Below are 144,179 nucleotides of genomic sequence, written 5' to 3' on the forward strand. Positions count from 1 at the left end.
CCCGGCACCAACCTACTCTGTGGGCCAACGAGTCTGGTTGAGGGCCAAGGACCTCCCTCTGAAGGTCGAATCCAGAAAGCTGGCACCCCGGTTCATCGGTCCCTTCCCCGTGGAGAAGATCATCAGTCCGACAGCGGTACGTCTCACCCTTCCCAGAACTTTGAAAATTCACCCCACGTTCCATGTCTCGCAGGTCAGGCCCGCCAGGGACTCCCCCCTGGCTCCTCCTGTCCCCCCCCCCTCCTCCCAGGATGGTGGATGACTCGCCCGCCTACTCGGTTCGGCGCTTGCTGGATGTCTGCCGCAGGGGTCGCGGCCTCCAGTTTCTCGTGGACTGGGAGGGTTACGGGCCTGAGGAGAGGAGCTGGGTCCCCCGCAGTCAGATCCTTTGCCCTGACCTAATCAGGGATCTCAAGCGGCGGCGTCCTGAACGTTTTGGTCGTGCGCCTGGAGGCGCACGTAGGAGGGGGGGTACTGTCATGCCCTCTACCTCTGGCATCTCCTGAACTGGTCCGTTGGCACCATCTGGTGGTCTCCATGCCTCACTGTCCAGACTACTCAACTCTAATCATCAGGATTGCTTCCAGCTGCGGCGGGGAGTGGTCACACCACTACTTAAGACACCGGCAGACCACAAACCGACGCCAAACTGTAAGCATTGCAGACTCTGACCCTCTCAGCCGATGGGATCTCTCCTGCTTCCTTCCCACCTGGAACCATCATCACCGCTGGAATCCCTCAGCTCACTCCACCCTTCAGCTGGTTCTTCCCCACTCCTGTGCCAGGCTCCTTCGTTTCGGCCGCGTTGGCTGCAGCTCGAGTGTCTCTGTGTTCCTGCCCATTTGGGGTTCAGAGGTTTCCTTTGTTAGTTTAGTCATTCTGAGTTTACGCCTTTAGACCTAGGGTTCTGTTTTTTCATCAGTAGTTTCCTGATCGTTTTTAGTTAATCTTAGTATTAGGTCTCCCTCAGTTTGCTCAGCACTTAATTTCTCCACCACCCCACTTTGGGCGCTGGTAGGTTTTCTGTTGTATTCAGTTTTTGTGAAATAAATCAGTTAATTGTATCTGTGCCTCCTGTTGTGCTGTCTGCGCTTGAGCCTCAGTTCCGTATCGTGACACTTCCAAGATGCTTTAGCAAGCTCTCTTGTGCTCTATTTTTGTGTGTGTTGTTTACCAATGATCTTGCGTCGTTTATGTCATTGGCTTGAGGGTACGGTGGCCGACTGGGTTATATTGCACTATAAAACATAAGATATCCAACAAACAGTAGCATTTTGTAACGCAGTAATGCAGCCTGCTTGCGGAAAAATAAATGTAATAATGTGAACCCTCTGGGGCCTGATCACATGATCATTTTAAAGAGCCAATGGTGGCAAAGCTCAGCGTCCTTGGATCTTCGTTGCAACCCGTGTTGAAAGTGCGGATGTTAAATCATGTTGACAGGCCAAATAAAAGTGGAGTTATGAGGGAAAATGTGCGGGTGTTTTTCCTGACATTTTTTTGAGCTGTCAGTGCAGGCTCCATGCAGGAAGGCGCTGCAGAGCGCTTCTAAATCAAAGGCGAAAGTGTTGTAGAGCAAGAACAAAACAACACTGAAAAGTTGATTTCAAGCTACAGGTAAAGAGACACACAGAGACGGAGAAGGTGAGTTGAGAGATTTGAGGTAAACTGTTTTTTTGATTAATCTCTATTTAAGTTTTTGAAATATGTAGTTTAGATTTGCTATACAAGCAATAAAAAAAAGATTGGTTAAAGATTGGTTTATGGATTTCCCTATATGAAATATAAAGGTAAAATCAAACGCTGTGAAAAAACAGCAAAAAAGCCTTAGGCCCCAGAGGGTTAATGAACTGATTCTTCAATGATAATCCCTTATTTTACTCGTTACTTGAGGAAAGTTATCAGATTACAGTAACGCATTACTGCCCATAACTGTAAATCATACCTGTCAAGTTTTGGATTTGAAAATAAGGGAAATTTTCAGGCGCCCACTACGAGCCGTCCCACCCGCTCAACCAAGCTCCAGTATCCCTTATATTTTAAGATAGATGTACAAGAAATCTAAAATACCCACCTGTCAACCACTTACTAAATACAATTATGTGATTAGAATCTGGTAGGTCGATCTTTATTAACATTAAAATGCTGTGAACATTACTACTAGGACTGGGCAATATGGACCAAAACTCATATCTCAATATATTTTCTCAAAATGGTGATATACAATATAAATCTTGATAATTTTATCAAATAAAGTCTGATCAGAAAGACAATTCTGGGTTAAATTTGATGGTGCAAAATTCTACACAGAGACATTTATTAACAGACAGCTGTACAACATGTGCACTCATTAATCCATCTAACTGAGCTTTACATGTTGTTCTGAGAAGTAAAAGCAGCGACTCTTAAAACTAGTATTTTTATACATAAGCTATATATATGTATGTATATATATATATACATATGAAATATTATAGTTTTCTATATCGCCAAAATAGAACACTCGATACATCTTGAATCTTGATAGATCGCCCAGCTCTAACTCCTAAATTATAAAACAACCTAAATAAAAACATAAATGTGTATATGAAGCACATCAATCAATCAATCAATCAATCAATCAATCTTTATTTGTATAGCGCCAAATCATAACCAATGGTATCTCAAGACACTTTACAGTAGAGCAGTCTTAAGGACGGACTCTTCATTTTATGGATACACACATATGCATATATACGTTTATACACATACATATGTATCCCACACCCAACATGAATTCATCATGGCGGCAAGGAAAACCTTCTGTTAAGCAGCGGGAACCTTGTGTGGATCCCATTCCTATGATGAACAGCCATCCACGTTATGCTGTGTTGGGTGTGTGCAGAGGAAAGGGTGGAGACAGAGTTGTTGAGACTCTGTAACTCCACACTGAGGATCCCACGGACCTGCAAGACAAAAGCCAGAAGGAGTACAGGAGCAAACACACAAGGGAAGAAGCAGACATAGAGGGAGTGTTTGAGAGAGGAATGGGACCCTCTCCGGTCCCTCTCTAACCTAAATGACCTCTCTCTTAATGCCCTCTCCAACCTCTCTCCAACCGAGCATGCCAGACCCCCCCCCCCGGCAGTCTATGCCTATTGCATCTTAACTATGAGCTATGAGCTGGTTCCTAACTAAAAGCTTTACCAAAGAGGAATGTTTTGAGCCTAACCTTAAAGGTAGAGAGGGTGTCTGCCCCCCGAACCGTGGTTGGTACATGGTTCCAGAGAAGTGGGGCCTGATAACTGAAAGCTCTTCCTCCTACACTACTTTTAGAGACAAATGGAACAACGAGTAGGCCAGCATTTTGAGAGTGTAGTGTTCTGGGGGGATTGTATGGCACTACAAGCTCCTTGAGATAGATTAGTGCCTGTCCATTTAGGGCTTTATAAGTGAGAAGAAGAATCTTGAATTCTATTCTGTATTTTATGGGAAGCCAATGTAGAGAGGCTAATACAGGAGTAATGTGATCTCTTCTCCTAGTTTTAGTCAGTACACGTGCTGCAGCATTTTGAACCAGCTGAAGTGTCTTAAGCGACTTGCTCGGGCAGCCTGCTAAAAGAGAATTACAATAATCCAGTCTAGAGGTAACAAAAGCATGGACTAGCTTTTCGGCGTCGCTCTGAGACGGGATAGATCTGATTTTAGCAATGTTACGGAGATGAAAGAAGACAGTTTTTGAAGTTTGTTTTATGTGAGAGTTGAAGGATAAATCCTGATCAAATAGAACCCCAAGGTTTCTAACAGTTGTGCTTCGTGCCAGAGTAATGCCATCTAGGGCAGTTAGGCTAGCATAGGTTTCTCTAAGGTGTCGTGGGCCCAGTACAATGACCTCAGTCTTGTCTAAGTTAAGAAGAAGAAAATGTTGGTCCATCCAGGCCAGGCCCTAATGTCCTTTAGACAGGCCTCAAGTTTAGATAGCTGATTTGTCTCACCTGGCTTCATTGATATGGGTATCATCAGCATAGCAGTGAAAGTTAACAGAGTATTTTCTCATAACATTACCAAGGGGGATCATATAGATACAGAAGAGGATTGGACCTAGCACAGAGCCCTGATGAACCCCGTAGCTTACTTTAGTGTACACAGAAGACTTATTATTCACGTGTACAAACTGGTACCTATCAGATAGGTAGGACTTAAACCAGTTTAGGGCAGTCCCTGTGATTCCAAGTAATTTCTCTAATCTCTCTAGTAGAATATAGTGATCTATAGTGTCAAAAGCTGCACTAAGATCTAATAAAACCAGCACTGAGAGTCGTCCTTCATCTGAAGCCCAGAGTAGATCATTAGTTACTTTAACTAAAGCAGTCTCTGTGCTGTGTTGAGCTCTAAAACCTGAAGTCGGAAGTCCTCGAACAGGCTGTTGTTTTGAAGGAAGTCACAGAGCTGAGCCGCCACAACTTTCTCAAGAATCTTTGAAATAAAAGGAAGATTAGATATAGGCCTGTAGTTTGCTAAAGTGCTGGAGTCAAGAGTAGGTTTTTTGAGAAGGGGTTTGATTACAGCTACTTTAAAGGACTGTGGCACGTAGCCTATTGATAGGGATATATTTATTGTCTCCAACAAAGATGGGCAGACTAGGGGAACAACTTCTTTAAACAGCTTAGTTGGGATCGGATCTGAAAGGCAGGTCGATGGTTTGGAGGATGAAATAATAGAGTTAAGTTCCTGAAGTCCTATATGTGTGAAACAGTTTAGGTTAGGCCTATTTACAGGTGAAGGCAGGGAGTGGCTAATTTTATCTCTAATCTTATGAATTTTATCTTTAAAAAATGTCATAAAGTCCTCACAGCTGAGGGCTAGAGGAATCATGGGCTCAATAGAGCTCTGACTTTGTGTTACCCTGGCTACAGTGCTGAAAAGGTACCTCGGATTATTCTTATTTTCTTCAAGTAGTGAGGAGTAGTATGTAGATCGAGTATGTTGTAAGGCTGTCATGTATTTACTATGGCTTTCTTGCCAGAGTATTCGTGACTCCTCTGTTTTATTGGAGCGCCACATTCTCTCTAATTTACGGGTTGTTTGTTTGAGTGTGTGAGTTTCAGAGCTAAACCACGGAGCTTTTCTCTGACGTTTAATAGTTTTTTCCCTCAATGGGGCAATTGAGTCCAAGGTGGATTTTAGTAGACTAGCAGAGCTATCGACAAGCAGATCCAGTTGAGAGGGGTTATAATTAATATCATAGTTATTTATTGGGTGGTGCACTGAGTTTAAGGCAGCAGGAATGGCCTCTTTAAATTTAGCCACAGCACTATTGGACAGATTTCTACTCGTAACTATTTTATTGCACAGTGCAAGATCCTCTAGGATAATGTTAAAAGATATTAAAAAGTGATCTGATAGCAGAGGATTTTCAGGGTAGACTTTTAGTTCATTAATATCAAGGCCATATGTTAGAACAAGATCAAGAGTATGATTTAAACGATGAGTAGCTTCATTAATAGTTTGAAAAAAGCCAACTGAGTCTATTAGGGACATAAAGGCTGAGCTCAGGCTATCACTATCTTTGTCAACATGGATATTAAAATCTCCTACTATCAGTATTTTATCAGAACTGAGGACAAAGTTTGATATAAATTTAGAGAATTCTGATAGAAATTCAGAAAAAGGGCCTGGAGGACGGTAAATTATCGCAAATAAGACTGGCTGGCAGGTTTTTGATTCGATATGAGATAAATTTAGAACCAGGCTTTCAAAGGAAGTGTAACTGGCCTTTGGTTTAGGATAGATTAGGAGAGAGGAATGATAAATAGCTGCTACACCACCTCCACGGCCTATGTCTCGTGACATATGAGTATTTAAATGACTGGGAGGAGTGGCTTCATTTAAACTAACATATTCATCTTGATACAGCCATGTTTCAGTTAAACAGAATAAATCAAAGTTATTTTCTGAGATAAGGTCATTTACTAGTAGAGATTTGGATCTCAGTGATCTAATATTTAATAGAGCACATCTAATGGTTTTATGTTTTGGTGTTTCTATATTTGAGATTTTAATTTTTTTCAGATTTTTATAATTGATAGCTCTTTTATTTGACTTTATGTTAAAATCATTGTGAAATTTGGGTCGGGGGACAGACACCGTTTCCATAAAATAATATTCATCACCATCACAACAGTTGTCATGGCGAAGAACACAGCTATCATAATAGCAATGGGAGGGAAACTGTCCTAAGGCAAGCGCAGAGGGGCGTGGAGGACTCCACCTCTGTAACATGGTCTCATTCATGAGATGTCATAACAGTGACTGTGCCATGTTTTCTGATAGTAGAGATGCTCCCTCCAAAGTAGGATGGATTCCATCTCTTCCTATCAGGTTCGGTTTTCCCCAGAAGGATCTCCAATTATCAATGAAGCCCACCTCGTTTTCTGGACACCACCTCGATAGCCAGCGGTTAAATGATGACATGCGGCTATACATGTCATCACTGGTCAGATTTGGTAAGGGACCAGAGAAAATTACGGAGTCCGACATTGTTTTAGCATAAGCACAAACTGATTCAATGTTCACTTTGGTTGCTTCCGACTGACGACTTCGGGAGTCATTAGTGCCGACATGGAGGACTATCCTATCAAACTTATGGTTACTCTTTGCCAGCAACTTTAGATTTGATTCTGTCGCCCGCTCTGGCCCCTGGGATGCACCTCACGATGCCCGCTGACTTCGCTAGCTTCACGTTTCTCACTATGGAGTCACCAATTATCAGAGTTTGTTCCCCGGTGAGTGTGTTGTCCTCACGGAGGGGGGAGAACCTGTTTGAGACGTGAACATGGTGGTGTCCCGAACGTCTTTTTGACCTTCGACTATGCTTACCACGGACAGTAACCCAGTCATTGCTGGCCGGGGGGGAAGTTAAGCTAGAGCTAGCGCTAGCACGGTCTGCACCGGCTAGGTCCTGCTTGCTAGCTTCGGTTTTGGTATCAGGGGTGCAGAACCGCTTCTCCAGATTGTTGATCCTCGCCTCCATATCTAACAGTACGCTACACTTTATGCAACTACCATTGTCCCTAAAGGAGGACGAGGAGTAACTAAACATCTGACACACCGGGCAGGACAGCGGAGGAGAGGAGAGAGAAGCCAAAGGTGCTAAATTTAAGCTAAGCTAAGCTAAGCTAAGAACAAAAGGAAGTTTAAAGGAGATTACACTGCCTCTAAGAGGCGAGATTGCTTTTTACTTAACCTTCGTACATTTAACTGTACGGTAAAAAATTAAAACAAGTGTTTTCAAGGCTAGAATATCAATGACAACAAGTTTGATTAGCGTTAGAAGAACACAGTAGTAGAACGCTGCAAACAGTGGTAGAGCGTAAACAGGAAATGATCGATACGTCACCAGCGTCAGAGAATAGTTGGACCTAGAATAGTTGGCACGTGTTTATTTAATATACTTACAGTTTATATACAAGTCAACATGTTGCATATTTACTGTTCATTTCAAATTGTTTGTCTTTAAGTTAGTCATTACCATTTTATTTTCATTATATATTATCTTATAATTTCTCATACTCACTCATGTGGTTCTCTGGTATTCACTAATGACTTATTAGACACATTTGTTGCAGACTTTACATTCTTTAACACTTTTTTAAAGCAGTGTATATTTGTGGAGCTTGTGATTGGCTGATTTTTCATGGTGACTTATGTCGTTCCTTCCGCTGTGGTAAACGTTAAAATCTCAGTTATTAATGTAACAGAACGTGTAACTGTATCACATCCTGATGGTCTTTAGGAAGATAAACTCTCTGTTACATTTCACAACGTATTTACACCAGTTCTTTGTTTTTTTCACCAGAACCTCTTCATTCATTCATCATCTCTTTTCTGAATCGTTTCTGGGTTTGTTGCCGCTGTCAGCACTAATCTCGTGGGAACTGCCACTCAGGCTATTTCAGATGGCAGTTCTCGTGAGGCTAGTGACAGCGTTCAGTTTAGTAAGGCATCTTTTAATTATTACATTAAAATACGGGATATTTACAGGAAAATACTAATACGGGAAGATGGCGGGAAGGAGGGGTAAAATACGGGAGTTTCCCGGCTAAAACGGGATACTTGACAGGTATGCGGTAAATGAGGCCCCTGGTGATCTGTGTTAACTATATTTTCACCAACGTCACATTCTGGGCAGTAACCCGGATGTGCGGCCATTTTGGCAGCACTCGGAGGTAAACAATACATGTTGAAGGCACTCAGAGTTTAACACTGCAATGGATAAACCACAGAAAAGCTCCTCAAAATGCGTTATAGATGCAAAGGCATACAGGGAAGGACTTGGTCTGCAGGAAACAGCACAATATTTGGAAAAGTTACGCTTTATTGGTGGTGCAGAGCCACACAAGTTGGCTCCCTCGTCTTGGATCAATGATGACCCGGAAAGTCTTCCGTCTATTATGTATCCTGATAACGTCTACCTTAAATCTTATAAAGGTTTGGTGGCCTATAACCAGATGGTATGTGGATGGGTGAGGGAGATTCAGTGTTAAGTCGTCAAGTAAGTAATGCAGTAACGGTACAAAGTCAGACTTCTTACCTGCAATACAATGAGAAATACAGCACATTTTAGCAACTGTGTTGCTACTGTAGCAGGTTGTTTATTTGATTATATTAAGTCAATAATGCCACATGCAGTAGCTTGATATTAATTATATTATCATCACACTATAAAATTAGTTAACAGCTGCTGCTATCAACAATTCACTTTCCTGACAAGAAATGGGCCGAACAAATTTGGATGTGCCTCCTTTCCTCTGATAATGTTTGATATTGTTCTACCTTATTTGTTATAACTTTTGGCAGCAGGGCTCGAGAGTGCGACCAAAATGGTCGCATATGCGAGTACATTTTCAGTGTGTGCGAGTGAAAATGTTATCTCGACGCATCTGTGCGAGTGCGTATGGATGACCTTATTTTGGACGGAGCAGCTCTGCACTTCGTCACGTTCCACAGAGTGCACTTCTTTCTCCTTCTCTCTCTCCCTCTGCGCTGCGGGTGAGGAGACAGTGCACGCCCTCTCAACTTGGCTGCTGGTATTGCAACGGTGAATGCACCGAGTATAAACACCAATGTTCTCCTTTGGAGTGCGCGCGGTCTGCGAACGGAGCCACGCATAAGGAGCCCTTCACTGAGTGCACGCTCACATTGAGAGCAGCAGTAAAAAGGAAGAACGTGCTGAGCGCAGTGATAGAGCGTACACGTGCATCAGAATCAGCACGGAGGAACCACAACTGATGCCAGGCCAGATGCTCAGCTGTGGTTCTCTCAGGGCAGGGGTCTGCAACCTGCGGCTCTGGGGCCTAATGTGGCCCTTTGAGTCTTTTGCAATGGCTCCCTATAGCTTAAAAAAAAACTATTGAAATAAAGTTTTTTTTTACAGAGGCTATTAATGATTAATGACAAATAAAATCAAGCTATAACAAATTGACCTAAAATAAATCACGTTGTGCAATGACTCGTCCACATTCCTACTTCACCTCCTGCAACATCTACAGACCATTTACTTTTCCTGCACCTGTGGATAACCTTAAGTTTTAAATCCTTGGTAAGATAATTAAACCAACAAAAACACTATTCTGGAAGAAAATAGACATTATAATTGTGTGGGGACAGATTCATTTAACCACCAATGTGCAGGTTAAATGCTTTATGTGTAGCAAAAAATGAGCAATTAGCATGTGTTGATCACATGATCATGTTTTATCAAATTCAAGTTACTTTTTGTAGCCTTTCAAATACATTAACTAAAAATATGCATAAGAATATGAAGATACTGTTTTATTTCTTGATATCAATTTTATTTTAAACTGTTTTTAAGCTGCCATTTACATGATCAATATAAATAAAATTAAATTAATTATTTTATATAATTTTAACTGTATATAATTGAATTCACTATATTGTCTTCATTGAGATGGTAATTTTTTTAATCCAGGTGAGATGAGGTTAAATGGTTCCTTGGAGAGTAAAGGTTGCAGACCCCTGACCAGGGGAAGAGGGTTAGGAGACCCCACTATAAGAGCTGGACCCTCTGAATTTATATCCATGGGGTGAAGCAATGCAGATGCTAAGTTGGTTATGCTAGTGTTAAGGTAATTCAAGTACAGCATTTCTGCAAATAAAAAAAATTAAAAAATCAGAATACATGTAACCTGTTATGCTTTGACAAACTTAATATTGACACTAAAACCTGAAAACATTTTGCAAATATCTCAAGTCATTCATCAGCATGCATGACTATGCTGTATAGAAGTCAATACTTTCACTTTCACTTTAGTTTATGATTATATTTATTTGTGTGATGTATGAGAAAATGAAAGATTTCAGCAAAAGCAATAATCCAACCAAAACACTTTCACTAAAATAAAGTTTTATTGCCAGTTATAGTTTACACAAAACATGGAATTTTTTTTTCCAGTGGTTTCTTGGAAACAATAATAAAAGAGAAAAAAAGACAAGAATAACAGTTTAACCAGTCACAAAAGGAAACATATGTGAGTTAAAAATTAAATAGCGCTAAAGAATTTAAAGATGTGAGTGATATTTAGGGACATTGTTTACACACTACACGTAGCTTCACATGAAGCAAGTCATGTAACTAACTCTGCGACACACCCGTCCCAGACACATGGATCACTGATACAGGTTATGTGGGTGGGGGGCTGAGGAGTATATGTTTGCATCACTGTAAACCATCGATCTAGGACCCATTGAGTTAAGACCCTCGGTTTAGGACCCAACTGTTTTTTTCGCAACAGCACCAACTAAAGGCCGGATGAGAACGAAGGTTTATGAGCTGGACTTAGAGCGTGGACTTTAGTCTCAAGATTAACCTAAAATGGCATCAATTTAGCTTATGTAGAGATCTAAGGCAGGCTGCGATGCACCTGTCAATCAACACAATAAAATGGCGGTGCTAACAAACACGTATGTTGGGCATGTCTAAACAGACAGCAGACTAACACAATATAAACGCTATACATTTAGTAACGTGTAAAAGCAAAAGTTATAGCAGACACTCACTCAATAATTAACCAAATAGTGTCCTTACATCCAACAACCTACGGAAGTGTAGAGCTGCCACAGGTGAAAATATTTATTTGGATCACTATATTGTATTAACAATATAATTTTATTGTACAAATGTGATATTATAGTGTACAAACAATGCACTTATATTGTACAAATGTGATATTATATTGTTTGTACAATATAATTACATAATTTGAAAGCGTCTTGATTAACCTTCAAAATTTTATAAGACGATGGCTGCAGGATTTGATCAAATTCTACTTCATGCTTGGGCTGAGGCATGGAGAAATCCTGCTGATGCTTCTTTCAGAGGATGATATTATTAATACTATGAACACTCTGAGGAGAAAGCTTAAGAGTATGGAACTATCCAGGATGTACCCCCGCCCAGCCTAGAACCCGATGACAGCTGCAGATGGTCACCAGCAGACCCCTGAAACTGAAAAATGAGAAAGCTGCAAAAAAACGGATTGATGATGAGAAGTATATAATACAGCGCGCACACACCCATTCCCAGGCTGCCTTAAAACACGCCCTTCCCTGGCCCCAAGAAAAAGAAGATGTTTGTCCTCCATGTGGGAAAAGAACTCCTCAGACACACAAAAATTACACAGAAACTGTGATAGTGGAGAATCCATGTTTTGACACTCATCTATCACTGCATGTGTACGTCAACTTTCTTACTCCTTTTACTCTTATTATTACTATTATTATTATCTTGTTATTTTTATTTAGTTTGCACATATTAGTCTAACTACTCTTATATTTATGTTTATACTTCTTTTTTTTAATTTATTTTTCTTTATTCTAGTTGATTGTTATTATTTAATGTTACACTATCTGAGAGAGCACAGGTCACCAAAACAAATTCCTCGTGTGTATTCATACACTCTTGGTCAATAAAGTTGATTCTGATTCTTAAACCCCTGGCTTAAATCCACTACCTCCACCATCTGGACGTACAATATACTATCATGTTTGTACAATATAGTGTTCAAAAATATATTTTCACCTGTGGCAGCTCTACGCTTCCGTACACACCAACACTTTAAAGATAAAGAAAGTAAACTTAACCAGAGTTTATTCTCCACTGCAGCTGCTATTGATCAGTGCTCACGCTGTTAAGGTGGAACGGGTGAGTTAACGTCAACTCTTAAGGTGGACACAGAAATAATGACTTAGCTTGATAACTTAAAACATCTGGAGCCTTTCTGACAGAGAGGCAGGGGGAGCTCTGATGCAGACTACTCAAAAAATGTGGTAAAAAATGGGTGGTTAATTAAAAATAGCTCCCACCCACCTCTTCACCGATGCTTGGATGGGTGATATGTATGGCTCACAGTCATGGCAGGTGGAAGAGTCAGAGATAAAGCCGGGGACAAAAACCTAAGCTCGCTCTCTTTTTCTGGATCTCCGCATGGTGAAGGGACTCAGAGGCGGCGCCGAATAGTATCTCACTTACTCGTAAATCGTATCTTTAATAAATGGTGTTAAATCCATTCCTTGACTTCATCTTCATTATACGTGTATGGTTATAAATGTGTGTCTTCCTCCAGCATTAAAGAACCGGGCGTGTAGCTTCCAGTGACCAGACTGGTCGGCAGTGTAGATCCTCTAGGGACCAGAGCACATGTAAATAGTATAAAACCCAACAGAAGAAAGAAAAGAGCTGTGACCGTTGAATGGAACAGGGTGAAAAGTTGAGAAGGGTGTGTCTGCAGAGCTGGACACCACAGAAGAAGAGTGCAGCACTGGAACGGACGACCTTAAGAAAGTGAAAGTTATTTTTACGGTGAGACGTAATGTTTATGTTCCATGTTGTTGTGACAGACTGTGCAGATTCTGCTGTTGGGTCTTTGGTTGGACTATGAGGTCTAAACTCTGCATGTTTCACGGTAAGATCTCAGCATGAAAACAACAACAACAACAGCTCACATTAAGCCCCGACGTCTCTTTGACGTCACCATTTCCGCAGAGGAGTGTTTACATCGTAAACACGGAGATCTACTTATTTCTTCACCAATAGGTTTGTAAAAAATGATTCTGTCCGTAGTTTGAAGGCAGCTGTTTCGATGTGAGCGGACAGAACACGTTTTTAAGCGTTTGTTCCACTGCGGTGACATTCCGAGCTTCAAATGCTGTTGCGCTTCAATACTGGGCATTACGGTCAGAGTGCAGAGACTATTTCCAATGTCCACTCACACACTTCCTGCCTTGATCACTGGTATAACGTCAATTTAGTGCCAAAAACCCAAGCGCACGAATACTGTAATCTTGCACAGTTAGACCACTTTCTGCGCGCTCGATGTTACTTCTGTGATGTCTACGTGAGCGGTGATGTTGAGTTTTAGCACTTAGGGGCGGGTATTGCACAGACGGCTCCTCCTTCTTCTTCTAATGGCTTCTAGTAGGCTGTACACTAAAAAAGCGTAATGCTGCCCTCTTCTGTTCAATAGAATCACTGCATTTTATTTTCACATGTAGAGGTTGGTGGAGAGAAGATACCTCACGACTATTAAACGCAAATATATTCTAGGCGAAAACATTCGATTTAATTAATTACATTAATTAATTGAAATCACTGTAAGTCCAAGGGTTGAAAGTTCTTTAAATAACATTCCTCTTTCATCAGAGTTCTGGACACAGGACAATAAAACATGTGAAATAGTCTCAAGCTGACCACACTGACCTCGTCCCTCTGGATGCTTGTCCATTTTATTTTAAAGAACTGTCACTCAGGCCATTTCAGGTGGCAGTTCTCGCGAGGATAGTGACGACGTTCAGTTTAATAAGGCTGTTAAGGTGTTGAGCTTAATGGAGTACTTTATGTGTGCACATGAACGACACTTTCATCGGGTCCGATCATAAACGTCCTCTCTCCAAGGATACTTTATTCTCTTCTTCTGAACACACAACTGCTGCGGTGTTAAACACTACACAGCATCAGAGCACCCCAAGGGGAGAACATGCGCTACAACATCCAACCTCTACAACACAGCCACACAGCATAAGAGCGCAGATATATACAATCTTAACAAAGGCATCTTTTAATTATTATTACATTAAAATACGGGATATTTACAGGAAAATACTAATACGGGACTATGGCGGGAAAGAGGTGCTTGGATCCATAATTTCCGTTTCTGGCCTTTTTCTGTCGGTATTCTGTAAAAGTCTATCTTTTCCTTCAGCCAGGCGTGGTTATGACAGCCATATACTACGCAGGATTTGGGCATTATACGATAAAAAATCAGCCAGACTGCAAAATCAGCGGTAAATAGCGGTTGTCAGGCAAATGATTATCACTCTTAAAATGGTGGGGTGCGTTGCTAAGTCAAGTGCTGACGTCACGTGAAAAGTTGTATAGATTCTTTCTTAGACATTATTTTTTAATCACATTTGGTTTTATCAATATTTTACTGTTGATAATCATTACATATTTTATTCTAATTTTTATTATATTACTGTTTTACTATAATCACGTTGTTTATTTTTAACTAATATTTAATTGTTCTATGATTATTGTTATTGCTTTTATTATCTTATTATTTTAACTACCCAACATTTATTTTGTCTAATTTAATTTTGACGTTTTCTAAATCGTTTTTACATCCTACGTTTTGTCCATCACTTCTACTTTGAATTGTATTTGATTTGTTTGAAAAGTTCAATATAAATTATAGTTTTTATGTATTTCAAATGATACAACTGATTAGCTGTCCTAACATGGAAAACCACAGGTAACTGGCCTATTTAAATATTTTGATATTTAAATAGACCAGTTGTCAAAATATGTCCTCACTGTAGCTATGGAGGAAATGAGTGACAAACCAAATAAACAATTTCAGGTGACACATATTTTGACTGTCAAAATATGTCACCTGAAATAGTTGGTGGCAATGTAATGTTTTAGGAGTCATTTGGTGTATTTCAGTTCTTGTTTTGTATATTTGTCTGATTATTTTTGTGGTAATTTTGTGTATTTTTGCTGTCCTATTGTGTTGTTACGACAAATTTGCGGTTGACCTCATTTGGAGACGTGATTTATTGCTCTGGTTGAATGATGAAGTCCAGTCGAAGCATTGATGATTTTATAAAAAAGATTTATTATAAAATTAAATAAAAAAGGAGTAAAAGAAGAAGCTTCCATCCTGAAAGAATGAAAAGCAGGCCCCAACAAGGATGGTCAAAAGGCTCCTGGCAGAGCAAAAGGGCAAGACCCACTCTAACTAACAGTTTCACAGCTTAAGCTTTTATACAGATAACAGAAAAAGTTCCACCCTGAGGTGAGTAGAAGGAGGGAGTCAGATGCCCAACAGTGGAAACGTTTGAGGATGATGAAGACGTGTATATTATGAGGAAGGTTGGGCGCCACTCTTATCTATCCTTGATAGTGTGTGTGTGTGCGTGTATATCTGCATGTGAGTTTGAGTTTGGGCTTCAGCAGAGACTCTGTGTTGCACTGAGTACAATATGATCTGTACTGTTTAATCTAACATGACTCAGCTGTTCAAAAGTGCAAAGAGTAATGGAGTCATCATGTATTAAAACATGACAAATTGTACACATGAACATACATTTGACGATACAATGATGAATATAATAATTGCCATAACAGTGTGTTTTTCTATAATTTTGTGTATTTTTTGGAATTTTTTTGTCAGTAATTATTTTTGTATTGTTCTGTTAATTTTGTGAGTTTTTGTAGTTGTTTTCTGAATAATAATGAATATCTTTACATGTTATTTTGCATGTTTTATTATTTTGTATATTTATGTTGGGAACCACACAAAATTAGACCAAGGTCTTCATGTTGTCAGTTGTTTGTGAAGTCTCGCAAGTGCATAACACGTGTGCTTTGGCAGCCTGTGTGGTTAAGAAACACTGTTATAAGCTGAATTTATTTCACTGTGTTTGACATTACATACATTCTGTTGTAACTTTTAGCAGAATACTCAGCAAATCAGTCATGTTTTCTGCAGCTTAGTGTAGTAATCTATTTTAATATGGCTTTCAAATAATACCATGCTGATTGTTGTTGGTTTTTTTTCTTCTTCCAGAATTCATACGTTAATAGATGGACTTCTTGTTTCCAGAAACATCTGAGCCTGCCTAAAAATGAATCGGACAAATCACGTTTTTACAGCACGTTTACTGGTAAAGTGTTACACACTGTTACACTCACTGGATGTTTGGGTGTAATTATTTATTAAAGATTTCAATCATTCAGGTTAACAATCTGTGAAGTTATTTTATCTTGTTGGGAGTTAATTTTAAAATATGATATAGAAAAACAAAAATCCAATAATCAGTGCTTTAAAAAAGTCTGTGGGTGACACCTTAAGTGCCAGTCTGTCACTGTTATGACCTTGTTAGTCTGTCCATTCAGTCAGTCCATCCACCTTTCACGTGCTGTCCCAATGTTTCTGGAGTTTCATAAATCCATGAAAATGCACAGGTTTCCCACCAAACATGAACGTGACTCATTTGAGTAAACTCACCTTAACGACTATAACTCCAACTGAAAAAAATGCAAAACTTCCTGATGAAATTCAGACTGTTCACACTGTTGTGTTTTATTAACTCACTCACTGCCTGCCATTGACGTTAGGGCTGGGCGATATGGCCTTTTATAAATACCGCGATATTTTTAGGCCATGTCACGATACACGATATATATCTCGATATTTTGCATTACCCTTGAATTAACACTTTGATGCACAAAATCACACCAGTATGATGATTCTATATGTCTACATTAAAACATTCTTGATCATACTGCATTAATATATGCCAATTTTAAACTTTCATGCAAAAAAGGGGCTATCACAACTAAGTCAAAGTTGACATATATGTATTTATTAAACAGTGAGTGGCTCAAACATAAAATTGTCAACAGAAAGTGCACGTTCTGTGCAAAATTGTCACAGAGACATTTCAAAACAAGACATTAGTGCAGGATGCATCTCACATGGCATTTCAAAACACAAAATTAAAATGCACTTTTTGTACATAATGCCACTACAATATTTTAAAACAAATAGTGCCCTTTTGTGCATGTTGTCATTAAGATGACATTTCAAAACAACACTAAATTTAAGTGCACCTTTTGTGCATAATGCCACTAAGATATTTAAAAAAAAAAAAAAAAAAAAAAAAGTCCGCGAGTTTAACGGTATGGTCATTTTCAACACCGCACAGACTACAAGCTGCGATATATCGAGTATATTCGATATATCGCCCAGCCCTAATTGACGTACATATATGTCATTTCAAATCCAAACGTTCACTGCCAGTGACGTATATGTACATCAATTGTGCTTTATAACAGGGGTTGCTAGGAGACTGGGTGACAGAGTTCTATGAATATCAGACTTGTACTATGATGTAGTGACCAACTGGTGCCATGTAGATGGCAGGTTTATAATTTGGTTTCAGATTCATTGTACAAAATATTCTGTGGGTCTTTAAAAATCAGTCAAAAAATGCTCTAAAATGGCTGGCCGGAACGTAGCCGTTCTGAAAATGGCTGGCAGCCAATGAGTTAATAATAGTTGCTGTTGCACTTTTGTTGGCTGTCAGTGTTCATTAATGATGCAGACAGTGACAGGTGAGCTGGCCCCGATGACAGGAAGAGGAAGAGTCCTGATAAGTGTTGGACAACTGGCAGTGAGTTTCCTTGTGTAGGTAGCAGAGGTGCACCACCCGTATATACTGGGACTTGACTTCCTGAAGTCTATACACTGCCTGCTAAACCTTACTAACACTTTATCTAAATCTTGTTCCATTTGTTTTTATTCTCTAATTGAAGCTTGTGTGATATTTCCTGAGTGTTTCATTGAGAGGAAAACTTTGTGATTGTGTTGACAGATAATTGTGTTGAGACTGTTCTTTGGTCACGCCCTTGAGTGTCATCCATCAGAGTACAAAGTGGACATGGATTGCTGCCCAAAGTGTCCTGTAGGTGAGATACAACTAATTACTTTTCACTAGACCTGGGCCAATAACAGATTTTGCTGGACGATATGTTGTCCCACAAATTACTGCCGATAAACGATATTGATGTCGACATTTTTTTAGATCAAATTAAAAACTAATGTAATGATATATCATAATAACGCAAGTACATCGTTTCAAATGCAATCAACTTGTATGTCTCAGTATTTTTTTCCATTGTAATTGCAATGTCAAGAACTTTTCAATGTTTTAAACAAATAAAACAAACAATTAAAATAAAATGGACTCAGTCTCTGTTAGTAAAAAAATGCACTTTAATAAACATCACAAACAAAAAACAACACAATAGACCCTGTCTCTGTTAAGAAAAAAAACACCTCAAATGCAAAACCGCACACAACCAAAGCAATAAATAAAATGATTTATCAAGTCTCTCTCAAAAAACAAAATTGCACTTGCAATAAATATTCATCATTGAGGCACAGAGGTATATAGTTGTACATTCCTTAACAGGTAACACTTCCAATCCAGTTTGAATCTTTGTAAACAAAAATGCTAGCGGCCCCGCCTCCCCCTGTTTCATTCTGTTCCATTTTCATTCAGTCTTAAACTATACAGATTGGACCAAATAGTTTCGAGTTTACTTCGTTCATTCCCTCATGGAACAAACATGCAGGTGCTGAGGGTGAACCCCCTTGTCATCCAGCCTGTTTGGAGGCGAAAGACGAGGAAAACAAAATACAGACTTAGCTTGGTTGCTAGCCCTGCTCAGCATCTCCGCTTCTGCTTCTGATCACACCGCTTACGTCTCCTCTTCTGGTACGGGGCTCCGCTGCTTCACAGTCCGCTGGGTGTAGCCGGCGTAGCAATCCGAAGCTACATTGTAGGTCCAGAGTTGCCGCATCTACCGGACTATAACTGTTTGATTTACCTAAACCTAAGATTGCCTGGCGGTGGTTTACTATTTTAGAGTAATTACGCTGCAGGTTCACTGAGAAATTATTAGAACTGACTGAGTTATCTGCTGTTTAATATCCATTGCTAACACTAGCCTCTGCAGCCGACAGGTGCGCCACCAAATACACATACATATGGAAATATATCAAACCCGGCAAACTTACCGAGTTAATTTTTATTTACCGTCCGGTTAATTGATTTATCAATTATCGGCCCAGGCCTACTTTTCACTTCATTACTTTTCTATAGATGTTCTCTAGTCAGTTCTACTTTTTCTTTCTTGTGCACGTTTTTCCATCACTCCAGTTTTATTTGAAAATTAAGTTTGTGTTGATGCTCATATAGCTTGTCCCTGTCCTACTGTGATACCTTTAATATGTCATGCTCATTAGTGCAAGAGCAAACCAGATAGAGGTGAATCACGTCTCATTGTGTTGTTGTTTGGACGATCGCTTCACAGAGACGGACCCTGAGAAAGACGAAGATACTTCGCATGTGCAAGGTGGTCGTACCTCAGGCCTAGGTTTGAGGGTTTTTTTTTTTTTTTTAAATTAAAACATAAGTATCTTAAAAACAGCGGTTTAATACTGGAATGATTAAGTCTGTTTGGCTACACAAAAGAAGCACTGAACCTTGCTTCATTAGTTGTTTAGTTTGAAGAATTTCTTTTATTTCTGTATTTTTCAGTGTTTGTGTCTTGTATGCCCTGACTCTCTGTTGCTTTGGTTTCCAACACACACACACACACATTGTGCACTGTTTTCACATAACCTCAAGGTCATGAAGCAGTCGGATGGACTGGTCATGGTGATAAATCAGCCAAAACACGTTTGTGCCATCTTCCTCATTGTACGAGCCCAAGAATACTCCCAAAAATCTCTTTCCACACACTCTTGCTTCTGATACTCACCTGTACGTGAGCTGTTTGCAGGAACAGCAGGCTTGCTAAAACTTTGCTTGTGACTAATTATAATGAGTTACACTGAGAAATAGAACTACTCTTGTCATCTGTCCTCTGAGCTGTTAAATGAAAAGATCTGGGAAGATGGCAGAGAAAAGCCTTACGAAATTGGTGCCGTGACCCAGATCAGGGGAAAATCCTTACAAGTTGTTGTTAAATATACCTCGATTTTGCTCAAATGTTACAAAAAGTAATTGAAATATGCTTTATTGTGTGTTAAAAACACAGTTCTTTTGAGTGTGTTAAACAACACTTCATTCCATTAATTGTTAAATGTTTCGAACAGCCCTCTGTTCATTCTGGGCCCTATTCTTCAGTCTGGTCTTAGGTGTCTTTTTACGCGCCTGCAGTTAGGCGCCTATCTCCTGCGTGTATGCTCCAGTCCAGGCTCCTGACACGCCCACCACTCATAAATCGACCCAAAGCATGGAAGTCTGTCAATGAAGGTGGTCTGAAACCAAGGAGGCGGACTGGGCCATGGTGTCATTTTTTTTGGGCTGTCCTGAAATCACGGAGCATGGAGTTTTCCTAACGCTTGTAAATGTCATTGAAATCTGTGAAAATGATAAATCACACTTTTAATTGAAAGGCTTTTGTTGAAAAACATTTTAACAAGTTGATTTGATCAGATTATTGCAGTGTGAGGATCAGCCCCTTTTTTATGTCTGAGCCACAGTTAGAATCTTTCTTTTCCCCCTCATACTAACGACAGATTAACATTTGTGTGGAAAGCCTGATTTTATTAATTTCTTATATTCCTACATTCAGAAATGATCAGCGCACATTAGTGGCCATCATCATCGGTCATCAATGTTTCCCTTATTATTTACTCTTGTAGTGTTGATGAAACTGTGGCTTTACGTTGTACATAGTATAATAATAGTTGGACGTCAGTCTGAGCAGCATGGACAGAAATCTGATGTCTTTCAGAGTTTCATTTTAAGGAATTAAATAATTCCTCTTTCTAGTAAACACTTAACTTCTTAAATTCCGCTTTAAGTTAATTCCGGTCATTCTGAGCTTGCGCGACTTGCGGCAATGACATGCTGGTGATGACGTAATCCAAGATGGCGGCGGCCCGAACTAGAGCTGATACTATTTAATAAAACGCTTAAAAGACATGGATATAATGAAAAGAGTGGATTGACGGAGGCATAAACATGCGCACATTCACATGGACACAGACTTATTACACACGCGCAGATCAGCAAACGGAACGGCTTCATCGGACGGGTGATACTAAGACCCGGAGACGGAGTAAATGCTTCCCCTGTACTGCTGCACAGGCTGTAATATCACCAAGTTTCGCATATGAAGAGAGAGACCTGCGTGTTTTTCTGCCGCTCTTTCCCCTTGCTCTCTGTCCCTCTGTCTCGTTCTCCCCTCCTCCTTTTCTTTTGCTCTGGCACCTGCTCTCCTGCTGGGTTGGGTGTTGGGGGGCTCCTGTCAGCCCGGGGTACTGGTGGGGGGGCTGTGGCTTTCGCTTCGGGCTGGCGTGCGGCGGGGGTCACCCCCTGGACTGCTGGGGGGTGTGGCTGGTGCCTGGCCGCCTCTGGGTGGTGGGGGTGCCGCCGTGCCCCGTGGGGCCGATGTGGTCTGGGGGGTGCTGCGGGGTGGGTCTCCGGCCGTGCTGCTCGGCGCGTTCCTGGGGTCCGCTGTGCCGCGTGCCCGTCTGCACCATCTACCCTCTCTGGTGGCCCGCCATGTGGACAGGCCGGGCTCGCAACAGACCCAACCCTTGGGGGGCTGGATGGTGGGGCTGAGGGTGGAGGGTGCCACCGCCTGTGCTACTGAGTAGTGGCGCGGGGGTGGCATTCCCACCTCAAATTGCCCTACCAATCCCTCCAATTTTAATCGCACCTCAACACACCACCCCCGGAGGGTGCGACTACCACTTCCACCCTCCGGATCTATTTGCACCACATACACATATATTTCACCTCATACATTCACTAAACACACACATTCACACAGGGAATAGGGAAGTGGGTAAGGTGGGTAAGGTGGGTAAAGTGGGTAAGATCACATATTTGGGCCTGTCAGGTGGGGGCCTGATCCCTCTGTTGATGGCTGGGCCACCGTATAGAATGTAAATACATCAGGATGGTGCGGTGGGTCTCGGGAGGCGTGGGGGGGGTGCTGCTGGGGGCTCTCTTCGCGGGGTCTCTCTGGGTGCTGTCGGCCCGGCGCGGAGTGAGGGTGCCTCTTTCCTATGGGTGTGGCTTGGTCCTTGTCTCGTCTCCTGGTCGCCTTGGGGGCTGTCCTCGATGTGTGCCCGGGGCGGCCCGCCTTGCCAGTGTGGGGAGTGGGCGTGCTGGGGGGTGCTGGCGCCTGTAGCGGGGTTGGGGCGGCGCTAGCTGTTCCGGTGGTTGCAGTTGCCTTCGGCTGCCTGGTAGGTCTGTCCTGCTATCTGCGTATCGGTGGGTGGGTCCGGGGTGCCCTTAGTTGGGGACTGCTGTTCCGCACTGGGTGGGTGCCGTTGGAGTGCCTCCTTCCTGCGGTGGCGGCCGCCGGTTCGCTCACACGCCGGTGGGTGTGCCTTGTGGCTTGCGCTGTCCAGTGGGCGGCAGGGCCTGGGCTACTGTCCTTGCGCCGTCTGGGGCTGTGTGGGGGTGGTGGGGTGGATGTCGGTGGGGGGCCTTGGGGTTGGGGGCGGTGGCGGAGTGCACCGGCTCCTCGGCTTCTAGATGCTTTTTTGGGTGAGTATGTGGGGGGCGGTTTGCGCCCTCTCGGCTTGGTGTCTTGGGGGCGTCTGGGGGCTGCTCGGCTGTGGGGGGGTGGGTTGCCTGGGCTCCCTGGCCCCCGCTCTTTCTGCTATTCTGGCTGGGTCCTCGAGTCCGTGGCAGCGCTTGGGTTTATAGTGGCAGTATCTTGTACATACATCGGTCTACGATGCACTAGCATGCCTTGGACTGTGGGATAAAACTTGTAGTGGGCTTAACTTTATACACGTTGATCCCAAATACCTGTTTCAGGTATTACCACTCACTCCTTCCCTCTGCCCACAGCCACCACCATTATAGTTAAGCCTCACTCCTACAACTTCACATCTCACTCTCACTTTACTGTAATCAACTCCTCCCCACCCTTCCATTTCTCTACCTTGATTCGCTCCTCCCTGCTCTCTTCCCCCTCACCTAGGTGTAACACTGCCCTCTCTTTTTATATTCTCCCTTTAATAAAGTGTTTCTTACCCTTCCTTAGGGAGGGCTGGTGATGGTCACAACTATGCAATAAAATAATGCAATTTATTTAATTGCAATAACAAAAAAAAAGAAAAAATGCATTGCTGTCTAAAAAAGATTGCACTTCTTGTAGTGTTGACCTTCGACAGCATGTGCAGAAACAAAAACAAGAAATCAAGAAATTCTTTACAGAATATACTTATGATGATAAAATTTATGGTTGAGATTTTTAATTACTTTCAATACTTATGTATTTCTTATGCAATGAATTACTTCATTACTTTCACTTAGGTAATATTATTGTAAATAAGCTACTTTTACTTGTATTGCAGTTGTCACATTGTGTGGATGTGGAGCCAAATGCAGTGACAGATGGAGGCAGCAGGCAGGGGTAAAGGTGGTAATTCGAGTCCATTTTTATTCTCAATGTAACAAAAAAATAAAAAAAGGCAAGAGGAAACCAAGGAGCAGGAAACAAAACGCAGCAGGACACAAGGAGGGTAACATTGACAATGAACCAGCAATCATTCTGTGTCCAAGCACTTAGCTAAATAGTACAGGAGGCCTGATTGGGAACGAGCCACACCTGGGTGCAAAACATGAGGCAGCTAATCACTCACAACCCAAACACACTGACATCACTGGGAAGTGGAGACATGAGCAGGAATACCTGGGGGTATTTCATCAAACCCAGCTCAGGGTGATGTCCAGGTTTAACCTGAGAGTCCGGCTCTGTTAAGCCGGGTTCTAACTGGAACGGCGGTTTCATCAAAGAGAAAACACCTTAGTTACCATAGTAACACAGTCCGTGGGTCAAACCTGCTCCCGACCAGATTTAAGCAGCAGGCTTAGCTTAAGCTGTAGATGCAGTCTCATGAAACCACATTGTTATGTATTGGTTCTGATGATGTGAGGACATATGAGGAAGTGATGTTCTCAGATGATGTGATCATTCGGACCAGGGAACACATGATGTGCTCCTGCAGTCTGTAATAAAGAGAGTTTCTGATTGTGGATCGATACTAAACCCAGAAAAGTCCCAGTTTAACATGAACAGACTTGTATTTATGGGAATATTAATATCACAAAAGGGCATTGGACCAACAGAGGAAAGAGTGAGCGCTGTGGTGGAGGCCAGGGAGCCGAAGAATGCTGCAGAGGTGAGAAGCTTCTTTGGACTGGTAGGCTTCTGCAGTAGGTTTATACCACAGTTTGCTACACTCTCAGAACCACTGAGACGTTTAACAAGGAGAGAGACTACATTTATATTTGGACCAGAGCTTAAACATTCATTTGAAAGTTTAAAAGCTGAACTCGCCAGGGCAGGTACCTTAGCGTACTTTAACAAAGAAGCTCCTACTAAAGTCATTGCAGATGCTAGCCCAGTAGGTTTGGGGTGCAGTGCTAATACAGGAACAGAATATGGAAGTCGTAGCCTAACAAATTGTGAGCGCAGATATTTTCAAACAGAAAAAGAGGCCCTAGCACTTGTCTGGGCATGTGAAAGACTACATCCATATGTGTATGGTAGAATATTTGACCTAATCACAGACCACAAGCCATTACAAGTCATATACAACAAAAGGTCAAAACCATGTGCACGGATTGAAAGGTGTGTTCTTAGACCACAACCTTATGACTTTAAAATGATGCACGTCGCGGGAAAACAGAACATAAAATATATTACTGTTTATCGCAGCATTGAACACCCAATCACAGGCAAAAGTCCAGCAGTACTCTTGTTCAATCGGAAAATTACCAGACATTCGTGAGAAAGCAACTGTTTTGGATGTACGCGACAGGGACGCTGAGCTGAAAGGAAAATCTAAAATATATGCTGATGAAGAGGGGAGCTCGGTATTCAAAAGTTGAGGTGGGTGACACAGTACTAGTCCAACAAGAAAAAATGGACAACTTTACAACACCATTTAACGCAACACCACACAAACTTTTGTGCAAAACTGGAAACCAAGTCGTGGTGGAACCATCAACTGGAGCTCGTTATGGCCGGAACACAACACATGTAAAGAAATATGAAACAGATGAGACCAAAGAAGAAAATATATTGACTGAAAAGAGGAAAGTGTAGTGGATAAAAATGTTGATGCTTACACTCCAACACCACAAGAGGGCACTCAGGGTCAGGAGAAACAAATAGCAATCAGACCTCAGAGAGTTACAAACATACCAGAGAGGTTCCGTGATTTTGTGGTGAAATAAACAATGCCATATGAGATGATAATATGGGCTCTATATAAAAAAAAAAGAGCATAGAAAAGGTTAAAGGTTTGTGGTTTTAAGAAACATTGCTTGTGTGTTGTGAGGCTGCTTAAAGAATAATAAATACATAAATAAAGGAAAACACCTGAATTTAGACAAGGAGATGATGAAAATAATAAAGATACATTTATGTTAAGGTAAACTCTGATTCCAAGGAAAAGGGGGATGTTATGTATTGGTTCTGATGATGTATGAGGAAGTGATGTTTTGGGTGGAGCCGGAAAAAGAGCCACATGTATGTTAATGGTTGACTGTCCCCGGTGTAATAAAGAAACCAACCGAGACAGTGCTTGTATTGATTTAATTCAGAGTGCACGACCTAATTAAGTATTAAGGTGAGCACACAACACACGTCATCATTTTGAAAGAAGTAATTTAGTAATGCTTTAAAACACTAATTATTTATTAATCAGAGATTAATAATGAGAAAGCTTTGAATACAGAGAGAGGGGCTGTTCAGGAACAGACAGGGCAGAGTGAAGGTTCCCTAATGACAAAAATACACTATTGCTTTTCGGGATGTGCGTGCTGCTCAGTGCTCACCTGCACCTGAAGTGTCTGCAGTGTTGTACGTGACATCCAGTGGCGGACACAGCACCGTTGCTCCCTTCGTTCATTTGAATTTAACGTTTAGTGGAGTTCAACAAACTATTCATCAAACACAAGTCTCGTAAATTACATATTATTGAATTGTGAGTTACAGCATTTCTTTTAATAAATGCTGACAGGTGTTAAAAACTTATCAAACTCATGATCTGTGTGTGATCATGAGTTTGCTTAAGTTTTTTTCTGTAAAAAAATTGACTAAATAACACCATGTTTAACCCTTTACTACTTTTAAAACGATCAAACCACAGAAACTTTTTTTTAACGTGTCCGTCATTTATTTTCACTGCTCAGTAACAGATGACATCACGTCCTGCTGATCTCAGCATTGGTTTCTATTGGCTGCTTATTCATCGTAAAAGCTGCAGCGCGTGCGCCGTCACTCTCTAATCATTAAATCTGTGATCGATCTCGTGGGTCTTATGAAGACGAGCACTTATGCTAAACACTGTCAGCTGGCATGGCTCAGCTGGAGAGCTTCAAGCTGAGAAGAGTTTGATGGAATGGGAAAAGCCAGCACGGTCACGGACGGCTTAGCTGAACCAGGTTTAAACCGTAAGCCTGGCTCCACAAAGAACACTTTGATGAAATACCCCCCAGGAAACAGAAAGACAAGAGTTAACACAAGAGGCCAGACTCAAAAACAGAATAAACAAACACTCTCAGAAAAACTGGAGGGAGTTCCAGAGTTTGGAAGCAGAGCAACTGAAAGCTCTGCTCCCCATGGTACTGAGGTGGGCAGTAGGTACAGTGAGGCGGATGCAAGATTAAGACCTGAGGGAGTGAAAGGGAGTGACAATATGAATGAGGTCAGACAGGAGGATTTTGAAGATGAATCTGAACTTGATTTGGAGCCAGTGGAGCAGCTGAAGGACAGGCGAAAGTAGGAAGTTCTGGTGATGAGACGAGCTGCAGAGTTCTGGACCAGTTGGAGCTTATGGAGGGATTTGTGAGGGACACCAAAAAGGAGTGAGTTGCAAAAATCGATCCGGGAAGTGACGGAGCTGTGAACCAGGATGTTGCTTAGATGGAAATATGCAGACCAGGTTATGTTATTAATGTGGGAGTGAAATGATAGGGAGCTGTCGAGGATGACATCCAGACTGAGGGGAGGGTGACACGGTGGAGCTGTCAATGGTGAGGGAGAAAGAGCCAGCTTTGGAAAGGATGGATTTGGTGCCACTGAGGAGGAGTTCTGTTATATTGCAATTAGGTTGAATGAAGTTGGAGGAGAACCAGTCTTTAATTTCTGAAAGGCAGTGGGTAAGATGATAAAGAGAAGACGGAGCCCTGGGAAAGACCAAAACACCAAAAGTGACGGTCAGGAGGGCCAGTTCTGTCCTGGACTGTCCTCTATACTCTGTAGAGGAGGTGGGTGGGAGGAGGATGTTAGTGAAGCTGACATCCATCATAGACTACTCTTCTCACCCTCTCCATGACACTGTGGGGGCTATGAGCAGCTCCTTCAGCAGTAGATAGACATCCACCCTGCAAGACTGAGTGCTACCGCAGGTCATTTTATCCATCTGCAGTCAGACTGTTCAACAGCATCACCACTAAATAATTATCAATCTTATTAATACTGCTCACATTGTGTTTCTTTCTGATCTGTCTCTCCACAAGCGAAAGTGTACAAAGTGTACATAGTGTTTATGTTTATGTATTTTTTCTTGTATTGTATTTTTTCTTCCCTTATTTAATTATTGTTTGATACTGTTATATTTCCTGTTCCCCTGTTTTTTTTGGAGCTGCTGCAACATCTAAATTTACTCCACTGGGGGATCAATAAAGTTTTATCTTATCAAAATAAATGTTTAACTGCTTTAAATTATGTTTTGTGTTCAAAAGGGAACCGTGTTAAAAGTGACTGTTCAGAGTCTAGCAGCACTTCGTGCCTGCCCTGTGTGGGAGGAACGTTCCTGCCTAATCCTAGCGGGTTGAAGATGTGCTTCACCTGTAAAACATGTGATCCAGGTAAGATAAAAGATTATTTCAGACAAAAATAATACTGCATGTGTGCTGAAGACCAGAGGCTGAAAACCATTTTCTGCCTTGTGTCATGGGGGTGTGGCAAGACTCACTCGCACACAGTCACTCCAAAAACCATCAATGAAGTGACTTGGTACTCTGCAGGAGCGTCAGTACTAGGAGTGTCAGTCGTCTGCAGGAGTGTCAGTACTAGGAGTGTCAGTCGTCTGCAGGAGTGACAGTTCTTTGCAGGAGTATCAATCCTCTCATGGTGTTAGTCCTCTACAGGAGTGTCAGTCCTCTGACTCAGGCAGACTGCCGGTAACTCTTCCCTTTTCCAGTCGTTCCCTGGAATATGAAGCCGGTGTGATTAATCACATGCGCTACACCTGTGATCAATCACACGCAGAGTCTCTTCATGAGTTACCTCCCCATGATGGCCTTTCCTGCCTGATGTAGGTTACTGGATGGTCAACTCATATCTGTACCCACTGGGACAATACGGCCCCCACTCTTTTGTTGGACGCATCTTTCTGTAGGACAAAAAACAGAGAACAATCAGGTGGAGAAGTGGTTCTCCACAGGGTCTTTCTTTCTCAGTCAAAATGCCCACTGGCACTGCTCTGTCCAATGGACTGAATCTGAGGGACCTTTGCACTTGAGGTTGATTCATGGGGACAGTAAGATCTGTGAAGTTTGGGACAAACCAACATCAGTACCACACAATCACCAATCTTTTTTAGACCGGGGCCGGGCACAGGCTACAATCGCTGTGGTTTTATCTACCTGTCCTAGAGCTGGGCAAAAAAATTTAATCGATTTATTGAATTTGTAGATAAAAACGATTTTTATTTTGCAAATTTGAGTTTAAAAAAAAAAAAAAAAAAAAATTCTGTTTTTTGACCACCACAGTTTTTTCGGACTTTTTTGCATTCCATCCGCGATGTGAGCCAGCCCCCTCTTTGTTTACATTTGTCTACCCTTTGAGTAGGCTATGTGTGCCACAGGCATGTTTAATTTTTTATTCACACGATGCTGAGATGCTTAGGGGAGAGTTTATCATTTTTTTTAATTAGGATGTTATATGTTATAAAATTGTTATCTGATTTCTTAATTAGAAAATTTAAGTTACTGTGAAGTTACTGTTGCACTTTTGCTTAAACCTGAGTTAAAGCTTGAAATAGTTTTTTATTTTTGGATTGTTCTATGCATTTTAACTCTTGAGGACAATCACAGCAATAAAGTTGCACTTTTTCCAATATATCTGATGTTTGCAGTCATTTTAAAGTGTATTGAAAAAAGAAAATCAAATCGAAACTCCCATTTTTCTTTAAAAAATCGGAGATTTTTTTTAGACATAATCACCCAGCCCTAACTTGTCCACAACCCAAGTACTACCCCTGATACACCTACCTCCCTCCGTCCAACTGCACACTTCTTGCGGTTGGTCGTGAGCCACACCTTCCTCAGTGCACCCAACAAACATGTTCCTGCCACATTAAATAACTTTGTGAATTAGAATTTAGTTCTTGATGAACTTTTGTTGGGGGCTGATGGTGAGTCCAGTAGCTCGACATGTTGAGAAGCAGTGATCGAATAATTGATTCGATTGAATGATTTGATTCAAATAATTTATTTAATTGATGTGTTTACAGGATCTGGTCTTAGAACAAAGAGAGCGTGTACAGCAAAGTCTGACTCAGTGTGTGAACCAATGGATGGATTCCACTGCATTGACTTCACAGAAGGCAGCTGTGCAGCAGCAGAGAAACACAATAGCAACTGTCAGCCAGGATACTACATCAGTCATCAAGGTAGAATTTCTAATCCCGGTGTCAAATAGGCTTGATTTTTATCTTTTCAGCTATAAGTTCCAAACACTTTAAAAAGTAAGCTTATATGCTAGATAAATTTCTAGTGTTGGCGTCATTCTCACTGGGATTTCTTGTTTCTTTTTCACCAGACAAGGTGGACAGTGATTGGCTTGACTCCATTTGTGTTGTAGTTTGTTCCCAGTATTTCCAATGACATCAGAATTGAGTAAAAACACTTCTATGTATCTGTTTAATGACCAATCAGGAAATAAGAGTATTTTTGGAGTCATTTTCTTTATATTTTTCACTCCTTTTTTTGTTGTCATTTTATCTGATTTTTGAGTCCATTGGTGTATTTTTGTGGTTTTGTGATGTAGTATTTTTGTGTATGTTTCTGTCATTTTGTGTGCTTTTTGAGTCAGTCTTTGTATTTTTGTCAGTATTATGCATTTTTGGTGTCGTTTTTGTGTAAAACATGTTGTTTGGACCCGTAGTGTATTTTTGGAATCATCTTGTGCGTACCTTGGGGGCCACAAAAAGTTAGGCCGGGGACCACATGTGGGGCCCTGGGCTACCAGGTGCCCATGTCTGATGTCGATGCAGGAATTACATGTTTTATTACAAATGAACCTTCTTGTTGTAAAAGGTCGTCATTGGAAATATTGGAGGTAAACCACACAATGAGGTGGAATATTTACAATGGGTTTGTGGAAAGCATGAAGGTAGTCAGGTAGGATGAAATCTGCTTTAAAGAGGGCTGCTGGTAATATACGGTGTCGGACTGAGGGTAAGCTTATATAATAATGAAAGAATACTAGCAATGTGGGAGGGTTACTTTCAAAATGTAATCAGTTACAGATTACATGCCCAAAAATGTAATTTGTAACATAATTCCTTACATTACATTACTGTAATCTGATTACTAGGATTACTTCCAAATTAAATTAGATTTTTCAAGTGTAGGAATGCAACCATCAATGAAAAGAATAAGATAACTATTGTAAATACATCCTCTATAGGTGCTGATGGTGATATTACACTTAACAGTAATAACACATACTCAGAATAATCATCTGTAGAGCTGCTACTAACGATTATTTTCAAAATCGATTAATCGGTCAATAAATTAATCAATTAATCAGATTTTTTTTAAAAAACACACAGTTTATCTATAAAGCACATTTAAACCCTGCTTAAGCTGAATAAACTGAAATAAGTGTCTCACGCACACACAAACACTCGTGGTGTGGGCACACAAACACTGCGCACACACACAAACAATCTGCGCACGCACACAAACACTTGTGCGTGCACACTAATTTCTTATCGACAATTAATCAATTATAGATTAATTGTCGATAACAAATTTCTCGATTAAAATAAATGAATTGCAATTAATTGCGTATTGAACCTGTAATTCCCCGCCAGTCCACGTGAGGGCGTGCTTGACGCCAGACGTACTCACAAGCGGGAAGACAAGTGAAGCAGGGCTCTGACGACAACAACAAGACAATTGAGAAGCGGTACACTGACAGGATGAAGAGGGCAAAATGGAGTGGAAGTATTTTAAAGTCCAACAACTCCACAACTTCATTGAATTACCACCTAAATATGTCACATTGAGCTGTGCTATAAGCAGCGATTGGTTCTTCTCAGCCTACAATCACCACAGTGTTGGGACGAAGGGTATGTGACTCCATGAATTCAAGCAGAGGGCATTACTCAGCAGATATGTAACATGGTTACTACAGCATGCTGCCGATAAACACTCTGCAGCTGGCCATTAACGAGTCATTGCAGCTGCTAGCAGACTCATACAACACTTCAATCATAGCAATCCTGCAAACAAAGCGCTCGCAGCAAAACAGAAAAAAAATGAAGCTGCCGTCTGATAAACTCATCCAATCCTGTAAAACCAGGTGGAATTCAGTTATTGAAATGTTTAACAGACTATCGGAGCAGCGGTGGGCCGTGTCTGCTGTACTATCAGATCGCGCAGTGACCAAATTCACAGACGCGAGGACGCTGGAGCTGAGAGATGAATATTGGCAATTGATGGAGGATGTGGCGCCAGTGCTGGAAACACTCGTGTGCAACGACCGTCATGTCTACTGAGACTGAGGTGTCCATATCAGACACGTATCCCATCACCTTCAGCCTGATCAAAGTGCATCTCAAAATTTACATTGGGGCTTCTGGGAATAGAATCACGTCGCTATGTTGGGAGGTAATAAGCCCGTGAAACCGAGAAGTAACTTTGTGTAATCCATTGATTTTAACAATGTGCCTATAAACCGATTACCAACCATTTAAACGGATTACAGTTACTCATATTTTGTAATCTGATTACTAACGCCGTTAAATGTAATCCGCTACTCCCAAACGCTGAATGCTAGTATAGTTTCTGGGCAAAAAAGTGCACATAACTTACAGTTGGGAGCAAGATGGTTTCTACCCAGGGCCCAAAATATGTTGCTACACCCCAACACACAACTCAGGTGCAGCTCCCTACCTGCTTTAATGCTGTTACACTTTTCTTTCTTTCAAGGGTCTTTTTATTAAACAGTGTACGCTGTACAATGAAAATATGTCGAGCTTTAAAAAAATAAATAAAAAAAGGTGGGTGGGGGGGCGCAGTTGTAGGTCTCTCAATGTAATCCAGAAAAGAGCGCCATAATTTATAAAATTTGTTTTCAGATCTATGAACTGTGTATCTAATTTTTTCCAAATCCATACAGGACATTACATCTTTTATCCACTGTGAATGTGAAGGGGCCATGAAATCTTTCCATTTGAGCAATATATCTCGTCTGGCCAGCAGTAATGAGAAATTTATCACTCTGAGATTGTTTTTTGACAAGTTAAGATCCGGGTCTACAACAAAATTAGCACATTCTTGAGCTTTCTCGTTAATTAAAAAAAATTCACTCTTGTTCAAATTAATTTTATATTTAGAAATCTTACTGAAAACATCTAATATTTTAAGTGCGGCAGGTAAAGAAGTGAGCGAATTAGAAAAAAATAAAAGAAGATCGTCAGCATACAGTGAGACCTTATAATAACTTTTATCTCTCTACTGTCCCGGACTATGATGGCGAGCGGCTCAATTGCCAGGGCAAAAAGCAAGGGGCTTAAAGGACAGCCTGCCTCGTTCCACAATAAAGCTTAAAATAGTCAGAATAGCGATCGTTATTTAAGACTGAGGCCAAGGGACTGGCATAGAGGAGTTTAATCCAAGAACAAAACAAAGGACCAAAACCAAATCTTTTTAAAGTAAAAAACAAATATTCCCACTGAACTCTATCAAATGCTTTTTCAGCATCAATAGCAATGAGACATTCATGTATCTTGTGATTAGAAGTGTAAATGAAAAGCCGCTGTATGTTGAAAAAAGATTGTTGATTCTTAATGAATCCTGTTTGGTCAGGTGAGATTATGGATGGAAGAATTTTCTCAAGCCTACAGGCCAGAAGTTTAGATAATATCTTAACATCAGTGTTTAACAAAGATATAGGCCTGTAAGAAGTGCAGTCAGCAGGGTCCTTATCCTTTTTAAGCAAAACGGAAATGCAGGCCTGGTAACATGATGGAGGAAGTAAACCAGAGTTCAGTGATTCATTGAAAACTTGACAAAGAAAAGGGGTAAGATCATCAGAAAATTTTTTGAAAAAATCTGTGGAAAACCCATCGGGGCCTGGAGATTTCCCTGATTACATAGATGATATTGCTAACTCAATTTCCTCTTTTGTGATGGGGGCTTCAAGAATTTGTCTAAATTCCGGGGGAAGTGAAGGCATCTCAATAGGATCAAAGAAATTGTGCAAATCTTTTAAATCCACCATAGATTCTGGTGTGTACAATTTTGAGTAAAAAGACCTAAATGTATTATTAATCACCTTCTGATAAGATGACACATCTCCGTTATCTGTTCTAACTCCAGTTATATTTTGCCTTGCCCTAATACCTCGTAGTTGATGGGCTAACAATTTTCCAGACTTTTCCCCATGTTCATAAAACTCACTCTTATTCCTAATCAAAGAACCCTCTACTTGGCAAGTGGAAAGTAGATTGAGCTTCGTTTGTAAACTCAGGCGTTCTTTGTACAGAGCAGGTGATGGTGATTGAGCATATTGCCTGTCAATGTTCAAAGTCTGGTCTGCAATGGCTCTCTGCTCCTGCATCGTAGACCGTCTTTTAAATGCTGCCAATGAAATGATTTCTCCTCTGAGGAATGCCTTCATAGCCTCCCATATGGTTTTATTTGGCATACCCGGCGTTCTATTCTCATTCAGAAAGGTCTTAATCTTAGATGAAATGTTTGAGACAAATTGCCCATCTGTAAGTAATAATGGATCAAGTCTCCAACGTTTTCTCACAGAGTCACAGCCCTGAAAGGACAATTTAAATAAAAGGAGGGCATGATCAGAAACAGTTATACTTTCATAGCTACAAGAATTGATATTGTTAAGTAATAAATTATCAATAAAAAAATAATCTATTCTTGTATAGGTATGGTGTACATGAAAAAAAAGGAGTATTCTCTGCCTGTAGGGTACAAAAACCGCCAAGGATCTGTAAGGCTACAATCCTCAAGGAAGGATCTAACATGAGTTGCAGATTTGAAGAGGGTAGCTGGTTTGGAGGATGAGCGATCTAATATCGCATCCATATACAAATTAAAGTCTCCTCCAAGAATCAATGAATGGGTTTTTAAGTCCGTTAGTTGAGAGAACAGGTGAGAGAAAAATTGTACATCATCTAAATTGGGTGCGTAAAGATTAGCCAAGGTCACAAGCTTATTACAGAGTTTTCCAGACACTATTATGAAATGGCCATTTTTATCTGATACAACAGTAGAGGGAAGAAATGGAATATTTTGATCAATAAAAATAGCAGCACCCCTGGCTTTCGCTTTAAAATTTGAATGAAAAACCTGTCCTGCCCAACATTTCACAAGGCGTGAGTGGTCTGAATCATGCAAATGAGTTTCTTGCAAAAATACTACCCAAGGCTTGAATGTTTCAGACTCTCTTTCATTTTATTGGATGATTTAGCCCCTTCACATTCCAACTAACCAGAGTGAGATTACTGCTCATTCACAAAGTGTCATAATTTGTTTACATTGTGTAGCCCAAAGAAAAAAAACAAAAAAAAAGAGGGAGGGGGTTTAAAATAAAAATCACAATAAATAATGAAACAAAAACAGTAACTACAAAAAAATTACCCCAACAAGCTGCATAAAACAGCAACCGCTTGAACTCTTGCTCAGTTCTCATACCAATAATGTCCATCCAAACTACAAGCCCTGCCTTATATTAACATTGTACCCCACACTAAAATGGGCCAAGAAGTAAACAAAATATAGCCAACATAAATTGAACAGCTGAGACTGCTCTACTATCATGACAGCGCAGCTTAATAGTAGCAGTTACCGGAATGAGTACTCCGATGCACTCAGTCAATCACATCATAGTTGAAAAATCTTAACTAATATTCTGACCGGGTTAGGGCTAGCAATGTCAACTTCAAGGCAGTGATTTCCCTCCGTGGTTAGGATGAAGCGCTCGGCCTCTGAAACAGAAGCCAGCCACCGTATTTTCCCATCTGGTAGAGTAATCCGGAGTCAGGAGGGGAAGAGAAGGGAAGGGCAGAGACCTCTCTTGTACAGGTCTGCCATAACATCCTTGTATTGGGCTCGCTGTTTCTGGACATCAGCGTTGTAGTCCTCATAAAAATTAAGCTTATGTCCACAGTACTCCAGGTTCCCACGGCGTCTCCGTGCCTCTCTCATCACTAATTCCTTGATCTGAAGGCGGTGAAAGTGGATTATGACGGAGCGGAATTTCTCGGTCGCACTCGGTTTAGGCATAGGGCTACGATGGGCTCTATCCAGCTCCGGAGGGGGAAACAGCGTCTGTGCACCGAAAACTTCCGCAAGCAGTTGCGAGAAAAACTCAGTGGGTCGTGGACCCGCATCCACATGCTCCAGTAGACCCACCAGCCGGACGTTTTGCCTACGGCTCCTTCCTTCCAGGTCGGAAAGTTTAGTCTTTAAAAGTTCTTTCTCCTCCTGTATTGACTGACACGTAGCTTCAAGTGCAGCTAATCGCTGGCTAACGTCCTCCGCATTAGTTTCAAGATCACCGATGCGCAGCTCTTGGTTCACAACATCGGCTTGAATCTTGTCCAGTTTGCTGTTAATTGTGTCAGATGAAGCCTTAAAATCAGCCGCTATAGCAGTTCTGTGCTGTTCAAGCAAGGCAATAAGTGACGGGTTGAGGCCGATGTTGGCGTCCTCACCAACCCCGGCACCACTCTCCGCTGTGTCTTTTCCTTGTCTTCTTGTTTTGGACATGTTTATCAGCAAATAAAACAATCGCTGCTCTTGTTAGAGGCCCAAATAAAGGTAAATATCCGATAGTAAGATAGGGTTTTATAAGTAAAACTGCAAAAGGCATGGCAGGAGCCGACACGCCTTACTCCATTGTCTGAAACAGGAAGTCCCCAATCAGGGACTTTCTGAGAGCGAATCAAAAGATTGGCTTTAATGGTGATAGTTTGAACGTCTCGCGCCTGTTACACTTTTCATATTACTTTCTGCTGTGTACTCAAGTTGTTTCATGTTTTTGCAGGAAACACCTTTACAGACACTGAGTGCTCCCCCTGCAGGAATGGAACATATTCTGATGGATCATTTATGTCTTGTCTACCACACACAAAGTAAGAGAAGCTTTGTGTCAGATATTATTCAGCAGCAGAGGATGTTTTATCTCTAACATATTTCTTCTGTTGAATTAGGTGTGAAGACATGGATCTTCTTCTGGTAAAACCAGGAAATACTTCGGCCGATTCTGAGTGTAATAAGCCAAGAAATCGTATCATCACAATAGTTGTTTCCTCTATGACTGTGCTGTTAGTTGTAGCAACACTAATCTGCCGTGCTTTAAGTGAAGTGCAACGATGCAGTGACTCAGATCACTTGAGTTCTCCTAAGGCTGAGCCAGGGGTGTCGGACTCCAGTCCTCGAGGGCCGGATTCCTGAGACTTTTAGATGTGTCCCTGCTCCAACACACCTGAATCAACTGACTGGCTTGTTATCATGCATCTGCAGAGCTTGATGACAACACATTGGTTTCATTGAGGTGTGTTGGAGGAGGGAGACATCGAAAAGTCTCAGGAATCCGGCCCTCTCGACACCGCTAAGCCTTCTTACACACTTTTAATCAAGCTAACCAGGCTTTATGACGCTATTATTGCTGTGATTACTGTAACTGCTGAGGTTGAGAACAGCTTTGATTTATTTATTAAACGTCAAGTGGAGAAGATGAGTATAAGATTTGGAGGAAACAATAATATTCATGGTGAGCTCAGGCCACATTTGTTAACCCTTTTTCAAGTACATAAGGTTAATTAGTCTGATTCATCCATTGAACTACATCCTAATATTGCCAAAGGCCTGTTAGAATTCTCATGAAGTCAAGGTTCACCCATAAAGCCTGATATATGTTTCTGCGTCAGGACCTGTGCCGTGGGCACGGTGTCAATGTGACGCAGTGGTTGGCCAACAGCACTTCTGCGTCGAGGGACCACATCGCTATGCAATTGGTCGCCATTACGCTAGAGGGTTGTGGGCTGTGTGAGGTTTCAGAGTCCTTTGATTTTGAGAATTGGCTGATACCGAGTCCCCATCCGATACCTCTATAATACATTAAAAAGATAAAGAAGAGCAAAAAAACAGATCCAGGATGTCCCTTATTTATTTTTCCCCCTTATTTTAACATTCAACCCTAAACAGAACACTTCTGTGATGTAGCTTGATCAATCAAGCAATAAATTAAAGGAAAATTCTCTTTAGAATAGGCAAGATTAAATAATATTAAATAAAAATGTCTAATATAAAAATAAATTGTGCCTCATCTTAAAATATCCAACAGACATGTTAACAAATAAGAAAATAAAGGTGCCACAGTGCTGTAAAGTAAGGCAAGTAATGTGCTTTTAGGAAGTGCACTCTTAATGCTGACTCTCCTCATTTAGTTTCACTGATTGAAATGTATGTTTTTCTTGTTGAAAACTTGAAAAGCATGACAACTTCATTTTGTTGGCATTGCAGATGCAGAGCACATAAAGTAATAGCTGCTTATTAAAAAAAATGTGTGAGGTCTGCAGATAGAGGTTGATTTAGAACACACCTGCACGTCCTGCTGTAGGTGCTTGATATAGGAAATACTGCAGTAGATTGACTGAGGATGGTCTATTCCAGCGGTGTCAAACTCATTTTAGTTCAGGGGCCAAATACGGAGCAGTTTGATCTCTTGTGGGCCACACAACAGTAAACAGATGCTTTTTGTCTGTTTGATTGACTTCTCATGCTGCAGCCTTAAAAATAAATAATAAAACTGTGGCACTTTCTACCCATCTCAGTACTCTCTTCGACTCAATCCGGGAACTCTTGTATCACTCTGGAAAAAGTTTAAACATGGCAGTTGTTGACTGGAAAATGAAATGATTGGGGCTGAGGTTTAGAGCGGACCAATCACAGCCTTTATGGACCACCTTGACACGCAGTCAGGATGTTTGGGATGAGCACCTCAGGTTTTGGCGTGGTGGTCTACGTCAATGTAGAGAGCTACGTGCAGGTATACGGCGTCAACCTGACACAGAAGCATTTATCAGGCTTAAGATAATCAAGTTATGCAAAGCAGCACTTATGGTTTAGATCACTGTTTTTGAAATGGGGGTATGTGATGGCACTACAAGGGGTACTTGAGAGAGAGAGAGAGAGAGAGAGAGAGAGAGAGAGAGGAAAATTAACAAATTAAAGCATTAAATATATGGGGTTTAATAATGTTTATTTTTTTAGCTAAAAATGATAATCACACTGAATATTACCCGAAACTCACAACAAAAACACACAACATAAGAGAAAAAATTACTGAATAATAAAAAGAACAAACAACAAAATACACAAAATGACACCAAAAATACACAGATGATGATAGAAATTGTCTTGATTAGAACATGAACTGAAAATACAAGGATCAGTCTTGGTCACACATCAGGAGGAAGTTACAGGAAATGATAAAAACAATGTAAATAAATCTATTCAACAGGCACTAAATACTGTTTCATTCCACTTATTTACAGAATGAGATTCTTTAAAATGTGTGTTATCACTCCGTCATAGTGAAGAAGGAGCTGAGCCAAAAGGCAAAGCATCTCGATTTACCGGTCGATCTATGTTCCTACCCTCACCCAAGGCCATGAGCTTTGAGTTATGCGTTTGATCGGAGGGTCACATGATCAACATTAATGTCAGCATTTAGAATGATGAGTGATCTGAGCATTAATACCGGAAAGAGCAAAGAGTTTTTATAGTCATTTTGTGTTTTTTCTGTCATTCTGTGTATGTTTGTTGTCTTGCTCATTAGGAGGCATTTTGTGCATTTCTGTTTTGTTTTTTTTGTGTGTATTTTTCCGTATTTGTGCTGTCATGTGTATTTGGAGGTTTTTTTTTTTGTATTTCTGTTGTGTTGCGTTTTTCTTAGTGCTGTGGGTTTGCTGAGTTTTTTTTTTTTTTTCTTGTCTTTTGGTGTACTTTTGTTGTCATTTTCTGTAATTTTGTATAATTTTCTGAGTAATTTTGTGTATTACTGTACATTTACTTTGGGGTCGCAAGTGGCCTGACTTATTTACTTGTATCACGACCCCCTTGTTTTCTACATGTGTGCATAATATATATATATATATATATATATATATATATGAGAAAGTGAGAGCCACCGTTACAGCCACCATTAAGGACACAGCACACACAAGGTTTGGCTGTGTTGTTGCTGACATGCTGGAGTCCATCCAAGCACACAAAGTTGAGACAGTCAAACATATAATCTACCAAGTCCTGTATGAGAATATAGAATAGAGGTCACAAAGAAGTGCAATTCTTTTTTTTTTTTAGCATATTTTATTTCCTTTGTTACAGTGTGTTGCAATAAAAACAGTTTTGTATTTTAAATTCACTACAGTCCTGTATTTTCTTCATTCCTGTTCAGCGTACCTTCTGATTACATTCTCCTGCCAGGGAACAAGTCCCTGTGGTGTCAGGAACAATGACTTGAGATCATTTGGAGTTGAGAGTGCTTTGCTGAGACGGCCAATGTCCAACAAGTTGTTGTGGCCTGCTACCACTGCCCTCCACTCTCCACTCACAGGATCACCCCCGTGTGTGTAGAGGAGTCTGTGAACCTGGGAGGGATGGAACTGGTTGCCGGGGAGTTGGCAGCATCTGTGCTGCTTAAATATGTGCAGGGCTTCACATGCCTTCAGTTTTCTGTGGGTGGAATTTCATCGATGGCAAATTTCATTTGCCATCGTGCTGCCAGTATGTTGAAGCTGTTCTCCATCTCCCTCCTGGCACGTGAGTGACAGTAGTTGTAGATTTGCTGGGCATCGTTGATGTTTTTTCCTGTTAATACAATGAGATGAGGTGATATGTGTCCTTTGTTTATTCCACAAGGGGGAATTTGCAGAGTTTCAGCAGCAGAAAAATAGAAATATATACATACATGGGCCTGTACAAGTACAGATAGAAAAAGGGAAAAATATGTTGCAAGAAAGGAAATTGCACAATAAAAATAGAATATATAAGTATACAACTCTATGAATACTATTAAAGAATGATGTTTTGCCAATGTTCAGGTTATACACAGTACAGAGAGAGAAGACCTTGTTGGGAAAAAAAGAAAAAACGATCTATGTTGTGTTAACAGTTGACATACAAAAACATATTTAACATGATCACCAATACATATATAGTATACCTGGAAATTGGCGCATCAGGTTTTGTTGAAGAGGAAATGCAGCATCAGCCAGGAACACGTGGTACGGGGACTGTAGTTCCTGGAAGGTTGGCTCCTATGATTTAAAGGACGAGTCGACCACCTTCGCTTTCTTTTCCTTCTCATTAGTAACAAACATTATCTTTATATCGTATATCATCATTTTGAGAATAAATATTGAGATATGAGTTTTGGTCCATATTGCCCAGCCCTAGTAGGAATGTTCACAGCATTTCAATGTTAATGTGTGTATTTTAGATTTCTTGTACACCTGTCTTAAAATATAAGAGATACTGGAGCTTGGTTGGGTGGGTGGGACGGCTCGTAGTGGGCGCCAGAAAATTTCCCTTATTTTCAAATCCAAAACTTGACAAGTATGTTTTAAGCGTGACATTCCGAGCTTCAAATGAAGTTGCGCTTCAATACGGGGCATTACGGTCCTCGATTAGAGGGCAGAGACCAATTCCAATGTCCTCACTCACACACTTCCTGCCTTGATCTCTGGTATAGTGTCAATTTAATGCCAAAAACCCCTCTATTTTTATTTTATTTTTTGTATTATTGTTGATGTGTTTTGTTTTGTTTTGGGGATAAGATCCATCCCAACCATGGCACTCGAAGCTCTCTGTGTAGAAATTGGCTTCATATGCTCAACTAAACATGCTGACAATGGCAAGAATTGAACACTTTAATGACGAACACTGAACATATCTAACATTAAGAAACACAAATTAAGGATGTGAACAAAAATAAAAATTAAAAAAAAAAAAAATGGTAAAATAAATGGCATACTTTGCTTTGTTGTAAAATAGAGACTATGATACAAATGAAGTATGGCCTCCTTTGCTGAGCAGACAATTTGCAGAAGGGAATCTCTGTCAACTGCAGGTTGTTTGGGCATGTAGTAGATGGAGAAGAGTTAAAACATTAACATTATTAATACTAACTAAACAACTTATCTTAATTATTTTTAGTTCAGTATTTGGAGACCAAATATGCACCTTTCAGTTGTTTTTTAAATAAATAATTGTCGAATAATGGATTAAAGTGCAATGTTTAGATTCAGTCTAAAATAAACGGAATCTAGACTGTTGAAATTAGGTCTAAAAATAACTAGACGTTTAATATCCATCTATTGCTCAGTGGGGATCCTGTGTTAATGATTAACCACTGCTTATCAGCTCAGTATCTGAAAGGACAACATTAAAAACTGAAAGTGAAAGTATTTAACGGTCAGATGTTATATCCATGTATCTTGTGACCACAGACTGTGCAGATTCTGCTGTTGGGTCTTTGGTTGGACTATGAGGTCTAAACTCTGCATGTTTCAAGGTAAGATCTCAGCATGAAAACAACAACAGCTCACATTAAGTCGGTCAGAGGGCAGAGACTAATTTTAATGTCCACACTCACTTCCTGCCTTGAGTCCTGAGGGATATTCCATAAAGCTGGTTATGTTCAAACTGTGTGTTCAGGCTGAAATGAGGGAAACTCTGAGAATCCCATTCCTAAACGCGAGGTATGTTCTTCTGAGTATGTTACCATGGCAACATTGTCCGTGAACTAAACCTGGTCGCTGGCAGGTTTTATCAAAGAAACCCTGGGTTTCTACAGTTAGGTAAAGTTAGAAAGATATTCACAGATTCAGCTTTCCCGGACCAATAGCTCATCAACGAAACATTGCTTTTACAAAAGCAATATCTTGTTGCAATCACAGCAAGGTGGACTGCAAACTACAACCGGACTTTCCTCAATCTTCCTCAAAACAAGCCGTCCTCCGCGCTTGGGAATTTGTATTGGCCTCTACGTGGAGCCAACTGTGGCTGGAATGCGCAGGGACCGTCTGCAAATTGCAACACCGGAAAAAGATACAAAAAATAAAAACCAGTAACTTCATATAGGAGAGTGGTAGTGTCATCAAACTCACAGCACACATAGATTTACTCTTCATCATTATACTACAACACTTAGTTTCAACAAATGTGCTTTAATAACATTTTTGTGATTACTTTTCATTAAAAAATATTTTAGTACTTATAAATTAAAGTTTTTGTGTATTGTAACATCCGCTTATTCTACTAATCACCGGACGGGTGAGGTTGAACCAAACGGGCTTTATTTGGCTTACAGGGTTAAACACAGTTGCATACAGGGCTACGGTTATGGCCGTAACCCACGCCACTAATGTCCTCACAATAGCAAACTAACACACACCTCAAAAACAGGCAACACCTTAACTAACTCGCAGCCACACTCCCAACCCTGTGCTGCCTCCTTGTGGCTCGGCTGTCCCTGCACAGTGAACACAACACATAATGACCTCAATGGTCATTACAGTATTTTAAACAATACAACTGATTAGTGGTCCGAACATGGAAAACCACAGGTAACTTGCTACAACTGGAGTAATTACCATCTCATTCTTATTTTTGTTTAAAGTTGAGCAGGATTCTAAATTAACTTTCCAAGCTGCATTCAAGTCAAGTCATAAAAAGAACCATCTCCACCCACAAAAGGCATGAGTTTACCTGTAGAAGTTGAGTATCTTAAAGATAGGAGCGCCAACTAGAACATGAAGGAGGAAAGAATAACACACAGCAATGCTTTGGTTTGACAGCCATGCACCAACACGCTCAGAGAGCAGTGGCAAGCAGTCATTTATTGACTGCAACACCTGATGCAAGTTTGCCACACGCACAAACAACAGCTAGGTGTAAGAGCACACGGTGGCACTGGTGCAACTAACTTTCTCAGTTGGTCGCACCAGCGCAGAATTTGGTTGCACCCTGTACAGCATAGCCATGCATGCTGATGAATAGTTGACTTAACTGGCGTACCGCAGTTTTGTATGAAGGAAAGATTGACAATGACTCGAGATATATTTTGTTTTAATGTAGTAGTGTCAATATTAAGGTTTTAAGGTAAGGTTACATGTATTCTGTTTTTTATTATTTTGCAGAAATGCTTGAATTAAGTTAACAGTAGCATAACCAACTTAGCATCTGCATTGCTTCACCGTTAGGAATTAAATTCAGCTCTTATAGTGGGGTCTCCTAACCCTCTTCCCCTGGTCAGGGGTCTGCAACCTTTACTCTACAAGGAACCATTTTGCCTCATTTCACCTGGATTAAATTCCTCCTGGAGTAAAAAAAATACCTTCTCAATGAAGACAATACAGTGTATTAAATTCTATACAGTTAAAATTATATAGAATGTTGAATTTAATTTGACTTGATTTTTATTGATGTGTAAATGGAAACTTAAAAACAGTTTAAAATAAAATAAATAAAATTCACATCAAGAAATAAAACAGTGTCTTGTATCTTCAAATTGTTACACATCTCACTTTACATGAACACAATGTTATATAAAGATGTTTTTAGTTAATGTATTTTAAAGGCTACAAAAAGTAACATGAATGTCATAACACATGATCATGTGATCAACACATGCTAATTGCTCATTTCTTGCCACACATAAAGCATGCATATTTAATCTGTCCGCACACAATTAAAATCTCTATTTTCTTCCAGAATAGTGTTTTTGTTGGTTTAATTATCTTACCAGGGATTTAAAACTTAAGGTGAGCCACAGGTGCAGGAAAAGTTAATGGTCTGTAGATGTTGCAGGAGGTGAAGTAGGAATGTGGACGAGTCATTGCACAATGTGATTTATTTTAGGTTAAATTGTTATATCTTGATTTTATTTGTCATTAATAATTAATAGCTTCTGTAAAAAAAATACTATTTATTTCAACAGCTGTGTAAGTGTGTGCTGCACTGCCAAAAAAAAAAAAAAAAGCTGTCAATGCACAGTGCGCTGTACTCAGAGCAGAGAGGGAACAAATTAAGACATCCACTAATGAATTAATCCTTTTTCTGCACAAGAACATGGATTATCCTTATTTTTGATAGATGGATTATGTAAATAGATCCACTGTCTCTGGCGCTGCGGGCCACACTGCCTGTGTGTGTTTGACGTGCTGGTTTCCTCGTGTGCTGATCTGATGTTGATATTAACTGATGTCTGTTAATAAAAGCAGGCTTACCACTAAAACAAATGTAAATGTGTCATTTGTATGAGGAAAAAATAGGTTTTAATTGTCGGTTTCAAGTCAGGCCAGGATATAAATACCTAATGTCTGTCGGACCTGAAAGTTTCAATTTTGCTTTGTTGGGTTCTGGTCAAAGCTTGAATAAGGTTCATATCATGAATGGTCTTTGTTTAAAAGCAAATCGGCGCCACAAAAAGCCAAAAGAAAATATTTCTCTCTTTTTTTTCTCCTCGTCCTCCTCTGAACCTGCTCATTCATTCTAGGTTTTTTCTTTGGTCGACTAATTACTACGTGAGCCATAGTCTTGGTCAACCAACCATTTTTTTGGTTGACTACAGCCCTAATACGCACAGCTCTGTCCACAGCTTGAAAAAGGCGGGTGATGACGTAACCGACAATTACATTTGTTGGTGACTAATTCTGTTATAGATTTTTGTCGACACCGTCGACTAATCATTGCACCCTTACTCACGACCAGCTCCCAGTCAGCAATGATATGGTCGCAAGAAAATGAAACCTGTTTAAAATCCTGGTCGCCCCTCATGAGGGTATCACACTGTTGAAGCAGCACACTGTGCATTCACAAACAGGTTTCCTAAAAGTCCACAAAATATTCCAAACTCAAGAGGTGGTGATTATTTAACTGAAAATGTTAACAGTATTTTTCTGGACAAAGTAGAAAAAAAGGAAATACTATTGTTTAAAAGTATGAAAACAACAAATCTAAGGATCATGCAGAAATGAACATGGTTCTTAGTAAAATAATTATAGATGTAGTTATTGATCCATTTATATACATTTGCAACTTATCGTTCACAACAGAGGTATTTCCAGAGAGTATGAAAATATCCAAAATAATTCCACTCTTTAAATGTGGCAATAAACATGAACTTTCAAACTATAGTCCAATATCATTACTTATTATTTTTGGCCAAAAACATTTACAAGAGTGTGTGTATAACCAAAGACAATCGCTATGGTAATCTGCTGTTGGAATTCCAAACACAGTGCTCATCTTAGCTGTCACCAACACTCGATTCTTTACTTGAAGAGACTTTACATCCTTCAATCATCCACACACACTAGTTGTAACCTTCCAAGGATTTATTCACTTTTAAATCAGCTTGCACTCTGTTTACTAAGTAATTAAAACAAACTACTTATAACATGGGAGAACAAGAACAGAAGAACTGTGGGTTGCCATGGGCATGGGGGTGCCCCGTATTTAGATGAAAAGTGGGAGAACATCAGGAGGAGAGGTGAGGGGAAAAAGCAGGCTTTAAACTGACTTTCCTATTGGGGAGGGGAAAAAAAGGAGGGGGCGGGTGGAGTGCGGTGAAGGTGTAGACAAAATAAAACCTTTGTTCTCTCTCTGAAACAGTCAGATGTTATGTGGCCTTGATAGACCTGGTTCAGACGAGTGTCCACAGAGCAAATGGGGAGATGAGGGGGGGGGGGGGGGGGGGGGGGGGGGGGAGGAGGGACGGAGTGTCAGATCTGTAATCATCTATGGTGAGATTGAGACACAACCTTGGGCGGCGTGTTGGAGGGAGGCCAAAGGGTGATAACGATTTGTTTTCATTTCAGGCTAGCACTCTTTCAGTACACCCATGACACTTTGCGTACCCCTGGGGGTACCCGTACCCCACTTTGGGAACCTAGGATCTATAGCATAAACATCATTCATCACATGTCAGCAGCTAGATTTAACATCAGAAAGAAGGAACATGAGCAAGGACTAATACAAGGACTGGCTAAGGGTCAGTGTATGTTTTTTGTCATTGGATTTTTCGTTCAAAAAAAGGATACTAAAAACACAAAAATTAGTAGTTATTTAATTTACAATTTGAAATTCAAAAATTAAGATTGAAATTCAAGGCAAATCTCTTTATTAGGGTCGAGAAGGGATAAACACAACTTTAAAAAAACTGGTTGGTTATTTTCTCTGTTTTTAATAACTAAAATTGAAACATTAGAAGGCAGAAACAAAACCGAAGTTGCCGTTTTCAAAATAAGAGTCCAATGAACATGCTGAGGCTCCTCTTTTGTCTTTTGCTTATTGGAGGTTGTACATGAACAGTTTGGTGCACAAGCACTGACTCAGTGTGGTGAGAGAGGGCGACCTCAGTTGTAGAGTGGGTCGTCTAGTAACTGAAGGGTTGGGGGTTCGAATCTCGCTCTATCCAAGTCATTGTCGTTGTGTCCTTGGGCAAGGCACTTTACCCACATTGCCTCGTATAAATGAGTATAAATTGTGCATCAATGTTAATGGTGGTCAGAGGGGCCGTAGGCGCAAGATGGCAGCCACGCTTCTGTCAGTCTGCTCCAGGGCAACTGTGGCTACATTGTAGCTTACCACCACTGGCATGGCTGATGTGAGTGACTGGTGTGAATGAATAATGGTTTCTCTATGTGCTTTGAGTCTCCTCGAAAAAAAAAAGTGCTACAGTATATAAATCTAAGCCATTATCATTATTAAATGAGCAGAGATAACTGTTATTATTCACAGCAGGGGCCACAAAATTGTGATCGTCTGATCTGAGGGTCACTTTATTAACATTATTGTTTTTAATAATATCATAATAATATCATATAATAATGAGTCATTTGGTGTCTTTCAGTTGTTGTTTTGTATATTTTTCTGATTGTTTTTGTGGTCATTTTGTGTATTTTGCTCTCCTTTTCTGTCCTTTTCTGTAATTTTGTATATTTTTTGGAATTTTTTTTGTCAGTAATTATTATTTTTTGTATTGTTCTGTTAATTTTGTGAGTTTTTGTAGTTGTTTTCTGAGTAATTATGAATATCTTTACCTATTATTTTGCATGTTTTTATTATTTTGTATATTTATGTTGGGGCCACACAAAATTAGACCAAGGTCATCATGTTGTCAGTTGTTTGTGAAGTCTCGTGAGTGCTTAACACGTGTGCTTTGACAGCCTGTGTGGTTAAGAAACACTGTTATAAGCTGAATTTATTTCACTGTGTTTGACATTACATACATTCTGTTGTAAGTTTTAGCAAAATACTCAGCAAATCAGTCATGTTTTCTGCAGCTTAGTGTAGTAATGTATAATCTATTTTAATATGTCTTTCAAATAATGCCATGCTGATTGTTGTTTTTTTTTTTTTTTTCCCAGAAGTCATACATTAAGAGATGGACTTCTTGTTTCCAGAAACATCTGAGCCTGCCTAAAAATGAATCGGACAAATCACGTTTTTACAGCACATTTACTGGTAAAGTGTTACACACTGTTACACTCACTGGATGTTTGGGTGTAATTATTTATTAAAGGTTTCAATCATTCAGGTTAAAGGTCCCATATCATGCAAATCATCTTTTATGAGCTTTTAACCTTGTTAAAATGTCAATTCCTCATCAAAAACACCCCAAAAGTATTATTGGGCTTCCTTCTTGCATCTCTGAGCAATCGTCACTAATCCTGCTCTCTGAGCTGTTGCTCTGCCCTCTTCTGAAAAACGAGCGGTTCCTCCTCTTCAAACTCTTGTGACGTCAAGAGAGTCTGAACCGCCCTTCCAAGAAGTGCCTGCTGCCGGTGCTGCACCTCCACAGTGAACATACACTGCAGTGTAAGCACTATTTGTGTATGTGTAGGTGTACTCCGCTCTTGTGGTTTCCAGTGCATCTTGTGATTTGGCACATTGGTGCAGTAATGTGTGTTTAGGCACTTCTGTGTAACCTGCCGTTTTAGTAAAAAGAAATATATATATTATACTTTATCAGTGATGTCCCGAAAAAAAAAGTTGTCGGCTAAAAAAAACAAGTAGATGGGTAAAAGTTGCGATGAGAAATCACTGCGGCAATGCTGCCGCTTGGTGCCGGTGCCACTCGACAACTAGGGGGGTCTGTGGGCATGCCCCCTGGGAAATTTAGCAAAAATTATGCTATATGGTGGCTTTTGGTGCATTATATTAGTGTGATAGTGGCTTTTCTTCTGTCTGTTTTGTAGCATTTTTTTTAGCATAATGTATTTTCTCACCTAGTTTTTGTTTGCATGATGCATTTACAAGTTGAAACCTGGTATCCATGATAATGACGAGAAATAATTGAGCATCATTATCAGTTTACCTCTTTCCAGTTGAAAATGTACCAACTTATCCAGTAGTCTGGGCGCTTGGTCTCTTAGTAATCCTCTTCTGGACATCACTGCTTTATTGTCATATATGTAAAGCTACATATACAAATTGTGTTCTCTAACCCCTCCCTGAGGAGCAGTGGGCAGCAACAGTAGCACCAGTGAGCAGTTCCATTTTCAGTACTTGTTTTATCGCCTCGTATCGCTGATCTGACGTGTTTGTGATGCAGCGCTTGGACAAAATAAATGATTATCACCTTAATTATCACTCTGGTGAGAGTTTGGAGCATATGAATGACTGCTGCTGCTGGATAAACATACACCCTGAAGCAATTGAGACGGACTCACAATCACAATAGCTGCTTAAATAACCATGTATTTTACTGTAATGTACAGTTTTTTTTGTCTGAAAACAATAACAGTGTGGATAGCAAAAAAAAAAAAATTGCTTTGGTGATCACTGATCTCCCTCAGAGCAAGGCATGCAGGCAGGTCAGCATCTATAGTAACACCCACTCATGAATATGCATAAGCAGGCACCAAACAGCCATTGCTTAGAAAGTGACTTTTCAGAGGGATAAAACTCTAGAAAAAAGGTGATTTGGGAAATAAACCTCAAATACTATGTTTTTGTGGTTCTTAGAACAAATGGAGATGGGTAAAAAATGCATGATATGGGCCCTTCAAGAAACTAGGAATATTTTTTCAACAATTCAAGCCTATTTTTACCCATTTTCTGCAATTACACCAAACTTGGCATATTTTAACCTATTTTCAACACTTTTCTTGCCATATTTTTGCTCCTTTTAATGCATTTTTGTTACATTACAATCATTTGTGCCACTTCTCCATCAAATTTCAATGCCTTTTCTGCAATTCTTTTTCACTTTCAAGACATTTTTAGCACCCATCCATCTAATGTCACATATGTTGATCCATTATTTTCACTTTTGACCTCTTTTCAACATATTTCATGCTTATTTTTGCCAATTTAACCACGTTCACGATTTGTCATGCCCATTATTTGCCAGATTAAACTAATTGTTCCTGCTTTATAAATGTTATCATCTCAACCACCTCTCCCCCATTTCTGCCACTTTTAAGCCAATGTTGACACTTTGAACCCTTTTTACCACTTGTTCTGCCATTTTTGGGCCTCTCTAATTTGCTACTTTTAACCAATTTCTGTGGTCTTTAAAATCCCATTTCACCACCTTTTCCACCATTTTTGGTCACTTTCAACTCATTTTATTTATGATTAAAACAAGGGTTTACATCTTTAAGATTACCATATACTGTGGCACAAATAATGATAAATGATATAGAACAATTTTTGGAGGGGTGCCAAAAAGCTCTCCTCTTCATTCTCCCTTGTAGATGGCCCTGTCTTCACTTGATTGTTCTTGAATGTTCATGTCTGTGTTCAACCACCTTCAAGTACAGTGGAGGTCCCCGGTCTCTGGCATCTTTTTTTTGTGGGGTTGCAGGCTGGAAAGGTTGAGAACCACTGCTCTCGACTGTCCTAAATAACCAGTAAAACATGTAAGACCACGCCTTGTACTATGATGTAGTGACCAACTGGTGCGATGTAGGTGGTAGCATGGCACCTTTGGAAGATAGATCACCTGTGATGGGCAGAGGTGAGGGGGAGAGGAAAAGTGTTTGAAGACGCAGAAAATGGAGCTATGAGAGTTAATAGTGAAGCTCCTAGCAGCTTACAACAGCTAACAATTGACCAGAGCATGTGTGGGCCTAAGTGGACTATTGAGAGTGTCGTGATCGTGAGAGAAAACGATCAACAAACCGGGACAAGCAGTGAGCCTTGCATTTTTATTGGCTGTCAGTGTTCATTAATGGTGCAGACAGTGACAGGTGAGCTGGCCCCGATGACGAGAAGAGGAAGAGTCCTGATAAGTCTTGGACGACTGGCAGTGAGTTTCCTTGTGTAGGTAGCAGAGGTGCATGTATGCTGGGACTTGACTTCCTGAAGTCTACACACTGACTGCTAAGCCTTGCTGATACTTTATTTAAATCTGGTTTCATTTGTTTTTATTCTATAATTGAAGCTTGTGTGATATTTCCTAAGTGTTTCATTGAGAGGAAAACTTTGTGATTGTGTTGACAGATAATTGTGTTGAGACTGTTCTTTGGTCACGCCCTTGAGTGTCATTCATCAGAGTACAAAGTGGACATGGATTGCTGCCCAAAATGTCCAGCAGGTGAGACACAACTAATTACTTTTCATTTCATTACTTTTCTATAGATATAGTCATTTCTACATTTTCTCTCCTGTACGCTTGCACGTTTTTCCTTCACTTCAGTTTTATTGGAAAATGAATGTTTGTGTTGATGCTCATATTGACCCAGTCCTACTGTGATACCTTTAATACGTAATGCTCGTCTGTGCAAGAGCAAACCAGATAGAGGCGAATTACGTCTCACAGACCCTGAGAAGGATGAAGATACTTTGCATGAGCAGCTGTGGTTGTACCTCAGGCCGAGGTTTTTTTTAATCAAAATATGATTAGTATCTTAAAAACAGCGGTTTAATACTGGAATGATGAAGAGAGAGAGATAGTAACCACCTTTCGTCAAACTTTGACAGGTGTGACGTCACGCCCTTTGTCCCGCCCCCTAGCCGGAAGTCCCGCCTTCCCAAACCGGAAGTCCCGCCTTAGAAAGCCCGCCAAAAAAAAAAAAATTCTTTTACACACGCACGCACGCACGCACGCACGCGCACACACACACACACACACACACACACACACACACACACACACACACACACACACACACACACACACACACACACACAACCATGAAATGCTTTGTAGAAGGGTTTTGTTTGTTAAACCTTTCAAACTAAACGGTAGCTATTCTATTTTTTCCAATATAGTAGTCGCATACTTACTTAATTCACCAGCCCCTCAATGAACCTTTTTAAAGAAAAACAAAGTGTGGGTTTGTCCCTTGAGATGAAGTGATCCACCAACAGGCGCAGAAGTGTGCTTTGAACGCACACACACAGAGAGTGAGAGAGGGTTTCAGTCACCTTTCTGCTCCAAAACTATTCATGCATTTAAGAAAATGTACAAGTTAAATATTATAGAGAAGTATAGAACACTTGAATGAAACATTAGAAAAGAAGTTGATCGAGGATGCTTAATATAATTTTGATTGTTTAAGTTTTGTGCTTACATGTTACCATCGTTGGTATGAGAGAAATTGTATAATTGTGTCATCTTTGGACATACAGTAGTGTTTCAGTTGTAAAAGGGGTTAGGCAAAATAAGTCTAGACTTCAGCTTAAACCCCTTTCGGTCAGGCATCATTTAGCGGTTGACATTCTTAATGTATACATATTTTTTTTCTTTCTTTCTTTTTCCTGTCGTGTAATGTGTGTGGGATCTTTGAATGACCGTAGATCTGGATGTTCACAATGACCGAAGAAATAAACTAACTAACAATCCAACACAAACCCTGAGTTGAGACGGCATAAAATAAAAGTGTTTTGCTTTGAAAAGAAGATGCAAAAAAGCTTTCCAAATCTTACCATTCATAGCAGCAATATGACCATGCATGGTCATCACTATGGAGAAGAGTGCTTCACACATCAGACTTACCTCTGAACTTTAAACTAGTCACACACACACACACACACACACACACACACACACACACACACACACACACACACACACACACACACACACACACACACACACACACACACACACACACACACACACACACACACACACACACACACACACACACACCCCACCCACACAGGCACAATTTCAACCATCCCACCAACAAAAAAAAAAACAAAACAAAAAAAAAGCAGTCTTGGTGCGTTTGTTTTTCCATCTGCATGTGATTCATCATTATCCGATATGGTCTGACTTCAAAAACATTCCTTCACCTACCCCGACCACCTCTGATGACCTTTTTCAAATATTACCCGTTGGATGAAATTGGAGAACGCACAGGGACTTTTAGTTGGTGCTCATCTGTTTCATACGAGCCAGCTATGACTTGTTTTTAAAGTTTAATTGTCTGTTTGAATGGGACATATTCAAAGAAGGTAAATGTCATAAAACTTATAACACAGGAGGGTTAAGTATTTCTTTCTAATTTCAACTTTATTATTTTTCATTAATATAATATTATTTCTTATATTTATTGCCTTGAAGGCAACATAACTTTAATTTGTGTTAAATAAGAAGATTATGCCTGAATATTAATTGTTCAGTTTGGGAAGATGAAACAAAATGAACTGCGTTGAATATTTCCAGTAAGTGATGCAGCAAAGTGGTGTTGTAGTAGTTGAATAATATAGACTCATACTCACAATCTCATAATATAGTATCATACTTTCAGCATTAATTCACCAACCCCTCAACGAACTGTTTTAAAGAAAGTGTGGTTTTGTCCTTTGAGTTGAAGTGATCCACCAACAGGCACAGCTACTCATCTAATGAGGCATGTTTTAAAAGCCAGGAGAGTTTTGGATGAAGGGGAGAGTGGAGGCCAATGCTGCTCCAGGCACTTGCGTGTCCAAAACATAAAAGAATTCAAGAAGAATGAGCTTTTTAGAGTATAATTTTACGCAGAATACGTACATAATATGATGATAAATATGTTTTGATTATAATATCATGATTTATTCACGAATAACATTGTTTTTAAGACGGACCCGGTTTTGTCCCGCCAACCACAGTTTTGCCTTGTGGCTGCCGCTGTTATTTTCTCATCATCTGCAGCAGCCGTGGTTCCAAGGGGGTGGGGGTTGTGTGTGTGTGTGTGTGTGGTGGGAGCGCTGGAATGTTTTGCTTTAGCCGGTTTACGTATATAACAACAAACATTGATGGTTATAGACACATCATCACCTTTATTTTGATTGTATTTTTATAACGACAGGCTGTCTGAATTATTCTGTTTCTGTCTGATCAGCGGAGCGTTAAGGAATTAATAACCGGCAATAAAACTCTGGAAACAATAACTAGGAATAAATAGTTGTTCTTTGGTAAACTTGGTGATATTACAGACGGTATGGACACATTTACTCTGTTTCCGGGGTTTGATGTTTTGATTTCTAATAGTAAGTTAATATTGAGACAGCGTCAGCGTCAGTTCTGGTGATAAACATCTATTAAACAGATAAATGACGCTCTACCCGTGAGGATTATTACAGGCAAACCGCTAGTTAAACACGTTCGCATTGAGCCAAACACACTTTTTCTTCTTCATCAACGCATTACCTATTAAACTTTACATCGGTCACCAAACACTACAGGGTGTACAATAATGTTCCGTTACCCGTTTGCTCCAACGTCAAGACCCTTTAGCTGTCTGCAGCGATGCCTGAGCATAATTTGCGTAAAAACAATAGATGTGAACAGAAATAGCGGCACACATCCACTTGTTCTGGTAAAAACTCGCTTAGATAAAAACAAATCATGGTTTAGTGAAATTATAAATATTTCAGCCAGATGATGCACAATAATTGCATTTGATCTACATTTAAGTTAGAGTTAAATCAGACACGATAAGCATTACATAAACAATTAAATTAACAGGTTTATTTTCACTGAAACATCTGTCCCAGCAGTGTTTCATTAAAGATGCTGCAGATTTGGTGTTTAAGGCAATAAAATTAAATAAGAAGGTGGAGTTTATAAATCTTACATAATTGTTACAATCCAAAAACATGGTAAAGAGCAGTTGATGGCAGGTATAGTGGGAACGCGATGACTCCCTGTTTATTTTCAAGAATGAAACAAAGTCTTCCCTCTAATTAAAGTAAAACTGGAAAATTGAAGCAGCGTGTATTAAACTGGTAGCACTTTGAAGTAGCTCGTGTTTTAGAAAGGTTGGTGATCCATGGTCTATGTCATAAATTAAAACATTTCCTTTAATGTAGCGTAACTGTTAACCTGAAAATGTATTGGTTACATGTAACTTGTCTTTATTTGCATGTTTGATTTGAAGAAATTCAAAAGCAATCGGTTAAAGTACAAAGTAAATTTAGAACAAATGATAAAGGTATGTTTCTGTTTATGGTGTTAAAGTCTGTAATGATCTCGAGGGTCACTATGAGTTCGTGGTCAATGTTTAAAAAAAGTCTTTAAAAAACAAAAGGCTTTGAATCACAAGTTTATAAGTTGATGAATGAATGGTGCTGTTATTGTTTTTATATCGTGCTGTTTGGGGGTGGGCTCCGATACAGATTCAGCTCATTCCATTTTTGCTGTTTAAATGAATGTTTATTCTTTGTATTGAATCGTCTATGTTGGAAGACAGCCAAAAGCAAATCAATCAATATTAGGATTCAATTTTTGTCAGGTAATTTGTAATTGTGCTAGATTATTAGAAAAGAAAAAGTTACCCTCCAAACACTGACTTTTTCAAAACGGTGTTTATGTTGTTCAAATCATTTTGCTGTAGTTAACTTTAGGATTTCCCTACGTCCAGTTATTCATTTTTATTAGGATAATTACTTACCACCAGAAAGATAAATAAAATCCCAGGGATAAACTCCAAATTAACATATTGGCTCATCAGATTTCACAAAAGGCCTTTTTTTAGAGAGCTTTGACGACGTCGCCAAAGATGTTCACCGGTATTTAATAGTAGACCTCACACCCGTATGCCCAGAGCTATACAGACTAAGGACCCGTGTAGAGCCTCACGCACGTCTGGCCGTTTACACCCCCAAAACGTCATGTCGGCACGTATAAAAAGAAACGCCCCCTTGTTGGCGGCTCTGTATCATGCTTCACCCAAGAAACGAAAGGACATTGTTATTCACAGTTCCCCCGATTTTATCCAAGCATTGTGTGAGATCGCCTTAAATCTTCTGAAAGGAAACATCCCGTTGAATCCTTCTCAGTTTAAAAAACTGAAGAGGCAGAAAAAAATTATTAAGCTGTTGGCCGATAAAAAAACCAGCATAAAACACAAGCAGCGGGCTCTAAAGAAGCAAACTGGTGGTTTTATTCTACCTCTGCTCTCGACCGTCGTGCCTTTGCTCGGCAATCTCATCGGAGGACTGATCCAGAGATAATGACTTTAAAGAAGCCCCAAAAAATGTTTCTTATTTCACCTCACCAGTTAAAGAGTCTAACTCAGCCTTCGCCATCCATGAGAGAGAACGCTGAGCTGGATTTGGACGACCGTATGAGAACAATCTTGTACGAGCAGGGTGTGAGTCCTCATGAGAAAATTAAAAAGTATAACGAGCTACTGCAAAGATATCTGACCTTTATGAAGCAGGGTCAGAGAGAGGATCGTAGGGTGGCAACGACCCAGCACCCGGAGCAGTTGGATGTTCCGTATGACGCCAAAGCTCAAACGTCTTCTCACAAACCACAAACATCCGGCGATGACCGTACGGACCAAGATCTTTTGAAAAACCTCCCCCAGCGAGATCGCAAGAGCGCAGAGTACGTCTTAAAAAAAATATCGGAGAATCATGAAGGCTGGAATTCCAAGGGGGAATTCATTTTCAGGGGCGACGCTGTGCAAGGTTCTCACGTGATTGATTTGTTAAAGTATCTCACCCACCCTTTTAAGAAAAAAACCAGGGAGCCATCGCCTGCGGGGTGGACAGAGTTTTTAAATACTCTGTCAGAACTAAACATCCCCTTATCCACAATAAATAACCCGCATGCTCGCGATCAATACCGTCTGCTCAAGAGGGAGGCCGGTGGTTTCCGCGATAAAGAATTTGAAACACCTGAAGGAAAAAGAAGAAAAAAGGCGTTCCGTGTACTATCCCCAAAATGGATCACTCCCGAGAGAGAATTAGCTGCCGAACGGACTGTTGGAAAACAAAATACTTTATCATCGCCATGGATTAACATTTCATCATAAATAACTGTGATGCATTTTATTGTCTTTCATCAATAAAAATATTTATTGAGCATATTTTGTGAGTGTACATTTTTAAAGCAAAATACACGTGGGTAATGGCATAGCATAAGCATAAAAAAAGTAATTTTTTTTATTTATGACAATCTTTAAGCATTTGTAAAGAACAATTCCCCTGTTTTGGATTGCGATTGAATTCATTTTTAACACATCGCTGATATTTTCTGACATATTCGTACACCGTAAGATCATTCTTTATCACATCATCATCGTACAGAGACAGCGTCTGTCCGTAAGATAACCCGCACGCCCGATGGCAGAGATAATAGACGCAGTGATGTCCGCAAACCGCTGACAGGGGGTGTTGCAACTGCTTGTCGTGGTATTCTATGTTTTGTGAGCGATCTTTCAAAAACTGTAAGATGGTGGTTGGGTAGTGCGCAAAGTCCGGGGGGAATCCATAAGAGTCGAAAAAGGTGGCTTTGCGGTTCTTTTCCAAGGTCAGAGCTAACCAGTGTTCTCAGGGCATGTGACCGGGGTGTGTGTTGACTATAAAGTAGGCGGGTGGTTTAAAAGACGGATTCAGCGCGGGAAGTTGATCCGACGCCCACACACCGCAGAACGCATCCCCCAACAGACTATGCAATAGAGTCTCTAGTTGAATGTTATCCATCTTCTCAATAATAATCCACCAGAACCTGCCTCTTAGCGTTGATCTCCAAAATAGAAACGTAACAGGCGTAGACGATAAGCGTAGTGGTGTTTGGTAAGGGAACTCTAAATCTCATCTCCAGTCTTAGATTTCCGTTTGAAATGGGGGAGAGGGCGTCATTGTCATCGCCCGGGTTGAGATTAAACACAAACAGAGAGTATCCTTCGTTAAAATACTCCCGGGTGATGCTCAGAGGTCAGTCTTTAAGATGTCTCCCTGTAGCCAGGAACATGTTGTAAAATTCTCTGACGGATAACCCGGCGTTAAATTGTGGCTGGAAAGCCTTAGCGGGGATCTGTCTGCCGTCCTGACAGAGAGCCAGGTATTTAACGTCGTTGTGAATGAAATTAAATGGTGATAGGTCTCTTCTCCCAGTAAAGGCTTCGTGGTGTACCATAGCCAGTACCACGTATTTGGGCATGGAACCCAGAAACAGATTCTCCTGGGTGCATATCCTAGAGTTCTCCGGTATGGAGTATGTTTTTACGTTGACCCGCGAGAGGGGGTAGAGAGCGTTACCTTTCATTAAGGCTGCGGTGTGACCTAACCGCACAGCCGGGGACACAGAGACTTTTTTTGCAAACAGAGAGGCTCCCAATATTTTCAGACGAAACTTAGAGTCGCGGACTCCGGTGAGGCAAAAAGCGTCGCTAGCTCTGGTCAGTTTAATTCTCAAATCAACCGAATTCAGCAAAAGTCTCTCGCAGAAAAATATATCTCCGTGAAGAGGGCCGAGCAGGTGCACTTCTCTGGAGGTGCTTGTGAAAGCCGCTCTCTTATTTAATCCTTTATTCGGTCCGTTAACGGTCACTGTAGAGTTTATTGCACCGGCTGTATCTTTGTAAAAAAGGCCTGCGCTAAACTGACTTTTCAGAGTGTTCTCTGAAAAGTTGAGAAGAGTCTCAATCATAGCGCGGTAGGGATGTGTAGCGCTAGACTGCGAAATCAGTCTATCCCCCAAAGTAACGTCACACTGACTGAAAATTGTATTTAGAGGATAATTGATGAGGGCTACGGATGCGTCGTTTGCCAGGTCCGTGCCGTCGTCGTTGGTGATTTTCACACGGAGATGTAACAATGTATCGTTCAGGTCCAGATACTTGTCCCCATCTCCGGGGATGAAAAACTCTATAGGTCCTCCGCCGGCGATGGCCGACAAGGGAGAGATTTCAGTGTAGATTTTATCATCAATCGAAAGCTGCGTCATCGGAACAGCGAATATATCTAATTCTGCGAGGGTGCACTCTGGAGATTTCTGGTGCAACAGTGCCATATTTGATTTAATTAAAAAATATCGGAGCTCCGGGTAGACTTGTTCTTTGCGCGTCTGCTTTTTGCAACTGGTTTCCTCTTCTTACCGCGTGATCGTTTATTAGAGTTTGAAGGGGCTCCTTCTCCGGGGGGTCGCTTTCTCGATCTACGTGACATGACCATAATACCGCCGCTCCCCTCTTGCTTTGAATCACTGCTTCGTGCCATCGTACGGGCAAACACGTCCGAGGCAATGTTGCTGGCTGCCTCTTTAAGATGCGGTTTAGCTATGGCAAAACCCTTCTTCACCAGAGGACTAATAAAACGAAATAATTTAGAAAACAAGGATCCTATCCCTCGCCCATACATTACCGGGGCTCCATAAAAGCCGGGCAAATTCCCGCCGACCTGACTCTCATAATAAGATACAAAACGGTGAGGGTCCTCTCTCAAGGCGGCCCTAACCATTTTTTATTTTTTATTTTTCTTCTTTTGGATGTAGACTAACGGGTAGTTACCTTAGCTCAACGTCTCGACACTGAATGACATTGTCTTAGACGGATGGTTTATATAAGCTGACGGCTTCATGCTTTGGGTCTAAAGTGAAGCGTTACGATAGTCTTACCATAGGTAAAATCTACCGGTTTGTTTTGATCTGATTTTATCTCAATTTTAATGTTTTCAATGTGATGTTTGGCTACCGGTAAGTAATAAGAGGGATTGAAATATTGCGTGATAATGTCACCGTACGTTCCTTTAATATCGAACGTTCTCAAAAGCGGTGCATATACATCACCGACCATCTGCGGACTTACAATGTCGCAGTAACAATACATGTGGTAAAACCCTGCGCGTAAATCGGCTGGGTAGTGTGCAAACTTTTGGTCAAACACAAACCATTCCCCCGGTTTTAGTCCCAGCAGGTAAGCCGCTGGTGCGTCAAAGAGTACGTGAGTTTGAGCTCCGGCTTGGAATTCCATCTTTTTTTGAATACCGCTATAGACGAGATAAATATCGGAATTGATTTTTCTAAAAAAACTATTCAGCTCATTCATAAAGGTTCCTATGGTATTGTAATAGCCTCCTCTAAATCTCTGCTGATGTACGACGCTTTCTTTCCCCGGTTCTTTGGGTTTTTCCCTCCAATAAAAATAGGCGTCACTCTGCGCTATGGTAAAGAAGCTGTGCGGATATGAAATTTGCGTCATGGCTACCTCCCAGCGTCCGTCTAAATTTATATGTTGAGGTAAATCCACCCGGTAACTGGAACTCTTGTTGTCTTTAAAAACGTTGAGGCTGGCGTTGGAGGGAAGAGTGATGAAAAACCCTTCATCCTTTGGGCCGTACATGGTGAAATGATGATTTTTGCCATCTTGCGTAGATCTTTTATACATTTTTCAAATCAGATTCCTTGATCCAACTGTTAAATTTCTCGGGCCAATTTTTCCACTGTACAAAAACCTGTTTTTCACCCTTCAAGGTGCGTCGATTCAGAATCTTCTCTACATGATAGACTTTGTCTTTGTCCATCGTTACTTTTTGCAACTCTGCCTCGTAAAATGAACCTTGGATGGCTTCTCCGTCATAATCTGTTAGTTTGTACACAGGTGGTCTGCGGGGTACACAGTGTGATATTGTAAACATTTCATCCGTAAAACTCTGTTCATATTTTTTATCAAACACTCCCCTCAACTTTGAGATCCTGACTATGTCACCCTTCTTAAAATTCATCTTTGGAAGATGTGTTTGAGGTGTACCGTACAAGTTTTGAAACACTTGATCGGTGTTGTCCGAGGTCACCTGCACAGGCCTCATTTTAATACTGGTGTGATAGCTGTGATTATAACCTTTCACCAAGTCTTGTAGGACATTGAGGTATCGCAAAGTGTTGTTTGCTGTAAAATATCTCCACATTCTACCCTTTAAAGTACGATTGAATCTTTCCACCACAGAAGCTTTGAGATTGATGGCTGTGGAAAAATGAACGATTCTGTATTTTTTCATCAAAACCTCAAAACTTTTATTAAAAAATTCTTTCCCCGCGTCGGTTTGAATTTTTTTTGGGCGTCTGACTTTCGGCAAAAATGGATTCAAAGGCATTCACCACTTCCTTTGCGGTTTTTCTTTTCAGAGCCCTCACGTAAGCTTTCTTGGAAAATACATCTATGACCGTTAATAAATAATTGTACCCATCATTGTGCTCAGACAGGGCCTGCATATCGCACAGGTCAGCCTGAAATTGATTTAGCGGGGCGAGACACAAAAACCCAATTTCTAGGAAAATGTATTCTGGCGGGTTTGTGTAGAGTATATGCATCTTGCGTTGATAGGAATTTCTTAACATTTTCTACAGGGATAGTCTTTCCCATTTCATCTTGCACACCTCTACGGAGTCGCTCTACACCGCCAAAGCTACCGTGGTGAGCTGGGGTGTAGTATACTTTTTTCATGAAACGTATCTCAGACATGATAAGGAAGAATGAGAAGAAAAGAGAGGGTTTACAGTATTTATTCATTTTTATTAGCGATGCATCAGTCATTTTAAGTATACATATATAGATATAAAACATTAGCAAACACATTGCTTTTCAAAAAGACAACAACTAACATGAATGAATAATTAAAACAATAGCACACAAGTTTTTTTAATTTTTAAACGTTTACTTTTTCAAAAACCTACAACTAACATGAATGAATAATTAAAACAATAGCACACAAGTTTTTTTAAATTTTAAACATTTACTTTTTCAAAAACCTACAACTAACATGAATGAATAATTAAAACAATAGCACACAAGTTTTTTTTAATTTTTAAACGTTTACTTTTTCAAAAACCTACAACTAACATGAATGAATAATTAAAACATCACACAACGTACAAAAGTCTAAATCTACCTTTTTATCATTGTTAAAATCTGAGCCAGTACAGAATGATCCACAGTACGGTAAATGACATTGTGTATTTTTTCAAGCTCAAACATGATATTTACAGAATGATTTTTTAGCACAAGTTTGGTGGTAACATCAACGAGTAGAGCGTAAAATGCAAGCAGATGAGAGGCTCTCACTACATGATTAGCCAGGTGTTTTAGAATTTCTTTAAAGCATTCGGACAAACCAGATTGGCACAAAAATACTGTGTCGCGGATCATCACACTCCAAAGTACTGGAGCGGGGTGGGATCTTGTTATTGCCAACAAGTTTTCCAGTCTCTCAATGTCCGTGTCTCTGACAAAACATTGGTGTTTGTAGACGCTGAGACATTGTTCTCAATAACCTGACACAATAGCTTAATTAACTGAGAAATTACCATTTGGCTCTCAATGTCGGCGAGGACCTTTCCAAAGAAGCTCCCCATTTCTCAAAAACAGAATCAAGGATTTTTCCAAAACTCGGCCATCTCTTCCAGGTGCTCGATCGTAACCCCTTTTTCGCCGACCAGCGTGTCATACATGTCAAATATGGTGTCGTGGATTTTGGACGTTGACCTCAAACGTAGCAAAAGAATCTGCACGGCGGCTCTGACTTTGCGTTCCTCCATCGGAATGTTGTACAGGTTAAAGAGATGTTTGATGGCTGGAATTAACTTGGGGGTGTAGAGTTTTTTCATCAGTCCGTGAAAGTTGTCTTTGTAGAATTCGTGCTCGAGGACATCCAAGCAATCATGCTGCCGCTGGCTGGGATGCTCGATTTTGCATCCGTTGCACGTTTCTCTCTTGTACTTGTCCAGAACGTAGCTGAGAAGATGAAGCACACCCACTTTTATCGTTTTAGCAAAGTCGAGGACCCCGCTGTCAATCTCATCCCCGCCGCTACTTCCTGCTCCGGGCGGAGTCTGATCTGGCTCGGTACCTCCTGAATAATTGTCTTCTGACATTGTCGATTCAGAAGAGGAGGAGTCGGTGATGTGTGAGCAGGGCGCAACCACGACGCAGCAATCTTCCGGTATAGGCGATAAGGACCGAGGGTACGGCGATGGACCTCTGCGGTTCGGTGTGGTTAAAGTCATGTCGGAGAAGAGATCCTCCGTGTCAGGCAAGGCGGGGGGAGACTCGGGTGTGTCCATAAACACAGCAACCTGACACTGACTGTCGACAAAGAGTTCCTGCGTGTCCGGAGATGGTGGAGGTGCGCTCACACACGCGTCGTCCTGGAGTTGCGGATCAGAGAGAAGCTCCTGCGAGTCCGATAACGCAGGGGATGGTGAAGGCTCGTCCGAACACTTTGCATCCTGGGAGTGCAGGTCGGTTTCGGGGGTTCGAGTTTTAGTGTAAGGCCCCCAAAACTTTGAAAGGTCTTTAGCAGTCGGGCGGTTGCTTCTGGTGTTTCTCTTGGTAGAAGGCATGGTTCTTCCGGCTGCTTTTTCTTTCAGTAGTGGATAACTTATGGTTTGGACCAATGTATTTTATAGACCTCCTATTTAAAAGGAGGGGGGTGGGTCTAAAATGAAATATGGTTATTTTTTTACCATCAAAGTATCGTTCCAGACGCGGCAACTGTGAAAAAGTAGGGTAATTTTATCATTGATTTCTTCCATTTTTTCTGACCATGCTACTGCTGGCACAGTCAAAATGTTGCAAAAAAACTCCACATTCTGAGTTGAAAAGATCCAGAACAAAGTAATGTCTCGATCTCTGCTCAGGGGTATTGTCTTTCTGCTTCTTATAACTAGCGCGGTAGAACCAACGGGCTGTGCCTGATGTTTTTGTCAACCAAATACTCACAAATGGTTCTTTTAGCTCACATAAATCGGTGGTTGTGGGAAAAGGATTCAGCTTTTGCTTTTTTGCTGGATCAGAAGCAGCTTCTTCATTATTTTTGATGTTTCTAGGGTTAGCTAGTTTTAATACACCCCAGTCATTTGACGACAAATCAGCCGCAGACATTTGCGTGGTTTCACAAATATTCTTCTGATACAGACAGAGTTCACCTGTCTCATACTTGAAAAAATACCCCCAGCTCCCGCGTTCACCATAACTTTCAAGCGACCACTCTTGATGCAAAGGAAATGGAGGTGGTGTCTGAATTCTTTTCAAAATCACCAAAGACTTTTCATGGTGACCGGCAATACGTTTTGATTCTTGTAGAATTGTAACAACAGTTTCACTAATGATACCAGTAGACATGGTGAAGCCAGTGTGTGTGTGTGCGTGCGTGTGTGAAAAGTTTAGAGGTAAGTCTGATGTGTGAAGCCTGTGTGCCTGTGTGGGTGGGGGTTGTGTGTGTGTGTGTGTGTGTGTGTGTGTGTGTGTGTGTGTGTGTGTGTGTGTGTGTGTGTGTGTGTGTGTGTGTGTGTGTGTGTGTGTGTGTGTGTGTGTGTGTGTGTGTGTGTGTGACTAGTTTAAAGTTCAGAGGTAAGTCTGATGTGTGAAGCACTCTTCTCCATAGTGATGACCATGCATGGTCATATTGCTGCTATGAATGGTAAGATTTGGAAAGCTTTTTTGCATCTTCTTTTCAAAGCAAAACACTTTTATTTTATGCCGTCTGAACTCAGGGTTTGTGTTGGATTGTTAGTTAGTTTATTTCTTCGGTCATTGTGAACATCCAGATCTAAGGTCATTCAAAGATCCCACACATTACACGACAGGAAAAAGAAAGAAAGAAAAAAAATATGTATACATTAAGAATGTCAACCGCTAAATGATGCCTGACCGAAAGGGGTTTAAGCTGAAGTCTAGACTTATTTTGCCTAACCCCTTTTACAACTGAAACACTACTGTCTGTCCAAAGATGACACAATTTCTCTCATACCAACGATGGTAACATGTAAGCACAAAACTTAAACAATCAAAATTATATTAAGCATCCTCGATCAACTTCTTTTCTAATGTTTCATTCAAGTGTTCTATACTTCTCTATAATATTTAACTTGTACATTTTCTTAAATGCATGAATAGTTTTGGAGCAGAAAGGTGACTGAAACCCTCTCTCACTCTCTGTGTGTGTGCGTTCAAAGCACACTTCTGCGCCTGTTGGTGGATCACTTCATCTCAAGGGACAAACCCACACTTTGTTTTTCTTTAAAAAGGTTCATTGAGGGGCTGGTGAATTAAGTAAGTATGCGACTACTATATTGGAAAAAATAGAATAGCTACCGTTTAGTTTGAAAGGTTTAACAAACAAAACCCTTCTACAAAGCATTTCATGGTTGTGTGTGTGTGTGTGTGTGTGTGTGTGTGTGTGTGTGTGTGCGCGTGCGTGCGTGCGTGTGCGTGTGTGTGTGAAAGAATTTTTTTTTTTTTTTTTTTTTTTTTTGTAGGGCTTTCTAAGGCGGGACTTCCGGTTTGGGAAGGCGGGACTTCCGGCTAGGGGGGCGGGACAAAGGGCGTGACGTCACACCTGTCAAAGTTTGACGAAAGGTGGTTACTATCTCTCTCTATGAAGTCTGTTTGGCTACACAAAAGAAGCACTGAACCTTGTATCATTAGTTGTTTAGTTTGAAGGATATTTCTTTTATTTCTGTATTTGTGTCTTATATGCCCTGACACTGTGTTGCTTTGGTATTCAACACACACACACACACACACACACACACACACACACACACACACACACACACACACACACACACACACACACACACACACACACACACACACACACACATTGTGCACTATTTTCGCATAACCTCAAGGTCATGATGCAGTTGGCTGGACTGGTCTTTGTGATAAATTAGCCAAAACACGTTTGTGCCATCTTCCTCATTGTACCAGCCCAAGAAGACTCTCAAAAATCTCTGTACACACACTTTTGTTTCTGATACTCACCTGCACGTGAGCTGTTTTCAGGAACAGCAGGCCTGCTAAAACTTTGCTTGCAACTAATTAGAATAAATGATATTGATCATAGAAATTCTCTATGATCCCACTGAAACCACCAACGCAATGGTTCCAAAGATTAGATTCTGCAATTCCAAAATTCTTTGCTAGGAATAAAAAACCCAAAATTAGCATTTTATCCCTTCAAAAAAATAAACGTGAGGGTGGTTTAGAAGCCCCTAACTTCATGCATTATTAACTAGCAAACCAAAAATTATATTTAACAAAATGGCTAAAACCAAATTAATACTACACCTGGCTAGAAATTGTCAGTGCCAATTTTACGGTTACCTTGGCTTTAAATTGTGACGGATGCTCTGTGTTGATGAATGATGAGAATCAGACTGAAAAAGGTGATGAAGTAATAAAAAAGGATTTATTCTAAACTAAATAAAAAAGAGTACAAAGCAGGATGGTCAGAGGTGGTCCTGTCCGTCCGTGGCCGGACGGAAAATGCAGAACTAACTGCAAAACTTTCCACACACAATACTATACAGATTGATAGCCCCACCCCAGAAGATAGGGAAGGGAAGAGGTCAGCTTGTCCCACGGGATTGGCGCCATCCATATCGCATATGATAGTCACATGCGTACAATGTCCGTAGGTGTGTGGTGTGTGTGTGTGTGTGTGTATGTTTCAGGAGGAACAATGCGGTTTTCGTCCTGGTCGCGGCACACTGGACCAGCTTTATACCCTTCATCGGGTGCTCGAGGGTTCGTGGGAGTTCGCCCAACCAGTCCACATGTGCTTTGTGGAACTGGAGAAGGCGTTCGACCATGTCCCTCATGGTGCCCTGTGGCAGGTGCTCTGGGAGTATGGGGTCCGGGGCCCTTTGCTAAGGGCTGTCCGTTCCCTGTATGACCGCAGCAGGAGGCTGGTTTGCATTGCCGGCAGTAAGTCAGACCTGTTTCCAATGCATGTTGGTCTCCGCCAGGGCTGCCCTTTGTCACCTGTTCTGTTCATTACTTTTATGGACAGAATTTCTAGGTGCAGCCAGGGATCGGAGGGAGTCCGATTTGGGAACCTCAGGATCTCCTCTTTGCTGTTTGCAGATGATGTTGTTCTGTTGGCTTCATCAAATCAGGACCTTCAGCGTGCACTGGGGCGGTTTGCAACCTTCGAGATAGGGTGAGAAGCTCAGTCGCCTGGGAGGAGCTTGGTTAGGGCTTTTCCACCAAGAGCACAGGCTTTTCGTTCGGAGCTACAGTTGGTGCTAGAGCTACTTCAGAGCTAGTCCTGTTTAGCTGAAGAACCGGTTTGGTTTTCCACCGCAGCAGCGGCAAGTTGGAGCCACAATACGTCAGTACGTCACTGATTACGTAGCAGTTTACCCATGAGCACTTGCGCTATAATGAAGCCCATGCTTTGACTGTTGACATCGTATGAATACTATCTTTTCCTATGTAAATATTCAGCTGAACAACTCTACCCGTCTTCATCGGAGTCACAGGAATCTGCAGCAACATTTGTGAACACAGGTAATTATCAAGGATTTTTTATTGCTTAACAATGACTGTGTTAGTGTTAGCCTTTGCTAAGCGACTTAGCTTCAACTACGCCTGCATAAGTACAGCAGATAAAGGCAATAAGTTGATTTTGATATGTATGTTTATCATTATAGATGCTCTTAATGCTGACTGTGCATGTCCGTGATCACACTGCTGCGACTCAATACAGCCAGAATCAGCGCAAGTTTTTGTCAAACTAACGTGTCCTGATGTCATTCATCCATCTGCGTTTGAACCGAGGACTTACTGTGTGTGTGACTGAAGTGATGCTGTATTTAAATGTTTGTGTCCACATCATGCTGTTCAACTTGTGTTAATAATGATCAACAACACCTTATTGACCCACATTTGTTTTATACCTATTGCTGCTGTTGAATTTTCTCAATAAATTTTGATTTGAGGAAATCTCACTTGCACTCTATTTAAATGTCCTACTCATTAGGTGAGTATTGTATGAACTTTTCAATTTTATAAATGTATCAAAATAAAAAAAATACAAACCTAATAGTGTGTGCTACAGCAGGTTATGTTTCTATCTTACAAAAAGTGGATGTAAAGAGTAATTAAATTATCTGAATAAAAATAAAATACGTGTGTGTGCTTACAAGTAGGCAACAAACAATGAACAAAGTCCTTGTAGAATACAAAATAAGTAACTTTATTTACACAAAGTAAAAATACATTTACAAACCAACTCAATATATATTAACATTGACTTAAAAAATTATTGTGGGTTTTCTATTAGAAAGGGCCAAAGCCTGCCTTTATCTGCTCCAGAACCAACACCAGTCCAACCAATGCTGAGGAGTTCATCATGAGCTGGAGGTTATGGACCATGGACGTAGTCCTGGTCCTGGTTCTGGTCCATGAACCGTGTCCCTGACTGCTCCATGGAAGAAAATCTGCATTAACATCTTTCTCCTTTTTTTCTGCATAGAAGCATTGAAAATATTTGAATTTATTATTTAATTTGGCAGTCTCCACAATAAGAAAATACAAAAACAAATAATTGTGTAATCCTTAAGCCAAAAGTGTGTAGGTTGAAGCAAAGCTTATACAAACCTACCTTTTCACAACAAAACTAAACAAGGCTCTCTAGATAATCACACACAAAAAACATTTAGCTTATATTATTATTTTAACAATATATATTCTACACAAGTTTTATTTATACAGTTTATACATTCACATCAAACACATACATACACACACATGAATGTATATATGACATGTACTTGGTAAACTTGTTACTCTTCTTTCTTATATTTACTAACAATATGTGATTTAACAAGCTTTTTAAACTGGTTTATGTTGTTTTATTTCATCCCTTAAGCAGTTCCATAATTTAACCACTGATTTTGTTATACTCATCCTTTTGACTGTTGTTCTAGCATATTTCATCTTTAAATGTAGTTCTCCTCTTAAATTATATTCTCCTTCTCTGTCTAAAAATATTTTCTGCAACTCTTTTGGAAGTGAACCTTTACATTATGATTCATTTGGACAGTTTTGAGTTTGATGAGATCTGGAGTTTTAAATCTGGTGTTTTTAACAATAATAATCCGTGTGTGTGTTCTCTGTATCCTGTGTTATTTAATAGTCTGATTGATCTTTTTTTACATTATGAATAATGGTTGGATGTTTGTCATGTATGTATTTCCCCAAACTTCTAGATAGTAAATAAAATATGGTAAAACACGTGTACAATAAAGAGTGTGCAATTATTTTTGATTAAGAATGAACCTTGTTTTGTCCAGGAATAGAAAATAATATTAGTTCTTAATAATAGTTTCATTTATTCATAAACAAATATAAATTCAAGTAAATAGTGTATAATTATATTTCAGGATGGACCAACAAATAATATTGATCATGTTGATGTTTGCATAGAATGAATGAATCTAACTGGATTTGTTCTGAGATGAAGATGAGCTGAGATACAGATGAACCTCCAAATCCAACTCTGACATGAGCAGAAACGTTACCACGTAGTTCAGTAAAATTATTACATGACCATTGTGTAACAATAAGATAAGTTCTGAATAAAGATCAGTGAAATATTGCAGCTGTTTTCAGGAATATTAAAGCATTGTTATGGTTTCCTAGCTAACCAGCGGCTAACTGGCTAGCCTGCACCACGTTAGACGTAACGTTCATAATATGGCTGAGGGAATGAGGGAATGTAGCAAGCTAATATTGGTAGTAGGCTAATGACAGGGTGAAAAAAATAAAACTTCCCAGAATTAGTAACAGTTCTACAGGACGAGCTCCTCCGTGGCTGTAGTTCTGTTCAGTCCGTGGGGCTCCGTCCACTTTCCCTGAATCTCTTCAGACACCCACAGTACCAGGAAACAATGTTCTCCTCCTCTGACCACTGCTCTGTCTTCTTGGACCCACATTTAAATGTTTTTTGTCGGATTTGCGCTAACGTGACCAGCCGCTCGCCAGATTAAAAAAAATGGCTGCTTTTTGTTTTTGGAGGACCGTCGATAACCCCGCCTACCACCCGCCCACTTCAGAGCTGAGCTGTAGCCCCAAAGCTATGTGGGGCCAGCATAGCTCTGATTTTTGGCTCCGAGAGCTGGAGCTATGTTGGTGGAAACAGAATGGTTCGGAGCCAAAACACGCGCTAGCTCCAAGTTAGCTCCAGCTCCTGCCCGGTGGAAAAGCCCTTGGAGTAGAGTCGCTGCTCCTTCACATCAAAAGGAGCCAGCTGAGGTGGCTCGGGCATCTGTTTCAGATGCCTCCTGGTCACCTCCCTTCGGAGGTGTTCCAGGCATGTCCTATTGGGAAGATGCCTCGTGGAAGGCCCAGGACACGCTGGAGGGACTTTGGCTCTGAGCTGGCCTGGTGTCGCCTCGGGGTTCCCCCAGAACGGCTGGAGGAGGTTTGCGTGAATCGGGAGGTCTGGGCATCTCTGCTGAGACTGCTGCCTCCGCAACCCTGCACCGGATAAAGCGGAAGAAAATGGATGGATGGATGGATGAAGTCGAGTATTTTATCCACCTGTGCTGAAATGTTTAACTGCATTAAATTATGTTTTGTGTCCAAAAGGGAACCGTGTTATAAGTGACTGTTCAGAGTCTAGCAGCACTTCATGCCTGCCCTGTGTGAGAGGAACGTTCCTGCCTAATCCCAGTGGATTGAAGGTGTGCTTCATCTGTAAAACATGTGATCCAGGTAAGATAAAACATTCTTTCAGCCAAAAATAATACTGCGTGTGTGCTGAAGACCAGAGGCTGAAAACCATTTTCTGCCTTGTTTCCCTTGTGTCACGAGTGTGTGACAAGACTCAATTGCAGAGTGTCAGTCCTTTGCAAGACTATCTGTCCTCTGGGGGTGTGTCAATCCTCTACATGAGTGTCAGTCCTCTGACTCAGGCAGACTGCCTGTAACTCTTCCCTGTTCCAGCCGTTACCTGGAATATAAAGCAAATGTGATTAATCACATGCACTACACTTGTGATCAATCATCAGAGTCTCTTCCTGAATTACCTACCCATGATGGCCTTTCTCGCCTGATTCTGATATTGATCTATCCCCGGCTGCGCCGCCACTGTAAACAAATGTACCCCACTGAGATGACGTTACGTCACACACAAGCTGCAGCAGAGTAGAGGTGAGCTGAGCAGCTACATGCTAATTGATGCACTGTGGAGAAATGTCTTCATGGAAAAAAATATCTCAAGTCTGGATGTATTAAAAAAAAAAATAAAAAAAAAAAGACGACACCTCGGGGATCGTCACTTGCAATTCCTGCAAGAGGTACGTGTGCGCCAAAGGCAGTAACACAACAAATATGTCTAAACATTTGGCCACACAACACAGCAATGCACTCAAGCAGTGCTGTGTCTTTGATGCACTTAGCAGCACCAGTGTGAGCACTAGCACAGCAGGTAACATTAAACAACTCTCTGCCACTGGCTCTACGCTGCACTAACTCCATTGACTCTTTTAAAATGAAGCTAAAGACACTTTTATACAGACAAGCTTTTTAATTAACCTCTTTTATTAACTTGGTGTTAACATTGTTTTTTCTTTTTCCTTAAAGGACCGTGATTTTTATCTATTAAAGGTGTTATATAAATAAAATTTACTTACTAACGTGTGATAATGATAAAAATTAGGTAATTTATTATCCTAAGCCAATATCCACTTGACTTGTGGACTCATTTTACTCATTTGAGTATTGTTTATTCTCAGTAGTGAATAATTAAGATTTGTATTCATTAATCTGATATTTATTTTAATAAACCAGGTTCTGTTCTTTTCTGTACTCATGTACTACTTGTTTTTCAGCCTATTTGAGAATCGATAAAAAACAGATCGATAAGCAGGAATTGATAAAGCATCGGAATTGATAAATCCTTATCAATATACATCCCTACCCATACCTGTACCCGCTGGGACAATACGGCCCCCACTCTTCTGTTGGACGCATCTTTCTGTAGGAAAAAAAACAGCGAACAATCAGGCAGAGAAGTCGTTCTCCACAGGGTCTTTCTTTCTCAGTCAAATGCCCACTGGCACTGCTCTGTCCAATGGACTGAATCTGAGGGAACTTTGCACTTGAGGTCGATCCTGGGGACAGTGAGATCCGTAAAGTTTGGGACAAACCAACGTCAGTACCACACCATTACCAAGAACCCCCCACGTCTTTTTTAGACCGGGGCAGGTCACAGGCTGCAATCGCTGAGGTTTTATCTACCTGTCCACAACCCAAGTACTACTCCTGATACCGTACTTCCCTCCGTCCAACTGTACACTTCTTTCGGTTGGCTGTGAGTCGCGCCTTCCTCAATGCACCCAACAAACATGTTCCTGCCACAATAAATAACTTTGTGAAATGGAATTCAGTTCTTCATGAACTTTTGTTGGGGGCTGATGGTGAATCCAGTAGCTCGACATGTTGAGAAGCAGTGATCGAATGATTGATTTGATTGAATGATTTTATTCAAATAATTTATTCAATTGATGTGTTTACAGGATCTGGTCTTAGAACAAAGAGAGCGTGTACAGCAAAGTCTGACTCAGTGTGTGAACCAATGGATGGATTCCACTGCATTGACTTCACAGAAGGCAGCTGTGCAGCAGCAGAGAAACACAACAGCAACTGTCAGCCAGGATACTACATCAGTCATCAAGGTAGAATTTCTAATCCCGGTGTCAAAAAGGCTTGATTTTTATCTTTTCAGCTATAAGTTCCAAACTCTTTAAAAAGTAAGCTTATATGCTAGATACAATTCTAGTGTTGGTGTCATTCTTACTGAGATTTTTTGTTTCTTTTTTGCCAGACAAGGTGGACAGTGATTGGCTTGACTCCATTTTTTGTGGTAGTTTGTTCCCGGTATTTCTCGTGACATTAGAATTGAGTAAAAACACTTCTATGTATCTGTGTAATGACCAATCAGGTAATAAGTGTATTTTTGGAGTAATTTTTTTTAATAATTTTTACTCATTTTGTTTTTGTCATTTTATCTGTTTTTTTTAGCCCATTGGTGTATTTTTGTGGTTTTGCGATGTACTGTAGTATTTTTGTTGTCTTTTTGTTCATGTTTCTGTCATTTTGTGTGCTTTTTGAGTCAGTCTCGAAGTATGAAGAAGCATTTAAAAATGTTTTAGATTATTCATACTGGAATGAAAAGATCTCTGTGTGAAAATAAACTGTTTAAGAACAGTTTTGCACTAAAAACAATTATTCATGCTGCATCAGGGCCCTAGCTACCATCCCTTTTAAAACAGTGCAAATGGTACGACCCGTATGTGCTTCTGCTGCAGCACTGGAAAATATAGTAGAACATATTTATAAAACACAAGCAATGGGTATGATGAAGTATAGTTTCTTGGCGAAAAAAAAAAGTGTACATAACTTACAGTAGAGGTCCAGCAAGATCCCAGATAGCACGCATAGGTCTCTCCTAATGCGTCATTTTGTGTTTTTTTCCCCCCCAAATCGGTGACACCACTTTGTAGAACTGTAAAATGTCACTTTCATGAAGTTGTTTTTGTGCTGGGGCTCTTGTGCTATGCTGCTGAAAATACATTTATGATCATGAACTGAGTCTCTTTATTTTGTCCACATGTAAGTTGTGGCCGCTTCTCGATGACAACGCCACCTAGTATTTTAAGAGAGGCTAGGAACTCTTAGAATAATTTAAACAAGGCAAGCAGTGTAATCAACCAAAGATACAGTTTAACAGGTCTAATAATGAATTTATTGCAAAAATCTAAAATAACACCGTGGGTGATGACGCCAGCAAAAAAAAGGTTTAAAACATTAAAAGTTCATCCCAAAGGGTGAGGAAGAGGGATGGTTGGCAGAGCTTGATTGTAGTCCCGTTCCTCTACTTTCTCTATGGCGGAGCCTACACTGGGACAAAAGGCCAGAGGCAGTGAGGTGTCCCCTTTCACAAAATCGTTTACAAGCAAGTGCAGTCAATCCCGCAAGAGTACTAAGACGGTACTTACACACGGGGGCAGAGATACTCTGCCCGCCTGCTGTGATCGGCGTCGTACTCTGGCTTCCCCGCTTCACAGCCTCGCTGCCGCTGCTTCGGAGGCTGCGCCGCTGCCGTCGCTTCGGGGGCTGTTGCTGCCGCTGCTTCGGGGGCTGTTGCTGCCGCTGCTTCGGGGGCTGTTGCTGCCGCTGCCGCTGCCGCCGCTGTTGCTGCTGCTTCGGAGGCTGCGCTGCTGCCGTTGCTCCGGGGGCTGCCGCTGTTGCTGCTGCCGTTGCTTCGGAGGCTGCTGCTGCTACTCCTGCCGTGTTCCTTCTCCTTCTCTCTCAAAACCAGCAGGTGCCTTCCCGTTACCCGCTCCTCTCCGTTCCGTAGGCCGCTGTCCAGCCAATTGTCCGCCCCCAGCCTTTATGCTCATTGGATCAAAGCCGATTGAAAAACAGTCTGCCCCAGGTGCGAGGGTCCAAGTGATTAAAACAGGAAATAACAAGCGCAGCAATGCACAACAGTAGAAACACTTCAAAATAAAAGCACACACACACAAACAATCAAACCAGTTGTGCAAAATACTGTATGCCCATTTATCATCCTGTGACATCCCCCCCTACTTTAAGGGTGGCAGTCCCTGTCACCTTAGTCCCCACCTGGACTAAAACGAGCTGGTGGCTGCCCAATGTTCGACCTAGTTGAGCGTCGTGGGCTCGGTGGCAGCCCCGGCAGGTTTACAGGAGGATCAAGCAAAAACCAGTAATATGGGCCTTGGCCTTGTGCCCCAGCCTCTAATGGGGCATCAACAGCCTGTTCGGGGCCCTCGTTAATGGGTCCAATGCATGGTTTCAAGGAGTTCCTATGGAGGGTCTTTTCTTTCCCCCCTTTCTCGGGCCTAGTTTTATATACAACGCCAGTGTCCCCAGTCTGGCCTAGCACTACATGGGGTTCCGAATCCCAGCCTGGGTGAAGCTTGCCCTGACCTTTGCGGTTCCTGTCTTTCACCCACACTCGCTCACCGGGGACTAAGGGCAAGGCGTTAGCCCTACGGTCATAGGTTTGTTTGTTATTATTTGCAGCTTTTTCAATGTTTTTCCTGACCAGATTATAGGCAAAAGAGAGCTTTTGATGGTGATCTCCAACCCATCCCTGTAAATCATAAGTCTCTGGCTGTCTGCTCACACCTAGACCTAGGTCCACCGGTTGTCTCAAGTGTCGACCAAACATTAAAAAGGAAGGCGTATAGCCAGTAGCGCTATGGACTGTATTGTTGTAAGCTGCCAAAAGTTCAGGTAGGTACTCTGGCCATCTATGCTGTCTCTCAGCCTCAAGCGAGCGCAACATATTAAGCAAGGTTTGGTTCATTCTCTCTACACTACCATTACCAGCCGGATGGTATGGAGTGGTCCTGCTTCTACTGATGCCATAGAGCTGACATAGCTGTCGAACAAGGGCAGACTCGAAGTTAGCGCCCTGGTCTGAATGGAACCTGGCGGGGCAGCCAAAAACCTGGATTACAGTCGACCACAGGGCATGGACAGTAGTCTCTGCTGTTTGGTCCTTTGTGGGGACTGCCCAAGCATAGCGGGTAAATTGATCAGTCATAACTAAGATGTTTTGGAAGCGGTCAGTGGCTCTGCCCAGAGTCAGGTAGTCTATGCCTATAACTTCTAACGGAAAAGTGGCGATAAAAGGGTTTAGCGGAGCCCTGGGCTGAGCCCTGTTTTGCAACCTGCAGGCGACACACCCCTGTTGGAACTGACGCACCTCCATGTCCATGCCTGGCCAGTAGAAGAACTGTCGTATCCTGGAGAGTGTCCTTTCAGCTCCTGCGTGGGCGGCCGCTTCGTGGTACCTTTTCCACACTTCCTGGCGCTTAACAGTTGGGCACACAACCTGGACACAAATCTCAAAGGTTTTAGAGTCTTTGACCCTCCTGCACAATAGCCCATCCATCATTTGCAGTTTATCATACTGTTGTAGAAGTTTTTGGGTTTTTACCGATAATGCCCGCCTTGTCGGCCCATCCGGCACTGATCTTTCAGTCACGTACCTTGCCACCGTTTGGATTTCATAGTCCGCATTTTGTAAGGTCCTCCAGTCCTCCTCTAAGCACAAGCCTGGTTCTGGAGTTGTAGAATTTGCCTCCAAAGCTGCAGTGAGCTGGGCAACCTCGCAGCTTACTCCTGTGGAGGGGGTGGCAGGAAACCTAGAAAGTGCATCAGCATTGGCATTTTCCCGACCAGCACGATATTTTACTTGGTAATCGAAGGAGGTGAGTTGGGCAACCCAGCGTTGTTCTACGGCACCCAAGCGAGCTGTTTGTAAATGAGCAACAGGGTTATTGTCTGTAAAAACCGTAAACTTGGCTCCGGTTAAATAGTCTTTGAATTTTTCGGTTATGGCCCATTTCAAAGCCAAGAGCTCCAGTTTAAATGAGCTGTAGTTTGCGTCATTCCTCTCGGTTGGATGTAAGCTCCGACTAGCATAAGCTATCACACGTTCACGACCATCGTGTGCTTGTGCCAAAACAGCACCAAGGCCTTGATGGCTCGCATCAGTGTATACGGCAAATGTCTTGGTGAAGTCTGCATAGGCCAAGACTGGTGGTTGGGTCAAGGCAGCTTTCAACTGTGAAAAAGCCGCTTGACACTCTGGGGTCCAGTGGATTGGAATCTCTGATTTATTCTTGACAGAAACACCAGTCAAGAGGGCGTTTAGTGGCCGAGCAATTTTAGCAAAATTTGGTACAAAGCGTCTATAGTAACCAGCTAGGCCAAGAAAGGCTCTAACCTCCCGTACAGTAGCCGGTGCGGGCCAGTCTAGAACAGCAGAGATTTTGTCTGAATCTGGTCTTACCCCCGCCTTGTCAACCACATGGCCCAGAAACTTCACCTCGTGCCGAAACAATTTACACTTGTCCATTCTAAGTTTGAGTCCATGTTGCCGTAATCGCTGAAAAACTTTCTCCAGATGCTGCAAATGAGAGGAGAAATCAGGGGAGTAAATGATTACATCATCAAGGTACACCAACAAGGATTCAGTTATCTGACCACTTAAGCACTGTTGCATCAATCGTTGGAAAGTCGCAGGTGCATTACAGAGGCCAAAAGGCATCCGTTCAAACTCAAAAAGGCCCATAGGTGTAGTGAAGGCAGTTTTCTCACGGTCTCGTGGATCCATCTCAACCTGCCAGTACCCACTTGCTAAATCTAGCGTGGAGAACCATTCTGCTCGGGTCAAACTAGTCAAAGTCTCTTCAATTCGAGGAAGTGGAAATGCGTCCTTGTGGGTAACGGAGTTAATTCTCCTATAATCGACACAAAACCTCCAGGTACCATCTTTTTTCCTGACTAGGACTATCGGCGCGGCCCAGGGACTACAGCTCTCACGTATCACACCTTTCTCCAGCATATCTGCAAGTAAGGTCTTGATCTCTTTGTACATTAAAGGTGGTAAAGGTCGGTACCTTTCTTTGATGGGAGGGGCATCGCCCGTGTGAATGCGATGTTGAACCAAGTCCGTCCTCCCGAAATCCTCGTCATCTGCAGCAAACACCGTCTTCCACTTCTGAAGCAGGGTTTTGAGCTCCAGCTGTTGTTGATCGGTCAAATGCGGACAGTCAATGAGCTTGCTCACCCCCTCCTCCGTGTGTTCCTCTTTGCTGGAGCCCAGGGTATCCACTACACCAACCTCCACGACACCGTCCGGGCCCATGGTCAGGCTCAGGTCACGGGTTCCCTGGACATCAGCCTCCTCCACTTGGTATAACCGGCCCAGCTTCTGATAGCGTCCTATAGAGACTGGGTACGAATGGGGGTTACAGATACGGACAGGGATCCTCCCTCCGCGCACAACAGATAGGGTTCTGGCTATTCCCCATGCGCCCGCTTCAGGCATAGCCTCTAGAACTGCAGAAGAGTCAGACCCCCAAGGTCCCATGGATGTGCGGCCCCACATAATCATCTCACTTTTGGGTGGTACCTGAACCGACCGATGGTCTGCGGGTCGAACGTAGCCCAAAAACCCATCTCCCGGTGGTGTTGCGATGGTCCTCCGGCACACAGCAAAAGCTTCCCGCCACGCCTGCTGGGATTTCCATTTCTGGGGGGAGAGAGCTGGCTTCTCATGTTTAAAAACAGCATCCCAACACGCACCGATCAAATTCATTCCAATGAGCAGTGGGTGCGTAGAGCAATTGTCTTTCACAATAACGACACCTTTCTCTGGGATTTTTACACCTTCAACCTCAAAATCCATTATTGCATAACCAGAGTATGGTATGCTAAGGCCATTTGCAGCTATAAGAGTTAACACCAATGGGGATGTACCTTTTTCAATTTGAGAGAAATGTTGTTCCATGACTTTTTGTTGAATTAGTGTAACTTGTGAGCCTGTGTCTAGTAACCCAGTCATTTTCACTCCACCAACACGAACGTCAATGGTAGGGCACTTCCCAACAAATTGAGTGGTGGCCCCCTGGTGGTTAGCTTCAGAGGCTGTCCCTACTGCTTGGGCCTCAGCAGCAGGGGGAGCTAGTTTAAAGGCGGTGCATTAGAGATATTTCTACTAAATCTTGACATATGGCCAGCTTGTTTGCACTGCCTGCATATAGGTTTGCCATCTTTAGTCCACTCATTGGGATTACTTTGAATTCTTTGTCTGGGTTGGTAGTGCATAGGGGAATGGTCTAGCCCCGAGTGTTGTATGAGTGGTTTTATTTCATTTATGATTTCTTGAGCAAGTCCTTTCATCTGGTCCTTAACGTCATTCAGAATTTCTTGTTTTAGGGCTTCCCTCCAGCTAGGTGTAGGCGGTGCATACTGCCGGGATTCACCCATAGCAGCGGAGCAGGTTGTATTAATACCTCCTTGTCCACACTGCTCCTGTTCCAGAAGCAGAGCCTCACAGTGTATGGCAGCAAACTCAAGTTCAGGATTTCGGCGTACATACGTTCGGAAGGTTTGAGATAATGGTCCTTCTCTGAGTCCCAGAAGCATTTGGTCCTGCAGATTGCTTTCGGAGGGTGCGTCATCAGGGCTGTGCCGCCGCAGCCTGCCATACAGTTCCCTTAAACGAAGAGTGAAAGATTTAACAGACTCATTAGGTTTCTGGACACAACCAAAAAAACGAGACCTAAGCGCAGCGACTGAAGTGTTGTCGCCATACAGAGATTCAAGGTATGTAAAAATTTTAGCACTTGTGTCCCTCTCTCTAGCATCTAGCACATTAATCTGCAACTTGGCCTCTCCAGCCAAAGCACCCGATAACAGTTCAGTTTTTCTAAGTTCAGTCAGGTCCTGTGCATTTAAAATGCCAGACATTTGTTCTTTCCAGTCCCCATACTTAATGTCACTGTTTGGCCCATGAAACTTTGGCAACCAAGGTGCACCGGGATATATTGGCATCATCATCATTTTACACAAGTATAACAACTTTAAAATAAAATTAAAAAAAAAAAAAAAGTCTATGGTTGTTACACTGCTCGTGCTTGTGTCCTGTCGACAACAGCCAAAATGTAAGTTGTGGCCGCTTCTCGATGACAACGCCACCTAGTATTTTAAGAGAGGCTAGGAACTCTTAGAATAATTTAAACAAGGCAAGCAGTGTAATCAACCAAAGATACAGTTTAACAGGTCTAATAATGAATTTATTGCAAAAATCTAAAATAACACCGTGGGTGATGACGCCAGCAAAAAAAAGGTTTAAAACATTAAAAGTTCATCCCAAAGGGTGAGGAAGAGGGATGGTTGGCGGAGCTTGATTGTAGTCCCGTTCCTCTACTTTCTCTATGGCGGAGCCTACACTGGGACAAAAGGCCAGAGGCAGTGAGGTGTCCCCTTTCACAAAATCGTTTACAAGCAAGTGCAGTCAATCCCGCAAGAGTACTAAGACGGTACTTACACACGGGGGCAGAGATACTCTGCCCGCCTGCTGTGATCGGCGTCGTACTCTGGCTTCCCCGCTTCACAGCCTCGCTGCCGCTGCTTCGGAGGCTGCGCCGCTGCCGTCGCTTCGGGGGCTGTTGCTGCCGCTGCCGCTGCCGCCGCTGTTGCTGCCGCCACTGTTGCTGCTGCTTCGGAGGCTGCGCTGCTGCCGTTGCTCCGGGGGCTGCCGCTGTTGCTGCTGCCGTTGCTTCGGAGGCTGCTGCTGCTACTCCTGCCGTGTTCCTTCTCCTTCTCTCTCAAAACCAGCCGGTGCCTTCCCGTTACCCGCTCCTCTCCGTTCCGTAGGCCGCTGTCCAGCCAATTGTCTGCCCCCAGCCTTTATGCTCATTGGATCAAAGCCGATTGAAAAACAGTCTGCCCCAGGTGCGAGGGTCCAAGTGATTAAAACAGGAAATAACAAGCGCAGCAATGCACAACAGTAGAAACACTTCAAAATAAAAGCACACACACACAAGCAATCAAACCAGTTGTGCAAAATACTGTATGCCCATTTATCATCCTGTGACACACACATAATAAGCTATTTAGTGGTACTGTCGTGGACCAAGTAGCCAAGGAACAGGAAACAGGTTAGGTCCTACCTACATCAGTGGTTGGTGCTTGATGAAATTGCGGGAATAATTTGCGACTGTCGTTCCTTTCCCATGCTGTATAGCTCCATGGCTGACCTTTCCTCCGTGCAGCGACAAACACATCAGCCATCTTGGCAGCCTCAGCTGCAGACCCCGGATTGCGCTCCTTAATCCAAACCTGCAACTCAGGAGACAGCATTCTGAAGTATTGCTCCAAGATGATGAGTTCGCCAATTTCATGGGTTGTTTTACCTTTGGGGTTAATCCACTTTCCATATAGCTCCTTCAGCCTTGCATAAAGCTCTTTTGGGTTTTCATCAGGATGTATTTCAAGAGACCGAAATCTTAATCTATATGTCTCTGGATTTATATCATATTTATCCAAAATTGCCATTTTTACTTTATCATATTCAAGAGAATCATCAACATCCATATTTACATATGCTCCCCTAGCTTTGCCAGAGAGCAAAGGAATAAGATGAAAAACCCAATCCTGTTTCTGCCACCGACAAGCATGTGCAATGTGTTCGAAGGTGATTAAAAAATGTTCAACATCATCTTCCTCTGTGAGCCTTTCTAGTCTGGGCTCATGAAACAGCGACTTACTGGTTGAGATTTGAAAGTTATTAGCTGCCATGTCCTGATGCTCAGGCACAGACTGTTCAGGCTCACCTGACCGCTGCTCCAGATCTGGCTGGTTCAAGCTCTGCTAACAGAGGCTCTGAGAGTGGGGAGGTACGAGCCTGTACTTCCAGCTGTAGTAGTTGGAACTGGTGTTGGAGTGTCCTGGAGCGGTGCTCCTGTCAGGCATTTTCCTCCAGCTGTCTGGCCTCTCGGGCTTCCTGCTGCTTCATATGGGCCCGAAACAAGGAGACCAGATCGGATAATGGAGGCTCCTTACCTTCGCCCTCAGTGCTGTCCACCCCTCCAGTAGTTCAATTTTCTTCCTCACCCTTATTTAGGGCCTCCGTTCCTGTCATCTGAGGCTGGTTGTCTCTGTGTGCCGTTCTTGCACTTCTCCCACCTCTCTGCATAACTATGCAATCACGGTGGGAAGAAGAGAAGAGAGAAGAAAAAAAACTGCAGCAAAAAAAACCTGGTGTCTTTTACTGGATGATCCCACCACTGCCACCAAATGTCGTGGACCAAGTAGCCAAGGAACAGGAAACAGGTTTGCAGTTGAACAATTTGGGTTTTATTTTACCCAAGAAGGATCTTCCACAGCATGGTGTTAGCACAACCCACACAACCCCCAACTAACACACAAGGGGAGACTTATATATGAGTTGGATATTCCATCAGACACACACAGGGGAGAACATGATATATACTAACTTAAATCTAACATAAACAACTCCCAATCCCCCTATGAGTTCAATGACTTGATCTGGTCTGGTGGGCGTGTGTCTCAGCATAAAAGTCAGCTTCGCCCTCTGCACCATCTTTTTCCAGACCAGGAAGACATTCCACAGGTAACTCAAAAACAAAAAAAATCAGGATTAACAGACAGTGCATTAATTGAAACACAAAGAAACAATGATAACTGTGTAACTTAACTTTAATGTGTGGCCGTGGCCATCACAGGTACTATATTGTTTTTTTGTTGTTGTGATATTGCCATATTCCTATCAGATTTAAATAAAACTCGACTATGGATATACTAATCTAATGATCTGAGCTAAATAAAGGTTAATATAAGCTGTAGAGAGGTCGTGCTGAGCATCTTTAATCGATGTCTCCGCGACGACTGCCTAATGAGCAAACGCTCTCCATAATACATCTCGCCGATGGAACTTCATTCATCGTGCCAACGTCAGCATCAGGGATGGTTTGTACCCAGAGCCCAAAATATGTTGCTACACCCCTGCACACAACTCAGGTGCAGCTCCCTACCTGCTAACCAGCTTTAATACTGTTACACTTTTCATATTACTTTCTGCTGTGCACTCAAGTTGTTTCATGTTTTTGCAGGAAACACCTTTACAGACACTGAGTGCTCCCCCTGCAGGAATGGAACATATTCTGATGGATCTTTTATGTCTTGTCTACCACACACAAAGTAAGAGAAGCTTTGTGTCAGATATTATTCAGCAGCAGAGGATGTTTTATCTGTAACATATTTCCTCTGTTGAATTAGGTGTGAAGACATGGATCTTCTTCTGGTAAAACCAGGAAATGCTTCGGCTGATTCTGAGTGTATAGAGCCAACAACAAATCTTATCATCACCACAGTAGTTGTTTTCTCTATGATTGTGCTGTTACTTGGAGCTACACTAATCTACTATGTTTTAAGGGTGAGGGGATGGAAATGCGACAATGCAGTGACACAGATCATTGGAGTTGTAAGTCTTCTTACACACTTTTAATCAAGCTAACCAGGTTATTTGATGCTATTATTGCTGTGATGACTGTAACTGCTGAGGTGGAGAACAGATTTGATTTATTTTATTTATTAAACATCAAGTGGAGAAGATGAGAATAAGATTTGGAGGAAACAATTCTATTCATGGTGAGCTCAGGTCAGATAGGATCTGTATGACAACTTTTGGAGAGTAACATTTGTTATTGGTTTGACAGTTAAAAGCCAACCGTTTTTAAAGTACATAAGATTAATCAGTCTGATATATCATCCATTGAAATGCATCCCTATATTTGGAAGTCAAGGTTCGCCCATAAAGCCTGATATATGTTTCTGCATCAGGACCTGTGCCGTGGGTACGGCGTCAACGTGACGCAGTGGTTGGCCAACAGCACCTCTGCATCAAGGGAACACATCGCTATGCAATTGGTCGCTATTACGCTCAAGGGTTGTGGCTGTGTGAGGTTTCAGAGGAGGATTAAAAAGTCCTTGTTTATCTTCTGGTCACAGTAAACAACGTTTTATGTTTTTAAAGATCCAGTATTATGCTTTTTTTTCACCCATCTCCATTTGTTCTAAGAACCGGGTTTATTTTCCCAAACAAACCTGTTTTCTGGAGTTTTAGCCCTCTGAAAAGCCACTTTTATAGCAATTCTAAAAATGGGCTGATTTGCGGCCGACTTATGCATATTCATGAGAAGGCTTGTCTGTAGATGCTGACCACACACACAACAGCTGATCACTAGCGATTATCTTTTGCTATGCACACACTCTTGTTATTGTTTTCAGCCAAAAAACTGCAGATTACAGTAAAACACATGGATATTTAAGCGGCTATTGTGATTTTAAGTTAGACAAACACTGTTTTATAATGTGAAGGTGGACCTTCATCCTCTCAGCGGCTGAACATCTTCTTCCTCCACAGGGACACACACATCATTGTCCTTATTACAAAACTGCACCTTGATAGTGATGTGCCCCGGATTACACCATGTATCATTCACAAATACAGCCAGACTCCCTCCGTTCTGCTAACTGCTCTCTGTCGCCCCGTCACTGCGTAAAAATTGGAAGCTGTTCACTTCCACAATCAAGTCAGGTGTTAGCGCTGTGAGCCACGAATCCGAAAACATCTCCGCACGACATCCTCGTCATTTCCACAGTTCACGAGGGATGTCGGGTCTCGCTGCATAGGCTTACGTAGCATTAGCACAGAGTGCTAACAGAGAGGTACTTGAGAGAGAGAGAGAGAGAGAGAGAGAGAATGATAATCACCCTGAATATTCATACATGCAAATCAATCACCTTTCGGCAAAATGTGCCTTTTTGAACTTAAAATAGGTCATTTAGGTGAATCATAGGTCCAGTGAGTTTTTTTTCTTTGGGTGGTTCATAGCGGCCGCCTCTACTGTCCTACCGGCTTCTCACTGCAAAGTCTACGCTCACTGCATACTTTGAAAAACAAACCAACGTGGCAACCACTGCAACCAAACTACACAGCTGCTGAGTGATTGGCTGTTTGCCTGTTACTGGTGACATTCAGGGATATGATGGATTGTTTCCGCACGCTGGTTCCGCCCATCTGTTAGCTGAATGGCTGTTTGTGTGTTTCTGTCGTCTGAATCACAGACATGAATACTTCTTCTATGTTGGATAAGAAATGTTATTTCATTTAAATTTGTATTTGTTTTTTATTGCTTATATGCTTTTGTACATGTACTCTTATCATGCACCAAACACTATAAGTAATGAATAAGTATTTATAACTTGTACAAATACATTGGCAACTTCTATTATAGTGGGGCCACAAAAAAGGGTTAGTTTACACGGAGGGTCACATGATCAGCGTTCATGTTGGCATTTAGAATAATGAGCAATCTGAGAATTAATACAGGAACGAACAAAGAGTTTTTATTGTAATTTTGTGTCTTTCTGTCATTCTGTGCAGGGCCGGACTCGGACAAAAAATCGACCTGGGCATTTTGAGCTGATACCGGCCCACCAGGTATTGATGGAAAGACAATGAAGCCTATAAATGAAGACAAACTTTCTTGTGACAATGCTTATACACTGTTTTGTTGGTGTACAGTATATGTGCTTGTTTAATAAACTTAAAACTACACCATCCTCCCAGTCCGTTATTCTATAAAGTACTTAGCAGTAACCTAAAAGCTGCTTGGTCTAGTTAACCTCCTGAACAATGTACAACATATGATGGGATCCTGAAATTAGGACAGAGAGGAATAGAGGTGAGACATGATCATTGATCACCACAGCAACACAGAATATTTCCTCAAACATGGCAACCTTTAAAAAGTAAAAGGAGACAGAGAAAGAAAGGTGAGAAAGAATAACACTTGATGGACTTATATGATCACAGGACTGGTATCGAGGAAAATGCGGGAAATTAGTTGTCATCAATCTATACAGTACTTACCTAGAGGAACCTCCTAAACAAACAATGAACAACGTATGATGGGATCCTAAAAAATAGGACGCAGAGGAACAGAGATGAGATGAATACTAAAATGTATAAATGACAGATTCTGATTAAGTGATATTTTCACAGACTATGTACTCACAGTCACCTTAGACCTCCACAGCAGCAACACTCCAGAACATTTCCTCAAACATGGCAACCTTTAATAAGTAAAAGGGGACAAACGGAGAAAGGTGAGAAAGAATGAGACCTGATTGACTTGATTAGATGATCACAGTACTGGTACCTTCACTCTAGAAAAATAGTTGAATCATGTACAGAGGGGCAAAAAAGTATTTAGTCAGTCACCAATTGTGCAAGTACTCCCACTTAAAAAGATGAGAGAGGCCTGTAATTTTCATCATAGGTATACCTCAACTATGAGAGACAAAATGAGAAAAAAAAATCCAGATAATCACATTATAGGATTTTATAGGATTTTTAATTAATTGGTAAATCCCTCGGTAAAATAAGTATTTGGTCACCTACAAACAAGCAAGATTTCTGGCTCTCACAGACCTGTAACTTCTTTAAGAGGCTCTTCTGTCCTCCACTCATTACCCGTTTTAATGGCACCTGTTTGAACGCGTTATCAGTATAAAAGACACCTGTCCACAACCTCGAATAGTCACACTCCAAACTCCACTATGGCCAAGTCCAAAGAGCTGTCAAAGGACACCAGAAACAAAATTGTAGACCTGCACCAGGCTGGGAAGACTGAATATTCAATAGTTGAGCAGCTTGGTGTGAATAAATCAACTGTGGGAGCAATTATTAGAAAATAGAAGACATACAAGACCACTGATAATCTCCCTTGATCTGGGGCTCCACGCAAGATCTCACCCCGTGGGGTCAAAATCATCACAAGAATGGTGAGCAAAAATCCCAGAACCACATGGGGGGACCTAGTGAATGACCTGCAGAGAGCTGGGACCAAAGTAACCATCAGTAACACTACGCTGCCAGAGACTAAAATCCTGCAGTGCCAGACGTGTCCCACTGCCTAAGCCAATACATGTCCGGGCTCGTCTGAAGTTTGCTAGAGAGCATTTGGATGATCCAGAAGAGGATTGGGCGAATATCATATGGTCAGATGAAACCAAAATAGAACTTTTTGGTAAAAACTCAACTTGTCCTGTTGGAGGAGAAAGAACACCATATCTACTATAAAGCATGGGGGTGGTAACATCATACTTTGGGGCTGGTTCTCTTGAAAGGGACCAGGACGACTTCTGTCTTGCTAACAAAGGGTACATTACAAAGCATTGAGATTAACTTTTGTTATTGACCAAATACTTATTTTCCACCATAATATGCAAATAAATTCATTAAAAATCCTGCAATGGGATTTTCTGGATTTTTTTTCTCATTTTGTCTCTCATAGTTGAGGTATACCTATGATGAAAATTACAGGCCTCTCAACTTTTTTAGTGGGAGAACTTGCACAATTGGTGGCTGACTAAATACTTTTTTTGCCCCACTGTGTGTGTGTGTGTGTGTGTGTCTGTGTGTATAAATTATTTTTCCTATATGGTGCACTTCTACAAAAGAATATCTTTCAGGTGAAATGCCATCAAGAGGTTGTAGTTTACACTGTGAATATATGATTTACAAATCTTGTTCATAACATGAAGTCAGTGTAATTTACTAGTTTACATTAAAAGATGCAATATACGTTACTACCACATTCTGTATGATTCTATGAGGCATAATTATGGAAATGATGGGACACATGAATGTAATTATTACACTCTCTGTCTCCCCTATAATCTCAGTTCATGTGAATAATATCACTATTCCTACAATGACTCCTTTTCATCTTCAAGTGGAAGTCATTGGGTAATAAACTTAATCATAACTTCCACTCAGCCCTTGAGAGGGCAAATTATGAGGAATGCCTATTTAGTAGGTAGTTTAGTTGATTAAAGATACTAAACTGTATGTAACCCTTGTCCCATGTAGCGATGCTATATTTTCCTATATATTATGCTATATATTCTGCAGTCTTTGCCTGTGGTGGTAGTAACGGTAGTAACATTTATTTGTTACATGTACTTGAGTATTTTTTTTTTTTTTAAATAAATTGTACTTTTAGGCTTAGTAATTTTGCACAATACTTTTACTCTTACTCTAGTAAATTTGTGAGAAAATATATGTATTTTAACTCCGTTATTTTTGGCCACATGCATGTAGTTACATCGATTTGTATGTAAATAAATTCAAACAAGCTCAGACGCAGCTCTGCAGTTCTCTGACTGAGACATCATTAACCAATCACAGCAGTAGCACTGCAGCAGTACGGAGGTGTGGCCCCGCCCCTACACCAATTTAAGCTTGTGTTTATCTCTCCTGCTCTGTTTTACCAGGCGAGTGAAATGCAGGTCGGTATTATATTTAATGCGGATTGTTATAGGCTTGGGCGGTGTTGTACGTTGTGTGTATTAATCATTCATTCATTATTCTGCAAAGAAGTGTTTATTTAACCACTACAGCTATATGCCTGTCCTGATGTGTCACGCCTATTAAACTGCCATTATTATAAAAAATGATAGGAAAAATGTTACACAAGAAAAGTTATGACCATCTGGTGCTAATACTTCTATTTTCATAAAAAAAGGGATACTGTGTTTTGCTAAAACGCCTTGTGCAACCTTTTACACTGTTGTACTCCCGTTGAACCATGACATCTGCATATATGCATAACCTTTTGTACTCTTGTATGCCATGACATCTGAGTGAACTTGAAGCATCTGTTACACCAGTAAGGCATTGAAAAAAAAAAAATGAACTTGTATTCTCTTTTCCTATTCGCTAAGGCGGTCAGGGCATGAATTATGACACACTATCACGCCACGCTTCTTGCTATATATATCTCACTGATTTTTATGTTGGAGGGAGCTTTTTAGAGACGGACATTCTAGTTGTTCGGCAGGCCCCTGTCCGTTCTTGTCGGCTGACAGTTCAGGACTTTGATACTTTGAAACTGGTGATTGACTTTTGATTTTCTTTTTGTTTAATTTTTGTGAAACCTTTAATAAAATATATTAACTATTAAGAAGCCTTCTTGAGTAAATTAACCTGAGACAGCGCCCGGGTGTTGAAAAACACACTCCTAGACCTCTGGTAAGTGAAAACCCCCTCGGTTCCTTTCCTCACAGAGAAGGGAAAGGGGGGGGGCTAGCTCATACTGTTGTAAAAAAGAATTGTTTCCAGCTTTGACCTACACTGGGCAGGTCTTTATATCAATCTCAAAAATAAAAAAAAGCGAGACTTCTCATAGACTTTCTATAGGAGTAAACACAATCAGTCCTTTTCTTTATTAAGGTAACACTTGATAGAGGATAGGCAGCCAGCCTCGGTGACAAGGTAGAGGGGGAATTCTTGTATTAAGAACGGCAGTTTTAGATCCCCTACCGTTATAAAGTCCCGCGGGCTAACGACATGGCACCCATACGTGGGGCACGACCAAGTTAACCTGTTAGTCCGGGAAAAATAAAACGAGTACCGAGTCTAATTAGAAAACCTACGGAGTGTCCCTAAATAAAGGAGTAGAGAGAGAGAGTCTCATTGTCCTGCCATACTGGTTGGCAGAAGGAGGGTGAATAAGATTGGCTTTTCACTCTGTGAGGAATAAAGGATAACTCAGTACGAAAGTAGTGGAAAAATCTCCAGCTCTCTAGTAATTGATACTCTGGCAGGCCTGATCACCCTGAACGGAGTGTGCAAAGAAAAAGAGTGGGAGATTAGAAGCATAAGGACTAGACACTTCGAACACCAAATCGGAAAGGTATCTTTTATTAAAAGAATCAGGTTAAGGTAAGCCTATTCAAACACGCGTGTAAAACAAAGGGGAAAAAGGCTATTGGAGCCCCCCTCTAAGGAGATACCTCAGTCTCCGCTTACGGGAATACTGTGAAACGAACGTAAGATAAAGCAATGGCGGAGGGAGTTACCTCCCCATTTTTTTCTCCTGTTCGAAGAGTTTCGACAGGAGGATTGTCAACAGGCTCCACCGGTACTAGGGTACTTAGCAGAGAGATTGAAACCGTGAGATTCAATGACGTGATTACAACAGTAAGAGCAAAGTTCCAGAAACTGTTGTATGATCTTCAAATAGAATATGTTCTTGCGATCACATACCAATCCAATACAAACGGTGTTGCGGAACGAGCTGTTAGATCAGCGAAAGAAGCAATAGCCGCGATAGGGAAAGACTGGTGGAGCCATGACGATTTATTTTACATCAACCAAATATTAAGCCAGCCTAAACATCGCAAAACAGTTACCAGATTGACCCAGAATTATCCTGTGTTACAGGCAAAAGACAGGTGGATAAAAAACGGAAAAGAATTCCGGGTAATCGACCGACAGGAAGGTAACGTAATATACATTACGGATGGGGGAAAAATATCACCCCCAGCAAGTCCGAGTTAAAAGGCGGTTTAAGGAATAATGATGTAAAAGGGATTGATAGGCAGGACACAATTCCAACAGGGCCTCCGAAGCTTATGACTTCAAAAAACTGAGGTGGAAGAAGCGGTTCTCCCCACTTGGGAGGTTCCGTATCACCCTTCGGAGGCTGATGAGTTTTACCAGGTCTTACTGGACCGAGCCCACCTGACCATGGGATTGGTGATGCTCTCTGCTCCGTGGATGAGATAATAACGGTACGTGTGCTGTTTCCAGGACATTTTCCTGGTTCTCTTCCCACGGAGAGGGAGTATCAACCGGGGAAGTGTTGTCTGTGTATGGAAGAAGTTTTCTGTCTCAGATGGATGGGTAGAAGACAGGACAGGAGGTTAGGATATGACTGTCAGCCGGAAGGAAAATTGGTAGGACTGGAATTGGCCGGGGCCTGCCGAGTTTCATTCTGCACCAGGTGTTGGGATAATTATGGTGCCAGAATGATGTGTTGTCGTATAGACAGACATGAGTGGCCATGTAACTGTGTGGCAGGAGACGGTGGCAATCTTCTTTTGTGCAGGAATGTACGCTTGGAGATGGCATCACTCCTGGCACACAGGACGAGCCACCAGTATCGACATAGGAGGTCAACGGGAAAATTAGCCCCGTGGAAACCAGGGACTCAGAAATATATGACAGAGAGAGGAGAAGTGGAGGAGTTAAAGGAGTTACCTCCTAAAATAGTAACGCACCTGAAAGATGGTGGTGCTTCTGCTAATTTTGTAGGAAAAACAGAAATGATAAATGAATTGTGTGATGGTTGGAGGATTCCAATAGCTTTCAAAACTAAACGTAGGTTTGCTAAAGATAAGGTAGAGCTCACAAACATAGGAGAAAAGCTAGGAGAAATGATTATAGCCCTGCAGGAGGAAAAGGAGGGAGGAAAAATTGAGGAATGGACGCCTCAAACGCTAAGTGCATCACAGAAAGATTGGATAACAACGGGGAGTGTGAATCCGGCTGGGGACCCAATGAGGGTTCAAGTGATAAAATGTAAATTAAGTATCTTAGTGGGGTCTGAAGTGACAGGAAAAAGAAAAGATAAGAGAAAAACAGAAGAGAGATATGAGGATCTTTATTTAATTATGGAGGTTCTCACTCAAAGATGCATAGAAAATAAATCTAACATGAGTCAGATCATTGCTGTAGCTGCTAAAGCATGGGTCCGCGGTGGAATAATCAGGACATCAAAATTAATGCGGGTGGCTCCAAAGGATAAGAAAAAGAGGCTTAGGTGGCTAACGGAATGGACAAAAAGGAGAAATCAAACAGAGGATGATGACCTCACGGGAGCAGAAGTTGAACCAAGGGAGACTTGGGTGGATGCTCCTGTGAATGCACATAATAATAAGGAAAAGGAAGGATCGAGGAGAAAGCTTGTCTTTAGTGAAGAAAGAGATGTAAAAAGACCACAGGAAAACGAATCTGATAATGAATAGCGTCAAAAAAAAAAAAAAAATAGAGAGATAAAAATAGAAATGGAAAGATGTGAATAATATAAGGAAATAATTGTGGTACTATTCTCGTTACAGAGAGAGAAGTCATCCCATCGGAAGAATGGAACGGCTCCACCTAATTTGGAATAAAAGACATTATGATAAGGAGGCTAGAAAGGTATTATGGGAAAGAGATTATATCAAGGATATCAAAGAAAACAGACTTAAACCTTACGCCATAGCCGAAAAGAATAGGAAAAGAAAGGAATGGAGGCGGAGATGGGATGAAAAATCAAAAATAGGGATAATCAGTAAGGCCGTTGTAATCTTTCTGATATTGACACTCCTCGGCCTATTAACGGCAATTGGAGTCAGGACATGGATGGAACTAGGGAGGACAGGTTCCATTAAACGAGTGGTTAAAGAGAAACTGGTTAGGTGTAAATCATGCAATGTATATACACCCAGGGCAGAGGTAGAGATCCCCATCCCTTTTGGCACTGGGAGAAAGATGGTCTTTGATCAAGAGAGATACATAAGAGGAGGGATCCAATTCCTAGCTCTCACCCGAGGCTTGGTGGGAAGATGTGACAGGGAATTTTTTCTCCCTGAAATTACGGATCATAAATTAAAACAAGGGCATAATGAGGGAGATGAGAATAGGCGGCTTAGCTGCATTGAATATGACCAACACCCGAGGTCAAATCGGCCTGACAAATGCCTAAAGGAATTAATGTGGAAAAAGCTGGTGCTAAGAAACAACACAGCTTTAATGGAAAATCTTATGGATAAAGGGGAGGAAATATGCAGGAAAATAAGACTGATAAAGTTAGAAATGGTTAAAAGGGGCCTGAGTGACTATAAAGGAGAAATAGGCTATGCAATAGAGGGATGTATTTCTCTGTTCCCGCACCCACGGGGTGTAAGGTCAAAGGAGGAGCAAACACTGTCTCCAACGGGATTAGTGAATATAAACATTACAAAGCCACAAAGTAAAATTTCACCTGAGTCACCTATAAGGAAGATAAACACAACAACTCCCCCGACGGCTGCATTAGACAGTACAAATGGTAATATAACAAATAAAGGAAGTAAGAAGTGTGTAAAGAAAATGGAAACAATGAAACTAGAGGATTGCGAAATAACTTTTGAGGCTTATCAGGGGCCATGCTGTGAGGAAATGATAATGAGGATTATGGAAAAACTCTCAAGGATAGCTTATAGGAACATGTGTGAGGCAGTAAGAGGGGACATGAAAATATACACGTGGGAGGATTATGAGAAAATTTATGGCGATACAACTAAAGAAGGATTTGCTGTGAGAGAGAGTCGTATTAGTGAAAAGGAGGGATATTTGATCCTGTCAGGGATAGAAAGGAGGAATACTTCAATAGAATGCAGGTATCAAGCTTATAGCCAGATAATAAGGAAAAAATGGGAAATAACTAAAGAGAAGTTCGGTATGTATAAAACATGCCAAAAAATAGACGAACACTCCGTGTGGAATGTTCCATCTCATGATGAGATCACAGAAGAACAGTATAGCATTGTAAAATATCCGTATGCGATTAATGAAGAGGTTTTTGGTAATTTTAAAATAGAATCTTTAGAAAATAAGGCTCTGGTTTATGACATTAGGACTATGCCATTGGTGACCCCGGGGTTTGCAATACAAAAAGACAAGGAGAGCTCAAAGAAAATTAGATGGAAACGTGGTATTGGAAAATATAGGGGACAAAAATGTAGCGTGGACGCCGTAAAATGGTATGTCAACATTTTCCAGAAATGGAAAGATGTGACAAGTAATTGGACTAGGAATTTCACATATGGTAATGGGACGCAGTGTAAATCAATAAAGTTACAGGAGACTATTTTGGACAAAATAATGATGCAGGAATTTTGGGATAAAGAATTAAATGGGAACCAATATCATACAAGGAATGATAGTCTGTCACGGATTCAAGGGAGGAAATATTGGATTACACAGGGAAACGATGACAGAAATCCTTTAAGACATTGCGTTTTCTATTACAACCAAATTCCGGTGAGAAGATTGACCAATGGCGATAAGTCAGTTGAGTTGGGACTTTATAAGGAGGAGGAAGTCAAACAATGTTTTTACCTTAATGCCTATAATACAACGCCAATGTGGGCATCCAGTGTGGCACCTGACACCCATGTGATACCAACGTTATACCCACATATCAATACTGCCGAAGGATTAGGAATATGCAATAGAAGTAGTGAAGACTGTTTTACTGCTAATTCCGCGCTTAGAGGAGTCTATTGGAAGTGGCTATTGTTTGTATTACCTTCAGAAAAGCATAACGCAGGGGAAAATCCTGCTCGTCACAAAAGACATACAAAAGGTCCTGAGATGACGAAATTTCTTCAGAAATTTCCTAAGGTTCAACAAAGAATCATGTGGTATGAGACGGATGAGCATCAGGAAAATGATCTGTTATGCCAGAGTAGATATGCAAAAAATGGAAGGAATCTTAATCCCACCGACAAAGGGGGTAGCTGTTTTAGGCAAATTGTTGGGATAACGGTACCTATGATGACACAAAATAAATACAAAAAATGGGTAGAAATTAACCAAACAGCATGGTGGGTAAAGGCAAGGAGATGTATGTCTCTCACACTTGGGGTTGATTTGACGCAGGCTACGAATGCATATAAATTAATACTGGAAGTGGTCTTCAGCAACACCAGCAGAAAGGTAGCTGAAGAACCGTTTAGAAGTGATTTATGGGAAGAGGCGATGTGGAACTGCAGCGGACACCTACCTATAAATCTCACAGAACTAAGAAAGGAAGCAAAGATGAGGCCCTCTGCATTCTTTGAAGCCTGGGAATGGAGTCAATTAGCAGGTTTATTACTGGGACAGAATGAAGGCTGGAATAGTTTTGATTCGGCTGTAATGGGAGTCTTAGTGATTCCGCACCTGATAGCAATCCCTAGGGAGGATGGGTCGGTGTTACATAAATTTTTGGCTTATCCATTGCCTCCCGAAGACCATGACGGTTTGGAATTTTTTAATGAGAGGAACACCTTTGATTGGAAAGGAAAAATAGAAGTTAAGAAGGATTTGGGGAGTTTCTCTGATGAGATCAGGGTAGAAAATATGACAGAATGGGGAGAAGCAAGGAAGGAGTTTTTGCCAGAGGAGATGCGCATATTAATAGAGGACATGCATATACGTTGGCAGATGCAGTTCTTTTATTCGTACCTGACAAAAACTACTTTTGGAAAGAGACAAGAGTGGATGGATGTGATGAAAATGTATAAGGCATACAAAGCATTTTTACAAAGAATAGAATATGAGAATACAGAGAGTACAGGTGAAATCTGGATTAAACCTTGGGCAGAAAAATTAGCTGCAAAAAAATATACATTAACAAATGAAGATAGGAAAATCCGCCATCTACTCCCAGACTTTTTGCACACAATTAAAAAGCATCACAAACACCAGGGTGAATGGAATTGGCAAGACTTCATACAGTCACCGTTCCCCTATCAAATGACTTTCCTCTATACCACCGAGAGATCATTATTCCTCACGGCACCCATAAATGATTGGAACGGCGAAAAGGATAATGAGACAATATTTAAGAAATGGTTGCCACTAACTCCTGATGCTCAATTGCATCAGCTTCGCTGGTCTCACGAAGATGAATCATGGAATCTGACGATTACAGAGGCGGCAGGTGCGAGAATAATTGGAAAGAAACCAGTAATAAAGAATGGTGAGACTTATGTAGAAAATATATGGAATACAGCTGAAGTTGAATGGCAACCTTGTAGGATGAGAGGAGGCGAATGGGAGTGTCTTAAAGATAAAACTCTAATACAGGAACTAAAGAAAACTGTAAATTCCACATATGCCTTTGCATCACACGATATGCTGACAGAGAACAGAAGAGGGATGTGTGTGATTCCCGGAAAGCATGTGAGGGTACCTCACTGGCCATCCCATGTGGCGTCTGTCGGATGGTTACAGGGAATAGACATAGGAGGATTGATGTATGATAGATTGAGGTTTGTTAGAAATGTGCTTTGTGATGGAAACAAATTAAAAAATAGGGAGAAAACTGTTCCAAATTTTCAGGAATGGAAAAATGATAATACAAAAATGAAACTAAAAGAAGATAGCCCATGGTATATCCCAACTGATACTGTGAGGAATTGTGCAGTGACAGAAATCGATAACTCAAGAATTGTACTGGAGGCCTCGGATGATGTTTTTAACTGTGAAGCAATAGGGAAGCATAGTTATAGAGAAAAGAGTATGGAACAAAGGGGGACAGGCCTGCCAGCTTGGAGGATGTTTGGGGCTATGATGATCGGGGTCGCCGTACAGGGAGTAAAAAAGGGAGTGGTTGAAACTGCTCAAAATGTTTGGTGGTGGACCAAAGAAATAATGTGGTACCTTAAATGGATAATGCTAGCTATTGGGGGTATAATATTTTTGGCAGTAGTAGGAAAAATATTAGCAATTTTAAATTGCTGCAGAAAAATGTGCAACTGGGCATTTAGTAGAGCAGATAGAAGACACGAAACATTAGTGACTCAGTCTGCCAGGAAGTTGGACAAAGAAATACAAAAGAAGAAGAAAAGGCATCGTTTTAGGAAGAAAGGAGAGGCCCTTTAACCAGGGGCCTCCTGCTCAGCAAAGGCGTAAATAACATCATAAGATTGGGCGTTGACAGGGCGTTCCCCGCCCACGGGGGGGGAATAGAGGGCTCCTCTCAAGAGATATATACTGCCCATGAGGCGCCTTTCGTTACTCTTGCACAAGGAAACGACCTGCAGGAGAACTGATAAGCAGCTAACAGGCGACTGACAGAGACCTGACCAGATAAAAGGAGAATAGAAATGGCTGAAGCAACACCCAATTTCTACCATCCGGTAAATATAACAACAACTCTCACATCCACACCTATGCCTTGCAGCACGGCACTAAATAACCCTTTAGAGGGTACACTGGTTTTCAGCTGTTTAATACAACTGATATTGTGCTATGCTAATACAACAAAAATATTAAGAAACAACACAAATACGAATATGGATTGGGAATTTTGTAGTAAGGAATGGGAAAAGTGTGAGAAAAATCGACTGACAACAACTGAGGCACTAACTGCCTACTGCCACCACTATGTCCCTTCGGATGATACACTTGTGTTCCGCTGTTTAATACAACTGATGTTGTGTCATGACAGTGAAATTCAAAATAACACAGAAAGAATAATAGACTGGCAACTTTGTGCAAAGCAATTGGAAAATTGTGAGGCAATGACACTGGCACTTAACGAAAACCCAGCTGTCAGCCATGAGAATATAATTCTAAAAATTAACGCAGACTTCTTTTTGCTGGCTGAAATAGCATGCCTATTGATTTCAACGGCCAACAAAAACAACCGAATTGAATGGATAAAAGTTTTAACCTCATCAATCATGATAATTATTGTGGGGATACTCAGGAGATTCCTGCTGAGTATTACACCCTTACACACCTCCTTAGTTTTTTTTTACATTGTATTTGGTGGCCTCCCTACGCACAATTGGCAAGATGAATTCTGGATAGCAACTACAGTTATATATGCCCTAGATATAATTTTAACTATAGTAAGGATGAAGTCAACAAGAGTTAACCACTTTCGTTTTATAGGGGCAGGATTTTATTCCGCCTGCTTTCTATTAATACTAATAGCTATGTACAAAAAAAGGTCGGCCATCAGCAAAAAAGTAACCAAAAATTTAGCGATAACATGGGGGTTTTTTATCTTCTCAGGAATCATCATGATAACTATGGGACAACCTACACAAGTTTTGGCCATAGCCTTTGTGGGGTTCGTCATAGGAATAAATCACCATAAAAGATTGATAGTACGGGATAGAAATGTTATTGACAGGGGAGGAATCCCCTTGCATAATATTTAATTTCATGCTAATGTTTGAATTCTCCTCTCCCATCATAGGACGGAAAATTGGTGCCCCGCGACATGACACTTCTACCAGAAAAAGCAGAATGGTACACCAAACAAATAAGGATTGCGGATGCAGAGCACGAGAGATCCCCAAGGGATTATGCTCCTGTGGGCGTCAGTAGAATGAGAGAAATTAATGACGATGCCTGGTTTTGGATGTCTTTCAGGCTTAACAAGTATAGATCTGATGGGAGAAATGGAGAGTTGCGCAAAGTGATTTGGGATACCTCAGGAATAAGGGGACAAGATGGATATTTAAATGACACGCCATACCCTTTCCGTAGGTGCGTGGGACTAAATCTCCCTACACCAGCATGGATTAGAATTAATGGGGCCCAAAGAGAAGATAAGAGTATAAAGACTACAATGATCATGTCCAAAGGTTTATTGATCCAAAACGAAAACAGAGAGTACAGATCTGCCTGTTTGGAATTAGATGTTGACGGTAATCCCTTTATTTCAGAAGACAAACCCCTGCATTGGCACCCAGGGGTTCTACCGCGTGACGTGATGATACCAAATGGGGCCACAATGGCAGAGGCTTTTGAAACTGATACAACTGGCTTTTTGCCCTTGTATGAGTTGCATCCTCGAATGGGAGTAGAGATGTGGGAAGTGTTAATCAACCCACAGGATGGGGGGTGCCCATTTTGGCTTTTCGGGCAGAGGTTATTTTTAATGTCACCAGAACCTTCAGTGAGATGGAACGATAGGGAAATGGCCGCTAGGCACCCCGATTACAAAAAGCAATCGGAAAGGATAAGCTGGGGTTTACGAGGCAGCACACGCTGGTGCCACACGGGGAGGAGGTGGTCTGCTTCTATGACATGTGACAGGGTCAGAATGGAAAGCGACCCCCTGAACTCGCGGGATCTTAGATCCACTGATTGCGGGGGTCCTGATTTAACGTACTGGGGGGATGCTTGGGTGCCCCGCAATAAAAAAGTCTATGAGACACCCTTGACCCTGGGGAATTACCCCTATCCGGACAGGGATACTCCTTATTTCTTCAGTGAAATTACTGAGGGAAGGATGAGTTACCTGAACCCCCATCTTTACCTAATGACGAGAGCAGAAGCAAGGAAAGTTAATTTTACTGCACTCAGACAGGTGAGAGAGTTAGGCGATGGAATGGAGACAATTAACATCGGGAGTGACTACATCTCGTTTTACCAGAAACGTTACCAAAAACAAAACAGAAAAAACAACATCCTTGAAAAAAACAGATGTGGGGATATGTCCAAAATTCCTGCCGTGGCTCGGTTCCTGGCACTAGGGTGGAGCATGAGTGATGATAAAGACATAGAAGAGAAACTTAGCATTGAGGACGGGGAGGGAAGTGATTCTTCTTCAGGAGATGAAAAAGCTGGAGTTGGTTCCCCCGCTAAAAGACGAGGAGAGGATGGAGATGATATGGGTCCGGAGTGGAAAAAGGAGAGAATGACTCTGACTGAGGCCCTGTCTGTGTCACCTCCTCGTGCTGTCTCACAGTCTCCTGCGTGTATGGAGATGGAATGGGAGAGAGATGACAACACAGGAGAGATCTTCTTTGCCGAAAGGGTGGCCAGAATATCCCCCTTCCCCACTGTGATGAAAGTCGAGTCTGCTGAAGAAGTGGCTGACTGCTTTCCCCCGCTGGAAAATGAATCGGATGATGATGGGGCGGAGCTGTTGGGTGCAGAGACATTCGTGGGTAAAAGGGGGGGGGAGGCCCCCAATGAAGGCATAGAGACAGTGACACCTGCCCCGACTGATGACAGTCTGGAAAGACTGGAGCGGGCGTTCTCGGTTCTCAGCGTCATACTGGAAGACGTCAGGGGTGTCGTTATGTCGGTTGTGAAGGAGGGTCTCACCCCGCCACAAGGGGCCTCGGATGCCAGCAGGCTCTGAGAAGTAACTCCGTAAGGGGTTGACACCCTAGACGGGGGTGGCTACTCTGGAAACACCCGGCGGGCGACAGCTCTGACCGATGCCGGTCATATATGCTCATGATGATTAATAAGGAGGATGTTGTACGTTGTGTGTATTAATCATTCATTCATTATTCTGCAAAGAAGTGTTTATTTAACCACTACAGCTATATGCCTGTCCTGATGTGTCACGCCTATTAAACTGCCATTATTATAAAAAATGATAGGAAAAATGTTACACAAGAAAAGTTATGACCATCTGGTGCTAATACTTCTATTTTCATAAAAAAAGGGATACTGTGTTTTGCTAAAACGCCTTGTGCAACCTTTTACACTGTTGTACTCCCGTTGAACCATGACATCTGCATATATGCATAACCTTTTGTACTCTTGTATGCCATGACATCTGAGTGAACTTGAAGCATCTGTTACACCAGTAAGGCATTGAAAAAAAAAAATGAACTTGTATTCTCTTTTCCTATTCGCTAAGGCGGTCAGGGCATGAATTATGACACACTATCACGCCACGCTTCTTGCTATATATATCTCACTGATTTTTATGTTGGAGGGAGCTTTTTAGAGACGGACATTCTAGTTGTTCGGCAGGCCCCTGTCCGTTCTTGTCGGCTGACAGTTCAGGACTTTGATACTTTGAAACTTGTGATTGACTTTTGATTTTCTTTTTGTTTAATTTTTGTGAAACCTTTAATAAAATATATTAACTATTAAGAAGCCTTCTTGAGTAAATTAACCGCCTGCAATCATCCACCTGAGACAGCGCCCGGGTGTTGAAAAACACACTCCTAGACCTCTGGTAAGTGAAAACCCCCTCGGTTCCTTTCCTCACAGAGAAGGGAAAGGGGGGGGGCTAGCTCATACTGTTGTAAAAAAGAATTGTTTCCAGCTTTGACCTACACTGGGCAGGTCTTTATATCAATCTCAAAAATAAAAAAAAGCGAGACTTCTCATAGACTTTCTATAGGAGTAAACACAATCAGTCCTTTTCTTTATTAAGGTAACACTTGATAGAGGATAGGCAGCCAGCCTCGGTGACAAGGTAGAGGGGGAATTCTTGTATTAAGAACGGCAGTTTTAGATCCCCTACCGTTATAAAGTCCCGCGGGCTAACGACAGGCGGTATCCAAATTTTAATACCGTCAAACCTCCTCCCTATTTTTTCGCTGTATACGGTATTACAGTGACTAATTAAAAAATGTGACGTAAGGCTCAGGGTGTGTTCACACCAGGGCAGAGGACTGATCACTTCTTTTCCTTCTTCTTCAGCACTTATCATTAACAGCACTGCTTTTACGGTTTAAATGATCAATTTACAGAGTACACTCATTAAGGCGTATGCACACCTACGCCACACCTGGATGTGCACCTAACAAACATAAATATATCAGTCACACGTAGGTGTGGCGTGAGTGAAGCTATAGTGATCAGGTGCAGGTGTGTACGCAAGTGTTTACCAGTCACGCAGAAGGTGCTACATAGTGAAGCGCACCTGATCGCTATAGCTTCACTCACGCCACACCTGCCACTACAGCTATTTATGTAAATAAGGTAAGTTTAATGAAAGTTAGGCTGGCAGGTAAGCGTGCATTTGACTGGTGCGCATTAATTTAGAACCAATCCACGCCACATTGTTTGCGTGTGCGTGTGTGTGCGTGTGCGCGCTGCCCGCAGTCAGTGACCAACCTGCTCTGTCACACCGTCACCACAGTATGCATGAATGAATGAATGACTTGATCCGTTCACGATACGGAGAGCGCCCGACTCAGGCTTCATCAGCTGACTATAGATCAGTCCTTCAGATGTAAATCTATACCTTTCCTGAAGGATGTCATCGGTAAATGAAAGGATTGCATTTATCTATTAATAACTTTTATTTCCCAAACACAACTGTCAGATCTGCACCAACCAGGATCTTCTAACAGTGGGTAAGTAATTTTCCAAGAGAACTGATTGGTCAGGAGGCGGGATTTTTTTACTCGCTCAGATATTATCCACTTCATAACCTGGTCTCGACCAAGTTAGGTGTTAAGTTTCCATGGTGATTTAGCGCAGTAAGTAGCCAGCGCCGTAGTACACCACACACTAAATAAATCCCGGAAGTTAGCACAATCCAGTTTCGTAGTACAAATGAGAGGAAAATCAACTAAATGACTTCAAAAACACACACAATGACAACAAAAACACACAAAATAAGTGAAAAATGTACAAAATTACAGACAAATACACTAGTGGACAACAAAATTACACAAAATCACACCAGATTACAAATGACAAATACAAAATGACAAAAAGAATAAACAAAAATAACAAAATGTGAGGAGCATCTAGAAAATGCACAAAACGAGTCCATAAAACATATAGAATGACAGAAAATACACTAAAGGACAACAAAATTACACTAAAACACAAAACACTAACCCTAACCCTAACAGCAAGAAAACACAAAAATAACACATGGTGAGAAGAAAATCAACAAAACTATTCCACAAACAAACACAACGACAACAAAAATGAACAAAATAAGAAAAAATACCCAAAAATAACTCCAAAAACTCACAAGACAACAAAAACACACTTTTGTTGTTCCCTGTGTTAATGCTCAGATTGATCATTATTCTAACGCTGACATGAATGTGACTCTCAGATCAGATACAATTACATGTTTTGTGTCCCTGCTGGATGAGTGAAAACTTCCTTCAACTAAATCATGACAAGATTGAGGTGACTGTCTTTGGTAACGAGGAAAAGAGGACTGCTATCAGGAAGTATCCTGAGTCTCGATCTTTAAAAGCTAAAGACAAAGTAAAAAACCTTGGTGTTCTGATTGACTCAGATCTGACATTCAGCAGTCAAATCAAATCTATCCCAAAAACAGCTTTCTACCACCTAAATAACATCTCCAGAGTGAAAGCAGAGCTGCCAAGCATCACGCTTTGAGTGTGACAGTCACGCAATTTGACCCATTCTCACACCACACGCCACACTAGACATTTTTCAAGCTTATATTTCCTCTATTTTTTTTTCTTCACGATAATAAACTTTGGTTTGCCGTAGTTTGAGTAACTCTGATTGACTGACCGAGAGAACCAATCCCAGTCGTCCTCATGGTTCTAAACAAACATACAAGCTAAAGTTCTGTCTCACCCAAACGTGCACACCGTCACAATCACTAGACAACACACTCACCATGGCTGAAGCACCGGACCCGAGCGGCGAGTTTGCCGCAGCGTCGATTGTCAGTGACATCTTTAATTTTGCTTTAAAAAAGTCCAAAAGTCACATTTGGAACTATTTTGGCTTTAAACAAGGTAGAGATGGTAAAGAGGCGCTTCCATCAATTTATAGGAGCCAAAGGAGGGAACACATCTAACCTAATAAAACATCTGCCGTGTCATCACACACGTTTATATCTAATAGCAGGTTAGTACGCCCTGTTTATGTTCTCATTGGCTAATATTAGTTAAAGGATGTCAAAGTATAAAGCACCTACAAAATGCATGAAAATATAGTTTTCACAGAGAATCAGTTCCTGTTTATTGTATTTTGTCCTCTGTGGTTTATTATGTTGGAGAAGAAACATTATTGTCAAAATAGATTTTTTTAAAAGACATTGGATTTGTTTTCCTAAGTTGATTATTTATATAGTTAAATGTGGAAAGGAAACTGAATGATTATTTAATTTCAACCATATAAATTCAAACTTTTATTTGTTTTTTAATATGCTTTAATACATGTACTCTTATCATGCACCAAACAACACTATAAGTAATGAACAAGTATTTATAACTTGTACAAAATGTATTGGCAACTTCTATCATAGTGGGGCCACAAAAATGGGTTTGTTTGCTCGGAGGGTCACATGATCAACATTCATGTTGGCATTTAGAATAATGAGTGATCTAAGCATTAATCCAGGAAAGAACAAAAAGTTTTTATTGTAATTTTGTGTCTTTCTGTCATTCTGTGTATGTTTGTTGTTGTTACTCGTTGTCAGACATTTTGTGCATTGCTGTAGTCTTTTTGTGTATTTTTCCTGTAAAATATATGTTTATTTGGAATCCTATTGTGTATTTGTGCTGCCATTTTGCATTTTTGGAGTAATTTTTGTGTATTTCTATCTTTTTGTGTACTTTTGCTGTCATTTTCTGGAATGTTTTTCTGAGTAATTTTGTGCGTTACTGTTGCTTTTTGCTCATTTTTGTAGTAGTTTTGAGTGTTTTTGGACTATTTTCTGTTTTTCTCATTTTTTACTGTATTTTCCTGCAATGTTGTAATTCTTTGTAATTTTTATGTTATCTTGCTCTTGTTTTGTGTATTTTTCTGTCATTTTGTACATTTACTTTGGGGGCCGCATAACAAGGGTCGCATTTGGCCCCCGGGCTGCCAGTTGCTTATGTCTGCACTAGTATATGTTGTATTATTTAGGAAATGCACCTTACAATTATCTAATGGGTTTAAACCGTTTACTAATGTTAATGTCAAATGTATTAAGCGATGGAGTGCAGCTGGGAAATATGTCACAACAGAAATAACTAACTTTAAATTCAGAAAATGGCAATACATTTTTATCATTTTTTATCAGGTACTTTTATATCATATATATATAAATACTGTAAGTTTTCACAAAACACAACTTAAGTGGTGTAAATAAATGTTTTTAGGCTTGAAGATAATAAAATAAAAGAGAAATGAAATAAAATCATGTATATGTGTGTATATATACGTAAGTGTGTGTGTACGTATATATACTTGCACAGATGTTGGTAAACACGTATAGGCGCGTACAGTTTCACAGGACACTCTCTACCCCCATGTCACCTCTTTCTTCTCCAACCCCTTACCTTTTTTTTTCTTTCACATCCACTCAATACCCCCCCTTCCTATGCTTTATATAATTACCCCTTGCATGTTTTATTCTTTTGGTACTGGATGTTGTTGTTGTATGTTTGTGTTTCTCACTAACCTTCTCAACCCAGCTCCTTACCCTGTGGTGGTATCGCATGATAAGTACTTCTTCTCTTTTTTCTTGCATCGAAGTTTCTCACGACACAGCTGTGCACAAATTCTCTCAGACTCTTGGTTATGCTCACATTCGTATGGACTAAACCACACTCCTTCATGTCTCAGTTTAGAGTAACATCTTGGAATGTGCGTGGCATTCGCTCGCAGGCTAAAAAGATTAAGATATTTGATTATGTATCAAGATTAAATGCAGACATTGCTTTCTTTAGAGAAACTCACTTACTTAAATCAGAAGAAAAATCCCTGACAGACTCAAATTTTAACAAGATATATAATTCGTGTTTCAATTCCAGACAAAGAGGAGTCTCGGTTCTTTTCAACAAAAGGTTGCTCTTTAACATAATCAACTCCACCATAGACCCAGAGGGTAGATATATTATTATCAAAGTGGTAATCTATAATAAATGTTTCACAATTCTAAACCTCTATGCCCCCAATAACGACGACCCTGAATTCTTCCACAGAGTTTTTTTTCGGAAATATCGGACCTTTCTGCAGACTCATCATTAATCATCGGAGGTGACTTCAATCTGGCACTCAACACATCATTAGACAGATCCAGTAAGTGCCCAATTACAAAACCATCTCGATCTGCTAAAGTATTAATGAATTACATGGATGATCTTGGAATAGGAGATGTATGGAGACGAAACAACCCAACTAAAAAAGAATACACCTTCTTCTCCCCTGTGCATGAATCCTTCTCCCGAATTGATTTTTCTCTCTCAAACAATTCCATCGCACATAAGATTTCCTCTAAAATACATCCTATAATTATTAGCGATCATGCCCCAATATCCCTCACCCTGAAGTGTGACTCTAATCAGAAATTATCCTCTCTGTGGCGCTTTATACTTCATTACTTAATGACAGTGAATTTGGTAAAATGATAAGAAAAGAATGGGAGGACTTTCTATTAACAAACGATTCTCTGGAAATGTCACCGTCCTTACTATGGGAAACCGGCAAGGCTGTCATCAGAGGGAAGATTATATCATACTCTTCTTACAAAAAAAAACAGGAACAGATAGCAGAAAAAACGATTGAAGAAAAAATTAAGAAACTTACGGAAGAATACGCAGCTAACCCTTCTGAACTTTTATGGAAAAAACTCCAAAATACAAAACTTAATCTGGACATCATTTTATCTACAAAAAAAACTGATTTTATTTTGCAGCAATTACGGTACAAAAACTTTGACTACAATCATAAATCAGGCAAAACACAACAAAGAAAACTATTTCATAGCGGCAATCTCTGATCAATCAGGTCAAACTTTAAACTTACCTCAGGACATTAATAATGTTTTTCATGATTATTATCAAAATTTATACTCATCTAACTTAAACCCTGACCCTGAAGATATTAAAACCTTCCTCAATAACTTAAACCTACCACAGCTCACCATAGATCAGAAAACCATCTTAGACTCACCATTAACCTTACAAGAACTACAAAATGCTTTGGATAGCATGTCACCAGGCAAAGCACCTGGTCCAGATGGGTTCCCTGCTGAATTCGTAAAACATTTCTGGTCAATGCTGGCTCCACTCTTTTTCAGAGTAGTAACAGAGATTAAAAATAAAGGTTACGTAGGAGGTCACATGAATACAGCAAACATTAAATTACTACTTAAACCAGACAAAAACCCCATGTTAAGTTATCGTCCCATCTCACTTATTAACACAGACATAAAAATTATTTCCAAAGCACTCACTTAGAGAAAGTAGTACAGTCAATTATATACCAAGACCAGACAGGATTTATTAAAAATAGACACTCCACAGACAATGTTAAAAGACTGTTTAATTTGAGCAACATGGCACAGAACTCTAAAAAGAAAACAATAATCTTGTCACTTGATGCAGAAAAAGCATTCGATAGAGTCAACTGGTCGTTCCTCCTTGCTGTCCTTGGCAAATTTGGCTTTGGAGAATCATTCATACAATGGATCTCCACCCTGTACTCTAAACCTAAGGCCTCAGTAACCACAAACAAAATAACATCCCAAAGCTTCACACTGCAGAGGGGAACGAGACAAGGTTGCCCACTCTCACCCTTGCTTTTTGCAATATTGGTTGAAGCTCTCGCAGCAGCTGTTCGTCAGAATACAGTTATCAAAGGAATCCACTCATCCATTTCAGAACACAAAATTAATCTTTATGCGGATGATATTTTACTCTATTTGGAAGAACCCCAATCTTCATTAGAAGAATTATTTAAACTAATAAACAGCTTCTCTAAACTATCAGACTATTCCATTAACTGGTCAAAATCATCAATCCTTCCATTAACAAAAAATTCATGGAACCCAGCAACCCAAAACCCACAATACCCCTCCCCCACAAATACAATTAAATATCTAGGCTTAACTATATCACCAAACCTAAATGAATTAATTAAACTGAACCTGGATCCGCTGTTGGATAAAGTCACAGAAGATCTGCGGAGACGGAACAATCTCCCCATCTCACTCCTTGGCAGAATAGCCTCAGTTAAAATGAAAATCTGTTCTCTATGATCCCAATGAAACCACCAACGCAATGGTTCAAAAGATTAGATTCTGCAATTACAAAATTCTATGCTAGGAATAAAAAACCAACCCTTTCAACCCTTCAAAAAATAAAAGCGAGGGTGGGTTGGAAGCCCCTAATTTCACGCATTATTACCTAGCAAACCAAATTCTATATTTAACAGATTGGCTAAAACCAAAAGAATACCATAACACCTGGCTAGAAATAGAACGGCTAGACTGCAAACATATTAAACTCTCTGATCTCCCTTTTATCACTGCGACCCTCAAACGTCATAACTGCTTTAAAAACTCACTGATTGCCTGCACCCTGACTGCGTGGTGGAAAGCCCTGGACATTACAAATGTTCAATTAAAAACTAACATGCTGTCTCCAATCTGGCACAACCCTGACTTTAGAAACAGAAAAACACTGCTCTAGCTAAAAACATGGGAAGAGAGCGGAATTATTCATCTCCAAGACCTTTTCGAAAATGATAAGCTCAGGACATATAACAATCTAACCCAAACATTCAATATAAATAAAAGTAATTTTCTTCAGTACTTACAAGTAATAGAGACAATTAAGAAAAATACGGCAATAGATTTAATCACCTTACAACCTCCAGAACTGGCCATATATATGAAAAAAAAATCTTAACAAAAACAAAAAAAAAACTCTCAAAAATATACAGAGCACTCTTGAACACTAACTCTCATCACTTACCAATCACTAAATGGGAAGCTGAACTCTCAGTCACTACAAACCCCGATTTCTGGACAGAAATTTGTTGCAATACCTTTAAGATGACTAAAAACACAAATCTTCAGCTAATTCAATACAAGGTCCTCCACAGATCCCACATTACCCAACAGAAAATGTATAAAATGGGCTTCTCCCCAACAGACATCTGCTCTCAGTGCACCCAGGGAACAGCTGATTCATATTTACATGCCATATGGCTTTGTTCGCTGTGTTCAACAGTTTTGGTTTCTAATCACTGAAAAACTGTCCTCCATTTTGGACTGCAGGATTCCTCTATCTCCAAATCTATGTCTGTTAGGAGACCTGACTATGCTTGATATTCCAGTAAACCAATCACAATCCATCCTCGGGGCACTCGCCATAGCCAAAAAAACAATATTACTGCATTGCAAAGATCAAAAATCGTTAAGCATAAACCAATGGCAAAATCTCCTCATAGAATTTATTTCCATGGAAAAGATGTCTGCTCTCAGAGAAAATAAAATAACCTGCTTTGAGGAGCGTTGGACTCCTTTTCTAATTGCATTGAATAGTGATTTTTCATTTCTAGCCTGATGATCTAGTCTGCAAGCAACTGCCAGCACCACTCTTTAATAACACACTGATCTAACTGTAGCCCTGGACCTCCATGGGCTTGTGGGGTGGCCTTGACCTGGGTGGCTTGAGTGGGTTGCTGGAGTGTTTTGGGTGCCTCTGCGGGGGCGTGGGTCCCTTTCGGGTGCTCTCGTGATCCCTGTGCGGTTTGGTGTTGCTCTCCTGCCCCCTTCGTGCACGTCTGGGTGGCCCTTGGGGCTGGGGGCCTGCGTGTTTCTCTGCCACTCTTTCCTCTTGCTCTCTGTCCCCCTGTCTCGTCCTTCCCCCTCCTCCGCGTTTGCTCTGCGCCTGCTCTCCCGTTGGGTTTGGCGTGGGTGGCTCCTGTCGGCCCGGGATGCTGGTGGGGGGGCTGTGGCCTTCGCTTGGGGGGCGGGTGTGGCTGCGCCGGGTGGGTAGCTTGGGGGTTGGCTCGTCTGGGGGCCTGGGGTGGTGGGGTTCGGGACGGGGTGATCCGGGGTGGGGGTGGCGCTGGGGGTGGCTGCTCTTGGGGGCGGTGATTGCGTCCTGGATTGTTGGGTGGCGGGGTGTTGCAGTGGGTTGCTCCGCCGGCCGGTCTGGGCGCCTTGGTGGGCCGCCCCCTTCCCCCCCTCCCCGGGGGCTCACTTGGGGGACCGCAGGGGCCGGCTTGTGTAGCTTCGGGGGGAGGGAAGGGTGAGTTGTGGGGCCTCGCCCGCGCTGGGGCCTCCCCTGCGTCGTGCTGGGTGGGTGTGTGTGGGGGCGCGGCCGGTGGCTCCTGTCCTGGCGGATCCGCGTCGGGAGTGGTTGGTCTGCTGGCTGGGGGTGCCGGGCCCTGTGGGTGCCGTGTCTTGGCGGGGGTGTCCCGAGATGGGTCTTTGGGTTCTGCGTCTTGGGGCGTGCCCCCCCACCGTCTGCCCGGGGACTGGCCGCGGTTCAGCGGGGTGCCGCGCCGCCTTGGGCGAGGTGGGGCTGGTGGCTGGGGCCCGCTGTCCTCCAGGCTGTGCTGGCGTCGGGGGTGTCTCATGTCGGCACGTGGGTGATTGGGGGTGGCTTCCGTGGGAGGGGGGTGCTCTGCTGGCAACGTTGGTGTGGGGTTGCGGTGCCTGGCTGGGGGTGCATGGGCTCGCCTGCCTGTCGGTCCGTGGCTGACAGGGTGGCCCTGCCTGGGTGGTTGGTGGCATCTTCTCTCGTCAGGGGGGCCGGAGCTGCCCACCAGTGGAGGGTGCTATGTCATGGTGTTGTGCGGGCCTGCGCTGGCCCTGGTGTGGGGGCTGGCCTCTCTCCTGCTTGGCCGCCGCCTGCTTTGGCGAGGCGGGCCGCTCTGTGCCAGCTGACGGCAGGGGGTTGCCTCCTGGGCTGCGGGGGGATGTGGCTGGTGCCTGGTTCCGCCTGGGGGGGAGGGTCCCGCCGTGCTCCGTACGGCCGGCATGGTTCGGGGGGGTGCTGCGGGGGGTCACCGGTTGTGCTGCTCGGCGCGTCCCTGGGGCCCGCGGTGCCTCGTGCCTGTCTGCGCCATCTACCCTCTCCGGTGGCCCGCCATGCGGATGGGCCGGGCTCCTAGCAGACAGGCCTCCTACATGGGCACTTCACACCACTCACTCCCAGCTGGTCTGGCTCACCCACTTGTTGCACCACACTCACATACCCAACCCTTGGGGGGCTGGATGGTGGGGCTGGGGGTGGAGAGGGCCGCCCCCTGTGCTACTAAGTAGTGGCACGGGGGCGGCACTCCCACCTCTGGCTGCCCTACTAATCCACCACCCTCTGGGGGCTCTCTTTGCGGGTTCTGTCCGGGCGGTGCCGGCCTGGTGGGGCGTGGGGGTGCCCCTTCCCTGGGGCTTGGTGCTTGTCTCGTCTCCTGGTTGCCTTGGGGGCGCGCCTCGCTGCTTGTGGGTCTGGGGTGGCCTGCCGCACCGGTGTGGGGGGTGGGCGCGCTGGGGTGTGCTGGCCTCTGCGCCGGGGTTGGAGCGAGGTTGCTTGGCACTCCGGGATGGTGCTCTTTGCTGGGGGGCGGCTCTAGGTGTTCCGGTGGTTGAGGTCGGTATCGGTCGCTTGGTAGGTCTGTCCTGCTATCTGCGGGCTGGCAGGTGGGTGGGTTCTGCACCTTTGGCGGGGGGCTGCTGCTCCGCATCGGTTGTGTGCCGTTGGGGTGCCTCGCTCCCGCGGTGGCGGCCGCTGGTCGCCCTTGCGCCGGGGGGGCATTGCCCCGTGGCTTGCGTTGTCCGGTGGGGGGCGGGGCCTGGGCTGCTGTTCTTGCACCGCCTGGGGCTGTGCGGTCTTGCTGGGTTGTGGCCTGTTCGTGGGCTGGGGTGGGGGGCGCCCCTCACGGGGGTTTGGCCCAGGGGCTCACCCTTGGGGGTTCCCTGTCCTGTGGTGGTGCCCTTGGGGCCCGGGGGCCTGGCCGGCTGGCCGGACCGGTCCTGGCGGGGGTCTTCCGGGGTGGGGGGTGCGGGCCATGCCCTACCATGCCTTTGGGTGCGGCGCCGCGTGGCCCCGTGAGCCGGGCTCTGCGGTGTGGCTGGGCCCTTTGGTGGGGGGGCTTTCTAGGGCTCATCGCACGGGCGGCATCAAGGAAAGGCGATCTGGCGCACTCTAGAGTGCCTGGTTGGTGTCCCTGGGGGCCGGTGGGGCAACTTGCAGCATCCCCTTGGTGTCCTTGGCGACTATGGGCGTGGTCCCTGTGGGCGCTGCTCTTGGTGCTGCTTCCGTTCTGGGTCCTTCTGGCCTGGGATCTGGTCCCTGCTGGCTCTCGGCCCGCCGGCGAGTGCCCACTGGCTGCCCGTTTGGCGCGGCTCTGGCCGTCTGCTGGGCGTGGGCCTTGGCTCCGCTGCTGGGGTCTCAGGTGGGGGGCTCTCTGGGCCCTCCCCTTGGGGGTTGGGTGCTTGGGTGTGGGTGGGTGGGGGGGGCGGGATGCTGGTGGGGGGCCTTGGGGTTGGGGGTTTGTGGCGGGATGTGCTGGGTGCTCGGCTGCTTGGGGCTTCCTCGGATGTGTGTGTGGGGGGCGGTGGCTGCCTCTCAGCCTGGGATCTTGGGGGCGTCTGGGGGGTTGCTTGGCCGTGGGGGGGTGGCCTGGGGCTCCCTGGCCCCCACTCTTTCTGCTGGCCTGGCTGCATCTCCGGGGCAGTTCTTGGGTTTGCGGTAGCGGTTTTTTGCACATATACTGGTATAAGATGCACTGGCACGTCTTGGGATGTGGGATAAAACTCATACTGGGCTTAACTTTAGACACGTTTATCCCAAATACCTGCTTTAGGTACTACCACTCACTCATTCCCCCTGTTCACAGCCACCACCATTATAGCTAAGCTTCACACTTGTCACTATACTGGCTTGATTACACAACATAATAAGCACAATATATTCCAATATATCCTCCCTATAATAAAAGATTACTTACCCTTCCTTAGGGAGGGCTGGTGATGGTCACAATTAAGCAATAAAATAAAGCAATTTAGTTTATTGCAATAACAAAACATGCATTGCTGTCTCATAATGATTGCACTTCTTGTAGTGTTGACCTTTGACAGCATGTGCAGACAAGAAAAAAAAAAAAAAAGATTAGCATTTTAACCCCTGAAACATAAAAAAGTGCTGTCAGTCTTATTTTGGTTGCAAAATAAGTGACGAGAATAAAGTCTGTTTTGACTCACTGATAAATAAAGAGTCAATTGTTGATCATTATTAATTTTAACAGCAAATTTTGATTTAGTTTCAGTCTTAGTCTATTGACTGAAATGCAACTGAGTTATGGTTAGAATTTAGTCATGAGTAATTTTTCTGTTATAGTCTGTTTTTAGTCAACTAAATGACTAAAAAACTAAATTTTTTAGAGATTAAATTACAATTGATCATTCTGATAATGGATGGGATTATTGTTTTTAAAAACATACAGACAGCTTTAATGTGATCAATGCAAACAATATCAGCTTTCTTCGTTTTGGATCACTAATCAGAATCAGAAACAGAAATGTTTTATTTGCCAAGTACAGTTTTTAAGACAGCCCAAGGAATTTGACTTGGTAGTCGGTGCACAGAACAAAAAACAAAGAAACGACAGCAACAATAATAATAATAATAATGATAAATACAAAGGATGAGGGATAAATGAAGGATAGATAGAGAATAAAAGATAAATATGATAAATATATATATATATATATATATAAAGGATAAATATAACAGATTTAGGATTAAAATAACAGGCTTGTCTCGCCTTCCACGCAACAAATGTAGTTTTGATTTGGTACCTTACTAAAAAGAAACTTACTTTGAACATCATAGTTTCGTATTTATTAGTTGACGATTATTAATGTAAAAAAAAATAAATGTTGTAGATGAAAACTATGACAAAAATTATCACTGTTGTTGACACTAAAAACTTCCCTGTTCTCTAAATACACTTTTTAAGGTATGAAACTCTCTTTGTTTGTAATACCGGCTATAATATTGTACATATACAGTGTTATTTTACTACTCAATTTTATGAATTTTGTTTTAAAGGAGCATAGCACAGGATTTCAGAAAAAATAAACATTCATTTTAAGTTTTTTTTTTTTTTTTTTTTTTTCAAGTGATGCGATGTGAAATTGTGGTTGTGTATATTGTGCTTATTGTTGTGTTATCAAGCCAGTTTGGTGACCAGTGTGCGGCTTAGGAATAATGGTGGTGGCTGTGAACAGAGGAAGAAGTGAGTGGAGATTCCATAAAACAGGTATTTGGGAACAACGTGTCTATGGTTGAGCCCAGTATGAGTGTTATCCCACAGCCCACGGCCAGTGCATCCATGACAAATGTATTTCCAAGAACCGCCACTGCAAAACCCACGAGCCGCCCCCGGGCCCGAAGAAGCAGTCAGGCCAGCTGCAAGAGCTGGCAATCTAGGGGCCCCCGGCGACCACCCCACGGCCAAGCAGCCCCCCGAACGCCCCCAAGATCCCAAGCCGAGAGGCAGCCATCGCCCCCCCATACACACCCGAGAAAGCCCCAAGGAGCCAAGGACCCAGCGCACCACGCCACCGACCCAACCCCCAACCCCCAGACCCCCCACCCCACCCCACGCCCCCGCTCCCAACCCCCCGAGGGGAGGGCCCAGAGAACTCCCCGCCCGAGACCCCAGCGGAGGAGCCGAAGCCCACGCCCAGCAGACAACCAGAGCCACGCCGAACGGGCAGCCGGCAGGCACCCGCCGGCGAGTCCAGAGCCAGCAGGGACCCGACCCCAGGCCAGAGGGACCCGGAACGGACACAGCACCAGGAGCAGCCCGCCCAGGGAGGACGACCACACCCCAAGCCGCATAAGGCACCAGGGGGCCGCCGGGAGTCTCCCCGCCGCCCCCCAGGCACCCCAACCTAGCCCCCCATGGCGCCCCAGATCACCTTTTGTTGATGCCGCCCGCGCCACGAGCTTCAGTTGTACTCTGTTGTACTTTTTGATCATATAAAGCACATTGAGTTGCCTTGTGCATGAAATGCTCTATACAAATAAATTTGCATTGCCTTGCCATGATGTGATGGAAGTTGTCCATCTCTAATATAGATCTACAAACCTACAAAGTATGCTTAATAGTTTGTGTGTGAGTGTGTTGCAAGGAAAAAGTATCATCAGGCTAAAACTAAAATAAAATAAAATAAATTAATAATATTTAAAATGATAATAGTAATTTATAACTCACAACAACAGGTTCATGTGTACATGAATGCATCATATTATTTGGATTGTAACATATTTTTAGAATTAAAATTTTAAAATGCCAGGGTATGAAATATGATATCCAAGAATACCATTTATGATTAAATATTTTATTATTTTATGTTGTAGAAAATGAGACATGAGAAGAAAGTCACAGTTTTTCAGCATCACCACTAAGTGTCGCCAAAAGCATCCATTGCTGCAGACACAGTTCAGTTTGGTGACATCTGGGTTTTACTGTGAAATATGGAAAACTGTTTAGTATTAATGTGATATTGGTGATATTAACACTAGTTAAGCTCTACTAGTACTCACAATTGGTTTACTAGTGCGTGAGTAAACCTTAGTGGTGAAATAAAAAGTTTCACTAGTAAAGCTTTCAGTTTTTACTTGTAACATATTTCATTTTTAGGTTTACCAGCACTACAAAACTGTTATCCTTCACTGATAATGTCTACTTGTGCACCAAAAATCCATCCCTCCATTTATCCATTTTCTGACCCATTTGTTCGTGTTATCAGTGTCACGGAGGTCTGTTGGTGCCTTTCTCCAGCTCTCAATCAACATTAGACAGAGGTACACCCTGGACAGGGTGCCAGTCCATCGCAGGGCAACACACAGACAGACAGACAGATAGACAGACAGACAGACAGACAGACAACCACTCACACTCACTGCTACGGGCAATTTCCAGACTCCAGTCAACCTAACAGTCATGTTTTTGGATCATGGGAGGAAGCCGGAGTACCAGGAAGAGCCTTCTTTTCATCCTATATGTGCGGAAATCAAGGAGTTTGTCCTCATCGCTCAGCACACCACTCCATTTGCCAAAAAGAACAGGGATCGTGTGCGTCTAATCACAGACACAAACCTCTTCTGGCTGATCTCAGAGGACACAGACTATGGGGGGTGGATCGCTTAATTCATGCACACCAGTCTATCGAACGTGTAAACGAACGCGTACCCTGCGCCTGCGTGTCTGTTCTACATTTTTCATTGACTTAGAATGGGTACACGCGCACAATGCACAAGTCACGTCTGCATGTGTGCTTGCAAACGTGTTAACGTGTCTGCACACCTACGCCACACCTGGATGTACACCTAACAAACATAAATATGTCAGTCACACGTAGAGGCAGGTGTGGCGTGAGTGAAGCTATAGCGATCAGGTGGGTTTCTATGGCGAGTTAATAGTGCCACGGCTAACCCTAACCTACCGAAGGAGAAGGCCTGACCGTGTGGATTTTTGAATGAGAGTGAATGGGAGAGACCAGCGGCGACGTGGAGGAGAGCTCATGGCGACGGTCTTAAAACAGCGTGTACCGATGGAAACATGATGACGACGTATGTAAGAATTATTTTAAAAAATATACGTCTGAAACATACGCCGTCACCACCCAAGGTCAGTCCTCTTGTACGCCGTTGTCAACGTGGTTTTTGAGTGAATTCAAGTCTTTCAATTGCTTACATGTTTTATATGTTAACATGTCTTTATTTTCATGTATATTGGGAACTACGGAGTAAAGTCTGCCAGTTCAGATGTTGATTTCACACAACAGTGTCCTGCGGTAGGTTAGCAGTGGCACTATCCACTCACCATAGAAGCGCGCCTGATCGCTATAGCTTCACTCATGCTACACCTGCCACTACACCCTAACTACTTAAATTAGGTAAGTTTAGTGAAAGTTAGGTAGGCAGGTACGCGTGCGTTAGACTGGTGCACATGAATTTATAAGTGATCCACCCCCCATGACGTCTGTCACGTCACCATTTCCACAGAGGAGTATTTACATCGTAAACACAGAGATCTACTTATTTCTTCACCATTAGGTTTCTGAAAACTGACTGTGTCCGTAGTTTGAAGGCAGCTGTTTTGATGTGCGCGGACATAACACGTTTTAAGCGTGACATTCCGAGCTTCAAATTAAGTTTCCCTTCCTATGTATCTGGGCCACATTGTTTCTGTTTTAATAGTTTTCCTGTTTCAAGATCGTGTGCATCCATGTGTAATAGGCTGAAGAATGCCATATCTTAAATTTTCTGAGGAAATATACACCCCCTATATTTTTACTTTATTTTTTGTATTATTGTTAATGTATTTTTGTTTTGTTTTGGGGATAAGATCCATCCCAACCACAGTAGATGGCACTCGAAGCTCACTGTGTAGAAATTGGCTTCATATGCACAATTAAACATGCTGACAATGGCAAGAATTGAACACTAATGATGAACACTGAACATATCTAACATTAGAAACACAAATTAAGGATATAAAAAATGTAAAAAAATGGTAAAATAAATGGCATACTTTGCTTCGTTGTAAAATAGAGACTATGATACAAATGAAGTATGGCCTCCTTTGCTGAGCAGACAATTTGCAGAAGGGAATCTCTGTCAACTTCCAACTCTCTATGGAATTTACAGGAGATGCTGCAGACGCAGACGGGGTAAACGAGCAGGCGCGCTTGTCAAATTGAGGCAGCGGGGATTACGCACTGCGCTTCCATCCATTCACCTGGCGAATGTCCGCTCTCTGGCAAATAAAATGGATGAACTGCTGCTCCTAAACACCAGAAACTCGGACTTTCCGCCGCCCTGTGTTTTACTGAAACCTGGCTCAGTGAACTCATCCTGGACAGCTCTTTACATCTACCGGACTTTCAGCTCCTCAGAGCGGACCGCGTAAAAGAGCTCTGTGTGAACACGAGGGGAGGCGGAATATGCTTTTACATTAACCAAGGTTGGTGTACAGATGTCACAGTGTTGAAGCAGACGTGTAGCCCTAACCTGGAGAGTTTAAAAAAAAACTGTAAACCGTTTTATTCTCCGCGGGAGTTCTCCTCGTTTGTCATGGTCGGTGTTTACATCCCACCTCAGGCTTGTGTAACAGAGGCGTTACAGCACCTGGCCGACCAGATAGCAGACGTGGAGAAACAACATCCAGACTCTTTGCTTATCATTCTCGGGGATTTTAACAGAGCAAATCTAACCCACGAACTCCCTAAATACAGACAGCATATAAAGTGCCCCACCAGGGGTGCTAACACACTGGACCACTGCTACACTGTAATAAAGGATTTATATCACTCTGTTCTCCGTGCAGCTTTGGGACTCTCTGATCACTGTCTGATTCACCTCATCCCGACCTACAGGCAGAAGTTTAAATCTGCTAAACCTGTAGTAAGGACTGTTAAGAGGTGGACAGAGGAGTCAAAGCAGGAGTTACAGGACTGCTTTGACTTTGTTTTAGGAGTCATTTGGTGTATTTCTGTTGTTGTTTTGTATATTTTTCTGATTATTTTTGTGGTCATTTTGTGTTTTTTTGCTGTCCTTTTCTGTAATTTTATATATATTTTTTTGGAATATTTAATTATAATTAAGTAAATATTATTTTTTGTTTTGTTCTTTTAATTTTGTGAGTTTTTGTAGTCATTTTCTGAGTAATTATGAATATTTTTACCTTTTATTTTGCATGCTTTATTATTTTGTATATTTATGTTGGGGCCACAGAAAATTAGACCAAGGTCTTCATGTTGTCAGTTGTTTGTGAAGTCTCGCGAGTGCAAAACACGTGTGTTTTGACAGCCTGTGTGGTTAAGAAACACTGTTATAAGCTGAATTTATTTCACTGCGTTTGACATTACATACATTCTCTTGTAACTTTTAGCAGAATATTCAGCAAATCATCATGTTTTCTGCATCTGTGTGTAGTAATGTCCAGTGTTAGGAACGTTACTTTAAAAAAGAAATTAGTTATGTTTACTCACTACTTAGTAACTAAATTACTCTATAATAAAAGTAACTCATTACCAAGGAAAGTAACTATTTGCGTTACTGTTAAAAAAAAAAAAAAAAAGTTGCTCTATGTCAAATAATTCAGATTTTTTAGATGCGTGTGTCATGAGGTGCTTCATTAAATTCGAGTTGCTTACAATGGATGTCGACAAAGTCTTCACTCCTGATATAATGAACACTTCACATGTACGTTTTTGCCTTTGACCACAATTAATTTAAAGTAGTGTTTGTATCGCCACCTTAAAAATGACAACTTTTTATCGAACTGCTCAACGCTCACCATCTCTGCTGCAGTTTATTCAATCAATACACGCCCGTTCGGCGTGGCTCTGGTCGTCTGCTGGGCGTGGGCTTCGGCTCCTCCGCTGGGGTCTCGGGCGGAGAGATCTCTGGGCCCTCCCCTCGGGGGGATGGGCGCGGGGGCGTGGGGTGGGGTGGGGGGTCTGGGGGTTGGGGGTTGGGTCGGTGGCGTGGGGCTTTCTCGGGTGTGTATGGGGGGGGGCGATGACTGCCTCTCGGCTTGGGATCTTGGGGGCGTTTGGGGGGCTGCTTGGCCGTGGGGTGGTCGCCGGGGGCCCCTAGATTGCCCGCTCTTGCAGCTGGCCTGACTGCTTCTTCGGGCCCGGGGGCGGCTCGTGGGTTTTGCAGTGGCGGTTCTTGGAAATACATTTGGTATCAATTACATTCAGTAACGATAACGGCGTTGTAACGGCATAAAAAGTAATTAGTTAGATTACCCCGTTACTAAAAAAAATGCCGTTACATAACGTTGTTATTTTAAACGCCGTTATTCCAAACACTGGTAATGTCTAATCTATTTTAATATGTCTTTCAAATAATACCATGCTGATTGCTGTTATTTTTTTTTCCAGAATTCATACGTTAAGAGATGGACTTCTTGTTTCCAGAAACATCTGAGCCTGCCTAAAAATGAATTGGACAAATCACGTTTTTACAGCACATTTACTGGTAAAGTGTTACACACTGTTACACTCACTGGATGTTTGGGTGTAATTATTTATTAAAGATTTCAATCATTCAGGTTAACAATCTGTGAAATTAATTTATCTTGTTGGGAGTTAATTTTTAAATATGATATAGAAAAACAAAAATCCAGACAAAGCCTCGTCTGTAATCAGTGATTTAAAAAAGTCTGTGGGTGACACCTTTAAGTTCCAGTCTGTCACTGTTATGACCTTGTTAGTCTGTCCATTCAGTCAGTCCATCCACCTTTTACGTGCTGTCCCAATGTTTCTGGAGTTTCATAAATCCATGAAAATACACAGGAGGCTGATGACATCTTCATACAGTTTAGTCTTTTTAAGTTACTAAAGTTCTGGAACTGAATGAAAATAAGTGCAAATAAAACACAAGAAAAAAACCCACATTTTTTTGCCTATTGGATAGTTTTTTTAATCACCAACTTCATGACATCATGCACAAACACTCTATACTACAGTGTATCACATATACATTTATAATGTACATTTCAGCAAAACAAGTGTTTAAATGTTTCCTCTCATGGCCACAAACAGGAGCTTCACTGTCCTCTATACCTAGGGTTTTCAACCTTAGGGTTGGGACCCCATGTGGGGTCGCCTAGAAATAAAATGAGTTTGCGTAATTTGCAACTTTTAACCAATTTCTGTTATTTTTAAAATCCCATTTCACCACCTTTTCCAACATTTTTGATCACTTTCAACCCATTTTATTTCTGATGAAAACAAGGATTTACATCTGTAAGATTTCTATATACTGTGGTGAAAATAATAATGAACTTGGAAAATATTCAGATAAATAAATAAATGTGGTTATCACTAGAGCTGGGCGATATGACTCAAAATGTATATCACGATATTTTTTAAATTCTAAAGATTTCACGGTATATGACGGTATTTTTTTTCATGCATAATCAGGTGTTCACAGCATTTTCTACTGGTTGAGAGAATAATTACTGCAGTAGATTGACTTAGGCTGGTCTATTTTACTGTCATGATGTGTGAATATTGTTGAATAAGTAAATAATAATAAGAATATAATAATACTTTTATCATTTAATAATAATATTACAATATACAAATATACAAAAACATATATCTAAAAATTAAACAAAGTCACACCAAAAATACACACAAATTACACCAAATACTCAAAATCAAAACAAATTAACACAGAATGACTCCAAAAAATCCAAAAAATCACAACAGTAACACACAAAGTTAGACAATAATTTAGGAAATGACAAAAAATAACAGAAAAATGCGGCAAATATACACAAATTGAGTAAAAAACACACTCAAAATGACTCCAAAAACACACAAGATTTACAAGACAACAAAATTACCCAAAACGACTCCAAAAACTAAACAACAGCAGAAACACATATTTTACTAAAAAAAACACACACACACAAAAGATGACTAAAAAATACAAAATAAGTAAATATAAATTACACCAAAAATGCATGAACACATTAAAACCACAAAATTAGACAACAGTTTAAACTCTGACTCCAAAAACCCACAAAATGACCAAATAAATAAATACAATTACTGAAAAAAGACACTAATCAACAACAAAAACACAAACAGCACTATTTACTTATTATTATTATAAAATATATTATAGCTACCTGCTGATGTGGAGGGCACTGACTTTCACTTCATATATTCTTCATATTCGACATGCTTGTGGTTAAGGTGGTGGAGCAAATTGCTCTTTATTGCTCTTTAGCCCGACAACACTTGCATAAAATGATTCTTTGGTCGATGTCGGATTTTTTTAAACCAAAAAACCTCCAAACAAAAGACACAGCTCCTCTTTTTGGTAAAAGTTCTTCTCTGTCATCATGTTCTAGTTCTGCAGTTTCAGAGCTTTCAATGTCTTTCTTATCCATTTACACCGTAACTAACACTAGCGCTACTGTTTACCTTACCCTAGTGCAACCTTGAAAAGGGTCCAGTCTGAAACACGTTCCAAACGTTGTGTTATCACAGGTTCATAGAACAATGGACCATCATGTGGCTGATTTTATGGACACACTGCCTGCTAAACCTTGTTGACACTTTATTTAAATCCGGTTTCATGTGTTTTTATTCTCTAATTGAAGCTTGTGTAATATTTCTTGAGTGTTTCATTGAGAGAAAAACTTTGTGATTGTGTTGACAGATAATTGTGTTGAGAGTGTTCTCTGGTCACACCCTTGAGTGTCATCCATCAGAGTACAAAGTGGACATGTATTGCTGCCCAAAGTGTCCAGCAGGTGAGACACAACTGATTACTTTTCACTTCATTACTTTTCTGTAGATGCTCTCTAGTCATTTCTACTTTTTCTCTCCTGTACGTTTTTCCATCACTTCAGTTTCATTAGAAAATGAAGTTTGTGTTGATGCTCGTATAGCTTGACCCAGTCCTACTGTGATACCTTTAATATGTCATGCTCGCCAGTGCAAGAGCAAACCAGATCGAAGCGAATCACGTCTCATTAAGGCAGCTGTCGGTAGCCTAAAAGAGGCCTAGAAATAGAATTTTTTCCACCCCGGAGGGCACTACCTCATTTTTTCATATTTTTCATCAGAAATAAATAGAGATTTCTCAAGAAAAAGTTCTCCACGCACAACCTTGCAGTTTTTGAGAAAAACAATGCTAAAGGTGCCCATTTTGAAAAAAGGGAAAACATGGGAAATGTTGCACTTTCAAACCTGTTCATCAAATAAACCCAAAAATGCTGAATAACCACTTGAAGTACAAAATAAACCAGTTTAAAATGTGAGATATACCTGAAGTTGCTATCTAGGAACAGTAAACATGATAAGATTATCAAGAAAACTTCTACTGTAGCAATTACATCACCATTACTTCTCATTATATTATTCCAATTCAGTTAATATTTGAGGTAAAATCTGAAAAACATGACGTATTAAAAAACACTTTTTCAAAATAAAACATTTAATGGTGAATTGTCAATTTGCATACATGAGCAGTAACTGCACTACATATACATATTCACAGGAGTGATTATTGTAAACAAGATTTAATTTAGATTTATTCTTATTAAATATATATGTCCTATATTGTATTTATCATCATTTACACCACTAAATATCAACATCACTGTTCTCACTATTAGATTCACATGAAACACTATCCTCAGTTGATCTCACATTGTCACAACTAGTGCAGTGCCCGTAGGAAGCATGTATTTCTGGAGAAAAGTGGGAAGTTAAGTAGCTTTTTCATGGATGGTTAAATGAGGTTGTGTTTGAAGGTGGGAATCAGGGACATTTAAGTTTGTTGTGAAAAGTGTAGAGTGATAACTATTGTGTTTTCATAGATTAAAACGAATAAATTGGGAAAAAGCAACACACCAGCATGAAGTTATACCTGGAGACTCTCACATTTAGTGCTGCAGATATTTAATATTTTTGTAATCGAGTATTCCGTCGATTTTTTTCATCAATTAATCGTATAAATTACATTTTTGTGTTTGTAAACAACGATATCAATAGTGTTTTACTAAATATGAAAGACCTCTTAAAATGAGCAAGCAATAGTCAGTTATTCCTCAAAATTGTATTTAAAATTAATTTTCAACACTTCAACTTAACAGTAAACAAATGCCAGGGCAAAAAAATAAAAATAAATATACAACCTATTTTCTTAGGTTTATCATAATAAAAAATAGTCAAACGGTTAAAGCCACTGCTATAACCCATGTGGTAAGACCTGCAGCTTCCTCCACGGTGCATGAGGGATTGATCCAGGCAAAGCTGTCCATGCTGTTCATGTACTGTGGGGGACAAAAAAACTCATAAGTAAATCTAGTCACAATGAACACATTTAAATAGGTCAGTGCAGGCCCACAAATGTGTGTCAGAATTAGGGTTCAACATTTTTGGAAAATAATCTAATTGCAATTTTGTTTTTTGTATAATTGATAATGGTCAATGATTAATGGTGATTGTTATTTATTAATTGATGTGGCATGGCGATGAGAGGTAGAGAATGTGAATGTGTATATGTATGGACAGTATGAATGTGTATATATGTGTGTGTGTATGTGTATGTATATCAGAAGAATTAGAAATCATATATATAGATACATTTTATTTAGACAAAGCGGTGAGAGCTAACAAAGCTATGCTTCTTCTCACTCCTTTTTGAATGTCATTGTATTTTTTCTATGCCTCATTATTATTTTGCTTCCACAAAATCTTCATTTCTATACTATGTTGTGCTATTAATTTGTTAAAAAGCAATCAGGAAGCCTTGTACTATTTGCATATTCGAAATAAATAAAAGTGAGTGAACATGCTTTTAGGCAGAACGTGCTGGCTTGTTGATGGCTTTGAAGAAGTGGTTGTTGTGGGAGGAGTAACTTTCATCAAGCTGTACTTGAAACGCAGCATCTTTGGCGAAACCGCTTCAGAGCCTCCAACAGGGGTGACAAGTCTTTTCAACCATTCTGTTTTATCTTGACACTTTCGTGCACAAGTCAAGGGTTTTTTGTCTATAAAACGCCAATAGCAGCCTGGGTGAAACCCGTAGTTTGTTTAGACATCAGAGACCGGTTTGTCCAACATGTTGATTAGCAATAGCTAGCTCCGTAGTGTCCAGCGTTTTGAGCCATTCTTTGGGACACTGCTTGATTTTTTTCCCATTGGACTTCAGTGAAGGGCTGCGGACCTTCTCCACCATCTTTTCCGAAATGAAGAATGCACTTTACGTGTGTTAATCGTGCTTGATCGGCGCTATCAGTTGAAGATGTGCTGCTTATTCTCCTCCGTGTTTACATGTGCGTAGTGATATTGCCTTGATTTTGGCTGTGACCTAATAACATTCTCGATGCTGATTGGTTGAAAACCGAGCTCAACAGTGTATTTGTCGCAATGTGCAGTCAATATAGTGCGCCAATAAATTGCACTTTTCTCATTAACTGCAGGACAATGCGTGGAGAACTTTTTGCTTGGATACCTTTTATTAACGTTGAACATATTGAGCAAAAGAAAAAGTATTGCCCCGTTTGGTGGAACGAAACTGAACCATACAGTTCACGTACAGCAGCCTAATAGTGTTGTTGTTTGGACAATCGTTTCACATACCCCTTTTCCACCAAGAGCACGGAGTTTTAGTTTAGAGCTATTGTTGGAGCTGGAGCAAAGTTAGAGCTAGTCTTGTTTACCTGAAGAACTGGTTGGGTTTGGAGCACTTGCACCATAATGAAGCCCATGCTTTGACATCTTTGTCGACATTATATGAATGCTATCCTATCCTACGTAAAGATTCAGCCGAACAACTCTACCCGTCTTCATTGGAGTCACAGAAATCTGCGACAACGTTCAGGAACACAGGTAAATATCGAAGACTTTTTATTTCTTAACAATGACCGTGCTACTGTTAGCCTTTGCTAAGCTGCTCAGCTTTGACTACGCTTGCATGAGTACAGCAGATGAAGGCAATAAGTTGATTTTGATATGTTTGTTTATCATTATAGATGCTCTTAAGGCTGACTGTCTGTGCACGTCCGTGATCGCACAGCTGGGACTCAATACGACCAGAATATCAGCACAAGTTTGTGTCCTGATGTCATTCCATCATCTATATTAAGGCCAAGAACTTACTGTGTGTGTGACTAAAGAGATGCTGTTGTTTTTAAAGAAACATATGTTTGTGTGCCCTCATCATGCTGTTCAACTTGTGTTATTATTGATTTTATTAATGATCAAGAACACATGACAACTTATTGACCCACATTTGTTTTATACCCACTGCTGCTGTTTGATTTGTTTCAATAAACTGTTTGATTTGAGGAAATCTCAATTGCATTCTATTTAAATGTCATACTCCTTAGGTGAGTTTTTCATGCATTTTACATTCCTATAAATGTATCAAAATAAAAAAAAAATACAAACTTAATAGTGTGCGCTGCAGCAGGACAGGTTATGTTTCTATCTTGGGGCAAAAAAAATTACATGCTGATGTTTGAAACTCAGAATGTGTGGATGTAAAGAGCAATTAAATTATCTGAAAAAATAAATAAATGTGTGTGTTTACAAGGAGGCATTAAACATTGAACAAAGTCCTTGTAGAATACAGAAAGAGTAACTGTATTTACACAAAGTAAAAATACATTTACAAACCAACTCAATATATATATTATAATTTACTTTAAAGGAATTCTGGGTTTTCTATTACAAAGGGCCAAAGCCTGCCTCCATCTGCTCCAATGCTGTGGAGTTCATAATGAGCTGGAGGTTATTGACATAGTCCTGGTCCTGCTGGTTTTGGTCCATGAACCGTGTCCCTGACTGCTCTATGGAAGAACCTCTGTGTTAACATCTTCCTCCTTTTTTCCTGCATAGAAGCATTAAAAATGCATTGAAAATAATATTTTAATTTTACATTTTTTATTTATTTTGGCAGTCTTTACAAAAAACAAAACAAACACTCAATTGTGTAATCCTTCAGCCAAAAAGGTTGTAGGTTGAAGCAAAGCTTATACATACCTACCTCATCACAACAAAACAAAACAAGGTTCTCGACTAGGGATGTAACGATTAATCATAAGGCAGTTAAAAATCGATTCATAGGTATCACAATTGACATCGATACTTTGAAAATTGAATCGCAGTATATATTTATCCCTTCTCTTGTCCAGCAGTGTACCGGCGGGCGGAATCTGCTGCTATTTTCTTTCTGGCCGCCTTCTACTCTTACATGTAAATGTTACATGTTAATAAATGATTCCTTACCCCTTTAGCACCGAAAGAATATTTGTAATATTACGTGAATATTCACTGCAAGATATCTGCATGCCAACCGACCACTGTGTTACCAGCGCCCTCTGCTGGTCCAAACAAATATGACGTAAATCAGTGTAATCACGGTTTTTTTTTTTTTTAAAGTCCAATTGTTAAGGTACAAAATACATTTTCAGTTGCACTTTTAAAAGAAAAAGAACTATTATGCAGTTTTGCATTGTTTATTATTGAACCAGAATTTAAATTAATAGGCTTCATTTTCATTTGTATTATTCCTTTATTTATTTCATTCAAGATTTATTTTTAGTTAAATTGCATTGTTTTGAATTGTTTATCAAGGAATTCTTTTGACAATGAAAAATAAAAGGAAAATAGTACAGTATTTTCTAGTTTTTTTCCCAAAAAAAAAATTTGTCTACATTCCTATTTTGTAAAATAAATCGTGAGAGAATCGTATCGTGAACCCAGTATCGTGAATCGAATCGTATCGGGAGTTGAGTGAATCGTTACATCCCTAGTTGTTAGCCTACCCTCGGGATTACATGAAGTTCCCGGTGAACGTGAATCCATGGTTGCTACCATTCGGTTTCACACGGCAAAGGAGGGTTCGGTGCGGGACAAAATATTGGGGCTGAATCTTTCCATGTTAACTGAGGCTGAGCAGCTAAAAGTCAGGGCACTGCTAGTTAAGTACGCGTCAGTGTTTTCTGCGTTTGACGGTGACCTAGGTTGTACTGGGCTTATTTCTCACGATATCCCTCTTTTGGACAATGTACCCGTGCGTCAGCGTTATAGACGTATTCCTCCATCAGAGTACGAGTCGGTTAAGGCCCACATAAACCAACTGCTAGATGCCCAGGTAATCCGGGAGAGCAGTAGCCCCTACTTCTCCCCCATTGTCATCATACACAAAAAGAATGGCAGTCTGCACCTCTGTGTGGACTATCGACAGCTCATTAAGAAAACCAGAAAAGACGCGTTTCCACTGCCCCGAATTGAGGAGTCCCTTGACTCATTGTGTGGAGCTCGGTGGTTTACCATCATGGACTTAGCGTCTGGCTATAATCAGGTGCCAATGGCAGAGGGCGACAAACAAAAGACTGCTTTCTGCACCCCGTTTGGGTTATTTGAATTTAACCGAATGTTCTTTGGGTTATGTAATGCGCCGGGGACTTTCCAGAGACTTATGGAGCGAATGTTTGGCGCCCAGCACGGCCAGTCACTGCTACTCTACTTAGATCATATAGTTGTTTTCTCTTCCACTGTTGATGAACATTTAAAGTGGCTGGAGGTTGTGCTTAGCCGTCTGCAGCAAGAAGGACTCAAAGTAAAGTTGGAGAAATGTGATTTTTTCAAACAGGAGGTGCAATACTTGGGACATCGCATTTCAGAAGAGGGAGTGTCAACTGATTCTGGGAAGATTTCTGCCATGTCCAACTGGCCCCATCCTAAAACTGTCCCTGAGCTGCGGTCCTTCATTGGCTTTGCCAGCTATTACCAAAGGTTTGTGGAAGGATTTTCCAAGCTGGCCGCCCCCCTTCACCGGCTAGTTGCAGAACTATCTGGTCCCAACAATCGGAGGGGAAGAGGAACTCACCTGGGTGATGCCTGGTCAGAGGAGTGTGAGGAGAGCTTCCAGGAGCTGAAGTCCCGCCTTGTAAGTGCACCCACCTTAGCTTTTGCTGACTTCTCTCTGCCATTTATCCTTGAAGTAGATGGCAGCAACTGTGGATTGGGAGCTGTGCTATCACAGGAGCAAGGAGGAAAAGTGAGACCCGTGGCCTTTGGCAGTCGCAGCCTGCAGCCTGCCTTATTAAAGGCAGTGTAGAGAGCTGCCATTGGACATAACCGCGCTATGCTAAATGCTATACGTAAGTTCACAGTACATTAGTGAATCGATGCCATGTGACCGCTGCTGCTATGTGGGTGGGATAACACTACAGGCAGGATGACAGCGCCAGAGATGATAGAAAAACTTTTTTTTTGAGGAAAAACGACAGCTTTTAAAAGATGGGAGACCAACACCTCAGTTACCAGACCTTCAGCAAAGATAAGGTCAGAAAACGTTTCATACTTTTCACAGTGAATGGTATAAAAGGAAGGATATTGGCTTTGTGGATGCGCCTCACTGAGGCTGTTTCGAGTTGTTGTTGTCTTTTTCTCCGTGTTTCTGTGTTTCCAACACAAACAACGGAGATATATCTTGTTGGGAGAGTATGGAGGCTATATTAGATAATTGTTAATGTTTCTTTAATGGTGTTTTACGATGATTGATTTTGTTAGATGGCTAAATGCTTGTTCATGTAGATCTTGTTGGGTTTTTTCTGTCTTGTTATGAATTTTATGTTTTGATAAGCGCATTGAGATGACTATGTTGGAAATTGCTTTATACAAATAAAATTGATTTGAATTGAATTAACACTTGACAGCAGAAACATATGAAATTGTCATTGGTGGTCTCGATTTGCAACGTGCCTACCCAACCCTAGTGGTCACGGCACGTCACTGAAAATGAGCCTGTGCAATATTTGCAGTTAAGGAGAGCCACTGCAACAGTGACTCTTCTTAACACACACTGACCACAACTAGTCCAATGTCCTTGTGTTATGTTTAAGTCTTTAAGAAAAGCCTGATACAAAACATTGCTTCACCAAAATATTGTTAATGTTTGTGCAAATGAACTTTAAATCATTAAAAACAAAATGAATGCAGAAAATACTAATTTCAGTGCTAATATTATCAACTTCTCTGTAAACATGGACACATATCAGTGCTGCTTAACAAGCACAATGATTATATCCTCTTCATTTCTGTGAGATTCACAAAATATCTTCACCATGTTTTCTTTGAGAGACATTGATTTATAGACACACACAAGTGAATAGACATGAACCTCCTATAGCCCAGTGGTCTGCAACCTTTACTCTTAAAAGAACCATTTTGTCTAATCTCACCTGGATTAAAATCCTTCCGGAGCCAAAAAAATCTCAATTAAAAAAATAGTGAGTGTAAAATTCTATACAGTTACAATTATATCGAATAATGTTACATGAACAACATTTTTTTGAGTTAATGTATTTGAAGGGCTACAAAAAATGACTTGAATTAGATAACACATGATCATCTCGGTCAACACATGCTAATTGCTAATTTATTGCAAAATATCAAGTATGCATATCAAGCGGACATGTTGGCAGTTACTGTAAGAAAAAAAAATGTACACATGCATAAAATCTCTATTTTCTTCCAGAATAGCCTTTTTGTTAGTTTAGTTTTATTACAAGGGATTTAAAATTTAAGGTTAGCCACAGGTGGAAGGAAAGTTGATGGTCTGTAGAGGTTGTAGGAGGTGAAATAGGAAGGTGGCAGAGTTATTGCACAATATGATTTATTTTAGGTTAACAAATGGGTTTATCATACTTATATTAGAAGTTAATGTCATTAATCATCAATACACACTGTAAGAAATAACAATTCCTTATTTTAATATGTTTTTGAAAACTATAGGGAGCCATCACAAAAAGAGTCAAAGAGCCACATGAGGCTGCAGAGCCGCAGGTTGCTGACCCCTGTCCTAGCCAATAGCTCGACACTGTTAATATTTACAGAAGTGGAAAATAACATCCACACAGAAAAACTGCTTCTGTCCATGAAAATAAACAGGGCAATTGTCACATCCATCACATTGAAGAACCATTCTGTAACATTTAACAAAGTGTAAGACTTGGAGTTGTGTGAGTGATTAAAAAAAAGTGTCTAGTAGTTTTATTTAAATTACTACGGTGCAATATATTTTTAATTTTACAAAAATATGGCTTTAAGTCAGTGGTTTTCACTGTAACAAACTGTAAGCAGATGGGGAAAAGTGTCACTGGCATGTTATTATTATTTTAACTTTGACATGTTAATGATGTCACACTGTTATATAACTAAGTATAAATACTTTTTTTAAGGAGCATATGATGAATTTGTGTAAAACAAAAATAACCACATTATTTATTTTGATTTGGTTTTAAAAAGGAATAACTTAAGACCGAAGGGTAAACAGATTATGATGCTACATATACATATGCTCCCCAAATGTGTGCACATTCAGCACACACTGCACACTCACGTAAGTGCACATTGCCTCACACACACTCAAACCTACAGGTTGTTAGAGCTACTATCTTTACCAGGGAGCAACTATTTATTCCTGGTGATTATTTTCCAGAGATTTACTGGGCTTTTTACCGGTGATTAGTTCATATCTTCTTCTGCTCCGTGGTCCAACCCCCAGACCTAAAGCGGAATTAACAAAAGCCGAACAAACCTGTTTTCCATGTAAACCTCGTTCGGGAATTACTATTTCCATGTAAACACGAAGCCCGTTCCGTGCCCGTGTGTAGAAATTAGGGTGGCTTTAGGGGGCAAGGCTTTGTTGTGGGGTGGCATCTGCCTAACCCAGGGGTCAGCAACCTTTACTCTCAAAGGAGCCATTTTGCCCAATCTCACCAGGATTAAAGTCCTTCTGGAGCCGGAAAAAAAAAAAAACCTTCTCAATGCAAACAATACAGTGTATAAAATTCTATAAAGTTGAAATAATATCAAATAATTTTATGAGTTAATGAATTTAATTTCTTGCAACATATCAAGCAATCTATTTTCTTCCAGAATAGTCTTTTTGTTAGTTTTGTTATCTTACCAGGGATTTCATTACAACTTAAGGTTAGCCACAGGTGCAAGTTATTGCACAATGTGATTTATTTTTAGGTTAACAAATCAGAATCAGAAGAATCAGAATCAGAAGAGCTTTATTGACCAGGTACAGTTTAGAAGAATACGAGGAATTTGACTAGGTAGTTGCAGTGAAAGGAGACACATCAACACACCGGAGCAGCCATTTGCGGCGCCCACATATTTAGGTGAAAAAAGGGATCAATAACAGGAGGAGAGGAGGGGTGAGGGGAAAAAAACTGCCAGTTTGAAACTGATTTCCCTAAACAGAGAAAGCAGTGTGAAACCAGGAAAAAAACCGCCTCTGCAAACATAAATGTAAGCATGACACAGTCAAACAACTCGAGACAAGGCACGTAGGAAGGGTTGGGTGGGAGGTTGGCTGGGGGAGGGGGTCAGGTGGGAAGAACAACAGGAGTCCAGCCGTTTGGGGACATGGGCGTGCTGCCAGTCGGCGCTGCAACCACGCCTCCATGCAGCTGCGGATGGGAGGTGGGGAAAGATGGCCGACGAGGCATTTGAAGTTGAAGACCTGTAGCTGCGTTACTGACAACCAGATGACGTGTGGAAAGTTCAGCATCAACAGTTCCAGGAGGAATGTAGGGAAGGAGCGGGGGGAGGGAGTGGGGGGTAAGAGCCGCCGTCTGCAGAAACTTCCTGGTGATAAGAGTTGAGACAACCTTGGCTTTAGCCTTGGCTGGCTGGGAAGCCGAAAGGGAGATAAGCAATGTGATTTGATACAGGCTATGTTAATTTCAATAGCCTTCTGTCCTGGGTCTCTCTGCTGTAATCCAATGAGTGGCCTAGTTTCCACTTCCAAGCTGGGTCTCGAACTTCTCCCAGTTGTTATCCATAACGCGTAGACGATCCAAAAGCAGTTGCTTTTGATATCGATCAACACATGAGTCTGAGTGTTCAGAGCCCTGCTACATCCTTCAGAAATCACTGGCAGCTTTTCCAAAACAGTCGCCAGCGTAGTACGGACTTTTCGATAGATTAGGAAGCCACCAGCTCCGATCAGCAGCATGCCTACTATCATTATTCCAATCATGTAGATGTCCTCCACGTCTTCCACGGAAAGGATGGACAGACACACAACTCGCCACTTGTTCCAAGGGTCAAGTGTGTATCCAGCCGCAAACGTCCCGCTTGGACATGAGGGGTCACCACCCCTGGTTCTTTGCGTCGAAAAAATCTGATCGATAGCACTGAGAGACCAACTAATTAATTCCATTATTCCGGTTTTGGATGAGTTGCAGAGAGAGGCTCTTGTTAGGCTTCACAAGACCTGACAAAGCAGCAGCTGGGAGAGAGATAAGACGGAAGGGAGGGAGAAACAGAGAGTGCGACTGACCTCGTCGAGAGAAGCAAGAAAGAACTAGGATAAAATTGTTTTTATCCTAATTTTATTTGAAGTTAATGTCATTATTCATCAATACCCTCTGTAAGAAATAATAATTAATTATTTTATTAAGTTTTTGAAAGCTATCTAGAGCCATTGCAAAAGAGTCAAAGAGCCACATGTGGCTCCAGAGCCGCAGGTTGCAGACCCCTGGCCTAACCCATCCATGTTCCTAAAAATTTAAATACATTCCCATTTTCCAATAGGTTCACCATACAAACCATCTTGTTGGGCCCCTACTGTAAGTTATGTACACTCCCCCTGGAAACTATGATTGTATTCTTTCATCGTTATATAAGCTTTCGTTTTTTTCACATTAACCCAGAAGTTCCCAACCTTTCTTGGGTCATGACCCCATTTTGATATCACAAATGCCCAGCGACCCCAGAGACATTGTTTTTTCTATAATTAGTTTTTGATCATGTCTATTAAAGTGTGTTACAAATATGGAGTAGCCAGGATTAGTGACAAAGTGATAAGTGCCCCACCTCAGATATTTTTATACTGCATTTTATTTGAACTAGATTTATATTTGGAAAAGTTTAAGTATAGGTTGATATTTATTGTGTGTGATGTGTATTTGAAAAATGATAATTGAAAAACATTTAAAAATAAAATTTTAATCCTTTTTTTAAAACTACATTTGTTTTTTTATTTGTTTTTTTCTTCTTCATTTTTTTTTTTACAATTACTAGATATTATAGGCGACCCCACATGGGTTCCTGACTCTAAGGTTGAAAAACAATAATAATAATACTTTTAAAAACTCTAACTAATAATAAAACATTGTATCCTTCAGCATATGTCTTCTGACAATGCCTCAGGAAAGTGTCATGGTTCAGTACAATGAAACAGATTTAGTATTGTATACTGTGTGTGCAGTGTGGGGAGTAACTAGTTATTTTTGTAATATATAACAGTAATAAAATCCTTTTTAAAGTAGCTCAGTAGTGTAACTCATCACAAAAGTGAAAAGTGGTAATATATTACAAGTTACAATTAAAGTGACTCAGGTTACATGTGTATTTGATTTAAGTGCATATTTGCTTTGTTTTGTCACTGTTTGCAATTATTTGAGGAAAAATTTATATATCTCATCTGACTTAACATATGGCCACTGACTGTTTATAAAGTCAAGGTAAAGTAAGAAAACATTTATTTTCTGCTACTTTGTATGTAACGATAAGAGATTTGATACATCTTAAATTAAAGTATATGTATAAACGTATGTCTAGACCTTTAGAAAGGCTATTTTGATTTATGTCACTAGATGGCAGCACATGGCTGGTTCACATAGCCTACATTTATTAACGCAGAGGAGTCTATTATATTATATACTATAACTGCAGTTAAATCATACATTTAATGGACGGATAATTTGGTAAACGTGTTGTAATTGGCTAATCAAGCAGGATATATGGCAAAAGCTTTAGCCTACATTTCATAGTGTTGAGGGTCTGTGATCATTCTGATCAGTGATCATTCTCAGTGGTCTGCTTTTGTAAGGTGGGGCTTGTGGGATTTATTACCATAGTTAGTCTGTAGTTAGTTTGAAATCAAATTACGCAACGTGCGCTTTTTAACGCGTCGAAATCAAATTAACGAGTGTATTACAAGCGCGTAATTTGTGACATGACGCACGTCTTTTTATGGAAAGCCATCGAGGTCAAAAACACGTGAATTTAACGCGTTGTTTACGTGTATTTTAAGTGTATTTCACACGTTAAATTTGTGTGTTTTCGACTTCTGGAAAGCCATCGAGGTCAAAAACACATTTCATCCAACTTTAATTTAACATCATTAAAAACATTAAAACATTTTTTATGGCAATAGTAACTGCAATTAACATCTGTATTTGGAAACGATTAAACTTTGCGCTTTGAACATTTTAATGTAATATATGACCAGCAGGGGGCATACCAAACTATACCCCTAGGCACACAAAGCATTTCACCAAGTTTGATTTCTTAAGATATTATTTTTTATTTATTTATAGTTGAAATGAAAGCAGTCAGAGTAAACACTACTACTACTACTGTCTCATTCTGTGCTGTGGTGATGAACATCTGGAACAGTCTGATTCTCCTCTGAAGTTAATCTGTAATCACACAAAAGACGTTTTACAGGCACTAGTACAGTAATTAACACCTGTTTTTATATTAAATGTGTGTTCAAACGAGAGGCTTTGCTTACATTGTTTTTGGTTGATTGATAGAAGTCTTTCTTCATCTCCGTCTTGTGCTGATGTTTGTGTGCTCCTGTCCTCCATCTTTCTTCTCCTCCATCAGTGGATGCTGGTGGTCAAGTCCAACATTTTACAGGCGTTAGTAAAACGTGACGTCTATTTATACATTAAACATGTGATCAGTGTCTTTCTGTGTAAATGAGAGGTTTTACTTACATTGTTTTGGTTAATATTGTTTCTTTCCTCTGCTGATATCTCCTCCTGGGGCTGATTATGGGACACTTTTGGATGCTGGTGCTCCCCCATTTTTCTCCTCCTCCTCCTCCATTGGTAGATGATGGTACTCTTCCATCTTCCTTGTTCTCCATCAGTGGATTCTGGTGTTCAAGTCCAACATTTTACAAGCATTATTAGAAAGTCATTTTTTACAATAAACGTGTCCAGTGTCTTTCTGTGTAAATGAGAGGTTTTACTTACATTGTTTTGGTTAATAAAAGTATTTCTTCTCCTCCATTGGTAGATGCTGGCACTCCCGTCCTCCATCTTTCTTCTCCTCCATCAGTGAATGTTGACATTCCTCTCTGACATTTTACAGGTGTTAGTAAAACGTGACGTCTATTTATACATTAAACTTGTGGTCAGTGTTTTTCTGTGTAAATGAGAAGTTTTACTTACATTGTTTTGGTTAATATTGTTTCTTTCCTCTGCTGGCGTCTCCTCCTGGGGCTGATTGTGGGACACTGTGGTGGACAATTTACAGGTTTTAGTGTAAACGAACATCTATTTCTCTTTTCTTTTTTTTTTTACCAATGACAACATTTTTAAAATAAAAAAAAGTTCAGTGTCTTTCTGTGTAAATGAGAGGTTTTGCTTACATTGTTTTGGTTAATAGTCTTTCTTTCCTCTGCTGATATCTCCTCCTGGGGCTGATTATGGGACACTTTTGGATGCTGGTGCTCCCGCATTTTTCTCCTCCTCCTCCTCCATTGGTAGATGATGGTACTCTTCCATCTTCCTTGTTCTCAATCAGTGAATTCTGGTGTTCAAGTCCAACATTTTACAGGCAATATGATAAAGTAATGTCATTTTTTACAATAAACGTGTCCAGTGTCTTTCTGTGTAAACGAGAGGTTTTACTTACATTGTTTTGGTTAATATTGTTTCTTTCCTCTGCTGGCATCTCCTCCTGGGGCTGATTGTGGGACACTGTGGTGGACAATTTACAGGTTTTAGTGTAAAGGAACATCTGTTTCTTTTTTTTCTACCAATGGCAGTATTTTTACAATCAAAAAAAAAAGTGTTGAGTGTCTTTCTGTGTAAACGAGACGCTTTACTTACATAATTTTGATTGATAGAAGTCTTCATCCTCTGCTGATGCCTCTTGTGTCTCAAACATGCTGGGAATAAAAACTTAATCTCTAAACCCTTAACAACCTAACTATACCTAAACATATTCACCTGTTTACGAGAGCGACGGGAGAATTACGCCCACCGTGGCCCGTCATAAAGAAACAAAAAATTAAATCTACAATCTAAAAAGGTCCAGGTGCCAGACGTTGCCCGGGACATCAGAAGCCCCGCAAGACGCAAAGGCCAGCTGTGATTAATCACCTAAATTAACTATTTACAAAAGGGTGATATTATAAACACAAGCCTTGGCGTGAATGTAACCAAAAGCTAAACTCATCCAGCCAGATGCAAGGACTAGCTGTGAAAGACACGTTTAAACAAGGAACTCATCTAGAAAAACAAGAAACAGAAGACTCTAAGATGAGTCAAAACTGTCACCTCACCAAGGCCTCTTGGTCACAGACTCACACCGACAGTCAGAGCCGAACGATGGAGGTTTCTCAGAACTTACCTGTGGCCCAGCCTGGGTCCAAACCCAGAGGGTCAGCCCAGCGAGGGTCGGTCCAGCCTGGATCCAAGCCTAGATCCGAGCCCGGAGGGTCGGACCAGCGAGGGTCTGTCCAGGGTGGAAACAAAACCGGAGGGTCGGCCCGGCCTGCGACTGAACCCTCGGGCTCGGCCCAGCCTGCGACTGAACCCTCGGGCTCGGCCCAACCTGCGCCCCGACCCTCGGGTTCGGCCCAACTTTCGACCCGACCCTCGGGTTCGGCCCAGCCAGAGACCCGACCCTCGGGTTCGGCCCAGCCAGAGACCCGACCCTCGGGTTCGGCCCAGCCTGCGACCCAACCCTCGGGTTCGGCCCAGCCAGAGACCCAACCCTCGGGTTCGGCCCAGCCTGCGACCCAACCCTCGGTCCAGCCTGCGACCCGACCCTCGGGTTCGGCCCAGCCAGAGACCTGACCCTCGGGCTCGGTCCAGCCTGTGACCCAACCCTCGGGCTCGGCCCAGCCAGAGACCCAACCCTCGGGCTCGGCCCAGCCAGAGACCCAACCCTCGGGCTGACCCATACCTGAAATAAACAACAACAAAAATGTTTAACGAACAGTGATATTTAAACATATTTATTTCATTACATTGTAAATAAATGTAGAAGTTTTTAAAGCTGTTTTTTAACTGAAACATGTTTGAACCTTCCTTTAGATGTACATTTAAACTGTTCTATGGTCTCACATACAGAAACACCAAATATTTTTGTTGTTGTTTGCAGAATGTTAGACAGCACGACTAAAAGCTAAAAAAAAAAAAAAAAAACAATTAGCGATGAAAATGCAGGAGTTATTCAGCAATAATGAGGGGAAAATGTACATTAAATTACCTCCAATTCGTAAAACTAGGCAAAGTTTTTGTTTCAGTTAGTGCGTTGACACTATTTAACAGGTTCACCATGAAGTTAAAGCAGAGTCCAATTATTAAACATTTCAAAAGAAGGTAGAACAACAATTTTTAAGAGGCTTTTGTCTTGCAGGTCCGTGGGATCCTCAGTGTGGAGTTACAGAGTCTCAACAACTCTGTCTCCACCCTTTCCTCTGCACACACCCAACACAGCATAACGTGGATGGCTGTTCATCATAGGAATGCGATCCACACAAGGTTCCTGCTGCTTAACAGAAGGTTTTCCTTGCCGCCATGATGAATTCATGTTGGGTGTGGGATACATATGTATGTGTATATACGTATATATGCATATGTGTGTATCCATAAAATGAAGAGTCCGTCCTTAAGACTGCTCTACTGTAAAGTGTCTTGAGATACCATTGGTTATGATTTGGCGCTATACAAATAAAAGATTGATTGATTGATTGAGGTACAGGGAGGAGGGAGATGTTGAATAACATTGAGTATTAAGAGTATATATATATATATATATATATATATATATATATATATATATATATACACACTATTGTTTTTGTATTTGGTATATTGTATTATTATTATTATTATCATCATCATCTTGTATTTTTCTTCGTTTGTTTTTCAAGGGCTTAACGGGCAACTTGGGAGGATATTTTGTGATGTACATGTAATGCACTTCTATACATACTGTATATATATATATTACATTTATGCTGTCTTAGTGCAATGAAGATTGTCATTGTGATTCATTAGTTTAGATTAGAAGGAGTAGGAGTTTATAAATTACACTTCTGCATTTGATGTTTTATGTTCAAATTTATGCTCTTTTTTCCCCCATTTTAATTATTTTGTTTGCATATTCAAAAATAAACAATTCAATTCATTTTAATTCCCCTTATAAATTTTAGTTTATCCTTCCTTCAGGAGGGCAATGATTATAACAATAAAGCAAAAATAACAAATGTATTTGTTTATTTCTTGGAAGATTAAAACATTCATAGCTGTGCAAAAAGATTGCACTATGTAGTGATAAACTTTGACAACATATACAGACAAAACATAAATAAACATTTAATTTGTGCAGTGATGACTGTATCACTCTCATGAATGCTTAGCACTACTATTTTTTTAAAATGATTTTATTTATTGATTTATTGATTATTTATTTTCTATTTTGATATGGACAGCACAATGACATTGGACAATTTTTAATTGTTTTAACGTATGCTAATTTGTAACACTTGTCCACAGGAGGATTTTGAAAAACAAATTAAATAAGAGGGGGAAAAATAAGCCATTTAAATTTAAATAAGGAGACATTTTAAGAAAGTAATCAATGTAGGAAATAGAGTATGTATCTATGTAAATAAATGAAGTAAATATTCAAGCACAAACAATGCAAACAGTATCCATGGTAACTACATTTCACCCACCTCATTGGCTGCTTCAAAAACAAAGGCAAGGCAAATTTATTTATATAGCGCATTTCATACTCAAGGCAACTCAATGTGCTTTACATGATAAAACATTCAATTGTTTAAAATCAATAAGAACATTTAAATCAATAAGAACATTTAAAATCATCAGTAAAATCAATTAAAATCATCAGTAAAATCATCATTACATCAACAACATGACAAAAAATCTCTCTCTCAATCATATGCAGTAGAGAAAAAAAGTGCCTTTAACTTTGATTTAAAAATGTTCACATTAGATACTGACTTCAGCTCTGCTGGCAGTTTGTTCCACTTCTTTGCAGTATAACAACTAAAAGCAGCATCACCATGTTTACTGTGAACTCTGGGCTCCACTATCTGACCTGTGTCCATAGATCTGAGAGACCTGCTGGGTTCATACCTGACTAACATCTCACTGATGTATTCTGGACCAAACCCATTCACAGATTTATACACCAGCAGCAGAACTTTAAAGTCTATTCTGAGGCTGACTGGGAGCCAGTGTAAAGACTTTAAAACTGGAGTAATGTGCTCTGACCTCTTTGTTCTGGTTAAGACCCGAGCTGCAGCGTTCTGAACCAGCTGTAGCTGTTTGATGCTCTTTTGGGGGATTCCTGTCAGAAGAACATTACAATAGTCCAGTCTGCTGGAGATAAAAGCATGGACCAGTTTCTCCTGATTTTTCTGAGCCATTAAACCTTTCACTCTGGCGATGTTCTTTAGGTGGTAGAAGGCTGTTTTTGTGATAGATTTGATCTGACTGCTGAATGTAAGATCTGAGTCAATCAGAACACCAAGGTTTTTGACTTGGTCTTTAGCTTTTAAAGATCGAGACTCAAGATAATTGCTGACAGCAGTCCTCTTTTCCTTGTTACCAAAGACAATCACCTCCGTCTTGTCATGGTTTAGTTGAAGGAAGTTTTCACTCATCCAGCAGTTTACTTTTTCTAGACAGTCACACAACACCTCAATGGGACCATGGTCATCTGGGTTCAGTGATAGATATAGTTGTGTGTCATCTGCATAGCTCTGATAATCAACCTTACAGTTCTGTAAAATTTGTCCTAAAGGAAGCATGTAAAGGTTAAACAGAAGGGGTCCAAGAACAGATCCCTGAGGAACCCCACAGGACATTGGTAATCTGTCAGATTCAAAGTTTCCAATGCTTACAAAATAGCTTCGCTCCTCCAAGTATGACTTAAACCATTGCATTACTTTTCCATTTAGTCCAACCCATGTTTGCAATCTGTGCAACAAAATTGTATGATCTACAGTGTCAAATGCAGCACTTAGATCCAACAGAATGAGAACAGATACTTTTCCTGAATCAGTGTTCAACCTTATGTCATTGATCACTTTGATAAGAGCAGTTTCAGTGCTGTGATGAGAACGAAAACCTGACTGAAATTTATCAAATATTTTGTTGAATGTTAAGAATTGACTCAGTTGGTTGAAGACCACCTTCTCAATGATCTTGGCCATGAATGGAAGGTTGCTGATTGGTCTATAGTTAGCCAGTATAGAGGCATCCAGTGTTCTCTTTTTTAACAGCGGTTTCACAGCAGCTACTTTCAGGGATTTTGGTACGGTGCCTGATTGGAATGAGCAGTTAATTATCTGACACAAATCAGTGACAATTGACTTTACAACAGTTTTAAAGAAGTTTGAGGGTATTGTGTCAAGGCAACACGTTGATGGATTCAGCTGCTGAACAGTCTCCTCTATTGTTTTTGGGTTCACTGTAATAAACTCTAACATTGTAGTTGACTCATCCCTCAGTGGTTGAAGCTTTTCAAGCTTTTTGTGATTTTGCTGGTTTGTTCTGATGTTTGACCTTATTGATTGTATTTTTTCATTGAAATATACAGCAAATTCATTGCATTTTCCAGCTGACAGTAATTCAGGGGCTATCTGATCTGGGGGGGTTGTGAGCTTTTCAATTACAGAAAACAACGTGCGAGAGTTGTTGACATTTTTGGCAATAATTTCAGAAAAGTATTGCTGCCTTGCTTTGAACAAGCCATCATTGAATTTTTGCAGACTTATTTTGTACAGTTCTAGATGAATTTGGAGTTTTGTTGATCTCCATTTACGCTCAGCTCTTCTACAGTCAGATTTCAAATTCTGCATTATCTCAGTCCTCCTCCAAGGTGTTTTCTGTGTGTTTGGTTTTCTCTTAGTTTTGATTGGAGCCACCACATCTATGACATTACAGACTTTTCTATGATACTCATCCAGAAGATCATCAACTGTCTCAGCACTCAATGTTGGCTTCCATAAACTGTGCACTTGTGTTCTCATTTATGTACCTTTTCTTTAAACACACATAACTAGGGGGAACAGATGTTACAGTCTCTAGGTCAAAAAAGACACAGAAATGATCAGATAGAGCTAAGTCTCTTACATCAACAGCAGAGATATCAACACCTTTAGAGATAACCAGATCCAAAGTGTGACCTTTAGTGTGTGTCGGACCAGTCACATGTTGTGTAAGACCAAAAGTATCCATTAAAGCATACAGTTCTTTGGCAGTATTGTCCATGTTATTGTCTACATGAATATTTAAGTCACCTGTTATTATTAAAAAGTTGTATTCAGTGCATACAACTGACAGCAGTTCAGCAAACTCATCCATGAATTCTCCAGAATATTTTGGGGGTCTATAAACGACTAAAAACAGAACTCTTGAATCACCCTTCAGTAAGAACGACATATATTCAAAGGAGATAAAATCACCAAATGTTATTTCTTTGCACTGAAATATTGATTTAAAAATGGCAGCAACTCCACCACCTTTCCTGCAAGTACGACACTTATTTAAATAAATAAAGTCTTGTGGTGCACTTTCATTGAGAATAGTATTACTGATACCATCATTCAACCATGTTTCATTAAGAAATAAAAAGTCCAAGTGATGTGTCAAAATAAAATCATTAATTATTAGTGACTTGTTAACAAGAGATCTAACATTAAGAAGAGCTAATTTTAAAGACTTCACTGGAGACACTGGTGGACTTTTTGGATGACATGGTATAGGAGTCAAATTTTTATCTCTGTAAAGCTTTTTGCTTTTCTTTAATTTCACAATTTTACCTGTGTTACCTGTCACCACAGGAATTAAAGAAGCTGCATTAACTCCATAGGGCCCTGACTTTTTCTGGTTGTTCCTAAAAATAGAGTTATTGCTGTCCGGACCCAGCACACATCAGACCTGTGTCGCTCTAAGATGAACACAGCTGGCCTGAGGAGAAGAGTGATCCTGGGCCTGGTATCGTCGAGGAGGGATGGGTGGTGCAGATTGACCATGGTGGGGTAAAGGGTGGGGTGTTAGTCTTGTGCCAGCCAGAACCAGCTCGTTCATCTGGGCAGTTAAATCCAAGAAGGCAGGGGTAGGAGAGAAGCTGGATGAGGTAGAAGTAGGTGAATTTTGGGGTGAAGCAGGTGGGTCCTGAGATGCGGGGGTTGGGTTGACCTCTTCATTTTGGTGATTTTTATTTCTTGCTGGAAGCTCATTGACTCGATGTTCTTTCCTTGTTGTTTTGTTCTCCGATGGTACATGTTGTCCTCTGTCTTTATCAGAACTGATAGCAGTGTGACTGGTGAAGTAAAACAAGTTGGATGTGAAGAGTTTTACTCCAGCCTTGTTTAGACACAGTCCATCTGCTCTAAAAAGATGACGACGTTCCCAAAAAATAGGAAAATTTTCTATAAAATTTAGTGAAAGGGCAGCACAAGCCGAAGACAGAAATTTATTCAAAGAGTAAATCCTTGAGAATTTCAGATCTCCTTTGCGGACTGGAGGTATCGGGCCACTGATGAACACTTTAGGCTGTATACAGCTCACAGTTTTTAGCAGATGGGTGAAATCCTGCTTTAACACCTCAGACTCCTCCTTGGCTAAATCATTTAACCCAAAATGAATCACAACATTTTTCAAATGTGGGTAATCTGCAACGATATGCAAGATTTTGTCAGCCAGTTCTGATACTGTGTCAGGTAAGCAGATCACTTTCACGTTGCTGCTAAACATCTTCTGAGCATCTTTAACAGAAACGTCTCCCACAAACCAAAACAAATAGTTCAGTATCAATTTTATCTAGAAAAATATGAAGTGAAACTTGACTTTAAATTATTTATGAACTAAAAAACAAATTTACATTAAATCTACCTCAGTCAGTACAGGACTTAAATAAATCTACTTTTTGGGTTTTTTAATAAATAATTAGACTTCTGTAAAACAGTTGAAACAGCCCAAACGCTCACTAAAAGTGTCACATCAGAGTAAAATTATTACAAAAGTCAAAGTAACACATGACAAATCAGCATTTCTTGATTTTCGTTATGTTAAAACCATTTTCTGTCGGCCTATAATATAAAATATAAACGTCTCAGGCCCAGAACCCGATTTAGACAGACCTATAGATTATAAATCATAATATATGTTTAACTTTTCAGGGCTAAAATGATGAAATAAGGCCTATCAGGTGAGAATAATTAAAACGTGTCTTACCTTGAGCCATGCGTAGGGCCATGGTTTTCTTTTCTGGTCTCGTCGTCTTATAAGTCCTTTTTCTGAAGTTCTGGTCCTGGTCTGAAGTTCTTCTTCTGGTCGTGTAGAGGTCTTCTGATGACTTTTCTCAGTGTTTTGTAAAGTTTTTCTCTCCTTTCTCAGCTCACAGATGCTAACAGATGCTAACAGCTCTCCTCTCAACGTCTCTCGCTGCTCGCTAAGAACGTTAAAGTTCAGCAGGTGAATTTAAATGCCGCAGCCAACTCGTTTCCGTGGCGACGACGTCACGCAACTTTACGTAAAAACTTAAAAAAAAACTTTTCAAGATACACTGTCTATTTTTGTTTTTATTTGTGAACAATGCATACATAATGGATATCTTAACGTTTTATATGAACTATAAAAATAGAAATATTTACGTAAGGTGAAATGTTCAGTTTTACGACGCACGTGACCACTTTTCACGTTCTGTCTGTTGCGTAAAAGTCATAGCAATCCCCCGGTTTCCCACGGAATCTGAACGCACCACCGAAATCCCGTTGGGCCAAACCTGCCAAAATTAAAAATAAATGAATAAAAGAAACAAAAATAAAAATGTTTAATATGTATTAAACAAATGATTAAATGAATACAAGTTTAAAAAAAAGTATGTAAATTATATTTGTATTTTCTTTTTTATTTCCACTTTTATTTATCAATCTATTTCATTGAATTTTTCAACAATATATTTTTTTTTTGTTTTGAATGTTTTTTTTTTGCATGCATTTATTCAATGATGTATTTATATTTGAAATTATATTTTTCCCCACTTATATTTATTTATTTGTATTTAATCTAAAATTTTCCCTTTTTATTTTTGTTTACGTGTATTTATATATATTTATTTATTTATTTACTTATTTCGGCACGTTTTTTCCCCCGCGTTTTTCAACTTTGGGGTCGTGACCCCAGGTGTGGTTGCTTGGAGTTTAAATGGAGTTGCCTGAATTGTCTCGTAATTGATGAACAAAAAATAAAACAATAATAAATAAAAGAATATTCACAAAATAAAATCTTATACAATTTTATTCTATACTTTCACTTTGTCAAATATAAATCTGGTTATTATTATTATTATTATTATTATTATTATTATTATTATTATTATTATTATTATTATAACAGCTCTTCATCATTCTGTGAATAATAGGGATTTGGTTGGTTTGATGAGGTTTAGTCAGTTTAGTCCCATTGGTGTGTGAATGAGTGTGAATGGGTGAATGAGCTGATATGTAAAGTACTTTGAGAATTACATTGTAGGGATAAAGCTCGTTATAAATCAAGTCAATTTGTCATTTAATAAATAAACACAAACACAAATGTTATGTTGGTTCATTAAACACCACATATGTATTTAATTATACAAAAATACTATAAACATGAAGCCAATTGTGTCAGTGTTTTTTTTTTTTTTAATATAATTACTTTTTATTTAACTGTTAATTGTTGTGTGTGTATGTTTTGTGAACTCTCAGTGTGTGCATCTAAACAACATGTTTGGATAATAAATAAAACCAAGAAGCTGATTTTCATCAAGATATTATACTATTACACATATACTATGTGTTTTAATTAGATAACCTGTTTAATTTGACTCTCTTTCAACATTATTTAATGTAAGAGCGGGGTCAGGTTTAACTTTTTATTTTATATTTTGCATTTTTGGAATGTCAGTGCTAAAAATATTATTTTCATGTTTTTAATTGATTTACTTTTTGAAGCATTAATATTATAGTATACAATAGCAATGTTTTAATGAAAGTGATTAGTACACATTCAGAGTCAAAAATGCAATACGATGAATATTTTGCCTAATGATTTTTTTCGGTGTTTTGGTTTCAGCCAAAAAAATTCATTTCAGTGCAACCCTAATGTTAACTCCAGCGTCATGTTTCATTTAAATCCTAAAAAAAGAAACAATTTCACAGTACAATGTGAATGATCTCTGCCTGCTGTTAAAATGTTGTCGTCATCCAGGAAACATATTAACTAATTTATTCTGTATTATTTTATCTGCACTGTGCTGTAAGTTAGCGGGTCAGAAAATGAATGGATGTGTTGTAAGTTATAACCATCCAGTCTTTTTAAAACTCTTCTTTTTAGGTTTAAAGACAAAAACAAATCATGTTTTAGTAAAATATAAATATTTCTGGCAGAAGGCTGCAGGATAAGTGCCAACATAGCTCTAAAGGTGTCATAAATTAGCAAACGACACTTAATGACAGCCTTCATGACACCTTATTCATGCTAATGACAGACATTGACAGAGTAATGTCAGCCTTATGTATACGACTTCAAGTGACTCCAGACATAAAAACAGCTTCTTTCCCTCTGTATATATATATATATATAAATATATATATACATATTTATATTTATCCTATTTATCCTTTATTCTCTATCTATCCTTTATTTATCCCTCATCCTTTATATTTATCATT

At 41.0% G+C, this 144,179-nt stretch overlaps 1 protein-coding gene and 1 long non-coding RNA gene across 11 annotated transcripts; both read left to right on the forward strand.

The window, feature by feature from the left end:
- Positions 1 to 12,075: 12,075 nt before the first annotated feature.
- LOC114466999 (tumor necrosis factor receptor superfamily member 14-like) lies at positions 12,076 to 84,398 on the forward strand. Of its 10 annotated transcripts, none has more exons than XM_028452932.1 (9): positions 12,808 to 12,962; positions 16,128 to 16,224; positions 17,938 to 18,031; positions 27,862 to 27,987; positions 29,637 to 29,795; positions 36,428 to 36,515; positions 36,594 to 36,810; positions 36,976 to 37,214; positions 37,278 to 37,618. In XM_028452932.1, exons 2-8 carry the CDS (start codon positions 16,186 to 16,188, stop codon positions 37,207 to 37,209), a joined length of 957 nt encoding a protein of 318 aa, XP_028308733.1. In that variant the 5' UTR covers positions 12,808 to 12,962; positions 16,128 to 16,185; the 3' UTR covers positions 37,210 to 37,214; positions 37,278 to 37,618. The 10 variants fall into 10 exon arrangements, with proteins under 10 accessions (XP_028308738.1, XP_028308736.1, XP_028308733.1 ...); XM_028452936.1 differs by lacking the exons at positions 12,808 to 12,962; positions 16,128 to 16,224; positions 17,938 to 18,031; ... (4 more) ...; positions 36,976 to 37,214; positions 37,278 to 37,618 and adding exons at positions 39,358 to 40,212; positions 41,901 to 41,965; positions 47,826 to 47,922; ... (4 more) ...; positions 82,050 to 82,254; positions 84,220 to 84,396; XM_028452937.1 differs by lacking the exons at positions 12,808 to 12,962; positions 16,128 to 16,224; positions 17,938 to 18,031; ... (4 more) ...; positions 36,976 to 37,214; positions 37,278 to 37,618 and adding exons at positions 12,076 to 12,202; positions 47,826 to 47,922; positions 50,908 to 51,001; ... (3 more) ...; positions 82,050 to 82,254; positions 84,220 to 84,398.
- LOC114467002 (uncharacterized) lies at positions 45,375 to 47,197 on the forward strand. The gene is made up of 3 exons (XR_003674487.1): positions 45,375 to 45,385; positions 46,453 to 46,457; positions 46,816 to 47,197. It is a non-coding gene; the product is annotated as an uncharacterized LOC114467002 (long non-coding RNA).
- Positions 84,399 to 144,179: the final 59,781 nt, after the last annotated feature.

This window comes from Gouania willdenowi, chromosome 7 (assembly GCF_900634775.1).
Source record: "Gouania willdenowi chromosome 7, fGouWil2.1, whole genome shotgun sequence".
Lineage (NCBI taxonomy): Eukaryota > Metazoa > Chordata > Actinopteri > Blenniiformes > Gobiesocidae > Gouania > Gouania willdenowi.

What these genes read in the sequence shown, in the direction of transcription:
- LOC114466999 (XM_028452931.1), top strand. Translation starts at nt 16,186, where the DNA reads ATGAATCGGACAAATCACGTTTTTACAGCACGTTTACTG. An exon ending in CTGCCCAAAGTGTCCTGTAG is followed by an intron (nt 18,032 to 27,861) that starts GTGAGATACAAC and finishes TGTGTTCAAAAG; the next exon opens with GGAACCGTGTTAAAAGTGAC. An exon ending in ATACTACATCAGTCATCAAG is followed by an intron (nt 29,796 to 36,427) that starts GTAGAATTTCTA and finishes ATGTTTTTGCAG; the next exon opens with GAAACACCTTTACAGACACT.